Genomic DNA, 143,838 nt, shown 5'->3' on the forward strand with positions numbered 1-143,838 from the left:
CTGCGATTGGCTGGCAACCAGTTCAGGCGTTCCCCCGCCTACTGCCCGATGACGGCTGGGATAGGCTCCAGTACCCCCGCGACCCCCGTAGGGACATAGTGGTACAGAAAATGGATGGATGGATGAATCAATAACCTGTCCACACTGAAAAATATATTTTGAAAACAAGAAACAACTTGCCACAACTGAGCTCTTTTTATTTGCATTTAAATTAAAAAACTAAAAGAAAAACTAAATAGATTTAATACTTTTTTTGTTTGTCACTGCTGATGAAGACAAAGGAGCCATACAATCCATACAATAGTCCCCCCCCCCTGTTTATCCAGTGCCGGTTCACTTGTGACATGGAGCCTTCCCAGCTGTCTTTGAGCAAGAGCCAACCTCCACGCATCCATTCATAATCACTTTCCATCATTCCACTCCAACATTTCCATCTGGGTCCTATGTGGGTTTTAACATGGGTATATGGGCAAGGGTTTTATCTGGTTTTGCTCCTGGGTTCCACCAGGGGCACACCTGTGTTCACCCACATGGTCTTACATGGGTTTCTGGGTCTTAGGTGGGTTCCAAACAGGCAATTTTATGTATAACCCACACAATGCCCCCGTGTGTATTTGACTATATGGGATTGTACTGAGGATCTGAATGGTCCTTCTGTGGGTTCCCATTGGAAAACTTATATGCAACCCATGTAGACCCATTTGTGTTTGCCCATTTAGGGCATCAACTGGTTTTGGAGGCTTAGGTGTGGACATGGCAATGCCAGATGGCAGACTCCCAGAGCAGACTTGATCCATTTGGAAAATACTTTTATTAAACAAGGCTGCATAAAAACAGATGTGAGATATAACAAATGGCGTTAGACAGATCGACAAAAGGATAACAAAGAGTTTCCACAAGTCAAATTAAAAGTCATATGTACTTGTTAGAATAGGCCTCATTGGCACATGTGATTAGCTCGGTAGCTTGATCTATGTTGTTATCATGCTGTGACCTTTCGCTTGCTTTCACTGGCTTTCCCTTCTCAATGACACTCTGCACACACACATTGTTGATCTCATTTAAGACTGCAAGATCACACATTATCATACAGGCCAGGCAGAGTTGACCCCTTGCAGGAGAGCGGCCAAGAGTAGTATAAGGGTATGTTCAGACCTGACTGTTTGGTCCGCTTTAAACGGACCAGGGTTCGATTGGAACACTGGTCCGGACCTTTTGTGTAGGTGTGAATGCACGCAAACGAATCTTAGTGCAGATTAAAGAAACGGACCAAGAAACACTTTTTCAAGTAGTCTCGGTTCGCTTCCAAACGAACTCTGGTGTGGTTCGCTTCAAGTGTGAATACAAACAGCAAAGATCTGCACCAACAGTAGTTCACATTTCACAATTTAACTGGAAGGGCCCCAAAATAAACCGGAAATTACCTAAATTCAGACGGACGGACAGACGGAGATAGATAGATAGATAGATAGATAGATAGATAGATAGATAGATAGATAGATAGATAGATAGATAGATAGATAGATAGATAGATAGATAGGTAGGTAGGTAGGTAGGTAGGTAGGTAGGTAGGTAGGTAGGTAGGTAGGTAGGTAGGTAGGTAGGTAGGTAGATAGATACTTTATTAATCCCTGGGGCGAAATTCAGGTGCCAGCAGTTAAATACAGAAATAAACAGATAAATAAACAGATAGACAATATAGTAATATTGACACATTAATATAGACAAAATAGATAAGAAAAAGTAGCTTACATTAATAAATAATTAAACTAATAAAATAAATAAATGAATAATTAACAGATAAAAAAAATAAACAGTGTTACGACCGCGCCTGTATTTTAAAATATTAGAGTCGAAATACTTATTTTATCCACTAGAGGGTAGTATAATTGCTTATTCTCAGAATGATATCTTGAGATTTTGAGGGGTTTTGTGATTTTTTTTCTGGTTTTGGGTCTTTAAAATAAAATAAAATTCACCGCCAATGGGAGTAAATACACTATAATCCACAACACGTACCCCATAGAAAAACGTTTGTTTGTTCTCAGTTGTTTTGTCTTGTTTTTTTGTTGTTTTGGGTCATTTGTGGGTGGGTTATGGTTATGGAAACTAATATAAAATGAGGAAGGCTTCACGAATTTGCATGTCATCATAGGAACATGATCCCCGCTTCCCTATAGTTAAGTGGAAATATTATTTGAAATGTAAAGTAAAATGTTCAAATTTGCATTGGCCAGTTCCGCCGCTAGGCGGAAGCAGTTATCTACAAAAAGCTCCACAGAGCGTGCCATCCCTTTATTTTTTTACATCTTCATTTAACAAATGCCACAAATGCAAATTAAAATAACAAAGACGATAACTAAGCGGCTGAAAATGCAAAGGTGAGTCTGGATCGCTTTCTTTTACGCTGATACATTTTCAGCCACAGGGACTCCCATCCAAAACATTAGCCTAAAGGCATAATTATAGTACATAATAAACATTTCTTTTAAAAAAGCAAAAATAATATTATTAGGAAAAAAATAAGAGAAGACAGTGAGAGTCAATTTTGATTTTGTGGATTAAATTAATCTGGACGAATGAAAATTCAGACCTAATATAAAGAAAAAGCACATTGACATTTTTTTTGTTGTTGTTGATGATTTTGGCAATAATGTCACGGAGAAAACGAAACAAGAAACAACTGTAACTTACGTCAGCGACTAAATAAAATGTATACATCCCATCATCACAGATAATAAATTACTGTATTTCACAATTGCTGACGACTTGATATGAAATGAGCACCGCAAACAGGCATTCGTGAGTATGTCGTCGGTTCAATATGTTCGTTGAATAGCTTGCAGCCACAGGCTCCTATTTTTGAAACGGCTTGTTTCGTCTTGGAATTGAGAAAAATTGTAACTCATGTCCACTACATTTCGTTCACCCGGCAAGTCGACATGGGTTGATGCAAAACAGCTTCCTTGTACGTTAACGCACCCTAGGTACGCCAGCATGATGTAGCTACCAGGCTAACCACCCTGCCTCCGTGGCATCCATGTTTGCAGGGGCGGCTTTCCCACACAAACATAGACATTAAATTTAGGTTCTAACTTGCTTATTTCTCAAACGATTTTCATGAAGTTTAATGATTTGTCAATGTCAAAGAGGAAATAAAAAAATAAAAATTCCCTCGTGAGGCGTTGTTTCGATCCCAGTGACTGTAACGCATTATGCGCATGTTATTTATTCACTGAGATTGCCCCTCCTTGCTAAGTGTCGCCGTATGCACGCTTTTTAAAAGGGGTGTGGTGTATCTATGTGTATGTGTGAAATTCTACCTACTTCCGGATTCTCGTAAAGCGAGCAAAAAATACACAGACGTAAAAATGTCAACATTTACCCAAGAACTTTTGAAAAGGGACGAAGATGAGGCTTTTAAGGCATTTGTAATTTTGTACCACAACGCATTGCAAGGGTCAGGAATACCTGAAATCTACTGGAAGAGCCTCCACCTTAAACTCACCAACGAGGTAAGTGTTTTTGTCGCCATCGTGAAGCACCGTGATCGCACCGCATGTAGAAACGTCACCAATCAATCACGCACGGCACCAAACGTCGGGGTTCTTTCAGCTTAAAGTTTACAAAAGAAACACGTCATTACTATCAACAAATTGTGAAATATTTGTGTTAGTTGTCGTGTATGTATATATGTGGAATTTACATTGTAGCTCAATACACCCAAATATTCAAATAGTGTGCTGTAACATTCCATAATGTGCTGAGCAACACCTCACTCTGGTTCAGTCTCTTGTTTGTCATCCAAAATACTTCAAAATAATTGCGAATGAATTAATTTTTTTTGTCACTAAACGTGACCAAATGTGACCTGCACTCTCACATGAGTCAAACTCAAGGCCCAGGGGCCAGATACGGCCCGCCACATCATTTTATGTGGCCCGCGAAGACAAATTGTGCATCAAATTCGTGTGTCATTTCTAGAATCGCAAATTGTCTTTACTTTTAATATCTTTTTTTTTCTTTTTTTTTTTTAAACATTTGACAAGTTTTTACTCGTCTGATTTGAAAACGATTTATTTGTCAGTTTGTTTTGTAGCTATTACTGTATATAACAGGGGTGGGCAATTCCGGTCCTCGAGGGCCGGTGTCCTGCATGTTTTCTATGTCACCCTGTTGCAACACACCTGATTCAAATGGTCAGATAATTAGCAAGGTCTGCAGAAGCTGGATAACAATCCTGATCATTTGAATCGGGTGTGTTGCAGCAGGGAGACCTATAAAACATGCAGGACACCGGCCCTCGAGGACCGGAATTCCCCACCCCTGGTATATAATATGAGGTGCTCATACATTTATTTGGGTTGACAGTCATAATGGCCCTCCGAAAGAAGCTCTGACTACAATGCGGCCCGTGAAAAAAATTAGTTTGACACCCCTGTACTATATTGTGATAATCCTGTGATTGATTGCAGTCAAACCATCCATTGCTTTCCTGACAGATTTATGATGCTGGGGAGGTGTTTGGAATCATCCAAATTGAAGATAATACTGATGATAGCAAGAATGGTGGGCACATAGAGGAGGACAAGCTTGGAACAGTAATGCACAGCAAAGTGGTTGTTTCTTGCAAAAGTGGACTGCGAGCTTCAGAGCCAACAAGGTAGGGCTGGCATGTCGATAAGGTCTGTATTATCCTGTATTTTTTTTCATATTATGATTTATGTTTCAAGGTTAGAAAATTAAACATAATGTCTTTTTTAAAGCATATCAGCATTTTTGTCCAGGCCTATTTCATTTATTTTTTGAATGATCTCACAATTCAAAAGCAGTGTCAGATTTTTTTTAATGATTATTATCATAATTCTATTAACTCCTATGACAGTTTGAAGTAAATTCAGTAACCTTTCCGAGTTTTTATTTTAATGCCAACAATTTTGCGCTGGCTGCTATTTGCCGAAATCCAGAATTTGACCATTTATATTAATGTATGTTTAAATTGATTCATCTGGATTGCATGTACAGGAAATATTCAGGCAACTCTGGAGTTTTTAATTGGCTTTTAATTTATTTTAATTGGTGTCTGCAGCATTTTTCTGGTGGATCATGCTTGGACATATCGTGTCGATCATGCTCGTGAGCAGCTGGAGCAGGTTCCTGGCCTATTGCCCAGAATGGCCTCCCTCATGGGGTTGGACTTGAGTGAGCAGAATAGCGACGCTGATGGAGTAGAGTTGGTGATGGAGCACATGTGGCTCTACAACCAGACTTACCAACTTTCTCAAGGGGTACATTGAAAATGACAGACACTGCAGTGTACCTGATCTCATTTGTGATGGTTATTCTTTCTTTTCCATTATTCCATTTTCAGGCTACGCTAAAGATAAAACAGTAAGTTACTCTAGCAGAAGACTGTGGATAAAATATTAAAGTATTTTAAAATTTGTTTGAGGTCAGAAAGCTCCCAAATTTAAAATACAGTCAAATCCCGGATCTCAACGCTAATTTGTTTCAGAAGGAGCGTTGAGAAGCGAAGTAGTTGTGTTCTGAAATAATTACCGAAATTTTGTTTAAAACAGTACATAAAGCCACAACAAAAATACATTATAGCAAAAGCTTGAAGCACCGCCCTACGCGATCCGTATGTAGTGCTTGACATGTCGGACATTTAAAAGATAAATAATGACCTAAAAATAAATCAGACATGACAAAATAGCACTATTCAAACACAAAACGTACTTACCTATGGTACAAGTGCCAACGTCCTGGAAATAATGTCCCAAAACTGAACCAATGTGATGGCTGTTGTTGACAAATAGTCACTTTCTTACCTCTCGTTTGTTATTGCATGAACTCAACTCTTCACCTGAACCCCCGTGATCTTGTGGTCTCCCAGGTGCAGCTTTCCGGAAGTGTGCCGTGTTCATCTGCAGTCAGGTGTCACAATGGTTTAAAATCCGCTAAACAACAAGGCCAACTAATGTTGGAGTTCCTGACAGTTTCCGTCAAATTCAAGTACCGAGGCGTTCGACTTCTGGGGTTCCACTGGAAGCCTATGCAGCGACGTAAACTGAATTTCGGTGTAGGTCGGAACAGGAATAAAATGAAACAGTACAGTAATAAAACAAGAGAAAACAATTCCTTACCTTTATTCCTGTGGTTGGCTTGCACACTGGAAGGGGCGTTGCAAGAGAGCACAGCCTTACATGGTCCGAATGCCACGCTTGACACATTGTCCCTCCTCCCCCACCGTCTGTTGTCTTCCGGGTTAGAGCACGCTGGCGTCAGATTTGTTGACTGCCGCTTCTGTCCCGGACCGTGTCCGTTACTTGTTTTTCGTTTTCCCGTTTTCAGTGCACCCGTCTCTTCTTTTATTTTTCTCGTGTTGTCTTCCGTCCACCTCGCATCCCCGCAGCTCCGCTCTCACCTATCTGTTTCCTCTCCCTCGGACTACCAACTACGTTAGCCAGCTAGCCAACAGCCAACTGGCCAAAACCACCACCGGACCCTCCTACCTCCCGACTCGGAGCCTGTGGCCGCCTGCTGTGGACTCGACGGCCGCTCTGGCCCGGCTCTCTGGCCTTCCGTCCGGCGTCCTTGGGGGACGGGCTCCACTCCCTGCGGGCTCGCCAACTGTGGCTCTGCTGTGTGCCGCCGTGGTGCGTTGGGGCCTGCCGTTCGAGCGGGTGCAGTCGAGGTCGACCGGCATCACCACCTGGTCCACTGCTGCTTCCACACGAGGCTGGGATCCTTCGCCGTCGCCGCTACATCTGACCAGCATTTCCCCGATGGCTCACCCATCTCCTCTTTTTGGACTACCAACCCCCCGTCACCCCCACCTCCCGTACTGGCAACCTCAACAACCTCCGCTCCCGCCCCTCCTGCTCCTCCATCCATCTCCTTCGCACTGCTGACCGATGTCTTGTTAACTATAACCTACTGTCTCTTCCCCCCCCCCCCCCACTCTTTTTTATTCCATGTAGAGCGTCTTTGGGTTATTGAAAAGCGCTATATAAATTGAATGAATTATTATTAAGAGAGAGATGATGCAATAGTCCAAAATGGCGTATACCATGTGAATGGGTAACACCGTCTTCCTCGGTTCCCCAGTATATTCTTCTGCCGCGCACTCCATCCATCCATCTTCTTCCGCTTATCCGGGTTCGGGTCGCGGGGGCAGCAGCTTTAGGAGGGACTCCCAGACTTCCCTCGCCCCAGCCACTTCATCCAGCTCATCCCGGGGGATCCCAAGGCGTTCCCAAGCCACCTGAGAGACATAGTCTCTCCAGCGCGTCCTGAATCGTCCCCGGGGTCTCCTACCGGTGGGACATGCCCGGAACACCTACCCAGGGAGGCGTCCAGGAGGCATCCTGATGACATGCCCGAGCCACCTCATCTGGCTCCTCTCTACGTGGAGGAGTAGCGACTCTATTCCGAGTCTCTCCCGGATGACCGAGCTTCTCACTCTATCTCTAAGGGAGAGCCCGGCATCCTGCGGAGAAAACTCATTTCGGCCGCTTGTATCCGGGATCTCGTTCTTTCGGTCACGACCCATAGCTCGTGACCATAGGTGAGGGTAGGAGCGTAAATCGACCGGTAAATTGAGAGCTTTGCCCCTTGGCTCAGCTCTCTCTTTACCACGACGGACCGGTACAGAGTCCGCATTACTGCCGACGCTGCACCGAGCCGCCTGTCGATCTCGCGCTCCATCCTGCCCTCACTCGTGAACAAGACCCCAAGATACTTGAACTCTTCCACTTGGGGCAGGATCTCATCCCCGATCCGGAGAGGGCATTCCACCCTTTTCCGACACCAACTAGTCACCGCGCATTACGAATTTCAGGACGCCCTTACGACGCTTACAACGCAAAACTACCCAGGTCGAATAAAGTCTTTAAATATATGTGATGAAATACGAAAAACTAACATAAATAATATAAAAATACGAGAGACGTGTGTTGTAAACAGCAAACAACGCAACTCGAGGCCATCGTAAACCTAGAACCCCCTGTATAGTGAAATCTTTAAAGCTAAACATAATCCATGTAAATGTTTGTCTTTTGCAAAGCCATACTGTCGCGATTTGATGTTCTATAGGTTTTGTGGGAATCCTTTCAACATTGAAGTACATTATCACACACATCCTCAAATAGTAACAAACAAGCAAATAAATAAATAAACTGATGCCACCCCATATGGCCTATATTATTACTTTAAATCTTAAATGTTATATCTCAATGTATGATCCCGAACTGTTTAATATAATTTATTATTACCGTAATTTTCGGACTAAAGGTCGCTCGGAATATAGGTCGCATTAGCCATAAAATGCACAATAACGTGAAAAAAAACATATAAGTCGCTCCCGAGTATAAGTTGCATTTTGGGGGAAATTTATTCGACAAAATCCAACGCCAATAACAGACATGAACGAGCAACAACAGACTAAGCGATAGGTATGCTAACGTGACATAAACACAAACGAAGAGCTGAGAACGGGCCTGACGTAACATTCAGAGTTATTCAAATAACTATTGCATAAATAACACGTTTATAAAACCATCTGTGTCACTCCAATTCATTAAATCCATCGATCGTCCTTTATGTCAACAATGGGTGCGCGCCGCTGACGGCGGTTGCACTTCAAAATATTCCACAGGCCCATATAACGATATATAAATTATATATCAAATAACTATTATATAAGCAATAATGTTATCAAACCATCTGTGTCACTCCAAATCATTAAATCCATCGATCGTCCTTTATGTCAACAATGCCGGCCGGGTGCGCGCAGCTGACGGCGCTTGCACTTCAAAATATTCCACAGGCCCATATAACGATATATAAATTAGATATCAAATAACTATTATCCATCCATCCATCCATCCATTTTCTGAACCGCTTAGTCCCCACGGGGGTCGCGGGTGTGCTGGAGCCTATCCCAGCCGTCATCGGGCAGTAGGCGGGGGACACCCTGAACCGGTTGCCAGCCAATCGCAGAGCACACAAAGACACACAACCATTTGCACTTGCACTCACACCTAGGGACAATTTGGAGTGCTCAATCAGCCTACCAAACGTGTTTTTGGGATGTGGGAGGAAACCGGAGTGCCCGGAGAAAACCCACGCGGGCACGGGGAGAACATGCAAACTCCACACAGGGTCGGAGGTGAAATGGAACCTCCTAACTGTGAGGCGGACGTGCTAACCAGTTGTCCACAGAGCCACCCTATTATTATTATTATTATTATTATTATTATTATTATTATTATTAACTTAAAAGGAAAATATCAAATCGTTTTATTTTAAAGAATATTCACTGGAAGTGCAGGCAAATATACTACATATGCACATATGGCAAAAATCCCCCTAACTTGAATTAAATGCTAAATTTAGTTTCTGAAACTTGTCTCTGTCGAGCAGTATCAAGTCAACTTAATACCAATTCGCATTTAGAAAGCTGTCGTGAAATGTTCTCATATACCAGAAAGAGCATAAAAATACAAATAAGCAAGTGTTTTGTTTTTTTCACTGATTTTACTATTATGTTCAGTGTGCAGAAGAGAAGATTCCAGTGTGGTACTTAATGGATGAGTTTGGTTCTCAAGTGCATCACTCTGACCAACCCAGCTGTGCCATGGCTCCTTTCTTCTTTGCCGAGGCGCAAGCGGCTTTCACTGTACTCTGGCCTCTCGGAGACCTGCAAGAGGGAGGTGATGGAAAACACGTATTCACGTACATCACAAATTAGAGATGGAAAATATGAATAAACCCCGAGACGGGCCCCAGACCATCAACAAGCATTTATCATATTTCCAGATGTGTATTTGACTTCTATTTTTGGCACAATTGGGAGAGTTTCCTTGTTTTCCTCACAACACACCTAGCTTTTAAGATGTCTGAGCCCTGTTGCAAATAGTGAAAACAACGATGATGAAATCTTTACAAATGCTTAAAATTCATAATTCAATCCGTAGATATAGCACACACAGTGATCTCAAAAAGTTTAATATCATTTTAAAGCCGTCTACGGCATTATCCTGACTAATAAAATGATTACAAAGGATTTGATTAAAAAAATAAAATGATTTACAATTCAGATAGCGACCCTGTGAAAGTAAAAAAAAAAGAAATTTTGAATGTATCTTACCTCTCCAATTCAAACCGTTTTATTTTGAAATCACAATGCATTTAGTATTTTTTTAAGACCCCACTGCACATTTTAAGCTATGTCTGTCTAAAAATGACGGAGACCGCTAAAAAAATGTCAAATAGTATTTTCAAAAAATGCTCATTTTTAATAATTTAATTTTACAGATGAAATAACGCGTGACTTTGCATACGGTGAGACAGACCCTCTGGTTAGACGGTGCCGTTTGTTACCATGGTTACCTGCTGATCTTGAAAGCATTTCCCCCCAAAACACAGAGCCTGCGGATTCATACTATGAGGTGAGGACCATTAATGTGTTCATAGAAATCTTTTCTCCTCAAATTTCCTTTCCGTTGAATTGTTCAATGCATCCCATTCGCATGGCGTCTGTTGAGGCGGTATTGCACGAGAACAAAGAGCAACTTCCTGTGGACATTCATCCCACCACACTACCCAGGGACAGAACACTCAAGTATGTATTTTCATATTAGGACTTGTTGATAAACTCGCCCAACTTGTTTTCAACTTTGTTTCCAGGGTATACTCTGAAATGTCGCAAGTGATCAACAACTTGACGCATGCACGTTTTGAGGTGACAGAGAACAAGGAGGAGGCGGATATCATTTGGAGCTACAACCACATCAAAGACTACAGGCGAGGGGAATTGTTCATTTCATCATTTCTCATCAAAAAATTGACAGATATTGATGTTTTTTTTGCACTTTCAAGCGAAAGCTTTGGTCTTTGACAAGCTAGAAATGCAATTATTGAAAGCTCACTGTAGTAACAAAAATAATGTAAATCTGACAAAAATAATGATTTCAGAATTTGATAAAAATCAACTATATTATTTATACAATGATAAACAAATAACAAAAATAATAAATTATTTGAATTATGGACGGCTCGGTGTCGCACTGGTTAGCAACGTCGCCTCACAGTTAGGAGAATGTGGGTTTGATTCCACCTCCGGCCCTCTCTGTGTGAAGTTTGCCTGTTCTCCCCGTGCCCGCGTGGGTTTTCTCTGGGCACTCTGGTTTCCTCCCACATCCCAAAAATATGCTTGGTAGGCCGATTGAGCGCTCCAAATTGCCCCTAGGTGTGAGTGCGAGTGTGGATGGTTGTTCGTCTCTGTGTGCCCTGCAATTGGCTGGCAACCGGTTCAGGGTGTCCTCTCCCTACTGCCCGATGACTGCTGGGATAGGGTCCAGCATGCCTGTGACCCTCGTGGGGTCACAGGCATGTCTATCAGGCATACCGGTTGATAGACATCAAGCGGTATGGATGGATGGATGGATGGATGGATGGATGGGTTTTAAGAATATAATTTAAAACAAATCATGAAACAGACCTGCCTTAATTTAGTATTTTTGAGGCACTCTTGGGTGAGCATTGCCCTTTGTACGGTGGAATTGACTTATGTATCACGATTTTACACACTGGTTTGTTTAACTAAAGCACGTAAATAAATAAATAAAACGAAAATGTTCAGGGTGTCCCCCGCCTACTGCCCGATGACTGCTGGGACAGGCTCCAGCACGCCCGCGACCGCCGTGGGGACAAGCGGTTCAGATAATGGATGGATGGATGGATGGAGCCACAGTTGAAAGCCTTCGATCATCCCAAAAAACACGTTTCTCTGGAGTGTTAGTCACATTTCTAGGGGAAATAGATTTTACCAAAAAACGAGACCTCGAACAATCCCTAATCGTGTGTGCGTTTGGAAATGTCCTCCGGGTGCGCGCCGCTTTACTCCGCCCATCCACAAACTCAGTTATTGAATCACACTTTAGCTTCAATCCTGTCACATTGTGGCCAAAGATCAAATCCGGTCGGATGTTGCGCTTTTTATTGCTGTCAATCCAGGTTGTGCTAGAACAGGGGTGGCCAACCAGTCAGAGACTAAGAGCCACATTTTTTACTGTGTCATCGCAAAGAGCCACATCATACACATGAGCACACATGAACATCCCCCCCCCACACACACACACACACTCACACACACCCACACACACATGCACACTCACACGCGCACACACACACACACCTCTGCTCAGCCAAATTTATTGTGTGACATTATCATGTCACGCACCAACATGATAATGACAAATTGACTCCTACAGTACTAAAACCACAGACCAAAGACCACATTTTCAACAATGAACATTGTGTGCATTGTCTCACACAGACAAACTCTCAGTTCAACAAATTCCACAAACAAAAACACAAGTTTTTTCACTTACTATGTGTAGCGGGACAGACCATTCGTTTTAGTTTGTCGTTTTCAGGAGACAAGATTTCAATAACGTCACTGAGGCATTTTTTAACGAACTCATTGTATGGCTTTTTAGCCCGTGCAATGTTCCAAGCCAGTTGAAACAATGCAAGCGTGACAGTCTGAGTGCTTTGTAATTTTTTTGAAAAACTGTACCTATTTTTCTGTCTGACTTTTCAAAGTGTCCAAACTTGTGCTTGCGAAATTCAGTCCCTTTTGGAAAGTCCTTATCGATATTGGCATGAAGTGAGCTGAAGTGGCGCTGAACATTTGAAGCTTTTAAATGCGCTAATGACGTCCGACATATCAGGCAGAATGGCTTGCCATTGCGTTCAACAAAAAACAACTTTAACTCTGTTAAAAACGTCCTATGTTCATCGTCATATATTCGTTTAGCTGTGCATTTTTTCCTTGCCATTTTGAGAGCGAAATTGACACTCCTCAAATGGGTTTGTCCCTCCTCCTTTGCGGGATTTCACCTCACGCGCATGCGCGTTTGACCAAGATACCATATTGAACTCAAGCGAAGCAAATACGCACAAAAAATAAACACAAATGTTGATATGAACGTAAAAGAGCCGCATGAAACCAGCCAAAGAGCCGCATGCGGCTCGCGAGCCGCGGGTTGGCCACCCCTGTGCTAGAAGGAAACCACATGCTAAAATACCCTTTGCCACGACTACTACTTCTGCCTACTTTTGGCGCTTGGAAAATATTTTTAGTCTGCGATTTTTTTTTTCAATGATTCTAACAGTAAATCAGCAATTGCTTTTGAAAGTACATACTTAGCTCTGTGTGAATGTAATTGTGTGAACTTTCCGACAGAAAGTTCAGCACAGAGCGACCGAATGTCATGCTCAACCAATTTCCCTGCGAGAACCTCATCACTGTGAAGGATTGCCTTGCTGCCGTGGCCCGCAGAGTGAAGGAGGCTTCAGATGTGATACCGAAGACTTTCAATCTCCAAACAGAGCTTCCACAATTCATAAAGCACTATCGAGACAGACAACAAAGGTTATAATCTTTTTTGTAGTAATGGGAAAATGAAACTTCATATTTGCTTCATGAACCAGTTGATGTATTTTTTAATTCCTCTAGATGGCACTGTTGAGTTCAATAAAGTGTTCTAAGAAATGGCAAATCAGTTGGCTTTCAGCTCAATGTTAAACAGTGCCATATCGTGGAGGCAAACAATACAACTGGTTCATGAATCAAATTTGAAGCTTAATTTTCCCGCCAATATTTGAAGCTGTTTTTTTTTGTTTGCTTATTTGATTTTTGTATTTATTGCTATTCTTCAAATCCCACCTGAGATTTTTGTTTTTTAGGGGCCAAGATAACCACTGGATATGCAAGCCATGGAATTTGGCCCGTGGAATGGACATACACATCACCAACAATCTGAACTACATTATCCGACAGAGAGAGAGTACACCAAAGGTGATGTATATGTCGATGCTTTGATATTTAGAACAATGACTAGAAACAAGGCAATGTTGCCCTGGCGCTACTAGCACAGTAAGGTTTGGGCAACCTTCCAATTTGGTAATTGCTAGAACGAAAAAGTGTCGCTCCAAAATTGAATGCTACAACACACTTTTAGACGCTCCACTCTTCATCCATTGGAGTGAGAAACCAGCCCTCCCAGTCTCACAAATTGAAATGTCACACAGGCACTTCGTCAGCGACACTAAAACAAAGGCAACACAAAATATTTAACAGTTAATCATGCCCAAATTATCCAGAACAAAAGGAAGAAACCCAAAGGTCTATTTGGTGGACACCTCAACATCAGAAGTCTGGTCCACAACAAGGATCAGAATGAATCTCTTTTAACCAGTGTTTGGAATAACGGCGTTTAGAATAACGGCATCAGGTAGCGCAATTATTGTTCCAGTAACGTGGTAATCTAACTAATTACTGTTTCCGCCGTGACAACGCAGTTATTGTTACTGAACGTTAAATGTGGTGCATTACTATGAATTGATTGAATAAACTGCGTAATCCTGACCCAACCTTGGCTGCTCCACACACAAAGTGGAGACTGGGTGGGTTAACAACGAGAAAAGCAATTATGATTGGCTAAGGCAGAGACGTGTTTCATGGTGGTAACCAATCGGACCAATGTTTTTACATGCGCTTTACATGCACACGCACACATTCACACACAGCAAACGCACTTTACATTGCTTAACTGTTTACTTTTGAAGGAAATACTTAAAGTACAGAATGTCTACCAGACCAGTTGTCTGAGATTGTGAGTTTTATTTACCATATTTTCTGCACCATAAGGCGCACCTAAAAGCCTTTGGTTTTCTCAAGAAACGAAACTGCACCTTTTAATAAGGTGCGCCTTTTAATAAGGTGCACCTTTTGTGCGGACCGAATTCCAACATATGTAAAGTTGTTTTGTGTGGCTTCCATAATATACAGGCGTAATATGTAGACGCGATGAACCAGTCAGAGGACATTAGTTTTACGTAGATCGGGGCAATAAAACAATCAGAGGACTAAACGTAACGCGTGGAATAATAATAATAATAATGATAATTCATTCAATTTATACAGCGCTTTTCAAGTACCCAAAGAGCTTTCAGGGAAAAAAGGTGGGGACGTACGGGGGGGGACTAGGGCGAGACAATACGATACGGTTAGAAACAGCGCATCGGTCAGCAGTGCGAAGGAGATGGATGGAGGAGCTGGGGGACGGCGGAGGTTGTTGAGGTTGGCAGTACGGGAGGTGGAGGTGACGGGGGGGCGGGAGGTAGTCCAGAAAGAGGGGATGGGTGAGCCGTCGGGGAAGTGCCGGTTAAAAGACAGTCCAGAGCCATGGTGGATGTAGCGCCGACGCCGAAGGATCCCAGCTTTGCTGACAGCGGAAGCAGCAGCAGCAGGGAGACGGTGGTTATTGTTGAAACGGTGAAGATCAGCAACAGTGTAGATGAGTGAGTGAGAAGTTGGTGGAGTAGGAGCCTGGAGGACCAGAAGTAATAGTCCACGGAGGAGATGAGACGTGACAGCAGCTGAAAATAGTCCAGGTAGTATGCTAGCAGTGGCTAGGAGCTGGTTAGCTAAGAGCTGGTGGGCAGTGAGATGTTTGGAAGCAGCAGTGGATAGATAGATAGATCTTTGTCATTGGCACATGTACCACGAAATTAAAAGTGCCAACCGATCAGTGCATCTGCTAAAATAAAAAATACAAGCTAAGTCTATACAAACTAAAAACAACACAAAACAGAACATACACCGTACTTCATGTAACTGTACATGCAAACAAGTGACATGCAATTGCACACCCCCATATTGTTGTTGAAGTAAGCTAACCTCCTGGACTAGCACGTCCCAAACATGGGTCCGAAGAAGGCACCAGCGGCTCCCCTCTCTTCGGTGGAGGAGGTCGATGATATTAAAAAGGCGTTGGACTTCCTCACTGAAGAAGTCTCGGCTGTCAGGCTGGAGAAGAAAGCTATCCTTAAGCTGGTTGAGGAGGTTAAAGCTCTCCGCATCCAGAATGAGGAAAAGGAAAAGAGAATCACCTTCCTGGAAAGCAGGGTTGCCGACCTGGAGCAGTACACCAGAATTAACGATTAGATCATCTCCGGAGTCAACATCAAAGCCCGCATTGGCCGCTGGCGAGGGAGGTGAGCCCGGTGAACTGGATGTTAGCTCCATGGAGCAACAGGTGGCTACTTTCCTGCAGTCCAAGGGGATACAGCTGGACTGCGACAACAACGAAGCTTGCCACCCTCTGCCCAAGAGGAGCCCCGGGGACAAATCCGCTGTCAACCAAAAACACAAGATTGCACTATTAAAACAAGGAAGAAAGTTGAGAGGAACCGACGTCTACATCAATGAGCACCTGACCAAGCGCAACGCTGATATTGCCAAAAAAGCACGCTACCTGAAGAAGCAGAAAAAAAGGTTATATGACAAATAATGTCCTGTAAAAGTAAATAATAGGAAACTAAAGTATGTAAATCATCCCTGGATCACAAAGGGCTTACAAAATGCCTGTAAAAAGAAAAATACACTTTACAGAGAATTTATAAGACAGAGAACTAAAGAGTCAGAAAATAAATACAAACAATATAAGAATAAACTAATATTAAAAGAGCTGCTAGAAAAGAATACTATAATAAAATATTAGATAATAAAAATATCAACACCAAAGAAATATGGAATATAATGAATACTGTAATAAAAAATGGCTCTAAAAAAATTAATTATCCTAAATATTTTATTATCAATAACACTGAGAAGCATGATATGCAAGCAGTGGCTAACAACTTTAATAAATTCTTTGTAAGTGTGGGACCTGATCTGGCCAAACAAATCCCAGATCCAGTAACATCTGAGGAGCAGTGTAATAGTTTAATAGACAGGAATCTGAGCTCAATGTTCCTCAAAGCAGCGGATGAGAAAGAAATTATAAAGATAGTTTCCCAATGCACAAACAAGACATCCAAAGACTGTGATGACATTGATATGACTGTTGTAAAACGAGTGATTGAGGGGATTTCTAAACCATTAACATACATCTGTAACCTATCATTTCAGACCGGTATATTTCCAGATAAAATGAAAATAGCAAAAATCATACCTTTGTATAAAACTGGGAACAAACACCACTTCACAAACTACAGACCTGTATCATTACTATCACAATTTTCTAAAATACTGGAAAAACTTTTCAATAACCGACTGGACAAATTCATAGATAAATATAAATTACCTCTTGACCACCGAGTCCGAGTCCGGCTGTCCATTCTTTCTGTTAATTCATGTGACTGCTTAGTCTTTATTCAAGGCTAATTTAGATCAAAATCTAAATAATTACAACAGTTTTGTGATGGCTTTGTCTTTATTAAACATATAAATGAATACAATAAACAGATACTTTCAAGTTTGTTCTTAGGAACAAAATCGCCTCAACCAAGTCAGCCTTCATCGCGCCGCGCTGATCAGACATGATAAACTTGAGCCCGGAAAACAGGCGCTCTACGCTGACTTGGCTGATTGGCATTGCTGTTAGTGTCCGACGCGCATTCTCAGCAGCATGATGAAAATAAAATTGAACGTATTTTTTTTATTGTCGGACTCGGTGGACTCGGTCAAAATCAGCACCGAGTCCGAGTCCGGCAAAAATGACCGAGTCTGACCGAGTCCGAGTTCCCGAGTCTGAGTCCACAGCCCTGCTTGAAATCACCTTTCTTCTTGTTTGTTGTCAATCGCGCATCGCATTCAGCCATCCTGCCCAACACACTTAGTCAGTAAAATTCATAATTGACGACACATCGTTTGATGCGATGATGCAATCCTTGATGGTGTGTTATTGTCAAATATTGTTTGTTTTTTAATCTCCATCGCAGACCGGATATCATACGGAGGCCGCCATGACAGTATGCGCAGAACGGATGCGCAAGACACGTCAATCGCGCATCGCATTCAGCCATCCTGCCCAACACACTTAGTCAGTAAAATTCATAATTGACGACACATCGTTTGATGCGATGGTGCAATCCTTGATGGTGTGTTATTGTCAAATATTGTTTGTTTTTTAATCTCCATCGCAGACCGGATATCATATGGAGGCCGCCATGACAGTATGCGCAGAACGGATGCGCAAGACACGTCAGCTATCTAAAGATTATTATTAGTTTCAATTCACAGTTTAATTAGCAGTTTCAATCAGCAAATAACAAAATGCGTATTACAGGTAATATTTTATTTCACAACACTTTGCCTTGTTCCTTTCTTCTCTGCTGTTCACTTCAAACACGCTCCATACGAACACAATGCTCTCGTATCAGACGCTTGCTCGATCACCTGCTCGTTTGCTGTCACAATGTACCCTACACAAATCTGAAACATTTCTCCGCTATTGAGTTTGCTAGCGCATGCGCAGTGATACTGACCGGCAGAATAACATCCGGTTGTTCCCATAGATTATCTTTTTTCTGAAATAATTTTACGTTTACGGACTTAAGTAGGAGTCAAAATTTGGGTGCGTATTATACATGGGTACAGGCTTTTTTCCAGCATCGACATGCCATTTTTAGGGTGCGTATTATACATGGGGGCGCATTATACATGAAAAAGACGGTACTAAACTATCTTCCACCTGCTGGTCGCTAGAACACTAAACATATACCTACACAATATTAATACATACATATACAGTGCCTTGTGAAAGTATTCGGCCCCCTTGAACCTTTCAACATTTCGCCACATTTCAGGCTTCAAACATAAAGATATAAAATTTTAATTTTTTGTCAAGAATCAACAAGTGGGACACAATCGTGAAGTGGAACGAAATTTATTGGATAATTTAAACTTTTTTTAACAAATAAAAAACTGAAAAGTGGGGCGTGCAATATTATTCGGCCCCTTTACTTTCAGTGCAGCAAACTCACTCCAGAAGTTCAGTGAGGATCTTTGAATGATCCAATGTTGTCCTAAATGACTGATGATGATAAATAGAATGCCCCTGTGTGGAATCAAGTCTCCGTATAAATGCACCTGCTCTTTGATAGTCTCAGGGTTCTGTTTAAAGCGCAGAGAGTACCATGAAGACAAAGGAACACACCAGGCAGGTCCGAGATACTGTTGTGGAGAAGTTTAAAGCCGGATTTGGATACAAAAAGATTTCCCAAGCTTTAAACATCTCAAGGAGCACTGTGCAAGCAATTATATTGAAATGGAAGGAGTATCAGACCACTGCAAATCTACCAAAACAGCCTTCTGGAACGTATTTTGGTCGAAAACCGAAGCTCCACTGTATTTGTAATGGGAAAAATTGATTCGGAATTCGACCGATTCCCATCTCGAACCACCTGGAACGGATTGTGGTCAAAAACCAAGGTTTGACTGTATTTTTGCTATTCTTGTTAAAATCACACATGTGAACTGGAAATGACAATAATAACACATAGTGAAAGCCAAATTGAGCAAATTGGCTATTTCAGAAGTGTGTGTCACACTGGTAGCCCTTTGCCTTAATCAGTACCCAGGAAGTAGCTCTCGGTTTGAGAAAGGTTGGTGACCCCTGAAGTAGAGTCTCTGCTGGGCCTTTTTTTAGCAGCTCAGAGGTGTTCACGCTCCAGGTGAAGTCCTCCTCGATGTGGACTCCCAGGAAGCGGAAGAAGGACACCGTCTCCTCACTGACCCCGTTGATGATAAGTGGTGGAATGTCAGTTTTTTTCCTCCTAAAGTCAACGACCAGTTCTTGGGTTTTAGCCGTGTTTAGGAGCAGATTGTTCTCTCCACACCACTCCGACAGCTGCACCGCCTCGTCCCTGTAGGCAGACTCATCCCCCTTTGATATGAGCCCCACCACGGTGGCATCCGCACATAGCTCCCCCGGCTGCTCTAGGTGGGACAGTGCAACATGGAGGGCTGTAGCTACTGCGTCCTCTGTGGCTCTATTAGCCCTGTAGGCAAACTGGTCGGGGTCAAAACCGGGTGGTGATGTTGTTGCAGTGAGTGGTGTTGGTCGACCCCGACTGTACCCGCACGAACGGCAGGTCACAGTGTGCCATGGTGGCACACAACTGAGCCACGGATGGCGAGCTCGCTGGGAGTGGAGGCTCCCCCTGAGGACGCTGGCCGGATGGCCAGAAAGCTGGGTCAAAGCTGTTGCTGTTGGTGTGGAGGGTGAGTGCACTCATTCGAGTCCAGAGCAAGCGGCCACAGGCTCAGAGCTGGGAGGCAGGAGGGTCCGGTGGTGGTTTGGCCAGCTGGCTGTTGGCTAGCTGGCTAGCGTGGCTGGTAGTCCGAGGGAGAGGAAACAGATAGGTGCGAGCGGCGCTGCGGAGATGCGTGGTGGACGGGAGAAAAATAAAAGAAGAGAAGGGCGCACTGAAAACGGGAAAACGCAAAACAAGTAACGGACACAGTCTGGGACAGAAGCGGCAGTCAACAGACCAGACGCCAGCGTTGCTCTAACCCGGAAGACAACAGACGGTGGGGGAGGGAAGGGGAGAGGGTACGTACCTCCACTGCCATTGATAAATAAATACTATCGTTTGTGCAAAGAAAACAGCATTAGGACCCTCTAAAATGTCATAGACAAAGACACATGCTTACGAGGCACAATTAGAGCTTTCTGGAAAGCCAGGATCATTGCAGAAGAGCAACGTGACAACGACGAGAAGGAACTTGGCATGTTTAATGGCGAACTTGCCCAGCTGTTTATTTGGATACAGAAGATGAGGACTTGGATGGATTTGCATATGAATATTGATTAACAATAATGAGAGTACAGTAGAGTACATGGTTATAAGTACAATAACGTACAACCGAATTCACTGTCTTGCTCCCGAGATGTTTTTCGTTTACCGTAAATCATGGCATGCATGCGCCCTATAATGCGGTGTGCTCTATGTGTGGATTAAATACAGAAAAGTCCCAAGAATTGAGTCTGCGCCTTTTAACCCGAAGCGCCTTATGGTGCGGAAAATATGGTATTAAATTTAGACTACAGAGTTAAACACACTTTATGTTGTTTAAATGTTTACTTTTGTTGTGAACAAAATACATGTAAGTACAGGTTGTTTACTTTACCAGTTGTCTCAGGCTGTGAGGGTGTGATTTATTTAATTTGCTACAGTTACTGTAAACACACTTTATATTGTTTAACTGTTTACTTTTGACGAAAATACTTAAAGAAAGAATGTCTACCAAACCAGTTGTCTGAGATTGGGAGATTTATTTATTGAATTAAGACTGCAGAGTTAAACACACTTTATGTTGTTGAAATGTTGTTACTTTTGATGTGAACAAAATACTTCAAGTACAGGATAAACAATGTGCAATAAATATTGAAGGTTATGTACAAGTACTTATCTGTTCCGCTCATTTCAACTGACTTGTGAAAACTGGTCAGAAAAATCCAAATTCTTTGACAGATAACTAGTTACTGTTATTGTAAAGTAATTCAGTTACTAACGCAATTACTTTTTGGATCAAGTAGTGAGTAACTATAACTAATTACTTTTTAAAAGTAACGTTCCCAACACTGCTTTTAACTGAATCTACCCTAGACTTTTTAGGACTCACCGAAACATGGTTAACGCCAGTGATATCATCCGAACTGGTCCCCATCCCAGGTTTTAACATCTTCAGAAGAGACTGCAACTCCAGAGGGGGGTGGGGGAGTGATATTATTTATTGCGTGATAACTTGATCTATACGCTAATCAATCTACCCCAATGCACTATTGAATGTATAGGAGTACAAGTAAATCTCTTACATGTAATGCACATTAATATTCTAACCCTCACCAAATGAAAGGGAAACCTTCTATAAACAACTGTCCCATCCCATTAAGGAAATTAATGGTAAAGAGACTATAATCCTAGGTGATTTCAACCTAAATTGACCAGACAAAACAAAACGTTGTAAACTAAAAAAATGCATCTACTAAACTAGACTTCACCCAAATGATCGAAAAGCTCACCAGAATTACTAAGTCCACGCAGACATTGATTGACCTAGTCTTCACCAACAAACCTGACCGAATTATAAACACATATAACCTAATTACAGGTCTATCAGACCACAGTCTAACACTCGTTAACAGAAAACAGTCCAAAACACAATATAAAAACACCATGCAGAGCACCACTAGATATTTAGTCCCAAAGAGTGCTCTGCCAGAAATTGATGAGGTCATTAAAAATTCAAAATGGGTAGACATAGAATTGCAATTAGATTGCAATTAGACCATCAACACCGCTATCACAACTATTTCTGAACTCGTGATGCGTCGTGCGCGGACAAGCAAACCCAAACGTACCTAACATAAAAAAGCTGCCATGGTATAACGATGTGCTATCAACAAGTATGAAACAAAGACACACTGCGCAAAAAAAATCTCTCAAAAAGCAAGAATAATACCGATAGACTAATTATGTAACAAAACGCATCATAGTCACAGTTTCCTTCGGAGGACCATTATGACTGTCAACCCAAATAAATGGATGAAAGCCTCATATCATGTACATACAATATAAGCTACAAAACAAACTGACAAACACCGCTTTTTCCATGTATAATGCACACCCTAAAAATGGCATGTCGATGCTGGAAAAAAGCCTGTACCCATGTATAATACGCACCGAAATTTTGACTCCTACTTAAGTCCGTAAACGTAAAATTATTACAGAAAAAAAGATCATCTTTGGGAACAACCGGATGTTATTCTGCCGGTCAGTATCACTGCGCATGCGATAGCGGAGAAATGTTTCGGATTTGTGTAGGGTACATTGTGGCATCAAATTGGCGCGCAGCTGCCCTATTGCCTAATTCTTCTGCCACTTCAATGACTTTCTTTCGAAATGCTATACTATAACTTGCTCTCTTAACCATTTTGATGAAACTGCTAATTAAACTGAACTCTCGCTCATTAAATAGCTGACGTGTCTTGCGCATCCGTTCTGCGCATCGGATCCATAGTGCGCATGCGCAGTGATACTGCCTCCGTATGACATCCGGTCTGCGATGGAGATTAAAAAACAAACAATATTTGACAATAACACACCATCAAGGATTGCACCATCGCATCAAACGATGTGTCGTCAATTATGAATTTTACTGACTGTGTTAGGCAGGATGGCTGAATGCGATGCGCGATTGACGTGTCTTGCGCATCCGTTCTGCGCATACTGTCATGGCGGCCTCCGTATGATATCCGGTCTGCGATGGAGATTAAAAAACAAACTATATTTGACAATAACACACCATCAAGGATTGCATCATCGCATCAAACGATGTGTCGTCAATTATGAATTTTACTGACTAAGTGTTTTGGGCAGGATGGCTGAATGCGATGCGCGATTGACAACAAACAAGAAGAAAGGTGATTTCAAGTTTTATTTCGAGGGAGATTTTCTTCAAAAATTGTAGTCCCCATGTATAATACGCATCCAAGATTTTAGGACAATAAATTAGTTAAATTTTGCGCATTATACATGGAAAAAAACGGTAACTCTTTCAGATCAGACTATTAAAAACTGTTCATATATTTTAAAATAGATGATTATTAAAAGTGAAGAAAATCTGCATTTTTAGTAATGACACGAATTTAATGCACAATTTGTCTTTTCGGGCCACATAAAATGATGTGGCGGGCCGTATCTGGCCCCCGGGCCTTGAGTTTAACACCTGTGAACTAGACTGTTTAGGCATACCAAACTATTTCGTTAAACTCATACGGGACACAAAAGGAGACAGCAAGTCTTTGTGGAGACACTTTGTCAAACTAATTAGCAAAGTTATCATTTACAAGAGTGGTCCCAACCTTTCCAGCACCACGGACCGAATTACTGTCAGCCAATATTTTGTGTTTGATGATGTCACGATTTTGTAAAGAAAACTTCTAAAAACAATTGTAGAAAATCAAAATCAAATACATCTGGGGGTTGGGGACCACTGATTTACAGCACCAATCCATGTCAATATTGATGAAATGGTGGCCACGGACAATGTAAAAGTTGCGGAAGCTTTTAATCGCTACTTCATTAATATGACAATAATGCCAATAACCAACAACCCACCTGAGCTGAGACAGGCCACAGAATCACCCCACTCATTCTTAACCCTGATAAATCATGCCACTACTCTGAAAATCAAACTCAGAAGCAAAGGACATTTATGGACAAGACACCATCCTCCTCTCGACCCATTACCATCTTCCCGCCACTTTCCAAAACAATTGAAAAAGCGCTAGCACAACAACTTATCCATCACCTAGAATCACAAAATCTTCTGCATGCCGCACAATTTGGTTTCCGCCCTGCGCACTCAACCAAAACAGCCTGCTGCTATTTGATAGAATACCTCAAAATGAGACTTGACCAGGGAGGCGTCGTAGGCGCGGTCTTCCTGGACCTAATAAAGGCATTTGACATGGTCAACCATGACGTTCTCTTTGCCAAACTAACACAATTCAATCTGGCTCCCAGTGTCATATAGACTGGTTCAGATCAAGCAATGTGTACAAATTGATGAAAATGAAACCAAGTCCGCACTAACAGAAATCCGAATTGGCGTCCTGCAGGCGTCGATACTAGCACCTCTACTTTTCAGTCTTTGCATTAATGACTTACCCTCAGCTCATAACAATACTAGCATACAGATGTATGCCAACGACACTGTCGTATACCCACGCGGCAAAGATGCTCCCACTGTGGCAGAGACCCTAACAAAGAGGATGGACAAAATCGCCAATTGGTTAGACTCCAATCGACTAGTCCCAAGCGTTGCAAAAACAGTCTGTTTTCTTCTCAGAAACAAGACTACATCACCGGCCAGCATTCACAGTAAGAGGGGAGGCTAATAATGCAACAGGAGAAACTAAATACCTCAGTATTATTCTAGATGCCAACCTAAATTTAAGAAAATGACAAACAGTATCAATACAGCCTGTATGCCTTCAAACATATTAGGAACTCCCTCTCACGGGAGGCAGCAATAAAGTTCTACCATGCTATGATCCTATCCCGCTTCATATACTGTATAACGAGCTGGTCACAGGCAAATGTAACAACCAAACCCCTAAAATCAGTATACAAACAAGAAATAAAACTACTAGCAAAAAAGCCCAAATCATATCACATCTGTCCCCTCCTAAATGAGTATGAGCTGCTAGACATCGACCATCGAATAAAGCTATCAATCCTGACCCTCATATTAAAAATACTACATGGAGCCGACCACCTCCACTCAGTTTATCCAGCCTGCCTCGGGACATACAAAAAGAGCAACCAGAAGAGCCACCCAGTGAAACTGCATCATCCCAAAAAGAAAAAGTACTTTTGCACAAAACTCCTTCTCATACATAGGAATAAAAGGATGGAATGAATTCCCCCAACACATAGTCTTGTCCATATTTAGGTTTTTAACGGAACAAAAAGCACCTGCAATCGGACATGCTTCGCTACTTCAATCAGGCTTTCAACCAAACAACAATGCACGTTCAGACGTGCACCATGATTTTAATTAGACTTCTAAAAGTTTTATCCTTGAAAAAAACTATACTCCCCATAATTTTCTTTGGGCTATTAAAAGTTTTATCTTTGAAAAAAAACCCTCGATGGTTATATGACCCCCTCGCCCCGCATGAAAGACTACGGAAGAAAAATAGCACTCCTGATAAATTCGATGTAACCATCTTATTGTCGTTGTTCATAAAATCACAATGATTTATGGTATTACATGCTGTTCTTTAAATAAATAATTCCTTCATTCAATCATTCATGTTTGCCCAAACTAGCGGGTAATTATTGTGCATACCTAATGTCTGGTTTTATATCCACATAACTATAAAGGTAATAAATATATTTGTTTGCCTCAGGTTGTGTGTAAGTACATCAAGAACCCAGTACTGTTTGAGAGGGAGGATGTCGGACTGGTCAAGTTTGACATCCGCTACATGATGATGCTACGCTCTGTGAAGCCTCTACGTCTCTATGCCTACAATGTTTTCTGGTTGCGCTTTGCTAATAGGTATTGCATCATTACACCGTGATTATCCATTTGGAATATTTAATGTGGACACATTTTTCTGAATTTCTTCAGACCTTTCTCCCTCGACCATTTTGATGACTACCAGAAACATTTTACAGTCATGAACTATACAGAGGGCGTGAAGCTGAAACAGGTACAATTAAATGCATTTCTTGATGAGTTGAATTTTCGTCATGGTCTGATATAAGATTAATTGATATCTGAAACCGATGATCTCTGTCACCAGATTCACTATGATGAGTTCATCTTGATGTTTGAGAAACAGTACCCACAATGCACATGGAAGGAAGTGGAAGTAAGTGATTCAAATATATTGGACCGATGATCTCATGATGGGATGTACATAGAAATCATTGTAATTTTCTATTTGACTCTTAGAGTTTGGCGAGCGGGAGACAAGAGTCAATTGACTGTTTGAGAATCAGTTTTAGTTTGTACTAAAACAGTGTTTGTATCACAATAAGGCCTAGCATGAAAAACACGTGTTATATGTGGGACTTGAAATCCTGATCAAAGACAGAGCTCGGAAGGGAGCGGCACAGGCCCCCCTCCCAAAATGTCCTTGGACCCCAGGTGCCAGACCAGATCTTGGCTATTTTCAGATTTTTCTGGGATCATTTTTTTTTAACAACACTTCTACTTGTCCCTCATAGGAAACATATATAAGCATATTTTGAAGATTTTTGGGAGTTCGTAAGTTTTTGTTTTGTTTTGTGAACCTACTGAGATATCAGTAACCCCCCTGTTGTGGCTACTCTTGTATTCCAAAAATTGTCACCACAAAAATAAAAGAGTAGCTTGTAAGGAGGAGGTCTTAAACCCACTAAACCAAAAAGCACTCGCGGAGATAGTTCTTCAGTCCAAAAAAGGTATTTATTTACATTAAACATACATCTCCGGGTTGACTTTCATACAAGAAAAATAAAACAAAACATAATCTAGTAATGATTTTAGTGATCTTACTGGTTGAAAAAACTGTATCACTACTCCTCCTTCAACACCAAGAAAAGCCAAAAGGAAAGCACACCTGTCCTAACTCCCTCATTATAGGTAGGAGGTGGCTGCAAAGGAGGAGGAGACCTGACTGGCACTGGCCCTATCTGGCTTCACATATAGAACAGAAATAATTCATAGGCCAGACCACAAGCAATAATGATATTAATACAATCAATATAAGAAATTAACTAGGCTCTAACACCCCCACACCCCAAAGACAAAATCCTACCTCTTTCTCCCATCATTGCCATTGGCATTTCTGGGTCATATACCAACCAATAGCTTAAAGCAACTCTTTTCAAAGCTGAAATTTCAACATTCATGTCGGATTTGGAGAACATGCTAAAACACATATTTTGAAGACACCCTCCAAGGTTTATAAAGATTGGATAAATGGTCAATGAGTACTTTAATCCTCATACCTCGATAATAAGATTTATGCAAAAAGATTTAATTCATCAACATTAAACCTTCAAAGATAATAGTGGTCTACAGTCAGACCCCTGTGGCATGTCATTGCTGAATTTTATATACATTATTATTATTATTATCATTATTATTATTATTTACTATAGTCATTATTTACTTGTTAACCAACTGTAAAAGATCTGAAAATACTTAGAATGAATCTTTTACCAACACTTCAAATGACTGTGGTACATATCCTGTCAATCAAAACCTGTTGATTATTCTTTATTTTTGATCCAGCAATGGCCAACAATGGTAGTTGCCAAGTCCATTTTTTAAAGCATTATACATCTTTTCCTCTCTCAGGCACAATTGTTTGAAGCATTTAAGAGGCTCTTCCAGGCCGCTTCATCTCGACCTGCCCCGTATGGTATTTGTCCATACCCATCTTCTCGTGCAATCTATGCTGTAGACCTCATGCTGAAGTGGAGAACAGATGACAATGGCAAGTATTTGACTCATTCTTTGTAAAATTGACGGTCATAGAAAAATCTATTAAAAACAAAGAGTACCGTATTTTCCGGACTAAAAGTCGCTCCGGAGTACAAGTCGCACCAGCCATAAAATGCATAATAAAGAAGATAAAAACATATAAGTCGCATTTTTGGGGAAACTTTATTTGACAAGATACAACACCAAGAACAAACATGAATGGGCAACAACAGGCTAAACGATACGGTATGCTAACGTTACATAAACATACACTGACCCAGCTCAGTGGCCTAGTGGTAGAGTGTCCGCCCTGAGACTGGAAGGTTGTGGGTTCAAACCCCGGCCGGGTCATACCAAAGACTATGAAAATGGGACCCATTGCCTCCCTGCTTGGCACTCAGCATTAAGGGTTGGAATTGGGGGGTTAGATCACCAACTGATTCCCGAGCGCGGCACCGCTGCTGCTCACTGCTCCCCTCTCCCCCAGGGGATGGATTAAAATCACACGGGGATGGGTTAAATGCAGAGGACACATTTCACCACACCCAGGTGTGTGTGTGACGATCATTGGGACTTTAATCTTTTTTAATCTTTAATAAACACAAACAAGGAACTGAGAACGTGCCTGACGTAACATCCATCCATCCATTTTCTCTACCGCTTGTCCCCACAGGGGTCACAGGCGTGCTGGAGCCTATCCCAGCAGTCATCAGGTAGTAGGCGGGGGACACCCTGAACTGGTTGCCAGCCAATCGCAGGGCACACAGAGACGAACAACCATTCGCGATCACACTTAGGGACAATTTGGGGTGCTCAATCGGCCTATCAAGCATGTTTTTAGGATGTGGGAGGAAACGGGAGTGCCCGGAGAAAACCCACGCTGGCACGGGGAGAACATGCAGACTCCACACAGGGAGGGCCGGAGGTGGAATCGAACCCGCACCCTCCTAACCGTGAGGCGGACGTGCTAACCAGTGCGTCACCAAGCCGCCTCTAATGTAACATATTAACAGTTACCTAACTATGACATAAATAAGTTTATCGAACCATCCGTGTCACTCCAAATCATTAAATCCATCGAAATCTTCGTCCTCTGTGTCACTTATAAACAACGCCGCTGCTGACTCCAGAAGTACATGCGGCGCTGACGTCAGACTACAGGACTGTCTCAGAAAATTAGAATATTGTGATAAAGTTCTTTATTTTCTGTAATGCAATTAAAAAAACAAAAATGTCATACATTCTGGATTCATTACAAATCAACTGAAATATTGCAAGCCTTTTATTATTTTAATATTGATGATTATGGCTTACAGCTTAAGAAAACTCAAATATCCTATCTCAAAATATTAGAATATCATGAATAAGTATACTAGTAGGGTATTCAACTAATCACTTGAATCGTCTAATTAACTCGAAACACCTGCAAGGGCTTCCTGAGCCTTGAAAAACGCTCAGCTTGGTTCAGTAAACTAAATCACAAGAATGGGGAAGACTGCTGATCTGACTGCTGTCCAGAGGACCATCATTGACACCCTCCATCAGGAGGGTAAGACACAAAAAGAAATTTCTCAAAGAGTAAGCTGTTCACAGAGTGCAGTTTCAAAGCACATTCACAAAAGGTCTGTTGGAAGGGGGAAATGTGGCAGAACCAAGAGAGATGACCGCAGCCTTAACAGCATTGTGAAGAAGAGTCGCTTCCAGAATTTGGGGAGCTTCAAAGACAGTGGACTGAAGCTGGAGTCCAGGTATCAAAAGCCACTGTTCACAGACGTGTCCGGGAAATGGGCTACAATAGCCGTATTCCCATGGTCAAGCCACTTCTGAACTCAAGACAACGGAAGAAGCGTCTGACTTGGGCTATGGAAAAGAAGCACTAGACAGTTGCAGAGTGGTCCAAATTCCTCTTTTCAGACAAAAGCAAGTTTTGTATTTCATTTGGAAGTCAAGGCGACAGAGTCTGGAGAAAGGCTGGAGAGGAGCAAAATCCAAGTTGCATGAAATCCAGTGTGAAGTTCCCACAGTCAGCGATGGTTTGGGGAGCCATGTCAGCTGCTGGTGTTGGTCCACTGTGTTTCATCAAGTCCAGAGTAAATGCAGATTTTAGAGCACTACATGCTTCCGTCTGCTGAAAAGCTCTATGGAGATGATGATTTCATTTTCCAGCATGATCTGGCACCTGCCCACAGTGCCAAAACCACCAGTAAATGGTGTACTGACCATGGCATTACTGTCCTCGATTGGCCTGCCAATTCCCCTGACCTGAACCCCATAGAGAATTTGTGGGGTATTGTGAAGAAGAAGCTGAAAGACACCAGACCCAACAATGCAAATGAGCTAAAGGCCGCTATTGAAGCATCCTGGGCATCCATAATACCTCAGCAATGCCACAGGCTGATTGCCTCTATACCACGCCGCATTGATGCAGTAATCCGTGCAAAAGGATTCCCAACCAAGTACTGAGTGCATCAATGGACATTTTCTAATGTTTGATTTTGTTTTGCAGTTATAAATCTAAAGCTGTAAGCCATAATCAGCAATATTAAAATAATAAAAGGCTTGCAATATTTCAGTTGATTTGTAATGAATCCAGAATGTATGACATTTTTGTTTTTTTAATTGCATTACAGAAAATAAAGAAGTTTATCACAATATTCTAATTTTCTGAGACAGTCCTGTATATAAACTACAGTGGAGCCTCGGTTTTCGAACGTCCCAGTTCTCAAACAAATCGGTATTCGAACAAAAAATTCTAGATTTTTTCGCTTCGGATGTTGGACGAAATTTCGGTTGTCGAACCTCGCGAGATGAGCCGAGAGGACCCACATGCCAACTGACTCCGTTCGTTATTACATTCTCGTTACTCTGAGGATTGCATCAACTTTAATCATGCCTCCAAAGGAAGCAACTGGGAGCAGTAAAGCTGATCATGGCGAAAAGAGGAAAGTAGTGCGCAAAACGGTTGAATTTAAAAAAGAATTAATGGCAAAATATGAGTCCGGTGTGCGTGTGTCAGAGTTGGCGCGGGAGTTTTGCAAGGCAAAATCGACAATAAGCTCGATCCTGAAAAACAAAGATGCTCTTAAAGGAAGTGACGTTGCGAGAGGGGCGACTGTGCTTACCAACAAACCTTTGTTGTGCTTTTTTTTCCCTCACAGTTTAAAAAGATATTTTACTATTAGAATGAAACACACAAGCGAGTTGCTACCGATACGGCAATACATTCCCCAGCCTACTCTATTAATTCAGTTTATTATTTAGATTATTGATTTGTACATTACCTACTCACTTATTTATGCAGTTTATGGTGTAAAATAATGAAAAAAAGCTTTAAAAAAGCGGGGGGGGGGGGGGTTTGGCTTGAAACGGATTACATTTTCTTCCATTATTTGTAATGGGAAGACATGATTCGGAATTCGAACGATTCACTTCTCAAACAGCCTTCTGGAACGGATTGTGGTCGGAAACCGAGGCTCCACTGTATATATAAAATAACTACAGCATAAATAAGTTTATCGAACCATCTGTGTCACGCCAAATCATTAAATCCACCGAAATCTTCGTCATCTGTGTCACTTATAAACAACGCCGCTGCTGACTCCGGAAGTAGATGCGGCACTGACTTCAGTTGCTCATAGTCAGTTGCAGTTCCAATTATTCCACAGGCCTAGAGTGCCCTCATGCTGTTTAGTGTGAAAATAACATGTGACGTGATATACTAGTAAGTAAGTAATGTGTTAATGATCAAGTAATAATGTGTTAATAGTTTCACATATAAGTCGCTGCTGAGTATATGTCGCACCCCCGGCCAAACTATGAAAAAAACTGCAACTAATAGTCCATGATTCCAATGAATCCATGAGTTGGTCATTTGGCTTCATCATCGAGTTAGTTCATTCCACAATTTGTGCATTGGACTTTTGTAGAAGGTTACAATTGTCCTCATAATTGACATCATCACCAGCTCAGTGGCCTAGTGGTAGAGTGTCCTCCCTGAGACTGGAAAGTTGTGGCTTCAAACCCCGGCCGGGTCATACCAAAGACTATAAAAATGGGACCCATTGCCTCCCTGCTTGGCACTCAGCATTAAAAGGGTTGGAATTGGGGGGTTAGATCACCAAATGATTCCCGAGCGCGGCACCGCTGCTGCTCACTGCTCCCCTCTCCCCCAGGGGATGGATTAAAATCACATGGGGATGGGTCAAATGCAGAGGACAAATTTCACCACACCCAGATGTGTGTGTGACGATCATTGGGACTTTAACTTAAATTAGCGAGTCCCTCTTTTTTTCATACCAGGTTGTAGTAAAATCCTGTGACTCTTTGGCCAGTCAGACGACACTCAAATCTATGCTTGAAGCACAAATTGCTTTTATTTTATTATCTTCGGAAAGTTAAATCAATTATTTTGATCAAACAGAGTTGTAACTACTTAAGTGTCATCAGATGACTTAATTTTTGAATTCTTACTACTTGTTGCATTTATGCATTCAATCCAGTGAGAGAACAAATTGTGTCATTTAGTAAAATAAATAGCTGTCTTGTTTTTAATTCATGGCAGGTGAGCGTACCATGGTTCCTCAGATTCTTGAGTTCAACTTCAGCCCAGACTGCACCCGGGCCTGCCTCTACCACCCAGACTTCTACAACCACATGTTCCAGACGCTGTTCTTGGACCAGCCTGAGGCCTGCCCTGTTACACAGATTGCATAATCATGTGGAGCTGCAAAAAGTTTGTTTGTGCTTTATGGAAATAAACGTACCAACAAGGTTGTCAAAGTACAAGTATGTCGTTGATGCTTGTAAACTTTAGAATACTTTAGAATCTAAAGTATCGGTCTGGAATGCTCTAAATGTATTTCAAATAGGAAATGGCCAAATCCTGTCTGGAATACTTTGGCTTGCTGTTCCACATGCACCCTCAAAATCTTTTTCAAATTGCTTCAAAAACACTTTATTATAAGGGAATAGAATCAAAGCAATCACCATTCGAGATCTATTCACCACCTCTGCATTAAAGCGGCAAGAAGTAAATTATACAAGGCTCCCATCTAGTGAAAACCTATGAATGCATTTCCCTTGAGCACAGTGGAGAATTTAAAATAAATTCATGACTCATATCATGAGAATTTAAATCAAATACAGATATTATATTTATATTTCCCTATAATCATTGCAAATTTAATTGACCCATTTCATAATACTTCTATTTTTTATATTTAATTTATAAATGAAATGTTTAATGATATTTTTAACATTTTATGATGCACTTATCCAATTTTAGCACTTTCAATCTCCTCCATAATTTCGTTCACTTTGATTTTTTTTTTTTACACATTTTCATTCAACAATCTTTATTGAAAATGGTTGTTACAGAACAAACCAACTCATGTCAAATATTCCTTTGAAAGAAAAAATATTTCATCCAAAACAGCTGATCCGATTGCAAATGTGGGAGCAAAATTTCTCCATCATCTCTGACTCTGAGACCATCTGCTTCATTTGTTACCCACGTTGAACTTGAGGTTGCCTACACGTTTGGCTTCATCCATAAGAGCTACTTTTTTTTTCTGGAGAGCTATTAAACGTGTAGAGCACTGACAATTATCAAATAAACACAACCGTAAAATTGTTTTACAAATGGATTTTTCATGAGCAAACATTTTTTTATCTTCTTAGTAAATACAGCTAACACAATTTTAAAAAGGGTTTTTTATTTCAATATTAAAGCAATTTTACAAGGTGTATTTGAATTAAAATAATTGGGTAATCAATTTATTGTAAACAAAAGCTCCAATTTTATGTATACAATACATTTGACTCGGTGACGAAAGCATGATTTACTGATACAAGTTTGGAAGATTATAAAAATCAGGGGTATCCAACCTTTCTTAAACCGAGAGCTACTTCCTGGGTATTGATTGAGGCAAAGGGCTACCAGTGTGACACACACTTCTGAAATAGCTAATTTGCTCAATTTGGCTTTCACAATGTGTTATTGTCATTTCCAGTTCACATGTGTGATTTTAACAAGAATAGCAAAAATACAGTCAAATCTTGGTTTTTGACCACAATCTGTTCCAGAAGGTGGTTCGAGAAGCGAATCGGTCGAATTCCGAATCTATTTTTCCCATTACAAATACAGTGGAGCTTCGGTTTTCGACCACAATACGTTCCAGAAGGCTGTTCGGGAAGTGAATCGTTCAAATTCCGAATCATGTTTTCCCATAACAAATAATGGAATAAAAATTAATCAATTCCAAGCAAAAAAAAAACACCTTTTTTAAGCATTTGTTCATTTGCGCATTTTTGTCCGATCGCGCAACTGCAGCGCACCGCCGAACGCGCAACCGTAGCGCGTCACCGACCGTGCAATTGCACCGCGCTGGTCACATTATTGTGACAGAGCTGAAATTTAGAAAATATTTTTAAAGTCCTGATGTACTTTCCAAAACTTAAGTGGACCTCAGTGCGCAGGGAGCTTAATTTTGTCCGATCACGCAACTGCAGCGCACCGCCGAACGCGCAACAGTAGCGCGCCGCCGACCGCGCAACTGCACAGCGCTGGTCGCATTATTGTGACAGAGCGATCGCACCTGCGTGAAGCTGGCCCCCCACCCCACGCAAAATTTAAGCAAAATAGTCTGTTTCGTTTGTGCTTTGTTTGTGCTGGTTTGTGCAGCAAAAATGTTCGTCTGTGCTGCTATGGTTTTTTAGTTATGAAAGATTATTTTATAGGTCATCCAGAGTTCACCCAGCCCCCCATCTGCTCAAAATGAACCCAAAATGGTACCGTTCGTTTGTGCTTCGTTAGTGCTGGTTTGTGCAGCAAAAATTTTCGTTTGTGCTGCTTCCGTTTCGTAGATATTACACATTTATTTTATAGCGATGACATCACCCAGCCCCCCATTTTTCTCAAAATGGACCCAAAATGGTACCGTTCGTTTGTGCTTCGTTTGTGCTGGTTTGTGCAGCAAAAATTTTCGTTTGTGCTGCTTCCGTTTCGTAGATATTACACATTTATTTTATAGCGATGACGTCCCCCAGCCCCCCATTTTTCTCCAAATGGACCCAAAATGATACCGTTCGTTTGTGCTTCGTTTGTGCAGCAAAAACTTTCGTTTGTGCTGCTACGGTTTCGTAGATATTACACATTTATTTTATAGCGATGACGTCACGTAGCCCCGCCCCCCTATTTACTTCCAAATGGACCCAAAATAGTGCCGTTCGTTTGTGTTTCGTTTGTGCTGGTTTGTGCTGCAAAAAGTTTAGTTTGTGCTGCTACGGTTTTGCAGATATTACACATTTAATTCATAGCGATGACGTCACTCAGCCCACGTCACTGTATTTTGTCGCGAATTTCAAGCTCCTGGAATGCTCCTGATGCAGGACGAATACAAGGTAAATATGTTCTTAGCCTTTTTTTTTTTTTCTTTTTAGCTTACAGAAAACTTTCACTGCGGGGAATGGCTTTTACAGTGCCTTGCGAAAGTATTCGGCCCCCTTGAACCTTTCAGCATTTCGCCACATTTCAGGCTTCAAACATAAAGATATAAAATTTTAATTTTTTGTCAAGAATCAACAAGTGGGACACAATCGTGAAGTGGAATGAAATTTATTGGATAATTTAAACTTTTTTAACAAATAAAAACTGAAAAGTGGGGCGTGCAATATTATTCGGCCACAAGCCACCTGGGAGACACACCAAACATGTGGAAGAAGGTGCTCTGGTCAGATGAAACCAAAATCGAACTTTTTGGCCACAATGCAAAACGATATGTTTGGCGTAAAAGCAACACAGCTCATCACCCTGAACACACCATCCCCACTTTCAAACATGGTGGTGGCAGCATCATGGTTTGGGCCTGCTTTTCTTCAGCAGGGACAGGGAAGATGGCTAAAATTGATGGGAAGATGGATGGAGCCAAATAAGTCAAAGTCAGCTTTATTGTCAATCCCTTCATATGTCAAGACACACAAAGAAACCGAAATTCCGAAATACAGGACCATTCTGGAAGAAAACCTGTTGGAGTCTGCAAAAGACCTGAGACTGGGACGGAGATTTATCTTCCAACAGGACAATGATCCAAAACATAAAGCCAAATCTACAATGGAATGGTTCACAAATAGACGTACCCAGGTGTTAGAATGGCCAAGTCAAAGTCCAGACCTGAATCCAATCGAGAATCTGTGGAAAGAGCTGAAGACTGCTGTTCACAAACGCTCTCCATCCAACCTCACTGAGCTCGAGCTGTTTTGCAAGGAAATATGGGCAAGAATTCCAGTCTCTCGATGTGCAAAACTGATAGACATACCCCAAGCGACCTGCAGCTGTAATTGCAGCAAAAGGTGGCGCTACAAAGTATTAGCGCAAGGGGGCCGAATAATATTGCACGCCCCACTTTTCAGTTTTTTATTTGTTAAAAAAGTTTAAATTATCCAATAAATTTCGTTCCACTTCACGATTGTGTCCCACTTGTTGTTGATTCTTGACAAAAAATTAAACATTTATATCTTTATGTTTGAAGCCTGAAATGTCGCGAAATGTTGAAAGGTTCAAGGGGGCTGAATACTTTCGCAAGGCACTGTAGTACGAGGATATTTCTGTAATTATGTTTGTATCGTGCTCATTGATTAATTTCCTTGTTTTCAATAAGCCTATATGATCATTTTTTTCAATTACATCTGACATGCAAGAGGTTCACCGCAACCTAAATACCTGATGAGTCTGTCTGCTCCAAAACATTAATTAATGCAACAATTAATACATGTATGTGAAGTTGATGACAGCCAGAAAAAGAAACTTGAAAACGTGAAAAAATAACTTGCTTTGTCAAAGGGAACATTATCAACATTTTTTTTCCAACAATTCAAACAATGCATCACTGCACTGTGTAGAACACAGCATGTGGGAAGATCTTAGTATTTACTGATGCTGCTTTCACTCCACTTCCCAGGTCATTATAGATCCCCCAGGCATATGCAGTCCTCCTGCAGTATGCCACATAATGCCCAAGAGAATCCTGTGTCAGTTCTGGTTCAAAGGCAATGACTGCTCTCAAAGTAAAAGTCTTCTCTTTTAGCTCCAGACTGGAGGGAAATTCAAGCAAGGCAACTTCCTTGCAACTGCTACCAAGGTCAGTGTCAATCCACACAAACTCTCCCAGATTGTAGCTGTGAGTCACATTACCTGAACACAGAGCCTTGCCTGTATTGTTGTCCTGTGTTTTGAATGAAGACGGACACTGGGAAGGATTTTCAATTGGCCTGAGGCAGAGAGAGTCAGGAAGGCTGAGTCCCTCTTCAGCAGCAGTCTGAAGAGAAGCCATGCCACAGGTCTGCAGGACAGCAATGTTTGCACAAACAAGTGAAACTTGCCTTGTTACTTGTTGGCTTAAACTGCAGTACTGTGAGGAGCATTGTTTTATCAAATAAACACTTGGGATATTCCTCATTGCGCTCTCAATTACAGTGGAGATGTGGCATTGTGCATCAATTTGGAGAGCAGCAGAGGTCAGGAGGACAGGTTTGAATATTTCCCCCAGCAGTTCTGCCCTCTGTGAGTATATCTGTGGGTTCACACCCTGTGTTGTGATGGTTTTCACCAGGTGGAGAAATTGGTTCCCACGTTCATAGTTCAGAACAATCTTTTCAAATAAAGAACTTTCACAGAAAGAACAGCATGAGCATTGAAAGACAGAATCAAATGCACAAGTATTGAGCACAAACACTTTTGATGTGCGAAGTTTAACAGGCTGTTGATGGTTCCCGTTTTTCAACAATGGTACCTTGACTTTTTTCCAGCCCACTTGTGTATCAATATGCAACCATTCAGGACAAGGAGAGAGATATGAAGTTATCTTTCTTTTTTTCGGTGGGACCGCTAAACCTCTCCAGTTTTCAACTGCACTGTCAGTAGATGCATCTGGCTCCGCTCCAGGATGAGATTTTCTTTCCCTTTTGTTTACTACTTCAGTTTGAGAAGTACTGCAGACATTGTCAGGCTCTTTGACAGTCGTGGCATCACACACATCCTTTTCACTTTTTTGTTTTGCAGAGCAAATCCGCATGTTTCCCTCAATGAAGGAAAGATGACGAGCAACAAACCGGTCCACACGAATGGGTAGGCTTTCATGCTTGAAAAGGCCTTTTTTTATGTTTTTGAATTCTGCTTCAACAGCTGCGGAACTTGCAGTGATGCTGGTGCTTTTGAAGAGAGGGACCATTATTGCTGTCCAGAGTGGCAAGTAACTTCCAAGTCTTGTTATTTGGGGAATAATCTCAGGGAGGAAGTGGATGTTGTCTCGATCCCCATCAGCCATGGCAAGTGACCTGCTCTCCTTACGTATTTCTGTCACCCACTGTCGGACATTAGTCTGGATGTGCTGATTTGATGCATCACCTGGTTCTTGTCCCTCAACTTCCTCATCTGAAATGCGGACAAATTCCTCTGCGATTTGCGCTCTCAAGTATTTCTTGCACTTTTCTGATGGGATAGGGGCTCCAGAATTGTCATTACCCTCTGTCTCACTCAGTGCCACAATGGTGATAGCACGAAGAAGTTCTTTTGCATGTTGCAAACATTGTGACTTAAGAAGCTGTGCTATTGACCTGACAAAGAAATCCTTAAACTAACCTGTAGTGGCCGATTCGGCCGGAGTTTGTTTTGTTTTCTCTCCCCCCCCCCTCCCCGTCCGGGGAGGTGGTTAGGTGGCACCCAAGCTGACAGCGGCTATCTGGATTCTCGTGGGCCAATTCAGGTTGGGGGAACTGCAGCTCAACCTCCTCGAAGACACTGCCAGGATAGTAGAGGGCTCCTCCGGCAGCCCCTCGCTCTGACTTGGACATCCACTTTTTTTGATTTTCATATTATGTATTATTTGTGCCCTCCGTGAGTCGTCACCTTATCGTGGTGGAGGGGTTTGCGTGCCCCTATGATCCTAGGAGCCATGTTGTCTGGGGCTTCATGCCCCTGGTAGGGTCACCCATGGCAAACGGGTCCTAGGTGAGGGGCCAGACAAAGCACGGCTCATCAGCCCCCTTATGATGAAAAAAATTAATGGATCACGTTTTCCCTCGCCCGGACGCGGGTCACCGGGGCCCCCCTCTGGAGCCAGGCCTGGAGGCGGGGCTCGAAGGCGAGCGTCTGGTGGCCGGGCCTTCGCCCATGGGGCCCGGCCGGGCTCAGCCCGAAAAGGAAACGTGGGTCCCCCTTCCCATGGGCTCACCACCTGTGGGAGGGGCCAAAGGGGTCGGGTGCATTGCAAGCTGGGCGGCGGCCAAAGGCAGGGACCTTGGCGGTCTGATCCCCGGCTGCAGAAGCTGGCTCTTGGGACATGGAATGTCACCTCTCTGGCTGGAAAGGAGCCCGAGCTGGTGTGCGAGGCAGAAAAGTTCCGACTAGATATAGTCGGACTTGCCTCCACGCACAGTTTGGGTTCCGGTACAAGCCCTCTCGAGAGGGGCTGGACTCTCTTCCACTCTGGAGTTGCCCACGGTGAGAGGCGTCGAGCAGGTGTGGGTATACTTATTGCCCCCCGGCTGGGCGCCTGCACATTGGGGTTCACCCCGGTGAACGAGAGGGTAGCCTCCCTCCGCCTTCGGGTGGGGGGACGGGTCCTGACTGTTGTTTGTGTCTATGCACCAAACGGCAGCTCAGAGTACCCACCCTTCTTGGAGTCCCTGGAGGAAGTGCTGGAGAGCGCTCCTTCTGGGGACTCCGTCGTTCTACTGGGTGACTTCAATGCTCACGTGGGCAATGACAGTGAGACCTGGAAGGGCGTGATTGGGAGGAACGGCCCCCCCGATCTGAACCCGAGCGGTGTTCTATTGTTGGACTTCTGTGCTCGACACGGATTTTCAATAATGAACACCATGTTCAAACATAAGGGTGTCCATGTGTGCACTTGGCACCAGGACACCCTAGGCCGCAGTTCGATGATCGACTTTGTAGTCGTGTCATCGGATTTGCGGCCGCATGTTTTGGACACTCGGGCGAAGAGAGGGGCGGAGCTGTCAACTGATCACCACCTGGTGGTGGGTTGGCTCCGATGGTGGGGGAAGATGCCGGTCCGACCTGGCAGACCCAAACGTTCTGTGAGGGTCTGCTGGGAACGTCTGGCGGAATCCCCTGTCAGGAAGAGCTTCAACTCCCACCTCCGGCAGAGCTTTTCCCACGTTCCGGGGGAGGCGGGGGACATTGAGTCCGAGTGGACCTTGTTCCGCGCCTCCATTGTTGAGGCGGCCGACCGGAGCTGTGGCCGTAAGGTCATTGGTGCCTGTCGTGGCGGCAATCCCCGAACCCGCTGGTGGACACCGGCGGTAAGGGATGCCGTCAAGCTGAAGAAGGAGTCCTATCGGGCCGTTTTGGCCTGCGGGACTCCGGAGGCAGCTGACAGGTACCGGATGGCCAAGCGGAACGCGGCTTCGGCGGTTGCTGAGGCAAAAACCCGGGCGTGGGAGGAGTTCGGCGAGGCCATGGAGAATGACTTCCGGACGGCTTCGAGGAAATTCTGGTCCACCATCCGGCGTCTCAGGAGGGGGAAGCAGTGCAACGTCAACACTGTTTACAGTGGAGATGGCGTGCTGCTGACCTCGACTCGGGACGTCGTGTGTCGGTGGGGAGAATACTTCGAAGACCTCCTCAATTCCACCGACACGCCTTCCATTGTGGAAGCAGGGCCTGGGGACTCTGAGGCGGACTCTCCAATCTCTGGGGTTGAAGTCACTGAGGTAGTTAAAAAACTCCTCGGTGGCAAGGCCCCGGGGGTGGATGAGATCCGCCCGGATTTCTTAAGGGCTCTGGATGTTGTGGGGCTGTCATGGCTGACACGTCTCTACAGCATCGCGTGGACATCGGGGACAGTGCCTCTGGATTGGCAGACTGGGGTGGTGGTTCCCCTCTTTAAGAAGGGGGACCGGAGGGTGTGTTCCAATTACAGGGGAATTACACTCCTCAGCCTCCCTGGTAAGGTCTATTCAGGGGTGCTGGAGAGGAGGGTCCGTCGGGAGGTCGAACCTCGGATTCAGGAGGAACAGTGTGGCTTTCGTCCTGGCCGTGGAACAGTGGACCAGCTCTTCACCCTCAACAATAATTGTCAATTTTTGTCTATGTGAAGCCCTTTGGGACTGCTTGTGATTTAGGGCTATACAAATAAACTTGACTTGACTTGACTTGACTTGACTTGACTTAACACGAGGTCTTTTGTTTTTCAGGCAGTCCCATCGGCAGATCATCTTAATACAGTGTGCTACATCTACCCTGACAAAACATGGGGGTAGATGTCCAGGTTGATTCCCACGTGAAATGTTAAAGCACTCATTGATGTAGCTCTTAAGATCAGGATGAGGGGTAAAAGCTTTGACTAGAGCTCCAAGAATCGCCAGAGAAAAGTCACTCACTGCTTCTTTAGGAACAGATGCACCTGCATGGATCCATTCCTTCAGCCACTGTGTGATAGCATTAACATCATGCTTCTCTGACAGCATCTGCACGACTGGGACACTGGAGCTGGTATGCCCTGTCATAACATCCTGATACAGGAAGATATGGCCAGACATGCCATTCGGCCTCATCAGTTTTTTAACTATTGAGCCAGTTGCATCAACACATAATATTGGGTGAGATTTCTTTAAGCTCTTGTACACATGCATTTGTGTTTGACTCCAACAGTGACAGAAAAACTTGTCAAGTCCAATGTCTTTGATGCTGTCACTGTGAGGTGCACTGTATTTCAACATCTGCAATGATAAAATTTGATTTTTGTCACCTAATGCCAAATCATTTTTCTTTTGCTTTGCCTTGCGCAGGGTGGCCAAATTTGGCAAGTGGCTTGGCTCAGGGTCTCCGAAGTCCATCAATTTATTTGCCTGTGATGCTCGCCATACATGTGGTTCCATCCTGCCCTCACAAAGTTCCTTGGCTACCTGCACACGCAACTGTCCAGATAGAAACCGCTTTGAGCTACCAGTGTGTAGGGAGTCATCACTGTTCTTAATGAAACAGTTCAATATTATTGGACTGTTAATTTCTGTCTCTCCGCCACAATTAATGTTGAGAAGGCCATGACACTCCTTGCAGTATCCTCTGATCTCGATATAATTATTTGAGACCAATGGATAGACCTTGGCTCTTTTAAAAACAAATGTGCAAGGAATTTTGACTGTTTTCCAGATTTGTTCATTTATGATGTGGGTCCAGGTGCCAGGCTTCAAAATTGTATATTCTCTTTTTTGGGTTCGACAGTTCTTATCTTTGTATTCAGCCTTTTCCGGAATTAATTCCATCCACTTGTCAAAAGGAATATGAAGCTGAAATGACCGTTCAGGGCCTGATTCCGAGCTTGCGTCACTGCTAGTTTCAGGATCAGTTTCATCATGACTGATTCCAAGAGCTGACCAGATATTGTGTCTGTTTGTTTTTACAAAGGTGTACAGAGCCTTTGCAGACATCTTCTTTTCCAACTGGTCACTCAGATCTGTCCACACAGTAGCGCTTGGAGTGGCTATGTTACCATTTTCAAGTATGGCCTCTCAAATCTTCGGAGATAGTTGTGCATTTGTCGCTTGAAAAAGTTGCACGTCTTTGTTTTTCGCCACCCTGTTGCGATATGTCTTACCGGCCTGCAGAGGTCAATTTGCATAGTAATTAGTTGGATAATACATGTGTAAGAATTGAGGAGTTATCAGGATGTCAAGTGAAAAATTGTTAGAATAAAATACATGATGAAGATGAAGATTAATGAAGATGCATGATTTTAATCATGAAAAATTGCAATGGCACAAACAAATGGTTAATTAACGATCCATGGAGCAAGGATTTGACATGTCTAGAAAATAAATTAGTATTAAATAAATGACAAATTGAATGATTCACTGAACCCCAACAAACTTTTTTGCGGCACAATCGGTACCATTTTGGGTCCATTTGGAGTTAAATGGGGGCTGAGTGACGTCATCGCTATACATTAAATGTGTAATATCTACGAAACCGTAGGAGCACAAACGAAACTTTTTGCAGCACAAACCAGCACAAACGACGCGCAAACGAACGGCACTATTTTGGGTCCATTTGGAAGTAAATAGGGGGGCGGGGCTACGTGACATCATCGCTATAAAATAAATGTGTAATATCTACGAAACCGTAGCAGCACAAACGAAAATTTTTGCTGCACAAACCAGCACAAACGAACGGTACCATTTTGGGTCCATTTGGAGAAAAATGGGGGGCTGGGTGACGTCATCGCTATAAAATAAATGTGTAATATCTACGAAACGGAAGCAGCACAAACGAAAATGTTTGCTGCACAAACCAGCACAAACGAAGCACAAACGAACGGTACCATTTTGGGTTCATTTGGAGCAGATGGAGGGCTGGGTGACATCGCTATAAAATAAATGTGTAATAGCTACGAATCGGAAGCAGCACAAACGAAAATTTTTGCTGCACAAACCAGCACAAACGAAGCACAAACGAACGGTACAGTTTTGGGTTCATTTGGAGCAGATGGGGGGCTGGGTGAACTCTGGATGACCTATAAAAGTATCTTTCATAACTAAAAAACCATAGCAGCACAAACGAAAATTTTTGCTGCACAAACCAGCATAAACGAAGCACAAACGAACGGTACCATTTTGGGTCCATTTGGAGAGAAATGGGGGGCTGGGTGACGTCATCGCTATAAAATAAATGTGTAATATCTATGAAACGGAAGCAGCACAAACGAAAAAATTTGCTGCACAAACCAGCACAAACGAAGCACAAACGAACGGTACCATTTTGGGTCCATTTTGAGAAAAATGGGGGGCTGGGTGACGTCATCGCCATAAAATAAATGTGTAATATCTACGAAACGGAAGCAGCACAAACAAAACTTTTTGCTGCACAAACCAGCACTAACGAAGCACAAACGAACGGTACCATTTTGGGTTCATTTTGAGCAGATGGGGGGCTGGGTGAACTCTGGATGACCTATAAAATAATCTTTCCTAACTAAAAAACCATAGCAGCACAAACGAACATTTTTGCTGCACAAACCAGCACAAACGAAGCACAAACGAAACAGACTATTTTGCTTAAATTTTGCGTGGGGTGGGGGGCCAGCTTCACGCAGGTAGCGATCGCTAAAATTTAGAAAATTTATTGAAAGTCCTAATGGACTTTCCAAAATTTAAGTGGACCTCAGTGCGCAGGGAGCTTAATTTTGTCCGATCGCGCAACCGCAGCGCGCCGGGCGCTCACTGTCGCATTGCTTTAGGAGCGTCTTTGTGTTTTAGGATGGCTTTACTGCTCCCACTTGCTTCCTTTGGAGGCATGATTAGAGTTGATGCATTCCTCAGAGTAACAAGAATGTAAAAACGAACGGAGTCAGTTGGCATGCGGGTCCTCTCGGCTCATCCCGCGAGGTTCGACAACCGAATTTCGTCCGACATCCGAAGCAAAATAATCTCGAAGTTTTTGTTCGAATACCGATTTGTTCGAGAACCGGACGTTCGAAAACCGAGGCTCCACTGTTATGGGAAAAAAATTGAATCCGTTTCAAGACAAAAAACCCCGCCTTTTTTAAGCATTTTCTCATTTGCGCATATTTGTCCAATCGCGCAACTGCAGCGCACCGCCGAACGCGCAACCGTAGCGCGTTGCCGACCGCGCAACTGCACCGCGCTGGTCACATTATTGTGACAGCGCCGTCGCTGAAATTTAGAAAATATTTTTAAAGTCCTGATGTACTTTCCAAAATTTAAGTGGACCTAAGTGCGCAGGGAGCTTAATTTGGTCCGATCGCGCAACTGCAGCCCACCGCCGAACGCGCAACCGTAGCGCGTCGCCGACCGCGCAACTGCACCGCGCTGGTCACATTATTGTGACAGAGCCGTCGCTAAAATTTAGAAAATATTTTAAAAGTCCTGATGTACTTTAAAAATTTTAAGTATACCTCAGTGCGCAGGGAGCTTAATTTGGTCCGATCGCGCAACTGCAGCGCACCGCCGAACGCGCAACAGTAGCGCGTCGGTGACCGCGCAACTGCACCGCGCTGGTCGCATTATTGTGACAGAGCCGTCGCTAAAATTTAGAAAATATTTTTAAAGTCCTGATGTACTTTCCAAAATTAAAGTGGACCTCTGTGCGCAGGGAGCTTAATTTAGTCCGATCGCGCAACCGGGCGCTCACTGTCGCATTGCTTTAAGAGCGTCTTTGTGTTTTAGGATGGCTTTATTGCTCCCACTTGCTTTCTTTGGAGGCATGATTAGGGGTTAATACAATCCTCAAAGTAACTAAAATACAATAACAACGGAGTCAGTCGGCATCCGGGCCGCGCGGTCGGGTTTTCTCGGGTCCTCCTGGCTCATCTCGCGAGGTTCGACCTCCGAATTTTGTTCGACAACCGAAGCAATCTCGAATTTTTTGTTCGAATTCCGATTAATTCGAGAACCGGGACGTTCGAAAACCGAGGTTTGACTGTAAAATAAATAGATGCAGCTCACTGACAAGTGCCGCTATTTGAGCTAATTTTAGAACAGTCCTGCGGGCGACTCATGCGGTCCTCACGGGCGACCTGGCAGTAATGCGGACTCTGTACCGGTCCATCGTGGTAAAGAGAGAGCTGAGCCAAAAGGCAAAGCTCTCAATTTACCGGTCGATTTACACTCCTACCCTCACCTATGGTCACGAGCTATGCGTCGTGACCGAAAGAACGAGATCCCGGATACAAGCGGCCGAAATGAGTTTTCTCCGCAGGATGTCTGGGCTCTCCCTTAGAGATAGGGTGAGAAGTTCGGTCATCCGGGAGAGACTCGGAGTAGAGTCGCTACTCCTCCACGTTGAGAGGAGCCAGATGAGGTGGCTCGGGCATCTCATCAGGATGCCTCCTGGACGCCTCCCTGGGGAGGTGTTCCGGGCATGTCCCACCGGTAGGAGACCCCGGGGACGACCCAGGACGCGCTGGAGAGACTATGTCTCTCAGCTGGCCTGGGAACGCCTTGGGATCCCCCGGGATGAGCTGGATGAAGTGGCTGGGGAGAGGGAAGTCTGGGAGTCCCTCCTGAAGCTGCTGCCCCCGCGACCCGACCCCGGATAAGCGGAAGAAGATGGATGGATGGATTGTCTAACATGAAATACTTAGATTGTGGCAGTTTTTTTCAGCCTTATCGTCATTTTCCAACGTCTTAGTGTCATAATTAACTGTTAACAGTTTAACCTGTTTTATTTTGCACTACAAGTTATTTTGAATGAAGACAAACTCAGGAAGTTGGCAATTTTATTAATTTATGACAAATGAATCTGAATGAATTGTGGCTTAATTTGAAATGAAACTCTATTGCAGAGTGACTTTTTTTGCCTTTTGTCATGACTAAATGAAATAGCTTCAAATTATCTGACTTCGGTTTAACAATAACTTTTATAATTCAAAATTACTAGACCTATTGGGTAGTCGGTATCAGTTTAAGTGAGTTCTCAAAAGTTGAGTATTCTTCCCGGTACGGTACCGGTCTGAAAGAAAAAATGTTGTCGAACATCTTTTATAAAAGGGTTTGTCAAGCACATTTCTGTGTGTGTGTGTGTGTGTGTGTGTGTGTGTGTGTGTGTGTGTGTGTGTGTGTGTGTGTGTGTGTGTGTGTGTGTGTGTGTGTGTGTGTGTGTGTGTGTGTGTGTGTGTGTGTGTGTGTGTGTGTGTGTGTGTGTGTGTGTGTGTGTGTGTGTGTGTGTGTGTGTGTGTGTGTGTGTGTGTGTGTGTGTGTGTGTGTGTGCGTGTGTGCGTGCGTGCGTGTGCGCGCGCGTGCGCGCGCGCGCGCGTGTGTGTGTACGTGTGACCAGTAAATTTGCTGGGGGGGTTGTACATACCAATATGTCCCTAAAAGTGTGGAACCCTGGCACAGTTCATTTTTGAACATTGTTGGATTTTGTCCACAATTTAGGGAGCGCGCTATCTGCGCCTCACGGCAAAAGCCATTGCCAATCACCTGTTATGCAGTTTACTCACTGCGTGCTCGGTTGATTTCTTCAGATTTAGGAAAATGCTAAGACACTGAAGCAGAAATTAGACTTACACAGGTTGGCTGAGTTCAATCACAATTCTTGTTAAGAAAGCTCTGTTTTCAGGAAAGTACAATACAGCGCTGGGCCTTTGGTGCGACCATGCTCAAGAGCAGAAAGTCTCCATTCAGAAAAGGCAACGTTCAAGGTTCTTTGGTCAGTTTATATTCAGTTGCACATGTCAGTGTGGGCCGAGTTTGATGGGTGATGAGTCAGGGGGTGTGGCAAGTTCGCAGGAGATTTTGATTCCATGGGAGTGGGTGCTGGTTCGGTGAGAGTTGGTTCCATGGGGGTGGGTGCTGATTATGGGCGATTCGGTGTGTGTGGGGGCTGTCGTCTTCCATCCCGTCTTTCGGCCTTGGCGATCACCTTTGGACGGGTTCATGGTTGTTTTTCCTCCTGCCGCCCTTCCTCTGGCACCTTTACCGGTTTTATCTCCAAGTGTCCTTCCTGTAAACCATTCTTGCACATACATCCACTTTGCCCACGGTCGCACACCGCCTATTCATCATTCTTTCAATTTTGTCATTTTGTACGGAATTATGTGCGCTTTTGGCTGTGACATCATCAATTTATTCATGTTCCCTGACTATGCAAAGTTTGTACTCACCACTTACTCTCCTGTGAAGCTCCTGAAGTATGCAGACGACACCACTCTCATCGGACTGATCCAGGACGGTGATGAGACTGCGTACAGACAGGAGGTGGAGCGGCTGGTCCACTGGTGCAGCCAAAACCACCTGGAGCTGAACCCGCTCAAGACCGTGGAGATGACAGTGGACTTCAGGCGTGACCCTTCACCACTTTTACCCGTCACTATCCGCAGTAATACTATTCTCTCCACAGACACCTTCAAGTTCCTGGGAACCACAATCTCTCGGGACCTGAAATGGACCGGCCACATAGACTCTGTCCGGAAGAAGGCCCAGCAGAGGCTGTACTTCCTGAGACAGCTCAAGAAGTTCAACCTGCCGCGAGAGCTTCTGAAGACCTTCTACACTGCCATCATCCAGTCTGTCCTCTGCACCTCCATCACTGTCTGGTTTGGATCGGCCTCCAAACAAGACAAGCACAGACTGCAACGGACAATCAGGACTGCAGAAAAGATCATTGGAATCAACCTCCCATCTATCCAAGACTTGTACCTGTCCAGGACCAGGAAACGTGCAAGGAACATCTCTACAGACCCTTCTCACCCAGGTTGCAGTCTGTTTGAACTACTCCCCTCCGGACGGCGTTATAGAGCTCGGTACGCCAAAACCAGCAGACACAGAGACAGCTTCTTCCCCCAGGCTGTTGCTCTGATGAACTCACACCACTCTTAGAGTCTCAGAGTCATTACTGTGCAATAACATCCTGCTCTCCACACCTTTTTTGAATTTGTCTACACTGTTTGTACTATGTGTCCTCTCTGCATCCATTGCAGCCTGGTCATCCTGGAAGAGGGACCTTCCCATCTGTGGTCTCTTCTCAAGGTTTCTCATTTCCCCTAGCTCAGTGCTTCTCAAATAGTGGTGCAATACCTGGGGGGGCGCGTGTGACCCTGGGGAACAGGCTTTTTTTTTTGCAGTACTAGAATAAAGTGTAATTGCGCATTTACTACAGTAGGCGGCAGTGGCGCTCTCATTGTTACTTCTGAATATAAATAAGTTATTATTTTTTTAGTTTTTGTAGTTTATTAGTTATTATAATTATTAAATATTTTTTATTGATTTGATTTAATTTTGCAATGGTACAATTAGTTGGTCAAACATGTTTACAGTTTAAACAAGGATTTATTTATTCTCAATTTCAGGCATTGATGCACTTAAAATCTTTTCTGTTGCAGACTTAAAACACGATTTGATAAAGTTATTCTTTGTAAGTTTGACCATATGTCTTTCTTTTTTTCTTTAATGTTAATAAGGATAAAATGTTATGCAGAGATGGATAGTCACGGTGGGGAGTGGGGGGCGCGAATAGTTTTCTTCTTGCTAGGGGGGGCGTAACAGAAAATAATTGAGAAGCACTGCCCTAGCTGGAGTTTTGTGTTTTTCCTTGCCCTTTTGGGAGTTTAAGATCAGGGGATGTTTGAGAATATTTGCCATTTTTCACATGTCCTGAGTGTTGTTAGTCACCTAAATGTTGAACAGAGTGTGTGATTTACGGAAGTCAAATTCCTTGTTTGGCACGCTCAAACATGGCGAATAAAAAACTCTTGAATCTCTTGAATCTTGAATCTTACCATGTTTTTGTTTGTTCGTTCTTTTGATACTCCATGTACTTGCTTACGTCATCATATTCTTAGTTTAATCATGCTTTCAACCATATCTTTTCTTTGTTAGGCAAAATATTTCTCTCTGTCCAGAACGTTCAGTAGTAATCGAAAACTGGCGTCTAGCATTAGTCAAAACATAAGATACAATCAAGTACTGAACATTTTTAGACGACTTTGGCAGTGTCCGTGATTTAGAAAATCATCAGGCATGCATTAAACAGTTCCTTAAGGGTCATTAAGCTATTCAGGCAATATATCAAAAAACATTTGTTATTTCAAAGTGCTCAGATATACATATCAGATCATAAAGTTATAAAAACCTTTGTCATTACCACCTATCAAAAATGTCTAGTTATGTCTTCTTTATTGATTTGTTGTGTAGGTGTAATTATATGCTTAAAATATTTCTTTTATTGCTTTAATATGTGAGTATACTTGTCTGCTTATGTACTTTATTCAATGAGGTTTGAGCATATCTGTTTTTGTAGCTAGGCAGAACGTTTGGTATTTCGACCCCATTCCTTCACTATGCCACCAATAATATAAATAATTTATAATTATATTTATAAATAATTTAATAATTTAGTCATTCCTGCACTGGCAACACTATTAGCAAGTATTTCCGTTTTTTTCAAACATCGTCGTTTTTCTATTTTCAAATATCTGCTTCCAAACGTGATGAACAAAAAAGACAAGGGCCACTTATTCATACTCTTAAAAAAAGGTTAAAAAAAAAAAGTAGAACCGGAAGTATTCCAAAGGGAGTGCACTATAAATCAAAAGCAAACCAAATGGCGCCCTCTGCAAACTGACCACCTTGCAAAGTCTCAACGACTAGGAGTACTGGTGACTTCATTAATTAACTCCCAAACTAGAGCCACGAGGTTGGTGTTTTTTTGTTGTTGTTTTTTGTTTGTTTTGCGACATGCTCGTCGCCATTCCTCTAATGAGAATTTCCGTGTCTTTAAAATAATTACAAGTATGGTTTGCGTTAGGAACGATGGCAAAGTTTGATGGAAGTTTGCTCTTCAGTATTTAAATCGCATCAAATTGAAGACACATGCAGTCTTGCACATTAATTTAGTTTGTTTCATCGTCGTAGCTTGTGAGCAATTAACTGTCAAACGGTTTTCGTTTTCATTTAATGGGTAGGAATTGTTTCAGCATTGTCATAGAACGTCATTAAAAGTATAGTTGAGTGTTAGACTTCAAGTAGCCATGCGGATGACCAAAATTATTTCTGGAGCAATGTTGGTGGTGCTCCTAGGTTTTATTTTTATTTTTTTTTTATTTTTTTTTAAAGATTTCTTTCTGGATGACATTACTGTTTTTTTCTCCGCCTCCTTTTTGACGTGAAAATCTAGACTACTAGTTTAGTTTAGTGTTTCCGTTTTTGTCAAACATCAAGTAATCAGTCGTTTTTCTATTTTCAAATATCTGCTTCCAAACGTGATGAACAAAAAAGACAAGGGCCACTTATTCATACTCTTAAAAAAAGGTTAAAAAAAAAAAAGTAGAACAGGAAGTATTCCAAAGGGAGTGCACTATAAATCAAAAGCAAACCAAATGGCGCCCTCTGCAAACTGACCACCTTGCAAAGTCTCAACGACTAGGAGTACTGGTGACTTCATTAATTAACTCCCAAACTAGAGCCACGAGGTTGGTGGTGTTTGTTTGTTTGTTTGTTTGTTTGTTTGTTTGTTTTGCGACATGCTCGTCGTCATTCCTCTGAGAATTTCCGTGTCTTTAAAATAATTCCAAGTATGGTTTGCGTTAGGAACGATGGCAAAGTTTGATTGAAGTTTGCGCTTCAGTATTTAAATCTCATCAAATTGAAGACACATGCAGTCTTGCACATTAATTTAGTTTGTTTCATCGTCGTAGCTTGTGAGCAATTAACTGTCAAACGGTTTTCGTTTTCATTTAATGGGTAGGAATTGTTTCAGCATTGTTATAGAACGTCATTAAAAGTATAATTGAGTGTTAGACTTCAAGTAGCCATGCGGATGACCAAAATTATTTCTGGAGCCATGTTGATGGTGCTCTAGTTTTTTTTTTTTTTTTTTTTTTTTTTAATAACTTAAAGATTTCTTTCTGGATGACATTACTGTCTTTATCTCCGCCTTCTTTTTGACGTGAAAGTTTAGACTTCTAGCTGTCAACTGCTGCTACTGTGTTACTCGTCACTTTTTGCTTTTTGATTAATGAACACTTCTGTTATTGAGCTGTTTAGAATTGCTTTACTGTCATGTAAATTTCAATTTTAAATTGATTAATCTGATAAACACAGAATGTGTATGTATTTTGGGGATGGACTTATCAGCCGTGTTAGTGGGTTTAAAAATTTGGTAGTATGACTCCTCGTGTGTGTGTGCGTGTGCGCATCAGAAAATTAGAAGTTCTTTATTTTCTGTAATACAATTAAAAAAACAAATGTGATACATTCTGGATTCATTACAAATCAACTGAAATATTGCAAGCCTTTTATTATTTTAATAGTACTGATTATGGCATACATCTTAAGAAAACTCAAATATCCTATCTCAAAATATTAGAATATCATGAATAAGTATACTAGTAGGGTATTCAACTAATCACTTGAATCGTCTAATTAACTCGAAACACCTGCAAGGGCTTCCTGAGCCTTGACAAACGCTCAGCTTGGTTCAGTAAACTAAATCACAAGAATGGGGAAGACTGCTGATCTGACTGCTGTCCAGAGGACCATCATTGACACCCTCCATCAGGAGGGTAAGACACAAAAAGAAATTTCTCAAAGAGTAAGCTGTTCACAGAGTGCAGTTTCAAAGCACATTCACAAAAGGTCTGTTGGAAGGGGGAAATGTGGCAGAACCAAGAGAGATGACCGCAGCCTTAACAGCATTGTGAAGAAGAGTCGCTTCCAGAATTTGGGGAGCTTCAAAGACAGTGGACTGAAGCTGGAGTCCAGGTATCAAAAGCCACTGTTCACAGACGTGTCCGGGAAATGGGCTACAATAGCCGTATTCCCATGGTCAAGCCACTTCTGAACTCAAGACAACGGAAGAAGCGTCTGACTTGGGCTATGGAAAAGAAGCACTAGACAGTTGCAGAGTGGTCCAAAGTCCTCTTTTCAGACAAAAGCAAGTTTTGTATTTCATTTGGAAGTCAAGGCACCAGAGTCTGGAGAAAGGCTGGAGAGGAGCAAAATCCAAGTTGCATGAAATCCAGTGTGAAGTTCCCACAGTCAGCGATGGTTTGGGGAGCCATGTCAGCCGCTGGTGTTGGTCCACTGTGTTTCATCAAGTCCAGAGTAAACGCAGCTGTGTACCAAGAGATTTTAGAGCACTACATGCTTCCGTCTGCTGAAAAGCTCTATGGAGATGATGATTTCATTTTCCAGCATGATCTGGCACCTGCCCACAGTGCCAAAACCATCAGTAAATGGTGTACTGACCATGGCATTACTGTCCTCAATTGGCCTGCCAATTCCCCTGACCTGAACCCCATAGAGAATTTGTAGGGTATTGTGAAGAAGAAGCTGAAAGACACCAGACCCAACAATGCAAATGAGCTAAAGGCCGCTATTGAAGCATTCTGGGCATCCATAACACCTCAGCAATGCCACAGGCTGATTGCCTCCATGCCATGCCGCATTGATGCAGTAATCCGTGCAAAAGGATTCCCAACCAAGTACTGAGTGCATCAATGGACATTTTCTAATGTTTGATTTTGTTTTGCTGTTATAAATCTTTTTTTTTATTATTTGGTCTGAGGAAATATTCTAATTTTTTGAGATAGGATTTTTGAGTTTTCTTAAGATGTAAGCCATAATCAGCAATATTAAAATAACAAAAGGCTTGCAATATTTCAGTTGATTTGTAATGAATCTAGAATGTATGACATTCTTGTTTTTTTTAATTGCATTACAGAAAATAAAGAACTTTATCACAATATTCTAATTTTCTGAGACAGTCCTGTATATAAACTACAGTGGAGCCTCGGTTTTCGAGGTCCTGTGTGTGTATGTATATATATGTGTGTGTGTATGTATGTATGTATGTATATATATATGTATGTATGTATGTATATATATATGTATGTATGTATGTATATATATGTATGTATATATATGTATGTATATATATGTATGTGTATGTATGTATGTGTATATATATGTATGTGTGTATGTATGTATGTGTATATATATGTATGTGTGTATATATGTATGTGTGTATATATGTATGTGTGTATATATGTATGTGTATATATGTATGTGTATATATATGTATGTGTATATATATGTATGTGTATATATATGTATGTGTATATATATGTATGTGTATATATATGTATGTGTATATATATGTATGTGTATATATATGTATGTGTATATATATGTATGTGTATATATATGTATGTGTATATGTGTATATATATGTATGTGTATATGTGTATATATATGTATGTATATATGTGTATATGTGTATATATATGTGTATATGTGTATATATATGTATGTATGTGTATATATATGTGTATATATATGTATGTATATGTGTATATATATGTATGTATGTGTATATATATATATGTATGTATATATCGCTATCAGAGATGGGGACTCGAGTCACTGTGACTTGGACTCGAGTCGCTGTTTTGATGATTTGTGACTTGACAAAAAATGAAAAAACTTGACTTGAAGTTAAAGACTCGGGACTTGACTTGACTTGAATGACTTCAGTGTTATTTAGTTTGTTTTCAGTTTGAATATCAAATTAATAATACATTTAAAAAAATATCGATAACACAGTAGGAGCGCAGGCTGAGAATGGCGTTATCATGATTGGAACACTACCCTGTCAATAAATCAGTCGTGGCCCTTTATATCAGACATGCGCAAACATGTCAGCGGGAGCGGTACCGCGAGTCATCACCTTCGGCTATCGCAATTACTTTTATGGCGGCAAAGGACGGACAGCACAGTGCGAGATATGCAACAAAAACATTTCGGACAGCCAGACGACAACTTCAAACTTTGTCTGTCATTTGAAGAGCCATTCTGCCAAGTAAGTGCTTTTCATTTATCGAAATAGGTGTGTGTATATATAGCTTTAATGCAATGAATATGATGATGAAACTGAATTAAGTAAATATGATTTAATGGTGTATTTTACTGAATATCAGTAATTACAGTGCAAATCCAAATTATTGTCATATTTTTTAAACAGGTTAGACACATTGGACAATGATGGTTACTAAAAGTTACTGATATCTTGTCTTTTCACTACTAAGATCAGATTCTGCGGGTAAAATTGCAATAATAAGGTGACTTGACCTGGACTTGACTTGACCTATTTAAGGACTTGACTTGGACTTGACTTGACCTATTTAAGGACTTGACTTGACTTGCCCAAGAAAAAGATGACTTGGGACTTACTTGAGACTTGAAGGTTAAGACTTGGTCCCATCTCTGATCGCTATCTCTATCGCTACCTCTATCTCTATCAGTGAGGTTCATGACTGGGGAGGTACTGAGGTACTAACTGCATAGCCTGTCGACATAGGTAGCCGTGTGATTACGCAATCCTCAAAGGAGGCTAGACAGGACTCCTCCGAGCGAATCGTCTTCGGTTTTAAAATAACTATAAAAATTCTGCGATTATGGTTCAAAATTATACAAAATTATTGAAATTAAAAGGAAAATGACTAATAAAAACAATTGAATTTGTATTTCCCCCTTTCATGATGGCAGGGGAGGCCTCCCTGATAGATAGATAGATAGATAGATAGATAGATAGATAGATAGATAGATATTCGGTAATCGGTACCACAAAAAGCAGGTATCGACTTATTGTGTGTGTTAGTTTAAGTGATTGCAAACCTCAGCTAATTATTTAGCGAATTAAAATTTTCTGTTAATTTTCTAAGTGATACGTTGTGAATTTTAAAAGAAATAATTTGATAACAAATGTCTATTGTATTGTCTAAGAGAAAATGATGTACCGTTTTTTTCCATGTACAATGCGCCCCCATGTATAATACGCACCCTAAAAATGGCATGTCGATGCTGGAAAAAAGCCTGTACCCATGTATAATACCGTAGTTTTCGGACTATAAGTCGCGTTTTCTTTCATAGTTTGGGTGGGGAGGCGACTTATACTCAGGAGCGACTTGTGGTTTTTTTTCAGAAATTTTCAAAAAAAAATGAAAAAAAGAAAGAAACCGCGATAAACGAACCGCAATGTAGCAAGTGATTACTGTAATTTGAATTTCAAGTGACGTCAGCAGCGCGACGTCGCGGTCAGCAGCGCGACGTCGCGGTCAGCAGCGCGACGTCGCGGTCAGCAGCGCGACGTCGCGGTCAGCAGCGCGACGTCGCGGTCAGCAGCGCGACGTCAGCAGCGCGCCGTCAGCAGCGCGACGTCAGCAGCGCGCCGTCAGCAGCGCGCCGTCAGCAGCGCGCCGTCAGCAGCGCGACGTCAGCAGCGCGACGTCAGCAGCGCGACGAGGCGTTGTTTACATAAAGGACAAAGATTGACTCGACGGAGCTCTCTTTCACTTCCGTGGATTGAAGTCGGGGGCCGGCGCTCGGCCGGGTGGCTGTCCAGGGACGGTGGATGGGGCTCGGACAATGCTTTTACGCACGTCCGATCCTACTCTACCGAGCTGTCTTTCAGCTCCGTGGATGGAAGTCGAGGGCCGGCGCTCAGCCGAGTGGCTGTCCGGAGACGGTGGATGGGGCTCGGTCATGGCTTTTACGCACGCCCGGTCCTATTGTATGGAGCTCTCTTCCACTTCCGTGGCTGGAAGTCCACGCTGCCACACGCCTGGAAGTTTGTTTTGCTAAATAAAGAGCCGTTTACCAAACCCACGTCTTTCCTTGAACTTTGTTAACGCTACAATATAGTTATATAGTAGATCTGTGGAATAACGACGAGGCTGACGTCAGGGCGCACGCACGCGCGGCGTTGTTGACAAAGGACGAGGAATTTGATCGATGGATTTAATGATTTAGAGTGCACAGATGGTTTGATAACATTATTGCTTATATAATAGTTACCGTTTTTTTTCCGTGTATAATACGCAAAATTTAACTAATTTATTGTCCTAAAATCTGGGGTGCGCATTATACATGGGTACAATTTTTTTTTAATTTTCATTTTTTTTTAAATTTCATTTTTTTTTTTTTTTTTAAGAAAATCATGGTACTGGTACGAGTATTGATTTATGTATTGTTCTCTTCTTGTCATGTTGTGAAAGAATGTGGGTTGAATAAATACCGAAAGAACAATAGTGTGTTTGTACTGTGCTCTGGTCATTTCATCAAAGAAGGGATAATAGTCCTCTTCTCTTCTTGACTGACAATGAATGTGATAGTTTAATACAATCAGCAAATAACAAAATGCGTATTACAGGTAATATTTTATTTCACAACACTTTGCCTTGTTCCTTTCGTCTCTGCTGTTCACTTCAAACACGCTCCATACGAACGCAATGCTCTCGTATCAGACGCTTGCTCGATCACCTGCTCGTTTGCTGTCACAATCTACCCTACACAAATCCGAAACATTTGTTGCGGCTCCGAGTCACGACGAGGGGCAAGTTTTGGTTTCCAAGGGTGTTTTTATTCCTCTTCAACGTCTCTCCCATACAGAGCCGCCTTTTTCACATGTCCGCACGTCACTTTCCTCTCTTTTCATCTGATCGCGGTGGTGCCTTTACGGGCAGTCGGAGAAATCAACGCCAACAAAAAAAAATACATCCAGCCTAGTTAAGACCATACCAAAGACTATAAAAATGGGACCCATTGCCTCCCTGCGTGTGTGAAGATCATTGGGACTTAAAAAAAAAAAAAAAGGGTGCGTATTATACATGGGTACAGGCTTTTTTCCAGCATCAACATGCCATTGTTAGGGTGCGTATTATACATGGGGGCGCATTATACACGGAAAAAAACGGTATTTGATATATAATTTATATATCGTTATATGGGCCTGTGGAATATTTTGAAGTGCAGCGGCGCGCACGCATTGTTGACAAAGGACGATTGATGGATTTAATGAATTGGAGTGACACAGATGGTTTTATTAACGTGTTATTTATGTAATAGTTTTTTGAATAACTCTGAATTTTACGTCAGGGCCGTTCTCAGCTCTTAGTTTGTGTTTATGTCACGTTAGCATACCTATCGTTTAGCCTGTTGTTGCTCGTTCATGACTGTTCTTGGTGTTGGATTTTGTCGAATGAATTAATAATAAAATGCGATTTATACTCCGGAGCGACTTATATATGGTTTTTTTCACTTTTTTGGGCATTTTATGGCTGGTGCGATTTATACTCCGGTGCGACTTATAGTCCGAAAATTACGGTACGCACCCAAATTTTGACATTTTTTTATTTTATTTTTTTTATTTTTTTTTATTTTCTTTTTCAAGTCCCAATGATCGTCACACACGCGTCTGGGTGTGGTGAAATTTGTCCTCTGCATTTGACCCATCCCCGTGTGATTTTTGATCCATCCCCTGGGGGAGAGGGGAGAAGCGAGCAGCAGCGGCGCCGCGCTCGGGAATCATTTGGTGATCTAACCCCCCAATTCCAACCCTTAATGCTGAGTGCCAAGCAGGGAGGCAATGGGTCCCATTTTTATAGTCTTTGGTATGACCCGGCCGGGTTACTTAAGTCCGTAAACATAAAATTATTTCAGAAAAAAGATCATCTTTGGGAACAACCGGATGTTATTCTGCCGGTCAGTATCACTGCGCATGCAGTAGCAAACTAAATAGCGAAGAAATATGTGAGACTCTCAACGGGATCACCAATATTTGAGTGATGTTCCAGTTATTTATCACAATTATTTATTATTATAATAATATATATAATATATAATAATTATTTATTTATTATTCACAATTGTCATGGTGATCTTTCTGGTGATTTCTTAACTAGGCTGGATGTATTTTTTTTGTTGGCGTTGATTTCTCCGACTGCCCAGAAAGGCACCACCGCGATCAGTTAGGTTAAAACGAAAAGAGAGGAAAGTGACGTTGTAAAGAACCATCCGTGACAAGATTTTCTTCAAAAATTGTTGTACCATGATTTTCTTCACAAAAAAAAAAAGGAAAAAAAAAAAAGAATTTAAAAAAAATTGTACCCATGTATAATGCGCACCCCAGATTTTAGGACAATAAATTAGTTAAATTTTGCGCATTATACATGGCAAAAACGTTAAATCTTTAAGACATTGAAAATCTGTTTAATGATCATGCTTAACTCATTCAGTGCAATCTAGAACTGGGTATCTTTGTGAACCTGACATATGATACCTCGATACACAGGTCACGATACGCTATGATTCAATACAGTTTTACACAATGCGATATGATGCAATAATATACCTTACTGCTTTTTGGTTTATGTTGAACAACCATAAACTCAAAGTAAAAAATGTGCATACATTTTGAATTTATTGGGGGGGAATCATGAGCTGTACAGATGATTGAATGAATAACTTTACTCACCCCTGCGTCCCCTACTGTATTGATACGAAGACCTAAAATATCGATACGATATTGGTTTAACATCTGTATATATCTAGCTATCAATATTTTAAGCAAACCCACACAAGTGCCACTCACTTTCAGATCCTCTTTTACCCAACCATGTGAAAATAACGCATAAAAATATAAATGAATACATATATAAATATTTACCTGGGTTTGAATGTCTGTATACTGATGTACAAATATTTTTCCCTCTTGTAGTTGTGGAGCCTAGCAATGGTGCAGCTCCCTCCTTCCCCAACGGTGGGTGTCACACTTGCTGATGAACAATCAGAAGAGAAGGACAAATTAGAAGGCAATGTGATTGTTGTGAGTCCAAAAGGAGATTCACCTGAAAGTCTCGGTGCCCTGCCGAGCTTTGATCTCCCCAATGCCTATTATGGGTATGAAAACTATATAGAAGATGGACTTATCTGCCTCAAACACAAGGTCCGCAACTTGGAGAAAAAAAAGGTAGGAACATGAAAATGTGGCTAAAGAGTTTAAAAAGCATGCTGGGATGTGTGTTAGGCGAAATGCATAGGATTTTTTTTTGTCTTGCTTGCCGTAGTTGAAACTGGAACACTATAAAAGATGCCTGGCCTGTGGTGAGACTTTAAATAAAGATCAAATGGTGAGTCCGTCTTTTCTAAATGACACCAAGTTATTGTGACTAAGCTGTTTTTGTTTTTAGGCTGCTACTGAGAAATATGAGCAGGTGGTGCATAACCTGGAGTTTGCCAAGGAGCTCCATCAAACACTTGGAAGCTTGACTCAAAACGTAAGAGTTTAATAGCCAGTTGCTACTACACTGACTTGAATATTGTCTCTATCCAATAAAAATCAATTCACTCGAATTTTTAACTGGAACTTTACCTGAAAAAAATGACTTGCATCCAAGGTGAGCTAATTTGTTGCACTTGTGCTACTTTATCGTACTCTAGTTCGATAAATGAGCATCCTCAAATGCAATTTTATTCAAGTTAAAGTTTTGAATGACAATTTAAATGTAAAAGAAGAAATTTGTATACTGCGATTTGATATTTGAGTTACTTGATAGTAGCGTCCCGTCATTTACTCAACCGCTTCTTAAGCTAGTTTTGCCATGTTAGCTAAGCAGTGAGTGGTACTGTATACATTTGCCTTTGGAATTCTGAGCAGAAAGGTACAATTGCTCTTCCCCATACTGCTTTTGCAAGCTATCTCAATTATCCAACAGCCCTAGTTGGCCTACGAACAGTAATTAAATACTAGAAAATGCAATTTCATAGAAATTGCGTGTGAAGGCGAAGAAGTTGAAAAAATACTTGGGGAATGCTACAGAATAATGTCAAATGACAAAAAAAGTTGAAACGGGTTTAATCGGACAAAAATGTAGAAAATAGAGCAGTTGGTGAATACCCCATAGAGAATAAATGAGGAAAAAAGTCAAAATTTGGAAAAAAATTGGAACGAAACAAAGACTACAGGTTAGTAACTTTGGGATTCTAAAGTTGAAACCGGTTGACTCGGACAACAAATTTAAAGTAAAATCTAGTGCCAAAACTACTGGAATTATGAAGGAAATGAAAACTACATGTTTGTAACCCATACTTTGGAATCCTAAAGTTGAAACCGGCTCAATGCAGGCCACTTCTGGTTTGTTTGTGGCATTTCTGGTTCAATTTAGAGCACTTTTGGTTTGTATGAGGTATTTCCGGTTTGATTTGTGGCACATCCGGTTCAGTTCAGGGCACTTCCGGTTCACTATAGGTCAATTCCGGTTTATTTGGGGAACTTTTGGTTTGTTCGGGGTTACGTCCGGATAAAATTAGGTCACTTCTGGTTTGTTGGCACTTCCGGTTCAATTTGGGGCCCCTTGCGGTTCATTTCCTGTTAAATTTGGGACACTTTCGGTTCACTTCCTGTTTATCTTGGGGCACTTCCTGTTCATTTCATCTTCCCCAATGTGATTTTAATGTGCTGAATGATGTGAATTTTAAACTGGAACAATGTAAATGTTGAATGTGCCATTAAGAATGAATGGGGAACATTTTGACGGAAATTTGTGAATTTTGCGTAAACGGAAATTTTTTGGAATGAAAAAAATGGAAGCGCCCGTCACATGATTACCGTATTTATTCTAATTATCGCCCAGGGCGATAATTAGAGAAGGTTTATGTCCAACGGGGGCGATTAATAGAGAACACTTTTTGTCCGATCGCCAAGGGGCACTGGAATGGTAGATATGTTTTCCTTGTGTAGTATGCAATACCTGCATCTCACTGGTGTTTTTAACACTAGAACAGCGGCTGTTTTGATCTACCTCTAACAGCGGGGTGCGTCAATTGACGCTCCATCGATGCGACACGTTACCGTCGCACATCACATGTTGCGTACGTCATGTTATCGCGATCGTCTTGTTTGAGCGCACGCCCCGATAACGTAATTGTGTGAGGAAATTGTAGCGGAGTGATGAGTGTAATTGGATGGTTTATGGAGAAAAACTATTTAAAAGGGACATTCGACGTGCTGTCAAATCAGTCATATTTAAACTTGCGCAATGACGTCGGCATGCGGTCGCGGAGGAAAACGTAAGTTTTGGGGGGGGGAATTTTTAGCAGCATGGGCGGTAATTAGAGGTATCAATGTTTTTTATTTATGTCATCGCTGACGCACACTGGGCGATTATTAGAATATGGGCGATAATTAGAATAAATACGGTATTTAGAATATGTTGAAATTGGAATGGGGTTAATCGGATGACGGAAGTAGTAGCAGTACAAAAAAAAGTGCGAGAAATGAAAAAGTAGAATAACGTGTGTAGGCCTTCACACAAATAAGCATTTATCCAAATGTTACTGTCTTGGCTTTGCAGCTACTGAGGTCACAGAAGAAGGCAGTAAAGAGGGAGAAACTGGCAAGAATGGAGGAGGAGAAGAAACGGCTCAGCATGGTGCTCCAAGTCCAACACCTTCTAAACAGCGTACAACAGGCCCATGTCAAGAAAGACCTGCTAACCGGACACAACCAGGCGCCTTACCTACCGGCAAAGCATCTCAACAGCTTGAGCCAGCTTGCCACCTTGCTCGGAGTAAGGCAGGATGACAGACTGAGGTGATTATTTTCTTGCCTATTAATTTTTATTTTTTTTCTTCGTTTTTTGGTTTTCAGTCTATCTTTCTTGGTTTGAGGAGCAGTTTAAATGTTATACTTTCCTGTTACAAAGCACTGACCTCACAATAAAAAGGAAAAAAAAAATTTTTTTTACTGAATTATTTAGGCTTTCCTGTCCCTTATGGAGTGAAATTAGTTTTACGGTCACAAGGGGTCGTCGTAGTCCTTTTCTTAAAATCGTTTGGAAGCCATTTATTTTGAACGGTGTTTTGGAATCATAGTAAGTGGTGTATTTGCTGTTGAAATTAGGGACAGACTGATTATCGTCGCAGATATTTGACGAATATTTGCATCAGCCCTTAAAAAGTAAATACATATATGAGGCCGATAAGAGACTAATTTTAAAAGTTTAAGGTTTAATTGTATGATATGCTGAAACTCACTTTTTGTTCGGATTTTAAAACAAGGATTTATATTGTTAGACATTTCATACATACATAACATGGAGTCAGTATGTTTTTAAAGTTTTGACACCAATATTTTCCCTTCACCAAAATGAATTTCGTAATCAAAACAGCAACACGTAATAAACTCATTTGTTTGAATTTTCTTTACTGCGTTTAAGTTTAGAGGAGTGGATGGAGGAAGCGTCTGTAATGTATATTGACCTTCTGGAAGGAGAAGAAAAAACAGTGGCTGGATCAACATGTACGTATCGGAGAATTTATTAATGTATTTGTAAGTGTGTGTGCGTGGACAGTAGATTATATTGATTAGCTTGGGTAAAATTCTGGTACAATAAACATGCATAAAATTGTCTGATTTCTTTTTGGTTTTTTTTCCAGTTAAATTGCTGAAAGAGGAGGTTACCAGGTTATTGAAGTGCAAGTACTTCTCTTGTCTTCCTTCCAAAGCTACTCTAGGTATGTTTATGCAGTTATTGTGTGCACTATTAAAGCTAATTTATACCTTAAATCAAAGATGTATTGGTGGCCCTTATGATGACAAAAATTAATTACAAATAAATTTGTGGTGTGTTTAATAAATAACAAATAAATTTAAGAGGTTTAAAAGTTAACTTAACATCTGTACATGTCTGATCATTTTGTGTCTTTTGATAGCAAAACCAAAGTTGACACAGCCTGAAGTTTCGAAAGAGGTGAGGTTGCATTTCGCTGCTAAGTGTTAGTTTGGGTTGAAACGTAATCTTTGGGTGGAGTAAGGCTAAAAAAGAAAAAAAGACAAGTTAAATAGAAATGTAACCGACTGCTAGCTACAATTGCGCAACCAAAAACTGTAGAACTTCAGTCACACTTAAAAAAACTGCTTGAAAAAAAAGAAAAGCTGTAGTTAGTCATGGGTTACTTCTCTATTTAACTTTTTCTTTTCTTTTTCTTTTTTTTTTCTAAGCCTTACTACAGCCAAAAGTTCTGTTTCGACCCAAGCTAACACCTTTATACGTCCTCAATCATCATACACATAATATTGATTAACATAAACGGTTGATTAACATATGTAACAGCAAACCTACTAAACTGTGATTATCTTAACACATGAATCATTAACACTTTATGATCATGGGCACCCCTACGTTAACATATATTGTCTTAACACATAAAAATAACACTTTATGATCATGGGCACCCCTACGTTAACATATGTGACTATTCTGCGAAGCTGTTACAGGTTATATATTTTAGCGGAAAGCAAAAATAACAAAGTACCTTGGCTCCATGATTGTGTGCAAATATGGATAGGTCTCGTGTAAAGATTGGGCATCCTCTCCTGTCTAAATTTGGAATTACACTCTTTGGATCACACTCTAGTGCTGAAATATGGCATCCTCGGCTGTCTGAATTTGGAATTACAACAAGGCCAATTTGATCACACTCTAGTGCCGAAATTTGGGATTACAACAATGCCAATCTGTCTGGAACAACCCAGCACACTTTATGGTTTATGCCAGGGGTCACCAACACGGTGCCCGCGGGCACCAGGTCGCCCGTGAGGACCGCATGAGTCGCCCGCAGGACTGTTCTAAAATTAGCTCAAATAGCGGCACTTGTCTGTGAGCTGCATCTATTTATTTTACAGTCAAACCTCGGTTTTCGAACGTCCCGGTTCTCGAAATAATCGGAATTCGAACAAAAAATTCGAGATTTTTTTGCTTCGGTTGTCGAACAAAATTCGGAGGTCGAACCTCGCGAGATGAGCCGGGAGGACCCGAGAAAACCTGACCGCGCGGCCCGGGTGCCCGACTGACAACGTTGTTATTGTATTTTCGTTACTTTGAGGATTGTATTAACCCCTAATCATGCCTCCAAAGAAAGCAAGTGGGAGCAATAAAGCCATCCTAAAACACAGACGCTCTTAAAGCAATGCGACAGTGAGCGCCTGGCGCGCTGCGGTTGCGCGATCGGACCAAATTAAGCTCCCTGCGCACAGAGGTCCACTTAAAATTTTTAAAGTACATCAGGACTTTAAAAATATTTTCTAAATTTTACCGACGGCTCTGTCACAATAATGCGACCAGCGAGGTGCAGTTGCGCGGTCGGCGACGCGCTACGGTTGCGCGTTCGGCGGTGCGCTGCAGTTGCGCGATCGGACAAAATTAAGCTCCCTGCGCACTTAGGTCCACTTAAATTTTGGAAAGTACATCAGGACTTTAAAAATATTTTCTAAATTTCAGCGACGGCTCTGTCACAATAATGCGACCTGCGCGGTGGGCGACGCTCTACGGTTGCGCGTTCGGCGGTGCGCTGCAGTTGCGCAATTGGACAAATATGCGCAAATGAAAAAATGCTTAAAAAAGGCGGATTTTTTTGTCTTGAAACGGATTAAGTTTTTTTCCATTACAGTGGAGCCTCGGTTTTCGAACGTTTCGGTTCTCGAACAAATCGGTATTCGAACAAAAACTTCGAGATTTTCTTGCTTCGGACGAAATTCGGTTGTCGAACCTCGCGAGATGAGCCGAGAGGACCCGCATGCCAACTGACTCCGTTCGTTATTACATTCTCGTTACTCTGAGGATTGCATCAACTCTATTCATCCCTCCAAAGGAAGCAAGTGGGAGTAGTAAAGCCATCCTAAAACACAAAGACGCTCCTAAAGCAATACGACAGTGAGCGCCCGGCGCGCTGCGGTTGCGCGATCCGACCAAATTAAGCTCCCTGAACACTGAGGTCCACTTAAATTTTGGAAAGTCCATTAGGACTGTAAAAATATTTTCTAAATTTTAGCGACCGCTCTGTCACAATAATGCGATCAGCGCGGTGCAGTTGTGCGGTCGGCAGCGCGCTACGGTTGCGCGTTCGGCGGTGCGCTGCAGTTGTGTGATCGGACAAAATTAAGCTCCCTGCGCACTGAGGTCCACTTAAGTTTTGGAAAGTACATCAGGACTTTAAAAATATTTTCTAAATTTTAGCGACGGCTCTGTCACAATAATGCGACCAGCGCGGTGCAGTTGCATGGTCGGTGACGCGCTATGGTTGCGCGTTCGGCGGTGCGCTGCAGTTGCGCGATCGGTCAAAAATGCGCAAATGAACAAATCCTTAAAGGCATTTTTTTTTTTTTTTTTGCTTGGAACGGATTAATATTTATTCCATTATTTGAAATGGGAAAACATGATTCGGAATTCGAACGCTTCACTTCTCGAACAGCCTACAGGAACGTATTGTGGTCGAAAACCGAAGCTCCACTGTATTTGTAATGGGAAAAATAGATTCGGAATTCGACCGATTCACTTCTCGAACCACCTTCTGGAACAGGATTGTGGTCAAAAACCAAGGTTTGACTGTATTTTTGCTATTCTTGTTAAAATCACACATGTGAACTCGAAATGACAATAATAACATATAGTGAAAGCCAAATTGAGCAAATTGGCTATTTCAGAAGTGTGTGTCACACTGGTAGCCCTTTGCCTTAATCAGTACCCAGGAAGTAGCTCTCGGTTTAAGAAAGGTTGGTGACCCCTGGTTTATGCCATTGCTTCAACACACATGGCTAAATGGATCTCATTGCATTACCTCATGTTACATCATCAATGATGGCATACATTCATCACAACACTTGACAAGTTGAACCTCTGAGGTCAAATTTGATCTGTTTGGGTACTATGATTTTTTTTTTTTTATACACCGTGTTTTTCCTATTTCACTTTAATGTAGAATGTAACTTGAGGCTTTTCAGGCATGTGAATTTTCTTGCTCAGAACTATAAGGAAGAGAATGACTCTCCTGACTACTGGGATTTTGAGCTCTCCAATGAAGGCGTTTCACCTCAGGCTGCAGCCAAGACATCATGGAAAGGAGCAGCCAATCTAATCCCTAAAGTTACCGGCAAGTGCAAATCAGCTGGTAGTAGACAGGTAACATTTCCAAAAATTGAAAAAAACAATTATACTATTTTATTTTACCGTAATTTTCTATGTACAATACGCCCCCGTGCATAATACGCACCCTAAAAATGGCATGTCGATGCTGGAAAAAAGCCTGTACCCATGTATAATACGCACCCAAATTTGGACTCTTAAGTCCGTAAACGTAAAATTATTTCAGAAAAAAGATCATCTTCGGGAACAACCGGATGTTATTCTGCCGGTCAGTATCACTGCGCATGCGCTAGCAAACTCGATAGCGAAGAAATGTTTCGGATTTGTGTAGGGTACATTGTGACAGCAAACGAGCAGGTGATCGAGCAAGCGTCTGATACGAGAGCATTGTGTTCGTATGGAGCGTGTTTGAAGTGAACAGCAGAGATGAAAGGAACAAGGCAAAGTGTTGTGAAATAAAATATTACCTGTAATACGCATTTTGTTATTTGCTGATTGAAACTGCTAATTAAACTGTGAATTGAAACTAATAGGAAGAAAACTGAACTCTCGCTCTTTATATAGCTGACGTGTCTTGCGCATCCGTTCTCCGCATACTGTAATGGCGGCCTCCGTATGATATCCGGTTTGCGATGGAGATTAAAAAACAAACAATATTTGACAATAACACACCATCAAGGATTGCACCATCGCATCAAACGATGTGTCGTCAATTATGAATTTTACTGACTAAGTGTGTTGGGCAGGATGGCTGAATGCGATGCGCGATTGACAACAAACAAGAAGAAAGGTGATTTCAAGTTTTATTTCGAGGGAGATTTTCTTCAAAAATTGTTGTACCCATGCATAATGCGCACCCCAGATTTTAGGACAATAAATTAGTTAAATTTTGCGCATTATGCATGGGAAATCACGGTATTTGTTAAACTTGAAAACACAAAACTCAACATTAGACAACAAAAAAAATTGAAAAATATTATTGACACGAAACAAGAAAATACATGTAGAACAACACTATTGAGGAATATTATAGCACATTGAAAACATAACATGACATGTTTTCAGTGTGCTAAAATATCTTTAAATTTGTTAGATTTTTTTCGTTTCCTGTAATTACCGTTTTTTTCCATGTATAATGCGCCCCCATGTATAATACGCACCCTAAAAATGGCATGTTGATGCTGGAAAAAAAGCCTGTACCCATGTATAATACGCACCCAAGTTTTGACTTTTTATTTTATTTTTATTTTTTTTATAAAGTCCCAATAATCGTCACACACGCATCTGGGTGTGGTGAAATTTGTCCTCTGCATTTGACCCATCCCCGTGTGATTTTGATCCATCCCCTGGGGGAGAGGGGAGCAGTGAGCAGCAGCGGCGCCGCGCTCGGGAATCATTTGGTGATCTAACCCCCCAATTCCAACCCTTAATGCTGAGTGCCAAGCAGGGAGGCAATGGGTCCCATTTTTATAGTCTTTGGTATGACCCGGCCGGGTTACTTAAGTCCGTAAACGTAAAATTATTTCAGAAAAAAGATCATCTTTGGGAACAACCGGATGTTATTCTGCCGGTCAGTATCACTGCGCATGCAGTAGCAAACTCGATAGCGAAGAAATATGTGAGACTCTCAACGGGATCACCAATATTTGAGTGATGTTCCAGTTATTTATCACAATTATTTATTATTATAATAATAATATATATATATAATATATATAGTAATTATTTCTTTATTATTCACAATTGTCATGGTGATCTTTCTGGTGATTTCTTAACAAGGCTGGATGTATTTTTTTTGTTGGCGTTGATTTCTCCGACTGCCCAGAAAGGCACCACCGCGATCAGTTAGGTTAAAATGAAAAGAGAGGAAAGTGACGTTGTAAAGAACCGTCCGTGACAAGATTTTCTTCAAAAATTGTTATACCATGATTTTCTTAAAAAAAAAAAAAAAATGTACCCAGATTTTAGGACAATAAATTAGCTAAATTTTGCGCATTATATATGGGAAAAAACGGTAATAATAATTTTCTAATTTAAGTATAAAGAGTTCTCTGTAGGGAAGGCTCTTGATTTTCATGTTCCATTATACAAGCCCGGGATGTGCAGTGCAACTTAAATTATAGGAGGGGGGGATTTTTTCATTAGCACTACTTCACACAGGACCACACAACTTCGTAACCCGATGTCTGACAAAATACAATTTTATATATGGGAAAAATGGTCCGCAAATGGCAACCCCATCCCCAACCTCCAAAATCCTTCAAATAAGGCTGATAAAATATGTATTTTTCACAAAATAAACAAGGGATTGACTCCACACACACTCAAAAAAAGAAATACATACACAAATTTTGAATTTGCGGGTGCCAAAACACAAATTCATTTGGTTGGTTCATTGTAGTAGAGGAAAATATTATATTCATAAATACGCCCCCGCTCCCCCTCAGAATTTTTGTGGAAAATATAAAAGGCTAGAAAAGTACAAATAAAGGATATTAGCCGAGCAAAATTATGAAAAATGCATTCCTTTAAAAAAACAGGATGATGATGTGAATGACTTTATTTTCTTCAGGAAAAAGAGAAGAAAGTTAAAACAGAGCGAAATTCCAAGATTGTGAGTGCAAAAATATTTATTTAAAAAAAAAAGTCAGTGTTTGACTCATTACGTACCCCTTGTGATTCTTGGCAGGACCTTCACAAGGATTTACCTGCAATGATATTCAGCTCTCCGGCCTTTCCTAAAGACCCTATCTTGAGGAACAAATACTTGGAGGACCTGATGACCAAGATCCATGGCTCTTTCAGTTTCATGCAGGTGGAATGTAGCAAATGAAGACTTAGAGCAGTGTACTAAGAAATCAATACAAAACATAGCATTCTTATGATGGATATTAACAGTTTTGTTAAAGACTTTACCTTGCTGTCTAGGATTCTCTTATAGATTGCGAGTCCACTTCAGAAAATGGAATCTCCAGATTTAAAAAGGAGCAACCAGAATTCTCATCTCCTCTGGGTAATGTTGAACCATTACAAATTGCAATTCTGTCAGATTTAGAATGAAAGCTAAATTAGGCTATAGTGTACTTTTACTAATTAGTCATACCTCAAAATGCCACTAGGAGGCAATATTACTCTTCACCTTACTATGTCGTGGAAATAGCGGTTTGCACACGTGAAAAAAGAATTGTGGCTACCTCTCTTAATAAATAATCCGCAGTGGTCACAGAAATAACTTCTGTCATAATATTTAAAAAAAGCCTAATAAAAACAAACAAAATATGAGTACCCCTTAAAATAAAAACGGACTGCCCAAAAAATATTTGTCTAGGCCTATTTCATGAAATTGTTTGTCAAAATGATTCAAAAGAAATGTCTGATTTTCATTTTTTTTTTTTTTTTTTTGAATGACTGCAGTTATTTCTGACCATTTCTGGTTTTTTTTTGTTTGTTTTTTCCCATTAACTCATCCGTTGTCAACATACCTCTGACAATGTCAGTTTTGCTCTGATGAAATGCTCAACAGTGTTACAAACAGGATTAAATATATGAATGTAAATTACTTAATACTCAATGTTTTTGTTGTCCCAACCAACAGCTTTGAAAAACTCAAGTGATCCCCTGCCCAAAGAAATGCATGTAAGCAGTCCTTTAGTTGTTGCTATTACAAAAAGTGTGACTGGTACACACCCCTTGATAAAATTTCAAAAAAAGCACACTAGCAAATGTTTTTGAAACATTTTCCATGTGACCTAAACCCTGTACTTCTCAACTAGAAAGCAGCAGAAAAGGCTATATTTTAGGAATGCTCAGAAAATGTATTTGGAAAATTCCTCAAGTGAACAGGTTAATTAAAACAGGTGACTTTTATGGTCTGGTACAAAATGAGCAACCCTGAAAGACTGGTTTTCAGTGAAGCAGTAAAACTGGTATAAGTTTCTCTCTGGCTCTTTATCTTGATATCTAAACAAGGGTGTGTAGATTTTTTTTTTTTTTTTTACTACACTAATTATCCACTCTGTCATGGTCAAGTGTTAGCTAAAAAATCTTATTTAACCCCTTCATTTTCCATTCACAGTCCACCCCACTGCCTATCAGGCTTCTGGACCACAACACCAGACTGACAAATGGGGATCAGAGCCTAAAAAGCTATGAGCTGGAGATTTCCTCAAATGTAAGGTTGCCCTCCAAAATATGTTTTTTTTTGGGTGCCCCCCCGACAGGAACCACTTCATGTGTCTGAATAGAAGAAATTTTCTTCACCCTTGTTTTGCACGCCAGAGTCTACAATCTGTCAGTTTGAAGTTCATAAGTATATGAGGGTGGGAAATCTAACTTAACTTAAAGTATGTTGCACTTGCAAAATGATTTAGGTGTCAATGCAATAGCACATTGATATTTTGCCCTGCCTCTAATATTTGGTTTCAGAATTTTCAAATAGCTGAGACTTCTTTTTTTTTACATACTCAAACTCTATTCCTCAGACACTGGTGGCTGAATCAGGAAAGATTTCTCCCTGTAACAGGATGGCACCAAGCATCTCTATTTCCGCTTCCGAGCATACATTTTCCACACCGCCTGCAAGGCAAACTGTCACTACCGTACAATTTCATGATATCCCATCAGTGAGTCTTTCAACTTTTTTTCTTGCCTTTTATGACTATCAAGAATGCGTGTGCTCATGTGGTATACATGTAGCTTAGTGTTCTACTTTTCCAATGTGCCATTTTGTTCTTAACAAGAACTTGGCTGTCCATTACATATCATCAGTAAAATGAAGATGGAATCATATTAAAATTTAAATCATGAAAAATGTTGATCATAGTTTTCCAAATTAGAAGCTATTGGTTAATTTTGATTCAACACGAAGCTAATCTGTCCCATTTCATGAGGAACTACAGAAATCTGAGTAGAGAAGCTCAAATTCTGAACATATTGACAATTTTAAATGAAAAAGAAAAGCGATTTATCAAAAAGAAAAATCGATTAATTTGATAATTTTTAGTTGTCGATTCATCAATTTGTTGCATTACTGTATGTACATTAGCAAACTTTTTGCAACACTTGGTCTCTGTAGTATTAATTTCTTACACAATTTTCTTTTTATTGTAGGTCTTCAATGGGGATGCAAATGTAGAACCAATGTACATCAATTCCTGCACCCAAACACCACCTGAGTTTGCACCCACAGAAGATGACTCTCACACACTGGGTATGCCTCTGGTGGCTTTTAAAGGATAATTGAACCTAAAATGTTAGAGCTTTTTGCTATTAGTACAATGTGTGTAAATATAAGTATTGTTTTGTTTTTGTTTTTTTTTGTTTTTTTTTAAACGCCATATATTCTTTTTACTTTTGTGTGAAAAGATGTTAGCATGCAACTATCTGTCAATTGTGTGTTTACTGAGCAAATATTCAGCTATGACAAGCTACATATTCAATTGTATTCCATGTCCAAAAGAAACTAAATAAACCATGAACATAAATGTCATCATAAACTGCAATGCTGGTTTAATCAGATTCTGTCAAATATTTTAAGCGTAACACACATTTTGATACTGGACTTTGTTTGTCAGGGGGGACATGCATTTTCCAGTCTCATCTTAAGAACTACGGCCCTCTCTTTGGTGCTCCGAGAGTAAGTAAATAAATCTCTTAAGCTAAAGTGCTGCTATGTCGTGGTTTCCATCAGAAGATTGTAATCGTGAACATCATTTAAATGTACGATAATAGCCATATCATATTATATGTCCACAACAGGCCCTGAATTTCATTGGTTTTAGGTCGAATTGGTTGTATGTTGTCTTTGTTTGAAAAATAAATCTTAATAAATTTTTAAAAAATATACTGTATTATATAGAGCAGGGGTCACCAACACGGTGCCCACGGGCACCAGGTCGCCCGTAAGGACCGCATGAGTCGCCCGCAGGACTGTTCTAAAATTAGCTCAAATAGCGGCACTTGTCAGTGAGCTACATCTATTTATTTTACAGTCAAACCTTGGTTTTCGAACGTCCCGGTTCTCAAAATAATCGGAATTCGACCAAACAATTCGAGACTTTTTTGCTTCGGTTGTCGAACAAAATTCGGACGTCGAACCTCGCGTGATGAGCCGGGAGGACCCGAGAAAACCCGACCGCGCGGCCCGGAGCCCGACTGACTCCGTTGTTATTGTATTTTCGTTACTTTGAGGATTGTATTAACCCTGAATCATGCCTCCAAAGAAAGCAAGTGGGAACAGTAAAGCCATCCTAAAACACAAAGACGCTCTTAAAGCAATGCGACAGTGAGCGCCCGGCGCGCTGCGGTTCCGCGATCGGACCAAATTAAACTCCCTGCGCACTGAGGTCCACTTAAATTTTGGAAAGTACATCAGGACTTTAAAAATATTTTCTAAATTTTAGTGATGGCTCTGTCACAATAATGCAACCAGCGCGGTGCAGTTGCGCGGTCCGCGACGCGCTACTGTTGCGCGTTCGGCGGTGCGCTGCGGTTGCGCGATCGGACCAAATTGAGCTCCCTGCGCACTGAGGTCCACTTAAAATTTTTAAAGTACATCAGGACTTTAAAAATTTTTCTAAACTTTAGCGACGGCTCTGTCACAATAATGCGACCACCGTGGTGCAGTTGCGCGGTCGGCGACGCGCTACGGTTGCGCGGTCGGCGACGCGCTACGGTTGCGCGTTCGGCGGTGCGCTGCATTTGTGCAATCAGACAAAATTAAGCTCCCTGCGCACTTAGGTCCACTTAAATTTTGGAAAGTACATCAGGACTTTAAAAATATTTTCTAAATTTCAGCAACGGCTCTGTCACAATAATGCGACCAGCACGGTGCAGTTGCGCGGTCGGCGACCCGCTAGGGTTGCGCGGTCGGCGGTGCGCTGCAGTTGCGCGATCGGACAAAAATGTGCAAATGAACAAATGCTTAAAAAAGGCTTTTTTTCTTGGAACGGACTAATTTTTATTCCATTATTTGTAATGGGAAAACATGTTTCGGAATTCGAACGATTCACTTCTCGAACAGCCTTCTGGAATGTATTGTGGTCGAAAACCGAAGCTCCACTGTATTTGTAATGGGAAAAATAGATTCGTAATTCCACCGATTCGCTTCTCGAACCGCCCTCTGGAACGGATTGTGGTCAAAAACCAAGGTTTGACTGTATTTTTGCTATTCTTGTTAAAATCACATTTACATGTGAACTGGAAATGACAATAATAACACATAGTGAAAGCCAAATTGAGCAAATTGGTTATTTCAGAAGTGTGTGTCAAACTGGTAGCCCTTTGCCTTAATCAGTATCCAGGAAGTAGCTCTCGGTTTAAGAAGGGTTGGTGACCCCTGATATAGAGTGATCTGAAATAAATTACAGCATGCATAAATGAAAGTATCCGTACCCCCTCCTTTACAATCTCCATGAATTCTACAGAAAATGCTGATTTTAAAAATTCGATAAATGGCAGATGGGAACATTTTGAAAAAATAAATTCAGGACAAATTGGTAATACCCAATAGTCAATGATCTGGCATTTTTCAGGGGCAGTGCCCCGGTGGGCCCCACTCTAGCTCCGTTAGTGCTTTACTGTATTTATTCTAATTATCGCCCATATTCTAATAATCGCCCAGTGTGTGTTAGCGACGACATAAATAAAAAACATTGATACCTCTAATTATCGCCCATGCTGCTAAAAATTCCCCCCAAAACGTATGTTTTCCTCCGCGACAGCATGCCGACGTCATTGCGCAAGTTTAAATATGACTGATTTGACAGCACGTCGAATGTCCCTTTTAAATAGTTTTTCCTCCATAAACTATGATACAATTACACTCGTCACTCCACTACAATATCCTCACACAATTACGTTATCGGGGCGTGCGCTCGAACAAGACGATCGCGATAACATGACGTGCGCAACATGTGATGTGCGACGGTAACGTGTCTCATCGATAGAGCGTCAATTGACGCACCCCGCTATTAGAGGTAGATCAAAACAGCCGCTGTTCTAGTGTTAACAACACCAGTGAGATGCAGGTATTGCATACTACACAAGGAAAATATACAAAATATCGCCCATTTCAGTGCCCCTTGGGGATCGGACAAAAAGTGTTCTCTGTTAATCGCCCACCCCCCTGTTGGACATAAACCTTCTCTAATTATCGCCTTGGGCGATAATTAGAATAAATACGGTATTACTAGCTACGGACATTTGTTTGTATAATTGCTGTAAAATCTGTGCACACCCACACTTATTCAAATGTTTTTTTTGTTTGTTTTTTGGCGATAATAGAAATAACCAACTAAGATGTAATTGTACAAGTGCGCACACCCTCTCATAACTTGGTGTACTGCTAAAACAAGCGGGAAGGGACTTTCAATTAAATGCTGATGGGCTCCAGTTATAAGAGAATTCTTAAATATCCTTATCTTCCTTTGTTCAGCATAAACTTTTGAGTTTACATGTAGCCTCTTTGCAATTACATAACATGCCAAGTTACACTAAACGCAGGTATTCAAGAAACATTTTAATAACCTTTGACATCCTTGCAGGATTCTGGATCCCAACATGTCTGTGGATGTGGAGTACAGCATCATTCCAGTGGTAAGACACTGTTATATTGTCAGACATTTTTACCATGAATAAAGGACCACCACCAATATCAGTTAGAGCCATGGACAAGGGAAAATTAAATAAATAATAGAAAACATTAAGCTAAGTTGATCAATAATTAGCATCACAGATGTTAAACTGGTGTTAAAGATGTTAAAGGGTCAATGTGCTGTTTGCTAACATTGTGTACTACACTAGAGATGAACCTGAGACATTGAACCACTAGATGACATTGAACCACTAGAGACATTGAACCACTAGACATGAACCTGAGACATGAACATGAGTTGTCTCGCGTATTAAATAACAAAATACATATAGCCAGGCATGTTAAAGAATTTTGAGAACTGAAACGATTTGGCGAAGCATGTCTTTTCTATGTTGACAAAACAATTTCATCGCAGCAGCCTGGTGTGAGTCGTCAAAGATGAGCAGCCCAGACCGTGCAGAATTCACAACGGTGGATTCTGGACATAGCGATTCCCTTCCGGTCTCCATCATTGAGGTCTCGCATAGTCCTCAAGGCCACCATCGCACTTCCCTTCTTCCCATGCAATTTTACCCTCTCTCCCAGCCACTGAGAGTTGCATTCACAGCCTCTCGCACTGTCAACTTTGCACCGAACAACCTAGACCAGCCCATTGTTTTTGATCAGCTGCACAGCAACATGGGAGAGATGTTTGACACCCACATTGGACGCTTTACCTGTCCTGTTAATGGAATGTATGTTTTCATGTTCCACATCCTTAAGCTAGCAATTAATGTGCCACTTTACGTCAACCTCATGTGTAATGAAGAAGTAATGGTGTCAGCCTATGCCAATGATGGCGCACCGGATCATGAGACGGCTAGCAACCATGCCATTTTACCTCTCTTCCAAGGAGATCAGGTTTGGCTTAGATTACATCGTGGTGCTATTTATGGAAGCACTTGGAAGTATAGTACATTTTCTGGCTTTTTGCTTTACCAGGACTGAGCTCTGTGTGGACTCTTGGCTTTGTAGCAAACATTGTCATCCAGCGTGCAGTAACCTTTTCACCCAAACTCCTACTGTTTTGTTGCGACAGTTCTTTAAAATGTGAAATAGGGATACTGGTCAATAATCAAACTTGCCATGAACTCAAACAATGGAAAGAAAACTGTTTTGGTGGTGGGGATGGTGTTGAACACAAATGGCCAATATGTTGACATAAAATCCAAACTGAAGTGGTCAATTTGGTGTCTTGGTGTGGCTAAATAAAATGTGAGCAGTTATAATACTTGTGTGCTTGCATTTTCATTCAAAACAAACAAAGAAAATATGTGCGTAACGACCACGAAGGTATGATGTAAATTTTGAGAGTGTTCCTCCTTCCTAATTTCCAGATACTGGAGTTTTCATTGGAAAATATCTCTCACTTAAATTGTGAAATTAACTTGCGTAGAAACTTTGAAAGTTGTGCTAATCACCAGTGCACTTTTGCATTTGGAGCAAGGCTATAGTATTTGGGAAATTTTCATTTCACCGATTCAAAAGTCTAAATTCGCCCATTGGCGTAATGTAGTTTTAGTTTTTGAGGTAAATTAATTTCCAATGTGCAAGACTTTTTCTTTTAACACCGCAGTTCTGTGGTGCAAAAGGCCAATCTTTCAGGCTTTCTCTTTTACTCTCGTTGTTCTCTGTTGTTGAATACCTGTGAATTATCTAAAATTCAATAAATATGAATAAAAACAAAAACATTTTGTCACGAGGTGAAAACAAAGGGAGGGGAATGCCATTCCTAACCAAAGAATGAGTTCTGGCAGTAACCACTTTAAGACTCAAGGTGGCAGCAATCACCCAGAACTACTCATGAAAGATGCCGTAAAGTGTCGTAAAGTGTTCTCATTTAGTTTACGTTTACGCCCTCCAGCCGCTGCTCAGCGGCAGTCTTCGTTTTAAAAGATTGATGGAATTTGAAAACTGACCGATAATTCTTCCGCTTGAGAGCCACTTTCACTGTCAGCAGTGGTCCTCACCAAAATAAATATTTAATTTTTGATTTTGTGTCAAATTCAGTCACCGCCCGGGCGTCATTCATGTGCGTCCACAACGGCCTTAAAAAATAAGTGAGCAGTGTTAATGTTATTTGCATGTAGTGCATTTAGAGGGACACGTGAATTGGAGTAATGGATCCCAACAGGATAATTCAAGCTCTGAGAGGGACTATCGATCCTAATCTGAGAAGAGCGGCTGAAGATGAACTCAATCAGGTGGGTGCCAAAGACGTCGGTTCTCTACTTGTAATTGTGAGAGGGTACTGTTTGACCATCATGGTTAGGGGCAGGGGCGTGCAGAGATCTTTCACGAAGAAGCTACCCAAAGGCCCACAGGTGACAGATTAGCGACATCCGCTGATCCAAACCCCCACAACTAAGCAAAGAAAAGGGACCACAGTTGGAGGAAGCATCCCCTTCCTACGATGGTGGATTTATTCTCTGGAATCATTTTCAATTAAGCAGACAATTTGGGCAAGCTTGACGTTAAGACTGTACATATTATTTTCGGATGAGAGGCTGAAATCCCGTCAGTATTGACAATTTGTATTTGACAAGGCCTCAAAGAAAGTAATCGATAAACTTTGATAATCTAATAGTTTTCAATTAACCATTGCAAATCTAAATCTTCAGTCAAATTTCAGATTATTTTTTTTATTTCCTTGGTACTCTGTGAAAGCAAACAAATTGCCTTTCTGTTTTAAGGACATTGACATAGAAAAAGTTCCTATTTTCTGGTGTTTTTAATCAAACATTTCCAATAAGTGCTAGAGCCCTTTTGAAAATCCCACTCTAACATTTAATTAAAACTATGTGCAACATGAGACTAGAATCACTTGTTTTTCATAAAAGAAATTACATAAATATGTGCAAAGCACTGAGTGGCTTTGTTTATTTCATTCAATAGCTAGCAATAAAGCTAATATACTGTAGTTAGCAATTTTGATTTGGAAGGGCTGAACTGGGGGCGGCTCAGTGGTGCACTGGTTAGCACGTCCACCTCACAGTTAGGAGGGTGCCGGTTCAATTCCACCTCTGGCCCTCCCTGCATGTTTTCCCTGTACCCGCGTGGGTTTTCTCCGAGCACTCCAGTTTCCTCCCACATCCCAAAAATATGCTTGGTAGGCCAATTGAGCACAAATTGCCCCTAGGTGTGAGTGCGGGTGGTTGTTCATCTCTGTATGCCCTGTGATCGGCTGGCAACCGGTTCAGGGTGTACCCCACCTACTGCCTGATGACTGCTGGGATTATCAGAGCAGCCTTATGCTCCAGCACGCCCGCGACCCCCGTGGGGACAAGCGGTATAGAAAATGAATGGATGGAGGGCTGAACTGTAGTCACACATTGGACTTTTGTCAATAAATAATGACACACAATTATATCATTTTACATTTGTTAGGTTGAAGTTATTTTGGTGGCCATTATGTTTTTCTTTCATAAATGAATGTGTGTTCATTTCATTTTTGGTTGTTTAACTCTAACCCTGCTCTGGTGTGTTTCAGTCCTACAAGATCATCAACTTTGCACCAACTCTGCTTCAGATCATTGCATCAGAGCAGGTGGAGTTTCCAGTTCGGCAGGCAGGTATGGTGTTGAGATCATTGGATATCTTGCAGATTTTGTTATTGTTTTTTTACCATGGCTAATTAAAATGTTGATTCACAGTAAAAGGCCATTCAAAAAGGTGTTGTTTTCCTCTACTGTATTGAAATAAAATTAAGAGAATTTGACTGCCAACGTCCTTGTTTCTTGTCTGATTCAAACTATTCCAACTTTAAAATGCTGAGCTCATACAGGATATCTTGGGAAATATTCCGATTCCTCGAAATCCTCAAATTTTAAATATAAAATCCTCAAATCAGGACATATTTGATCTATTCTCTAACCATTAAGACATTTCTTGACAGATTCAAACGTTTTTAAGTATTTCCCATTTCATCATTAATTCTACAGCATTTAAGTTCAGCTTCAGCTTTTCACCATTCAAATACAGTGTTTACAGAAACTGTATGCTAGTTAGAGATAGTATACTAGAAAATGCATTCTAGTTAGAAATAGTACACAACCACAGAGGAAAATGTAAAATTGTTGTCTGTATGTCTCAGCGCGTTCTTCACTCAACTAACTGTAATGTTAAATGTTAGCAGAACAAGCATTAACATGCTTAGTTAGCTCTATTCTTTTTCACAGTTTTCTCTTGCCACGAGCACAAAGATAAATCCAAAATTCTTTATCATTGTGTTTTCTGTACTCAGAAATATGCTATTTTCTTAAATGTTAGCATGACAACTGTTAGCATTTTAGCAACAATTATTCAAGATTTGCACCTTTAACGTTCCTTTTCTGAGGCCAAATTTGAAACGTGGGTGTCAGACTTTTTACAGTTATCAGAGATTTAGTGGGATTTTTCTTCTTAACAATCTTGGTCTTTATCATTCTGACACTTTTGTTGTTGTTTATTTTTGTGTTCAGCGGCTATCTATCTGAAGAACATGATTGGCCGGTATTGGCAGGACAGGGAGCCATCTCTGGGAAAGGTTGCCTTCCCTTTCAATATTCATGAAAACGACCGCCAACAGATACGAAACCACATTGTGGAGGGCGTCATCCGATGTCCTGACACCATACGGTACATCTATTCGCATCTCCCTACTTAAAAGCAATTAGCAAAGTTTCCTGTCAACTCAGTTTTAAATTTGACATGTTCGTGTATGGAATTTTCCCTATCAACTTTTTGTGCTTTGCAAATTACTTTTTATAATTACAACATTTAAAAGCATTTAAGAATGTTTTAATAATTTGAGAAGAAGGCAAATATATTTTATTTCCATCACGGGGTTAATAATGTATCTATCTATTGTGTATATGTTTTTTGAGTAGATGAAACACCGGCCACTTATTGGGACACGATGTCTATTATAGATATAACCACTGTTTGTTTGTGATATAAAAACCATCATTTTATTAATCAGAATCCGTATTACATCTATCTGACCTTATGCCAGTAATAACTTCACTCACTCATTACATTGTATGCAGCGCCCAGCTGACGATGTGTCTTCGAATGATCATCAAACACGACTTCCCAGGACGTTGGACTGCAATAGTGGACAAGATAAATTTGTACTTACAGTCGAACAACAGTGGCAGCTGGTACGGCAGCCTGCTGGCTCTCTACCAACTCGTCAAAACCTACGAGTGAGTAAGCGTGACAGGTGTCCTGCCCATTCCAACCAACTAGTTTGGAATTAATGTGGTTGTTTCTTTAAACTAGGGCTGTGGACTCGGTCGGATTTTTGCACCGAGTCCGGCCTCTTGACCATGAGTCCGAGTCCGGCTGTCCATTTTTTCTGTTAATTCATGTGACTGCTTAGTCTTTATTCAAGGCTAATTTAGATCAAAATCTAAATAATTACAACAGTTTTGTGATGGCTTTGTCTTTATTAAACATATAAACGAATACAATAAACAGATACTTTCAAGTTTTAATCATTAATTACACCATTATAGCTCAGACATTTATCTAAACACAAATAATTAGTGACGACCCCTTATTTGGAAAGCGAAAAACCCATGTCGTACGGCGTCAGCACTATGTTGTTTTCAATAAAAACATGAAGAACTCACGTTTGCGTCAGTCAATTTTAATTTTTATAAAGGATTATTCTCATTTGATGTCTTTAAATTCATCCGCGTTCTGCCAAAATGAGAATAATCCTTTATAAAAATTAAAATTGACAGACGCAAACGTGAGTTCTTCATGTTTTTATTGAAAACAACATAGTGTTGACGCCGTACGACGCCGTACGACATCGGTTTTTCGCTATAATTCGGTATAATTCGAGGTAGTCCACCCTCACCCAAAGTTAAGGTTTCATGGAAATATTATTGTCATAATTGTCTGGACCATATATTATAATTGTTTAATGGTAGTTATTGATAGATCTTGAAGATGTCAAGTTATAGGTGCATAAGACTATGTTGTTCATGCATATAGCACGTTCATTGTAAGAGGGGAAGAGATGTTGTGTATTTTGGGCTAACTCAAATTCCGTAGTAGAAAAACCCCGGACGTGGGATGGGCATTCTGTGTTGTTCTGGTACGCCCTGTGAACGCACTGTGAGTAAGGAATAAAGCAGTTATCATTCACGTCGTTGTCCGACCTATTCTTGCTATCTAAGAACCTGGAAAATAGTAAGGATATAACATATATCACGGGTCATTACGACGAGTTTGGTGGAGTTTTTACTGCTTCTTCCAACTCCTACCGCGCTGACTGTAACCTGACACTCTCTGGCTGCGTCTTGCCTCTTTTTTTTTTTATTGTCGGACTCGGTGGACTCGGTCAAAATCAGCACCGAGTCCGAGTCCGGCAAAAATGACCGAGTCCGAGTCCCCGAGTCCCCGAGTCCGAACCGAGTCCACAGCCCTGCTTTAAACGTCAAGAAACAAAACTGAGAGCTGCTGTCACATCTGTAATTGGGAAAATAGACATGTCTTTGCTGCCAACATTTTCTTTTGAGGTGTGAAGACAAAAGATGATTCTGTTTTTTCCTAATAATATTTATCATAATGCGTTTGCACTCCAGGTACAGGAAGGCAGATGAGAGGGAGCCATTGCTTGCAGCCATGCAAATATTTCTGCCGAGGATTCAGCAGCTTATCATCCAGTTGCTGAATGATGCCACAGTTTTCTCAGTCCTCATTCAAAAACAGATCCTTAAAATCTTCCATTCCCTCATACAGGTATGTTTTGCCCCTTTCATGCTACAGCATATGTTTCTGTTCTTTTTTTTTTTTTTAACTTTGGTGTAATTTAGCGATAAATACTTTAACCCACAAATCCACTTTATATATTGGAGACTTTAAAGATGAGTACCGTATTTTTCGGACTAAAAGTCGCTCCGGAATATAGGTCGCATTAGCCATAAAATGCACAATAACGTGGGAAAAAGAACATATAAGTCGCTCCGGAGTATAAATCGTATTTTGGGGGAAATTTATTCGACAAAATCCAACACCAAGAACAGACATGAACGAGCAACAACAGGCTAAACGATAGGTATGCTAACGTGACATAAACACAAACGAAGAGCTGAGAACGGGCCTGATGTAACATTCAGAGTTATTCAAATAACTATTACATAAATAACACGTTTACAAAACCATCTGTGTCACTCCTATTCATTAAATCCATCGATCGTCCTTTATGTCAACAATGCGCGCTGCTGACGGCGGTTGCACTTCAAAATATTCCACAGGTCCATATAACGATATATAAATTATATATCAAATAACTATTATATAAGCAATAATATTATCAAACCATCTGTCACTCCAAATCATTAAATCCATCGATCGTCCTTTATGTCAACAATGCCGACCGGGTGCGCGCTGCTGACGGCGCTTGCACTTCAAAATATTCCACAGGCCCATATAACGAGATGTAAATTGTATATCAAATAACTATTATACCAGCAATAATATTATCAAAGCATCTGTGTCACTCCAAATAATTAAATCCATCAATCAAATTCCTCGTCCTTTGTCAACAACGCCGCGCGTGCGCCCTGACGTCAGCCTCGTCGTTATTCCACAAATCTAGTATATAACTATATTGTAGCATTAACAAAGTACAAGGAAAGACGTGGATTTGGTAAACGGCTCTTTATTTAACAAAACAAGAGTTCAACGAGCCAACAACTACTGAACTGTAATGATAAAAACATATACAAGTTGCTACACGAAATAAAATATATCAAATAACTATAACATAAATAGTTCACCGCCACACGGCCCCAAGCACCGGCGTGGACTTCCAGGCGTGTGGCGGCGTGGACTTCCCTCCCCGGAGGTGGCACTTCCAGCCACGGAGGTGGAAAAGAGCTCCATAGAATAGGACCGGGCGTGCGTAAAAGCCATCCACCGTCCCCGGACAGCCACCCGGCCGAGCGCCGGCCCCCGACTTCCATCCATGGAGGTGAGAGAGAGCTCCGTAGAGTAGGACCGGGCGTGCGTAAAAGCCATAATAGTTTTTCAAACCTTCTGTGTCACTCCAAATCATTAAATCCTCCAAACTCTTCGTCCTCCGTGTCACTTACAAACAAGGCCGCTAATGATGCCGGTAGTAAAATTCACATATAAGTCGCTCCTCAGTATAAGTCGCCCCCCCCCCACCCAAACTATGAAAAAAAACGCAATTTATAGTCCGGAAAATACGGTAAATCCTTCTATGAATGAGTGAATGCTGATGATATTGATGCTAATCTTTAATCCGCAGAACTCGCTTCCTCTCCAGCTGATCAACAATACGGTGATGACTCAATGGATGGAAGTCCTTCGAGCCATAATGGACCGTGATGTTCCCGCTGTAAGACACATTACCCGTTCATTGCACACTGTTGCGGTAGCCTGATCATAATGTAAAGGTATTATTGCGATGTGAACCTCACATTAGGATGATTATCATGATATTGTGGGCTGGTTGGGGATATTAAAAAAACCTTGTATATTGGCGAGGGGGAAGCACAATATCGTTGTCGGGTCTAAATACCATCAGACATTAATTCACACACTGAAAAATAGGGGAGAAGACAACCAGTATTCGTTTTACTCGCGATGAGAATTACGGCGAAGGCTCAGTTAAAGTCCTCCACTAATTCTGAGTTCTTACTCTGCGTTCTCCTCTTTTTGATGTTTTAGGTTGCCCTAAGTTTCACACAATACTAATATTGAGTAAATATGGGATAACTTATGTTAGAGTGGTGCTCACTCTAACTTATTTTTGCAAGAACCAAACGGGAGACAGTATGCCCTTTTTAAGCATTTGCAAATGGAGTCATTCGTCGCTGTGCGTACAGCGATGATCGAATGAGGTCTGACTCAGGCCTCTTGCAAGAGCATTTTTATTGAGAGAAACAGGGTGGGGGTGAGATTGGACAGGATGGAGGTCACCTCAGCAACTGGTTAATCAGTGCGGAGGGGCCCAGCTCATTGTTTTACAAGGTCGTGGAAACAGGAACTAGTGGAGCATTTTAGATGACTAACTAAGCAAGAATGTTTCCACACCATTTGGAAAGTTTCAACAACCCAATGGTTAAACTTTTCAGAGTCAAGGAAAGGTAAAAGGTTTAAACAAAGTTAATAATTCTAGTCTACATTCCAACATAATCATACGATCAAGATAATCTGTAAACCCTAACAATTTATATGCAACTACTTCAACAGATATGTCTTTTCTGTAACACTCAAAGACAGTCTCGATCAACAACAATCCATAGATAAAAGCTACAGAGTTGATTAAAAGAGAAAGAAGTTCCTTTGAACTAAACAGAACTTTTTCAGGTGTGAGGGAGCTCTGCTTATAGCTAGTGAGATAAGAAAGGAAGGGAGTTAAAGGAATTCTCTGGAGCTAGCTTCGTTGAACCAAGGGACTCCAACTCTTAAATGATGAGGCCCTTGGTCAGGCCGACCATCCAATTATTCCAACAATTGTATTTTGTACATAACAGATATGACAAAGAAAAAGGAGTGGCTAGTCATTTTTATTGTCATGTGCTCCTATTGGCTCAGCGGCACAACATATCCTGGTCTATGTTGTTCACAATGCTGTGCTGTGGTTTGTTTGTTTTTTGAGACGGAGATGTTGAAAAATATTTGCTGGTATGATGCATTATGTCTGGTTAAAACATGGCTTGTTTGTTCCATATGAGCAAGATTCAGACCAGGTTTTCTTTTTGGACAGTTACAGTTTTGGACATATTTGTGTCTTTTCGGACTCCACACATTCAATCCCAGGTATTTTTAGTTTTCAAGAGTTAGGTAAAAAGGGTCTGAATTTGCTGGCACTGTAAGGTTTCTGTGGAACACAAAATACAATTAAATTCTCAATCTCGTCTATACAATTCGAATTAGCTGAGGTCATAAATATATTTATCGTTCAAATAACACAGGTAACCTTAACCTCTATGTAGATAAAGATAGATAGGCTTAATACTGAGGTATTTGCTTGCTAAAGCATGCTGTCAATCGTGCACTTATCTGATGTAAGTGACCGGCTCTCCGTTTAAAGGGTAAAATGCTGTATTTTAGCCCCTCTGCACTAACGCAGTATGTTGGGGAGACGAGAATTGATTTAAGCCGGTACGGAAAGAAGATTCGTTCCGAGTCTAACCGCTGTTCAGGTAACTAATCTATTGTTGGATTAATTCCGTCATTTCCGGACGCCAGTCCCTTTTAAAGCAAAGAGGTGTTGAGTAATTTCTTTTCAAGACCCGGATCAAATTGATCGCGGCCGTTTCAGCGGCTCTTCTTTCCTATAATGATTGGGGCTTTTGTTAATCGCTCGGAATAGATTTAGCTGTCTTTGTTAAGACCGCAGGAACTCGTTTATTTACACTAGCGTGCACCCACACTAGCTGAGCTCAAGTTAACTGTTTCAAACCAGATTCTGACACACCCTGGTGTCAAGGATTAAAGCTGTCTTCATTTAAAAAAGAACTGAACGGTTTACAGTATGACTATAATAGAGAAACAAAAGAGATTTAAAGCATAAAAGATCAAAATAATCATTAATCGAAATCAAATGATTATAAAGTAGAAATTTAATGAATAAGCAAGAAAAAGAATTAGAAGTTTCAACTAACAATAATTTCCACTCACCACTCAATAGAGCAAAGATTATTCAGTCTCGAAGTCCTCTCGATTGAAAACTCAAAAATATAGTAAAAAAGGGTTAGAGCAGGGGTCACAAACTCCGGTCCTCAAGGGCGCCAATCCAGCCTGTTTTAGATGTATCCCCCCTGCAACACACCTGATTCATTATACAAATATAAGATATAATTTATAATATTTAATTCATAATATTTTATTATAATAATATTTACACTACCGTTCAAAAGTTTGGGGTCACCCAAACAATTTTGGGCACCCCTGGTATAAATTCATCCTAAGAGACCTTGGGTTAATCAGAAAGGATGAAAACTATCTTTTTCTAATCGGCGTTCTCGACCCACGGGCAGTAGCCTGCGAGAGCGAGAGCGCCGCTCTTTGTCCGAACGAACCTTTTATACCAGTTCAGTTCGTGGGTACTATGCCAGCTTGGTCACGTACCAGTTTTTTTCCATGACGTCATACATTGGCCACAGATGACCCAAATGCTTCCAGAATAGACTGCACCTGCATCTTGGTCGGTCTCAACTGGATTCAACCAGATGAGGTGACCATGTTCTCATGGAAGTAACAATTTTCTCAGGGATGCTTCATCCTGTTTCCCACTCCCAAATCTTGTCAACTGTCCGTCAACGTGACATTTGCAAATGTTTTTTTCTCTGACTTGTGTTCCGTCAAACAGCATTTTGTTTAGGCTTCAACTGGATGAACGTGACCGAGGTCACTCTCATGTGTGGGATCTCACCACCACTTAGTATCACCATTAACCCTTTCCGCCTCCTTGTCTTCGCTCACATTTATACATTCATGTGTAAATGGAACATCAAGATAACATACATGTTTGATACTGATTAAACATCGTGACAATAATAACACATACTTTCACAATAGTCAATTTAACACATACCGTGATTTTCCATGTGAAATACGCCCCCGTGCATAATACGCACCCTAAAAATGGCATGTCGATGCTGGAAAAAAGCCTGCACCCATGTATAATACGCACCCAAATTTTGACTCTTACTTAAGTCCGTAAATGTAAAATTATTTCAGAAAAAAGATCATCTTCGGGAACAACCGGATGTTATTCTGCCGGTCAGTATCACTGCGCATGCGCTAGCAAACTCGATAGCGAAGAAATGTTTCGGATTTGTGTAGGGTACATTGTGACAGCAAACGAGCAGGTGATCGAGCAAGCGTCTGATACGAGAGCACTGTGTTCGTATGGAGCGTGTTTGAAGTGAACAGCAGAGAAGAAAGGAACAAGGCAAAGTCTTGTGAAATAAAATATTACCTGTAATACGCATTTTGTTATTTGCTGATTGAAACTGCTAATTAAACTGTGAATTGAAACTAATAGGAAGAAAACTGAACTCTCGCTCTTTATATAGCTGACGTGTCTTGCGCATCCGTTCTGCGCATCTGTCATGGCGGCCTCCGTATGATATCCGGTTTGCGATGGAGATTAAAAAACAAACAATATTTGACAATAACACACCATCAAGGTTTGCACCATCGCACCAAACGATGTGTCGTCAATTATGAATTTTACTGACTAAGTGTGTTGGGCAGGATGGCTGAATGCGATGCGCGATTGACGTGTCTTGCGCATCCGTTCTGCGCATACTGTCATGGCGGCCTCCGTATGATATCCGGTCTGCGATGGAGATTAAAAAACAAACAATATTTGACAATAACACACCATCAAGGATTGCATCATCGCATCAAACGATGTCGTCAATTATGAATTTTACTGACTAAGTGTGTTGGGCAGGATGGCTGAATGCGATGCGCGATTGACAACAAACAAGAAGAAAGGTGATTTCAAGTTTTATTTCGAGGGAGATTTTCTTCAAAAATTGTTGTACCCATGCATAATGCGCACCCCAGATTTTAGGACAATAAATTAGTTACATTTTGCGCATTATGCATGGGAAATCACGGTAATCATAACTATGATCGTGGATTCTCTTAGTTAGCAGATTACAACACTCAAGCAGCTTCAAAACGTATTTTGACAAGCTCTAGGTCAAGCTCAAGCGTGGGATTGCAGTCTTCCACCCACGGTATCACTGTCAACCCCTTGTCCTTACTCAACTCTTAATACATTCATCTGTAAATGAAACATCAGTGCTATGATGCTGCTCAAGTTGCTACTAACTATACAATATTGCAAAGCAGAATAAAATAAAGTATATTGCAGCTTACTCTAACTGTGATTAACATGTCTCATTCTCATCGCCTAAGATGAGCTTGGGCTCCCCTAGTTAGCAAATTAAAATATTAAAGCAGTTTCAAAGTATATTATAGCAAAACAAAATACCGTAATTTCCGGACTATAAATCGCGTTTTTTTTCATAGTTTGGGGGGGGGGGGCGATTTATAATGAGGAGCGACTTATATGTGAATTTTTTCAAAAATTTAAAAAAATAAATAAAAAGTGAAACCGCGATAAACGAACCGCGATGTAGCAAGGGATTACTGTAATTTGAATTTCAAGTGGCGGCGCGGCGTGGCGGTTGTTTACAAAAAGGACAAAGGTTGATCACGGGATGACGAAGATGACGAAGGGCCCCACGTACTACCGGCATCATTAGCGGCTTTGTTTCTAAGTGACACGGAGGACGAAGAGTTTGAAGGATTTAAGGATTTGGAGTGACACAGAAGATTTGAAAAACTATTATGGCTTTTACGCACGCCCGGTCCTACTCTACGGAGCTCTCTTTCACCTCCGTGGATAGAAGTCGGGGGCTGGCGCTCAGCCGGGTGGCTGTCCGGGGACGATGGATGGGGCTCGGTCATGGCTTTTACGCACGCCCGGTCCTATTCTATAGATCTCTCTTCCACCTCCGTGGCTGGAAGTCCACGCCGCCACACGCCTGGAAGTTTGTTTTGTTAAATAAAGAGCCGTTTACCAAACCCACGTCTTTCCTTGTACTTTGTTAACGCTACAATATAGTAGTTATATACTAGATCTGTGGAATAACGACGAGGCTGACGTCAGGGCGCACGCGCGGCGTTGTTGACAAAGGACGAGGAATTTGATCGATGGATTTAATGATTTAGAGTGCACAGATGGTTTGATAATATTATTGCTTATATAATAGTTATTTGATATCTAATTTATATATCGTTATATGAGCCTGTGGAATATTTTGAAGTGCAAGCGCCGTCAGCGGCGCGCACCCATTGTTGACAAAGGACGATCGATGGATTTAATGAATTGGAGTGACACAGATGGTTTTATAAACGTGTTATTTATGTAAATTTTTTTTTTAATAACTCTGAATGTTACGTCAGGCCCGTTCTCAGCTCTTCGTTTGTGTTTGTCACGTTAGCATACCTATCGTTTAGCCTGTTGTTGCTCGTTCATGTCTGTTCTTGGTGTTGGATTTTGTCGAATAGATTTCCCCCCAAAATGTGACTTATACTCCGGACCGACTTATATACGTTTTTTTTCACGTTATTGTGCATTTTATGGCTAATGCGACCTATATTCCGGAGCGGCTTTTAGTCCGAAAATTACGGTAATATAACATAATCCAAAATTGTGTGTTGCTGTGCTTCAGAACAAGTCTTCATCTAATCGATGACTTTTTAAACTATTAATTTACTATGTGAGGTCAATCTGACTTTGGCACCATCTTCTGGTGAAATTTGGAACGGGACTGGAGGTTGACTGGTTCAACCAACAAATTCCCCTTTACCAATTTAACAATAGTTAATTTTGAAGAACTAACTTTTAAGTAACCCTTACTCAGGCCCCCTTCTTCAGGGCTTCCATGTCAAGCGTTGAAATTTGGAATTTCATCTTAGCCAATTCGTCTGGGACAAATCCAATACACACTCACAATCTTTTACCATCCTATCCGCCATGTAACTCGACAATGCATATGTTGCGAATTGAATGAATTAATTGAGGAACTCGCCTGTGCATGGGTCATAACGAAGGTGGCCGAAACATACCCAATTCAAATTAAACTGCATAATGAAGTAACCACCTGAGGCTGCTAGAACCACACAAATGAAAAAAAGGCCTTTTTAACAGTTGCTTTTAATATTGTCACATGAGGACGACACAATATCACGGCAGTTTCAAAATCGCAATTTCATTATATTGCCTTTATCGTTATCTCCCATTATAAAAAATTGTGTATATCTCACTGCTATCGTGTGTGAGTTAACTGCTTTAGAATTAAAAGAGTCACATTTCACTCAATTTGTTAGGAAACTTTGGAGCTGGATGAAGATGACCGTCCTGAGTTATCATGGTGGAAGTGCAAGAAATGGGCACTGCGTGCCATTACAAAGCTGTTCAAGCGGTGAGCAAGGACCTCTTTTCGAAACATGTAGTCTCATGTATTATATATTTTATTTAAATGTGCGTGTATTGAATATATTTATACTCTGTGTGTATGGTTGTGGGTTTTTTTTTCCAGATATGGAAGCCCAGGCAACGTGGCAAAAGAGTACTTTGAATTTGCGGATTTTTTCTTGAAGACTTATGCTGTGGGTTTACAGCAAGTAAGTGTTTGTGAACTGAGTACAAAATTAATAGTAGTTTTGACTCACCTGTCTGTGTTGTCACTGTCTGCTCCAGGTCTTGTTGAAGGTTGTGGATCATTACAGACAGAAGCAGTATGTTACTCCTTGTGTTCTCCAGCAGTGTCTCAACTACCTCAACCAGGGACTTTCCCATTCTCTGACGTGGAAACAGATGAAGCCTCACATGCAGGTGACAATTTTTTATTTTATGCTCTATGTTTCAAGGGAATAGATAATTTAAGATTTAATCAACATTCAGATGCAAAGATTTATTGCAGGAAATTATAAGCATTACTAAAACAAAGAAATGCATTTTAAATTTTCGTTTTGAGTGCTGTATGACTTTGATATACCGTATTGGCGCAAATATAAGACGGTGTTTTTTGCATTGAAATAAGACTAAAAAAGTGGGGGTCGTCTTACATTCGGGGTCTAGACATTATACCCGACCCCGGATAAGCGGAAGAAGATGGATGGATGGATGGATGGATGGACATTATACCCATTCACAACGCTAGATGGCGCCAGATATCTTTAAACCGAATGCTGAACTTGACTCCTCAGGCAAAAGCGAACCCCTGTCACGAAGAATTTATTAAAAATAGCGGTAGCTATGTGATTGCACTTTAGTTTACATATTTAAATATTCAGATATTAAGATGTGATAGACAGTTTTTGCCTAAATTGAATGAGGCAAAATAACATGCTTTTTCTCTCAAATATATTATTATAATCATTTGTTTCAGATGTACTGTAATTATTTTCTGTATAAAAATTAAATTTGGTGTTCTAAAAGTCTTTTTTCAAACTTGAGTCTTGAAAAAGAGGGGGTCGTCTAATAATCAGGGTCGTCTTATATTCGGGCCAATACGGTATATTTGATATTATAAGCATTACTAAAACAAAGAAATGCATTTGAAATTTCTGTTTTGAGTGGTGTATGACTTTGATCTCTTCCAGACTATTTGTCAGGAGGTGATCTTTCCTCTCATGTGTTACAAAGATGAGGACGAGCGGCTGTGGCAAGAAGACCCATTTGAATACATCCGCATGAAGTTTTGTACGTACTTTGGACCTAGATGTGTAAATTTATTCTTGAGATTCATAATGTTATCCTTGAACTGCGTAGTTTGTTTTTAAATTATATGAATTACACTTTTTCTGACTGATTTCTTTTTTTTCTTCTTCTTTTTTACAGACCTTTATGACGACAGTGCCCTTCCCACCACTGCTGCTCAGAGCCTTTTGTGCAATGCTGCACGGAAGAGAAAGGAGGTGAGGAATACTACAATTTGCTGCAGTAATGAACAACACATTTGTTACCTGTGTTTGCAACTGTTCCGCTTTGCAAACTAAGTCAAAGAACTGATTAATTGTGTTAACTCTCTACTTTGTTAACTCTACTACTTTACTTAATGCTCTACTTTTGTCTTAAAAGGTCCTGCCTCAAATGATGGCGTTCTGCCACCAGATTTTGATGGATCCCACATCTGACCCCCGAAGGACAGATGGAGCACTACACTGTATTGGAGCACTTGCTGAGCTACTACTTAAGGTATATATGCTATTATGTTTTTTTATGCCAACACTAGTGAGACTACCAGAAAGGTGTAAGAAAATGCCTTCTGGAATACTTTGGTTTAGTGTTTATATTTAATGTTACGAAAGAGGTCATGTACACAGACTAATAACAGTACAGTTGTTTTAAGTTCCACAACAATTTATAATTGTGCAATGATTAAATAAGTCATTAAGGGTAAGCACAAATCTGTTATAAACAGAACGACTGGTTTAACATTGACACTTTGTACGAAAAGCATAACTGACTCAAATAGAACCTATTTGGCAAGAGGCTGTGGAGTGACTGGTAAATTTTCAAGGGTAGCCATGGCCACCCCCTAGCGGCACCCCTGGTTGTTTTTATACTTTGCTGCTGTTTTTATATTATCGATTTATTGTTATGCGTCTTACAAGCTGTGGAATATTGAATGAAATTTTGTTGTGCAATGTACAATGAAAATAAAGTCTTCTAATCTAAGTGGTCCTGGAATTCAGTGAGAGGAGATTATTTTAAAATTTCAGCTTTAACACACACTAACAGCTCTTCCAACGTTCTTCTCTTTCTTTGGGCTTTGCTGCGTGTTCTGCAGAAGCGGCTTTACGTGGATCAGATGGAGTTGATGCTACAAAACTATGTTTTCCCTTTGCTAGACTCTCGATTGTGTTACTTGCGAGCTAGGGTAAGTGAAGCATACATAAAACAAGTTACACACTCTGGGACTCTCTGAACTGGTCGCCAGCCAATCGCAAGGCACATACAGACAAACAACCATTCACACTCACACCTATGATCAATTTAGAATGCTCAATCGGTCTACCAGGCATGTTTTTGGGATGCGGGAGGAAACCCACGCAGCCACAGGGAGAACATGCAAACTCCACACAGGAAGGGCTGGAAGTGGAATTGAACCCACACCCTCTGAACTGTGAGATGGACATGCTAACCAGTGCGGCACCGTGCCGCTAAAACAAGTTATATAATAAAAAAAATAGCATATGTTTAAACAAATATGCCTGGTTTTTGTAAACAAGTGGTACTCGTGTAGAATGAGAAATAAACAAATGATAATAAATTAAGCTCAAGTCTGCAACCTATGTCATAAAAGATTCTACTTTTATTCATTTGTGGTTTTGCCGTTTTTGTCAGTCATGCTGGGTCCTCCACTGCTTCAGTCAGCTGCATTTCCACAATGTGATGGCTTTGAGGAATGCCGTGGAGTTGGTCAAGAAGGACCTGGTTGATGACAATGAGATGCCAGTCAAGGTGGAGGCTGCCATTGCTTTACAAATGTTGGTCAGCAATCAGGAAGAGGGTACGTTGAGAAATGTGAGCTATGGAACTGGATATGTGATGATATGAGGGAGCAAATCAAGTGAAGTCTTGTAGCATTATGATTTACATTCTGACTGTGTGTTTGTGTGTGTAGCAAAACTGATCTTGTAGCATTATGATTTACTTTCTGGATGTGTGTTTTTGTTGTGTGTGTGTGTAGCAAAACTGTACATCCGGCCACACATTCGACCTGTTATGCAACAGCTGCTCCATGTGGTGAAAGAGACGGAGAATGATGATTTGACCAATGTCATTCAGAAGATGATCTGCGAGTACAATGAAGAAGTTGCAGTAATTGCTGTTGACATGACACGGAATCTGGTAAGACATGTTACTGTGTTGTCTGTCATATGTTCTGTAAAGCGCTTTGTGACTGTTTCCGACACTTGAGTGTACTTACTCTATATGCGTATTTCCCAGGCAGAGATCTTTACCAGGGTTCTTCAGAGTGAGGAATACGAGGAGAATGAGGACAAGACCGTCATCGCCCTTGGAATTCTCAGCACCATCGACACCATTTTGACAGTTATGGAGGACCACAAGGAGGTTACTCTCATGCCGTACTCACGGATATGCGCACACATCGTGTATATAGTGCAATATATGTGTGTGTGTGTGTGTGTGTGTGTGTGTGTGTGTGTGTGTGTGTGTGTGTGTGTGTGTGTGTGTGTGTGTGTGTGTGTGTGTGTGTGCGTGTGCGTGTGCGTGTGCGTGTGCGTGTGCGTGTGCGTGTGCGTGTGCGTGTGCGTGTGCGTGTGCGTGTGCGTGTGCGTGTGCGTGTGCGTGTGCGCGTGCGTGTGTGCGTGTGGCCCACACACACGAGGCCCTGGGATGGTGCCATGGGGAACATTTGTGCTAAGTGTGAAAGGAATTATTTGAGCTGGACAAACTGTGAGAGGTCAGAGTGATAAAGACAAAGAGCTCATGGAGAATGTAGATTGAGGTGTTGTGTAGTTGAGCGGAAAATATTTTTTCATCTTTAATATGGGCTGAAAGTCACTATTGGGATCTGAAACCTTGCTGAGTGGAAATGGCTCTGATGTAGAGAGGGGCAGTAAATATGAACATAATTTCCATGCCAACTGTAACACACTTTGGAAATCCTAAAATGAAGTAATTAAGAATATTTTACTGTAAATATACAGATGATTGTTTTTTTTATGCTGTACCTCAGATCACTCAACAGCTGGAGGACATCTGTTTGCAAGTGATTGGCCTGGTCTTGCAGAAACCTATCATAGGTATGGCAGATGTGTCTGTGCAGGGGCTGAATAGTGTTTTGTTTTTGTAAACTCACACATTTTATATATCATGACCCATAGAATATGTTCACAAGTACAGAAGTCAGACTGATTACCGAATAGGAAAGTATAAATTGAATAATAAACCTAATTATCAGTTACAATGTCAATTGTCAACAATTGTCAATGTCTCTATTTGTGGAGAAAAAGTCCTGGATTATCATGTATGTGGTTTTGGAAGTATTAATGTGCATGAGCTTTATATCATTCACAGAGTTCTATGAGGAGATTCTGTCTCTGGCTTTCGGACTCACATGCCAGACCATCTCCCCGCAGATGTGGCAGCTGCTGAGCGTCTTGTATGAGGTCTTTCAGCATGACTGGTTTGACTACTTCACTGGTTGGTCTCACCTGACTCGACTGTTGTGGTCAGAAGTTTACATAGACTTAACATGGGGCACGAATGTCGTATCGGTAATATTATTTGAACCGGGTGAAATGGTTATCCAACAAAATCTTCAGTGGTTTTAAAACAAACCAAATTGTGTTTGAAATCAATAGGCCCCCTTGCTGCCACTTGCTGTCAATTGAAAATGTCACCTAAGTGCCTAAGCACTCCAGTAATATCATGTGACGTTCTCAAATTGGTCGTTACCTGAGCAACTGTGATGTCATTTACAGTTTACAGCAAGGGTCACCAACACGGTGCCCGCGGGCACCAGGTCGCTCGTGAGAACCGCACGAGTCGCCCGCAGGACTGTTCTAAAATTAGCTCAAATAGCGGCACTTGTCAGTGAGCTGCATCTATTTATTTTACAGTCAAACCTCGGTTTTCGAACGTCCCGGTTCTCGAAATAATCAGAATTCGAACAAAAAATTCGAGTTTTTTTGCTTCGGTTGTCGAACAAAATTCGGAGGTGGAACCTCGCGAGATGAGCCGGGAGGACCCGAGAAAACCCGACGGCGCGACCCGGATGCCGACTGACTCCGTTGTTATTGTATTTTAGTTACTTTGAGGATTGTATTAACCCCTAATCATTCCTCCAAAGAAAGCAAGTGGGAGCAATAAAGCCATCCTAAAACACAAAGACGCTCTTAAAGCAATGCGACAGTGAGCGCTGCGGTTGCGCGATCGGACCAAATTAAGCTCCCTGCGCACAGAGGTCCACTTAAATTTTGGAAAGTACATCAGGACTTTAAAAATATTTTCTAAATTTTAGCGACGGCTCTGTCACAATAATGCGACCACCGCGCTGCAGTTGCGCGAACGGACAAAATTAAGCTCCCTGCGCACTTAGGTCCACTTAAATTTTGGAAAATACATCAGGACTTTAAAAATATTTTCTAAATTTCAGCGATGGCTCTGTCACAATAATGCGACCAGTGCGGTGCAGTTGCGCGGTGGGCGACGCGCTACGTTGAGCGTTCGGCGGTGCGCTGCAGTTGCGCGATTGGACAAATATGCGCAAATGAAAAAATGCTTAAAAACGGCGGGGGGTTTTTGTCTTGAAACGGATTAAAAATCTTTTCCATTACAGTGGAGCCTCGGTTTTCGAACGTCCCGGTTCTCGAACAAATCGGTATTCGAACAAAAACTTCGAGATTTTTTTGTTTCGGATGTCGGACGAAATTCAGTTGTCGAACCTCGCGAGATGAGCCGAGAGGACCCGCATGCCAACTGACTCCGTTCGTTTTTACATTCTTGTTACTCTGAGGAATGCATCAACTCTAATCATGCCTCCAAAGGAAGCAAGTGGGAGCAGTAAAGCCATCCTAAAACACAAAGACGCTCCTAAAGTAATGCGACAGTGAGCGCCCGGCGCGCTGCGGTTGCGCGATCGGACCAAATTAAGCTCCTGCGCACTGAGGTCCACTTAAATTTTGGAAAGTCCATTAGGACTTTAAAAATATATTTTCAAAATTTTAGCGACCGCTCTGTCACAATAATGCGACCAGTGCGGTCAGTTGCGCGTTCGGCGGCGCGCTGCAGTTGTGTGATCGGACAAAATTAAGCTCCCTGCGCACTGAGGTCCACTTAAGTTTTGGAAAGTACATCAGGACTTTAAAAATATTTTCTAAATTTCAGCGACGGCTCTGTCACAATAATGCGACCAGCGCGGTGCAGTTGCACGGTCGGCGACGCGCTACGGTTGCGCGTTCGGCGGTGCGCTGCAGTTGCGCGATCGGACAAAAAATGCGCCAATGAACAAATGCTTAAAAAGGGCGTTTTTTTTTTTGCTTGGAACGGCTTAATCGGCTGGCAACCGGTTCAGGGTGTCCCCCGCCTACTGCCCGATGACGGCTGGGATCGGCTCCAGCACTCCCGCGACCCCCGTGGGGACTAAGCGGTTCAGAAAATGGATGGATGGATGGATGGATTAATTTTTATTCCATTATTTGTAATGGAAAACATGATTAGGAATTCAAACGATTCACTTCTCGAACAGCCTTCTGGAACGTATTGTGGTCGAAAACCGAAGCTCCACTGTATTTGTAATGGGTTAAATAGATTCGGAATTCGACCGATTCGCTTCTCGAACCACCTTCTGGAACGGATTGTGGTCAAAAACCAAGGTTTGACTGTATTTTTGCTATTCTTGTTAAAATCACACATGTGAACTGGAAATGACAATAATAACACATAGTGAAAGCAAAATTGAGCAAATTGGCTATTTCAGAAGTGTGTGTCACGCTGGTAGCCCTTTGCCTTAATCAGTACCCAAGAAGTAGCTCTCGGTTTAAGAAAGGTTGGTGACCCCTGGTTTACAGCAAGTGGCAAAATGGCTTGACACTAAGATGGGTAAAACCAGTGATTAATCTTGCCTAATTATATTTGACAAATGGCAATTTTAGTCAGAAAACTGCATTTAGACAAGTGGGGGTGAGTTGAACATGTTATTATTAAGACATTCATGCTCATAAGTTTATCGTTTCTTAACTTCTATCCTCAAATTTATACTCTACTTAATGGGATATTGTTTTTATTCCACTTTAAACACTCAGAAATCACTGGTCATGTGATGCTCACAAGCTGAGCTATGATTGAGCCTTCAACATAGGTGATGTCATTCAACAACAACTAGCAAAAATGTGTTTTTAAAAGTATTGAATGTACATGAAAAATCACAAAGTTATGTAATTTGGTATAGACAAAATGTTTACTTTTTCTGCCGCTGAAATCGGCTAAATAAGTTGACCATCTCTTTAAAAGGACCAATAAATCAGGGTCACACTTCCTTTTTGTCAAAAGAGAAATAAAATCCAGACGTGACTCCACAATGACCTTATGTAAAGACATCTTTACATGAGTCAAAAGAAAATTGTGAAAGAAAAACATGATAACTCACTATTGACATAACTGAAGAATCAAAACAACTTAACAAGATGCAATTAGTGTATACACATTTTTCTTAAACCACACTACAACTTGATATATTTATGGTACAGATATGATGCCACTTTTGCATAACTACGTCACCGTGGATACAGACGTCTTCCTATCCAACCCCAAGAACTTGGAAATCATCTACAGCATGTGCAAAAAGGTATATTTCTTACACTATGCAAAATGAACTGAACTGAGTTTCAGAGGTTTGTAGTAGGGCCCGACCCAGATGAATTATTTCAGGCCAATGCCCATATTTGAAAGAAAATAAACATTACCGAATAATCAGACGATTAATTCTAAGAGTGTATACAGAATATATTAGATTTTTTTTCGTCACTTCAACAATTATATAAATTAAAGTTAGAACGTTTGACTCTTTTATAATACTTTGCCCTTCAGTATTAGTTTAATTTTTAAACCAAGAGACATTTAGTCACAACCTCGCTCAGTGGACAACAATGTAAGAACAACGTTCTGCACCACTCATATGCCATTTAGCATCAGAGACTAAGTCTTGATTATTTTGAAAAGCGCAATAGTCGATCAATTTCATCAGCTGACCAATTAATCCGTTAAGGCCGTCGTTTGCAGTTTAATTTGACTGGTTGGTGAGTTTTGAATCTCTCGTAGGTGTTGACCACAGATTCAGGTGAAGAAGCAGAGTGTCACGCTGCCAAACTGCTGGAGGTGATCATATTGCAATGTAAAGGCAGAGGGATTGATCAGGTCAGAAACAAATCTTTGCATCATGTGATTACCCAACATAAAAAAATGCTCACTTTAATATATGTGCAGTGTATCCCTCTGTTCGTGGAGGCTGCGCTGGAGCGTTTGACACGTGGCGTTAAGTCCAACAAGCTTCGGATCATGTGCCTGGAAGTGGCCATCGCTGCTCTTTACTATAGCCCGGCCATTCTTATGCACACTTTGGAAAACGCACACTTCTCCCAGAACCCAGAGACGATTACTGCCCACTTCATCAACCAGTGGATGAACGACACTGAATACTTCCTTGGGTGAGAAACACCGCATACCAAACTGAGACCAGAACGATTTGATACAGGTCCACATTACATGTACGAATGATTGTACATTTAATGAAGTTATTTATTTAAAGCTGATAGCTAGCTGTTTTGCCTTGAAGACACAATTTTCTTAAACTAATCTCTCTCTCCTTCTCCACTCTTCTGGGATTGGGGTGCATTAAGGAATGTCTGCCATCTTGTGGTGAACACTGTTATTACAACTAATGATATTGGTAGCTTGGTCAGGGTTAGGATCGTTCCTTAAAGCCCAAGTATCACGGTAATAAATTCTACTGTTTTACATTTTACTCATTCAGTTGTGGTCGATGTAAAGTGGAACAGCAAATTTGAATGAAATCCTCGTCATCCTAGCATCACAGGGCCCTCTTTTACCCCTGTTCTGAGGAGCGGCTCAGAGCAAGCCGTTTTGGTGCGGTCTCTTTAAATGCAAATGAGATACTTCATACCCCACTCCCTTCAGGCCGCAAGACGTGTGCCTCCTTTTCCGGTCGGGCATTTTTGTAATTTCTTAGCCGAGGTAGAGTTTACTTGCAAACTTTTTGATTGATTAAAAGTTGCCAACAGCAGAAGACATGTCCATACAACAATACAGAACACGTAACAAAATAAATCCCCTCACAGTATTGATGAACACGTCTTGTAAACAAGCACTGCAGTCAAGTTAAGCAGTAAGATAATGCTAGTGTTAGCGAGAAGCTAACAAATGCATTGAACACATTATGTTCCCCAAGAATAATACAGCACCTTTGATGCTATCCATTTGATACAACTACTCAAAATACACCTACAAGAAGTCAAAACAGAACGCACAGTGCTAAAATCCGCAGAAAGACTGATGCTAATGCTCTGAAAATAAGGCCATCATAGACACGCAATAATATGAAAGTTAAATACAGTTAATTATTTTTGTGTCATCTCAAGCTTACCGCTTTATTGTGTCCATCGTTTCCATAGATTGAAGGAACTGAACCCTCAATAAAATGAGGTCTTTCGGAGAATCCTTCTCTATATTGACAAGAGATTTCTGAAACTCTTGTCCTTGAAGCGCTTTGCAAAGACAAGCAGGACTTTGCCCACAGATGTTGGAAATTCATCCTGAAATTTTGAATTTAACCAGGCACTTCTTTGAGGTTCTGAGGCTAGGGGACAGTGTAATGAGTTGTGTGAGCAATCTCTCCATTTTGGCATCCTTGAGTTGTTTGGATTACAAAAGTCTCTCCGAGTAATAGGAATGGCGGATTTGCAAAACCATTTGGCCACACCCATTACCTTGTTTGGTATTGCTGCCCCAAAGACATTGACGTAATAGATAAAGATACGTGATAGGAAATGGATAAAATTGAACGGAGTAAAAAAATATCCCCCAAACACATTATAAAAGTATCTCTGCAACACCCGGAGGGATACATTACACTTTTCTACAATTCTGAAGACTCCAAGTGCACAATAAAATGTATTTAATAAAAGTTGAATTTCCATGATATGATATTTTTCGATATATAGAGATAGTAGGTTCACCATTAGCGTTTCTGCTTCACTCGTAGGATCCATGACCGTAAGATGTGCATCATTGGCCTGACAGTGCTGATGGAGCTTCCGAGCCGTCCGGCGGCTCTGGAGGCTGTTGCCACTCAAATCCTTCCTTCTGTACTGCTCCTCTTCTTGGGCCTCAAGCACCTTTCTGCTTCCCATCACATCAACAAACCTGACCTGCTGGCAAACACGAGGACTTTGGATGAAGATAAAAATGGTGAGTGGTCCACCGGCATTTATTGACCAACAACTGTATCCAATGCAATTTTCTACACCACTTATCCTGTTGTTTTATTTGTTGCTATGTCTACGTCAAAATGTGACGAAATGTGAACCTAGTCCATGACGCAATGTAGGTTGGAGATGATAACTATGAAGCAAACGTGGGCAAAATACAGCCCACAGGCCACAACTGGCTTATCCACTGCCTCTATTCAAAATAGAATATGGGGGGGGAAAAATTGCAAATATGCAGAGATGGTGACAAAGTCTCGCGTCAAGTTTCGAGCAGGTCCCAAGTTATTTTGGGGGGGAAAAAAATCAAGCAAGTCAGGTCAAGTCACCATCAAATTGTAAGCATGTTGAATTAATTCTTTGCACGTCTTAAGTCAAGTCATATAATCTTGCTGAGTCGTAACATAGTGGAGCAATTATAAAATCTGTTTGCATGAGTGTTTACAGCTATCAACATCACGAGCATTGGGCAGGCCACACGTGTGAACTGACAAATAGTCGATTTCTGAAAATATTAAATTTACCAAATTGTGACATAGGAGGTTTCAGCCCAACGGAAGCAATATGTAACACATTTACTACTACTACTAATAACGATACATTTAATTTGTAAGCACCTTTTGAGACCCAAACCCTAATCGACAAAATAATTGACAGATTAATCGATAATTAAAATAATCTTGAATTGCAGCCAGAACAATTTGAAACACAGTTTCTCACTTTGAACAAGGTTTGCTCAAGAGCAACAAGTTGGACTTTGACTCTGCTATTTGGCTCTTGAACTTGGATTTGCCTGGCACGCTTTATCACAATGCTTGATGATTCCAACTGGTCCTTAACCTGCCAGGTTGGTTAGTAGTACGTTTTTAGTTGAATATTATTATTATTAAGACTGTTTAGATTTTTAATTTTGAGCCACAGCAAATTAACAAAGTCCACAAACAGTTATTTTAATTCAAAGTCAAAGTCTGCTTTATTGTCAACCTCTTCACATGCCAAGACACACAAAGAAATCGAAATTACGTTTCCACTATCCCACGGTGACAAGACATAGTACACGACATACATACAAGCAAACAACACAAAATAAAAACAAGAAGGCACAAACAATGAATAATAAGAGTGATGAATAAATAATAAATAAACAAATAACACAATAAATAAATAAATAAGAGGAGCAAAACGGAGCAAGTGTGCATACAGCAGACAGTCAGAATATAGCGCAAAAGTACAGGACGCTACGCAGAAGGGGGGAGAGAGTTCAGGATCCTAACAGCCTGGAGTACGAAGCTGTTGGTGAGTCAATTATTTTAATTATTATTATTATATTAATTATTTGATTTTAATAATTGTTCATTTTAATTTCACCTTTTTGAGGATACAATATACAATGTAACCTGGAATGTTTCACTTTATACATAAATTAGCTCAAGATAGAGCTATCAAACTTAATCGATTAATCGACAAGCAATCGAATTACCGTATTTTCCGCCCTAAAAGGCGCAACGGGTTATAAGGCGCACCTTCAATGAACGGCCCATTTTAAAACTTTGTCCATATATAAGGCGCACCGGATTATAAGGCGCATAAAATAGAAGCTATACTGCATCAAACTGAGGTTGACTAGGGTTGCGGTATGCATCCACTAGCCAATAACCAACGAGCCCTCTGTAAACAATCGCGTTTCTCAAACGATCTCCTATAAAATGATCAGAACTGACTAAAGTTCGATCTAACGCATTGGTACTACTTACCTATGTTTCCCTTCCATATCGATCCGTAGATTTACTCGAAACATTAACAGAGCAGCCTATTTTGACATGAAATAGCCTGGTACGTATAGCAGCTATCGCAATAGCATTACCCATCCGCAAAGTCTCACGAGCCTCAGTTCGCAATCTCCCATGAGCCTCAGCAAAGTGTAAACAATCGCGTTTCTCAAACGATCTCCTATAAAATGATCGGAACTGACTAAAGTTCGATCTAACGCATTGGTACTACTTACCTATGTTTCCCTTCCATATCGATCCGTAGATTTACTCGAAACATTAACAGAGCAGCCTATTTTGACATGAAATAGCCTGGTACGTATATCAGCTATCGCAATAGCATTAGCCATCCGCAAAGTCTCACGAGCCTCAGCTCGCAATCTCCCATGAGCCTCAGCAAAGTGTAAACAATCTCGTTTCTCAAACGATCTCCTATAAAATGATCAGAACTGACTAAAGTTCGATCTAACGCATTGGTACTACTTACCTATGTTTCCCTTCCATATCGATCCGTAGATTTACTCGAAACATTAACAGAGCAGCCTATTTTGACATGAAATAGCCTGGTACGTATAGCAGCTATCGCAATAGCATTAGCCATCCGCAAAGTCTCACGAGCCTCAGCTCGCAATCTCCCATGAGCCTCAGCAAAGTGTAAACAATCGCGTTTCTCAAACGATCTCCTATAAAATGATCGGAACTGACTAAAGTTCGATCTAACGCATTGGTACTACTTACCTATGTTTCCCTTCCATATCGATCCGTAGATTTACTCGAAACATTAACAGAGCAGCCTATTTTGACATGAAATAGCCTGGTACGTATAGCAGCTATCGCAATAGCATTAGCCATCCGCAAAGTCTCACGAGCCTCAGTTCGCAATCTCCCATGAGCCTCAGCAAAGTGTAAACAATCGCGTTTCTCAAACGATCTCCTATAAAATGATCGGAACTGACTAAAGTTCGATCTAACGCATTGGTACTACTTACCTATGTTTCCCTTCCATATCGATCCGTAGATTTACTCGAAACATTAACAGAGCAGCCTATTTTGACATGAAATAGCCTGGTACGTATAGCAGCTATCGCAATAGCATTAGCCATCCGCAAAGTCTCACGAGCCTCAGCTCGCAATCTCCCATGAGCCTCAGCAAAGTGTAAACAATCGCGTTTCTCAAACGATCTCCTATAAAATGATCGGAACTGACTAAAGTTCGATCTAACGCATTGGTACTACTTACCTATGTTTCCCTTCCATATCGATCAGTAGATTTACTCGAAACATTAACAGAGCAGCCTATTTTGACATGAAATAGCCTCGCGGGTACAACAGCTATTCGGTGACGCCCCCTGACTACAGTTGCCGTAATGCTGGGAAGCGATGCGACCTTGTAATTTACTAGTCGTACTAAAACGTACTGAAACATTTTGGCAGAGCACTGTGTACAACCAGTATGGATCAACAAATTCATCAGTTGATCCATATATAAGGCGCACTGGCCTATAAGGCGCACTGTCGGCTTTTGAGAAAATTTTAGGTTTTTAGGTGCGCCTTTTAGGGCGGAAAATACGGTAATTACTATTTCAATGATAGGGTAACTATTTAGAATATTTTTTAACTTAGAATGTCAGCCTCTAACCTTTGTCTTCATTCATAAAAAACAAACTGATTATCTTTTGTGTTTAATCAAAGCAAGAACATTTGCAACTGTCTGCTTTTACTACAGAAAACAATAACCGCACCAGTAACTGAATTTCAAAAAGCTTGGTGAGTACAACGTTAATCCCTCGTGCGTGATAATTGTTTGCTTGTATTCATCACTAAACAATACCAAATAAACAACAATAAATGGAGGTGCCGTATTTTCCACACAATTAGGCGCACTTAAAAACTTAAAATATACTCAAAAAGCCACAGTGCGCCTTATAATGCAGAGTGCCTTATATATGGATCGATTGATGAATTTGTTGATCCATACTGTACACAGCGCGCTGCGAAAATGTTTCAGTACGTTTTACAAACCGGATTGGGTTGAAGTTGGGAAATTGTGTAAAATGTAAATAAAAACAAAATACAATGATTTGAAAATCCTTTTCAACCTACATACAATTGAATACACTACAAAGACAACATATTTAATGCTCAAACTCATAAACTTTATTTTATTTTTCAAATAAAAATTAACTTAGAATTTCATGGCTGTAACACGTGCAGTAGAAGTTGGGAAAGGGCATGTTTACCACTTCGTTACATCACCTTTTCTTTTAATAACACTCAATAAACGTTTTGGAATTTTCGTCCTTGCAATTTTGCTTTGAGAAATGTTGTTCTTAAACTGTTCAACTATTTTGTCACGCAGTTGTGGACAAAGTGGTGAACCACGCCCCATCCTTGTGAATGACTGAGCATGTTTGGGGAGGCTCCTTTTATACCCAATCATGGTACCCACCTGTTCCCAATTAACCTGATCACATGATAGCTGCTATACGCACGAGGCTATTTCATTTCAAAATAGGCTGCTCCGTTAATGTTTCGAGTAAATTGACGGATCGGTATGGAAGGGAAACATAAGTAAGCAGTACCAATGTGTTAGATCGAACTTTCGTCAGTTCCGATCATTTTATAGGAGCTAGTTTGAGAAACGCGATTGTTTACAGGGTGCTGCCACGACACTTTGCTGAGGCTCATGGGAGTCTGCGAGCTGAGGCTCATGGGAGTTTGCGGGTGGCTAATGCTATAATGATAGCTGCTATACGCACGAGGCTATTTCATTTCAAAATAGGCTGCTCCATTAATGTTTCGAGTAAATCTACGGTTCGATATGGAAGGGAAAAATAAGTAAGCAGTAACAATGTGTTAGATCAAACTTTAGTCAGTTCCGATCGTTCTATAGGAGATAGTTTGAGAAACGCAATTGTTTACAGAGGGCTCATTGGTTATTGGCTAGTGCAGGGGTGGGCAAACTACGGCCCGCGGGCCACATCCGGCCCACGGGACCGTTTAATCCGGCCCGCCAACCCTGAATTAATTGTATTATTACATTTTTTTTTTTGTCATTTTGCCTGCAACGACTGCGTTTCCCCAGTAGATGGGGAACCGCTCGCCTGCGCATTTACTACCGGAAGCCGTGTCAGAAAGCTCGGTGCACACTCACAAGTGCGTGTACGTACGTACTCAGTAGTACGGACATGGCGCACTCGCGCTCTATTTGTATCAGTCCCGAATTTAGAGCGTGGGCTGTGACGACAGCATTCTTGTAATTCGCTCGCTGAGCTTTCAGATACAGTTTGACGCTAAAGCCACCCACAAACCTTCCCCTGGAATCCTTCCATTAAAATGAGTGGCCCGAAGAAAAGAAGTGAGTGCCGAATGTTAAAAGAGTGGCCAATTTGGCTCGACGTACGCGACGTGACGTTCAGCCACATCAACCCGTCACAGATCGAGGTAAACGGATCTCTCCTAAGAATTGCCACAACAAATTTTACTCCAGACTATGATGCACTAGCAAAAAAGGGAGACCAACAACACTGTTCCCACTGAAAATGAAGGGGAGGCTCTCAAGTTTGTTGTAAAAAAATGCATTTTGAATATGATTTGTACACATAGCAGGGATTGAAACTAGCGACCATTCTCATTTTCAAACAATGCAGGATGCTCAAGGACATTGATGCACCACCTGTTTGCGACTAATCTTAACCTGTAAAGTTCTTAAGGCTTACTTTAAGGAAGTGTTTCCCGTTTCCTCACCTCTGTTACCAGGTGTTTGTGAGTTAAAACTCTGCTCTGATGTTCAGATACCCCTCACCGTGTTGCCGTTTTGATTACTTTATTTGGATGTATGCTTTCACCGATTCTTCAAGATGATATATTTGGTCAGAATGTTTGCTGTTTGATGTGATCTCATAAGATAAAATGTTTTCATTAATCTGACCTGCAGGCACTGAAGTGATGGAGACTGTTATTCATAATAATAGTGTCGTATTTTATGAGAATCACTGATAGCAGTTTTTTAGTGATTTTTTTTTTTAATGCTGTTAATAAATGCATTTGTTTTCAAAAAACTTGTTTGGAATATCCATGCTTTACTACCTACTAAAGGCCAAAATCTTTTATGCAATGACCTTTACAGGTCGCTTATATTACTTCACACAAACACTACGTCCATCTGCTCCTGGTTCGGCCCTCCGGTCCAAATTTAGAACCCAGTTCGGCCCGCGAGTCAAAAAGTTTGCCCACCCCTGGGCTAGTGGATGCATACCGCAACCCTAGTCAACCTCAGTTTGTTGCAGTCAGGGCTGTGGAGTCGGACTCGGTCATTTTTGCCGGACTCGGTGCTGATTTTGACCGAGTCCACCGAGTCCGACAATAAAAAAAATAAGTTCCATTTTATTTTCATCATGCTGCTGAGAATGCGCGTCGGACACTAACAGCAATGCCAATCAGCCAAGTCAGCGTAGAGCGCCTGTTTTCCGGGCTCAAGTTTATCATGTCTGATCAGCGCGGCGCGATGAAGGCTGACTTGGTTGAGGCGATTTTGTTCCTAAGAACAAACTCAAGTCGTTGAATTGAAACTTGAAAGTATCTGTTTATTGTATTCGTTTATATGTTTAATAAAGACAAAGCCATCACAAAACTGTTGTAATTATTTAGATTTTGATCTAAATTAGCCTTGAATAAAGACTAAGCAGTCACATGAATTAACAGAAAAAATGGGCAGCCGGACTCGGACTCGGTGGTCAAGAGGCCGGACTCGGACTCGGTGCAAAAATCCGACCGAGTCCACACCCCTGGTTGCAGTATAGCTTCTAGTTTATGCGCCTTATAATCCAGTGCGCCTTATGGTGCGAGAACTACGGTAAATGGTTTTGTATTACCTTTCCATGCAAAATACAATTGTTTCTGACTATTTGATTAATCAATTGAATAATTGATAAAATAATCGATTCTAAAAAATATTCAATAGTGACAGCCCTATCCCAAGAGCACAGCGATTGGATGAACCAGGAAGTCACACTGGAACTCAGGACACCATCAAAAGAACCGCAAGTTCTTAACTTAACAATAAGGAAGCAATTGGACAAAAACGGCGTCAATGTCAACGTTCCAATTAAAATGAACCGCTTGCTGACCAAAAAGAACATAAAGGCTCTTCAGTTTCATATCACATGTCTTTATGTTCTTTATGTGCAGAGGAGATTCCCAGTGATGAGGATGAGGTGAATGAAAAATGCAGTATGATGCCGCAGGAGTCTAGTGTGCCAATGGGCCTAGGAGACGAGAGTAATGATGAAGATGACTACTGGGATGATGATGATTGCTTTGAAGGAACGCCTCTCGAAGAATACAGCACACCGCTTGACTATGACAATGGAGAAGATGAATATCTGTTCTTTGCATCTGCCCTGCTAAGTAAGTCAACTGTTGAGAAAGCTGCTTTTTAGCTGAATATTTTTTTTAACTTGCAGTTAATATTTCAAAATGTGACCTATACTGTGTCGGCATTCTGTTAGGAATCCAGAATACAGATATGGCTTGGTACCAGTGTTTGACTGCACCCCTCAGTGATGACCAGAAAACACAGCTCCAGGAGATTTACAGCATCTCACAGCAAAGGAGGAGTACCGCATCCAAAGGCCAGTGGTAAGGAACAACATGATGAGCCAAGCTTCGCAAAATTAATTCACCTTTAATGCACGCAGGAGCGAATACATTCAACGAGGGCTGCAACCACTATTTTAATAATCGATCAATGAATCAGATTTTTATTTCAATGTTTTCATTTACAAATTATCCAAAACAAAACCAACATGATTTTTTTTCACAAGATTCACAATTCATTTACTGATTTGGTCAGTAACACAACACAAAAGTTGCTAAATCATGGATCCTTGCTTTCCAAAGTTTAACGAGAAGTTTGTAAATGTCTAGTTTTAATCCAACACGATATTGATTGTCATGAGGCTGAATATTGGAGGATTTGGACATTATTAGTTTTCAAAATGATTGATCAATTATCACAAATACTAATTATCAATTAATTTCGATTATCTATTAGTTGTCGATTAATTGGTGCGCCTCAACATTCAAGTATAGAATGGCACTTGCAAAGTAACTGATGTCATTTTTTGTTTGTTCTCTGCAGCTAAATGTCTTTTTTTTTTTTCCTTTTTAGAGTGCCAATGAGGATTCTAAAGAAGATATTATATGAACTGACTAAATGAATTGGAACTTTGACTCCAAATCCTGTCAGGCTGTCTTTTTTTTTTCCCATTTGAGACATTGTGCAATTCTTATAGTCCCTACTATAGTATCCACTAGGACAGACTGTTTTTAAATTTCTTGACATAAAATGTAATGGTAAAATTCTTACTGTTAGTAAACTGCAACGTGTGCCTGTTAGTGGTTCTCTAAGAAAAAACATACCGTATTGGCCCGAATATAAGACGACCCCGATTATAAGACGACCCCCTCTTTTTCAAGACTCAAGTTTGAAAAAAGACATTTTGAACACCAAATTTAATTTTTATACAGAAAATAATTACATCTGAAACAAATGATTATAACAATATATTCGAGAGAAAAAGCATGTTATTTTGCCTCATTCAAATCATGCAAAAACTGTCTATCACATCTTAATATCTGAACATTTAAATATGTAAACTAAAGTGCAATCGCATTTGTAAATGTATGGCTTCTGGTTTTTGAAATTTAAATAAACCAATCTACTGTGATAAAACAACAACATTGCAATAACTGCATTAACCATCAAAGTGAAGTCTTGAAACAAATCTGAATAAGGAAAAACATTGCAATAAAATAATGCAAACTGCTACCGCTATTGTTGGGGAGCCTGAGGACTGTATAGGGGGTTGGCTCGGATGGTTATGCTCTTTTCGCCACCGGGTGTCGGTCAGAACACAGGAGGGAAGACGTGGTTCAGTTTTGATTGCTTTACTGAATTATTGGCAAAAGAAATAAAATAAATAACCATAAATGAAATACTCTCGGCAACACACCAAACATAAGTCATAGATCGAGACAACAAAATACATTTGCTGGCGACCGTTAGTCGCCGTCCCGCTGCGTAACAGCTACTTGTACGATGTGAGGCAAACTTAAAGGAGCGCGCCGGAGCTGTCAATCAAACGCCGCACACGAAGCAAACCGCGATCGGACAAACGGCACAACAGTGGATAGTAGTAACAATAAAATGTATATACTCATTTTGTGTCAAAGACGCACACGATCACAGCAACATACTCAGTCGATACCAGCAACCTTTAACTTACCGCTGCGCACAAGTGAAAATGGGTATAATGTCTAGACCCCGAATATAAGACGACCCCCACTTTTTCAGTCTTATTTCAATGCAAAAAACATCGTCTTATATTCGGGCCAAAACGGTATGTGTTTTGTGTAATATGTGTAATATAATCTCTAATTCACTGTCGTAGCAAAGAATTTCATCAGATGGAATTTGAGCTATACATTTTTTTGTCCAGGTGCTGGGTTTAGAAAAAGCTCAATTGTCATTTACTTTTGATATACTGTCTACAATCCAACAATTGTGTCACGAAGAAGAAGAAAAAAGCTTGGCTTGGATTTCCTTGTTTTATGTACTGAAAAGTTTTACTGAAACGATTTTGAGAATCATAAAAATCATAACATCTCACAGCTTGGTTTTGGTTTTGTTTCCATTTTGAATTGTTTAAATGGTTGGCAGTCTATATTGACAACGTGAATAAAAACGAAGGGGTTTGATTTTCCCCTAAAGACCCACTCGACATCCCACTAGGACGGATGTGTCAAACTCTTTTTTTTTTTTCCTCGGGTCGCATTGTAGGCATAGTTTCCTTCGGAGGGCCATTATGACTGTCAACCCAAATAAATGTATGAACGCCTCATTTTATATACAGTACAAGCTCCTAAACAAACTGACAAATAACTCGTTTTCAAATCAAACTAGTAAAAAATGTTCAAATATTTTAAAAAGATGATAAAAGACAAAAGGAAGACAATTTACAATTCTAGTAATAATACATGAAATTGATGCACAGTTTGTCTTCACGGGCCACAGAAAATGATGTGGCAGGCCGTATCTGGCCCCCAGGCCTTGAGTTTGATACCTGTGCACTTGGAGGATTGTCTTGGGGTGTTGCCTTCTCTGGAGAGGGATCATGTGTGCAGGAGAGAACCTGATGGCTGAGCATGACAGGAGCCCGGGCGAAATGACAGAGAAAGTAAAGCGCCCTAGAGCAGCGGTGGCCAACCCGCGGCTCGCGAGCCTCATGCGGCTCTTTGGCTAGTTTCATGCGGCTCTTTTACGTTCATATCAACATTTGTGTTTATTTTTCGTGCGTATTTGCTTCGCTTGAGTTCAATATGGTATTTTGGTCAAACGCGCATGCGCGTGAGGTGAAATCCCGCAAAGGAGGAGGGACAAACAGAGCGATTGGTTTTGCCCGCTTTTTTTATGAATGGCGACTGTGACTACGGGGGCCCATTAGGTCCAGAAAAGCTGACAAGACGCTTGCCAAAATGGCAAGGAAAAAATGCACAGCTAAACGAATATATGACGATGAACACAGGACGTTTTTAACAGAGTTAAAGTTGTTTTTTGTTTAACGCTATGGCAAGCCATTCTGCCTGATATGTCGGACGTCATTGGCGCATTTAAAAGCTTCAAATGGTCAGCGCCACTTCAGCTCACTTCATGCCAATATCGATAAGGACTTTGCAAAAGGGGCTGAATTTCGCAAGCACAAGTTTGGAGACTTTGAAAAGTCAGGCAGAAAAATAGGTACAGTTTTTCAAAAAAATTACGAAGCACTCAGAGACTGTCACACTTGCATTGTTTCAACTGGCTTGGAACATTGCACGGGCTAAAAAGCCATACAATGAAGTGGAGTTCGTTAAAATATGCCTCAGTGACGTTATTGAAATCTTGTCTCCTGAAAACGACGAACTCAAACGAATGGTCTGTCCCGCCACACATAGTAAGTGAAAAAACTTATTATGTTTTTGTTTGTGGAATTTGTTGAACTGAGAGTTTGTCTGTGTGAGACAATGCACACAATGCTCATTGTTGAAAATGTGGTCTTTGGTCTGTGGTTTTAGTACTGTAGGAGTCAATTTGTCATTATCATGTTGGTGCGTGACATAATAATGTCACACAATAAATTTGGCTGAGCAGAGGGGTGTGTGTGTGTGTGTGTGTGTGTGCGCGCGCGCACGCGCGCGTGCGTGTTTGTGTGCGTGTGTGTGTGTGTGTGGGGGGGGGGGGTGTTCATGTGTGCTCATGTGTATGATGTGGCTCTTTGCGATGACACAGTAAAAAATGTGGCTCTTAGTCTCTGACTGGTTGGCCACCCCTGCCCTAGAGACAAGACTCTACCAGCCTGACAGGGATTTAGGTGCTTGACAGATTCTGTGATTATTTTGTTCTGTTACTACTAGAAAGGGGATCTCAGCTCCCTCAAGTAGTGATGAAAAATGAAGCTTCAAATTTGCATCATGAACCAGTAGATGCTATTACCTGTAGATAGCAGTCTCTGTTCTACATTGGGCTGAAATTACACTGACTTGCCATTTCTTAAACCCCTTTATTTAAACCAACAGTTTTATCTAGAGTAGTATAAAAATACAAGTGTTTCATAAAGCAAATTTGATGTTTTATTTTTCCACACTTCCCTTCAACCAATGTTTCCACTCTTCTTCTTCGAATGGAGGAGATGGTTCTTTGAAGGTGCAGCTGTTATATTTGGTGGCAAGTGTCAGTCAGCCAGCTGACCTGAGCGTCATCTATGGAGGTCAGACCATTTGCCCCGCCAGGATGGCGGTAGATGGGGCAAGATGGTCTGCAGTCTGTTCCTCTGTGCCACACTCGCATGCCGCAGTAGGCGCAAAACCCCATTTGTGCATGGTTGAGCGGAAACGTATTCCTGTTGGTGTTGTGCTTATTGACCTGGCTATCAAACGAGTGTGAGAACTACAACACCAAGCAGGTATGCAGTACTCGGCGGCAGAATGGACCAAGGCTAGAGTGGCTGTATGGAGTGTCTTACCGTCAGCTCCCCAGCTTGAACCAGCCAATCTTCGCAGGAGCCTGATGCGTATGGTGAGCTTTTTGCACAGTGACTCTAGGTGACGGCAGTACTTGAGTGCTCTGTCGAGTTTAATGCCAAGGTATGTAGGCTCGTCAGGTAGAGAACATCCATTAACGTGTACGTTAAGCTCATGTTTTGCCTCCTTGTTGTAAAGATGGAAGGCAACTGTCACTGTTTTGGTGGTACTGAGCTTCAGCTTCCACTCCTGAAGGGCGCCCATCACAGCCAATTGTTCATGGTTGCCTGCTTCAGATTGATTTACAAACCTTAATAACGTGGCTATGATTCAGAATGAATGTTCAAATCGCAGCTTTAAAAAAAAAAAAAAAAAGAAGCGGCATTGTCAAAGTCAGGGCCGGTTCTAGGAATGCACATAAGAGGGGGCAGTCAGAAATGTGAAGGGGGCATGTTCTTTTTTTTTTTTTTACACATTTTTAACACTGTTAGTGTTTTCTTCACGGCAGTTGTTAGCTGTGTGTCCAGATCTCAACCTGGAGAAGTGGATTGCACTCTGTCAGGCCTCTACACTAAGACCTGTCCAGCTTGGGTGTCCCACCTGAAGATTAAAGCTTCTGCTGGTATTGCTCTTAGGGTCACTGAGGCACGCAAACCCCCTGACCACAATAAGGTGGCAATCTCTCAGGGGGGGGGAACATATAATATGAATGTTATATTAACTATTATTTGAGTTGTCGTTAATCATTAGTCCGGCCGGGTCATACCAAAGACTATAAAAATGGGACCCATTGCCTCCCTGCTTGGCACTCAGCATTAAGGGTTGGAATTGGGGGGTTAGATCACCAACTGATTCCCGAGCGCGGCACCGCTGCTGCTCACTGCTCCCCTCTCCCCCAGGGGATGGATTAAAATCACATGGGGATGGGTTAAATGCAGAGGACAAATTTCACCACACCCAGGTGTGTGTGTGACGATCATTGGGACTTTAATCTTAATCTTTAATCTTTAATATCACGGGTCATTACGACGAGTTTGGTGGAGTTTTTACTGCTTCTTCCAACTCCTACCGCGCTGACTGTAACTTGACACTCTCTGGCTGCGTCTTGCCTCATTTGCATACTCACAGTGATTGGATGTTTACGGAGGGGCGCGGAGTCCTGACAGCAGGCTGTGTGAGGACACACACTGCACCGACATGAGAGAAGAGAGGGGGCTGATTAACGTGTGTTTCTATCAGCGGATTTTTCACTTCTAAAAGTTTGATTCGAGGGGGCAGGACATCTGTTTGAGGGGGCGTTGCCCCCTCTTGCCCCTGCGTAGAGCCGGCACTGGTCAAAGTCAAAGTCTGCTTTATTGTCAATCTCTTCACATGCCAAGACGCACAAAGAAATCGAAATTACGTTTCCACTATCCCACGGTGACAAGACATAGTACACGACATACATACAAGCAAACAACACAAAATAAAAACAAGAAGGCACAAACAATGAATAATAAGAGTGATGAATAAATAATAAATAAACAAATAACACAATAAATAAGAGGAGCAAAACGGAGCAAGTGAGCATACAGCAGACAGTCAGAATATAGCGCAAAAGTACAGGACGCTACGCCGAAGGGGGGAGAGAGTTCAGGATCCTAACAGCCTGGAGTATGAAGCTGTTGGTGAGTCTGGTGGTGCGGGAGCGCAGGCTCCTGTACCTCTTCCCAGAGGGCAGAAGATCGAACAAAGAGTGAGCGGGGTGACTCACATCACTCACAATCGTGGTCGCCTTGCGGGTGAGATGGGAGGTGTAAATGTCCTTCAAGGAGGGGAGTGAAGCACCAATAATCTTACCAGCCGTGTTCACTATGCGCTGGAGGGCCTTCATGTTGTAGTCAGTGCAGCTACCACCCCAAACAGCAATACAACTGGAGAGGACGCTCTCAACGGTGCCACGGTGAAATGTAGCCATGACGGCCGGAGGAGCACACGCTCGCCTGAGTTTCCGCAGGAAGTACAGGCGGCGCTTGGCCTTCTTCGCCAGTGATGCGGTGTTGGTGGACCAGGAGAGATCCTCACTGATGTGCACCCCCAGGATCCTGGTGCTGCTCACTCTCTCCACCACAGCACCGTCGATGGTCAGCGGCAGGTGTTGGGTGTGACCCTTCCGGAAGTCAACAACAATCTCCTTGGTCTTGTTGACGTTCAGCAGGAGGTTGTTGTCCTTGCACCACGTGGTCAGAAGGCCAACCTCCAACCTGTATTGAGTCTCGTCGCCCTTGGTGATGAGACCCACCAGAGTCATGTCGTCAGCAAATTTCACCATGCGGCTGGTGCTGTAGGTTGCAGCGCAGTCATGCGTCAGCAGGGTGAAGAGCAGCGGACTGAGCACGCAGCCTTGGGGGGCCCCCGTGCTCAGCGTGATGTTGGCGGAGATCTTGTCGCCAACACGTACCGCCTGAGGTCTCTGACTGACGAAGTCTAGTAGCCAGTTGCAGAGGTAGGTACTGAGGCCCAGCTTGGCGAGTTTGCAGATGAGTCGTCGTGGCACAATGGTGTTGAAGGCAGAACTGAAGTCCACAAACGGCAATCTCACATACGAGTCCCTACTCTCCAGGTGGGTGAGGGCCGAGTGGAGGGCAGAACAGATGGCATCCTCAGAGGACCGTCAGGCTCGGTACGCAAACTGGAAGGGGTCTATGGTGGGGGGTAGAATGGATCTGATGTGCTCCATGACAAGCCGCTCAAAGCACTTCATGATGATGGGCGTCAGTGCCACGGGGCGGTAGTCATTGAAGCAGGACGGGGCAGGTTTCTTCGGCACAGGTACGATGGTGGCAGCCTTGAAACACGAAGGGACGACGGCTTGCTGCAGGGAAATGTTGAAGATGTCCGTGAAGACACCCGTCAGCTCCCCAGCGCAGTCCTTCAGCGCTCGGATGTTGTCAGGGCCCGCCGCCTTACGAGTGTTGATAGCGGCAAGCGCCCTCCTCACACTATCAGCAGAGAGGCACATGAACTGTTTAATGCATGCCTGATGTTATTCTAATTCACGGACACGGCCCAAGGTGTCTAAGAATGTTTTGTACTTGATTATATCTCATGTTTTGATTAATGCTTGATGTGACGTCGTATTTTGCCTAATGCTAGACGCCAGCCTTGGATTACTATTACAACACAGATGTTGTTTTGTTGGATTTGGTCCACAATTTGGGAAGCGCGCAATCCGCGCCTCACGGCAAAAGCCATAGCCAATCACCTGTTATCCAATTTACTCACTGTGTGCTCGTTTTATTTCTTCAGTTTTAGAAAAAGGCTAAGACACCAAAACAAAATTTAGACCAGTGGTTCCCAAACTTTTGCAGGCTGGCGCCCCCTTTGGCTCCCCAGTGAATTCCTAGCGCCCCCCCCCCCCAGGCACATATGGAAACAAACACCTCTTTCTTGATATTTGGTTTGCTGCAATTTGAAAAGAGAAAGGTTAAACACAAATGTGTATTTCACAAATAAAACCCAATTTAGTATTTAGTAAACCAATTTATTTTTTAGCAGTTTGAACTGTTTCAGCAACATAGAATCGTAAATAAACATTCCACCAGTAACCTTCATTGTCTCACACGTAATATTAATGGGATGGATGTGCTTGGTGCAGGGACATAAGCTTCTCAACATCAGGCTGGAACTCACTAAGAAGAAGTCGTAGATCCCCGCGGTCAGTAATTTTCAGTCGGTTTCTTTGCTTGGAAAGAAGCAAGGTGACTGCACTGAAGCCCCGTTCTACTAAATATGATGTTGGGAAGGCAATGAAGTACATCTTGACCTTGTTCCACAGCACTTGATAGCAGTCAGAGATTTTTTTTTGTAACCAAAAACTGGCTGGGCCAGAGCGGCGTGTTGTGTACAAATCGACTGCCGCCCCCCTACCGCCCCTTTCTTCCTCACCGCCCCCCCAGATCTTTCCACCGCCCCCAGGGGGGCGGTACCGCCCACTTTGGGAACCACTGATTTAGACTTACACAGGTTGGTTGAGTTCAATCACAATTCTTGTTAAGAAAGCTCTGTTTTCAGGAAAGATACAATACAGCGCTGGGCCTTTCGTGTGACGATGCTCAAAAGCAGAATGTCTCCATTCAGAAAAGGCAACGTTCAAGGTTCTTTGGTCAGCTTATATTCAGTTGCACACGCCGGTGTGGGCCGAGTTTGATGGGTGATGAGTCTTTGGGGTGGGGCAAATTCGCAGGAGAGTTTGATTCCATGGGAGTGGGTGTTGGTTTGGTGAGAGCTGGTTTCGTGGGGTTGGGTGCTGATTTTGGGCGATTCGATGTGTGTGGGGGCTGTTGTTTTCCTTTTCGTCTTTCGGCCTTGACGATCATCTTTGGCCGGGTTCTTGGCTGTCTCCCTCTGGCACCTGCTGGTTTTATCTCCAAGTGACCTTCCTGTAAACATTCTCCTCCATTCTTGCACATACACTGTCGCACCTCATCCATTCATCATCCTTCCACTTTTGTCATTTTGTACGGACTTACGTGAAGTTTTGTGTGTGACATCATCAATTCGTTAATGTTCCCTGACTATGCAACGTTCTTACTCACCACTTACCATGCATTTGTATGTTTGTTCTTTTGACACTCCATGTATTTGCTAACTTTGTCACATTCTTAGTTTAATCATGGTTCCAACCAAATATTTTCATTGTTAGTCAAAATATTTTCCTTCTGTCCAGAACATTCAATAGTAATCCAAGGCTGGCGTCTAGCATTAGGCAAAATACGACGTCACATCAAGCATTAATCAAAACATGAGATATAATCAAGTACAAAACATTCTTAGACACCTTGGGCCGTGTCCGTGAATTAGAATAACATCAGGCATGCATTAAACAGTTCCTTAAGGGTCGTTATGCTATTCAGGCAATATACGTATCAACAAACATTTGTTATTTCTAAGTGCACAAAAATATATATCAGATCATGAAGTTATAAAAACCTATGTCATCACCATGTATAAAAATGTCTAGTTATGTCTTCTTTATTGGTTTGGTGTGCAGGTATAATTATATGCTTAAAATGTTTCTTTTATTGATTTAATATGTGAATATACTTGTCTGCTTATGTACTTTATTCAATGAGGTTTGAGCATATCTGTTTTTGTAGCTAGGCAGGACTTTTTGTATTTCGACCCCATTCCTTCAATATGTCGATAACTACGACTGACAAAACAAGCCGTTTGAAAATTGATTGTGTTGAGCAGTCTACAGTAATTTTATATTTCATGCTCGTTATGAGTGATTGAACAAGTCTGTCTCAAAATGGCCGCCCTGTGGCTGTGTCACTTCAGATTGGCCCACAGTGCGCAGAAGCAATCTTGTCTTTATTTGTCTTTATTTATCGCTGGTGCAGGGCGTCCTCAGTTTACAACATCTTCGAGTTATGCTGTTTCGTGTTTACGACACACGTCTCATATATTGTTTTTTATATTATTTTTTCATATTTCATCTCATATATTTACGCCTCATATATTTAAAGCGTTTTTGCGTCGCAAGCGTCGTAAAGGCGTCCTAAAATTCGCTAGGAAATGAATTTGTGCGTGCAGCGGAAGAATACACCGGGAGAGAGACTGTAGTCTGGCGTTATCCACTCACATGGTATACGTACGCCATTTTGGACTGTTGCGTCGTCGCTCTCTTGCAACGCCCCTTCCAGTGTGCAAGCCAACCACAGGAATAAAGGTAAGGAATTGTTTTCATCTTTTTTTATTACTCTACTGTTTCATTTTATAACTGTTCCGACTTACACCGAAATTCAGTTTACATGCGTAGGAACGGATCGATGTCGTACACCAGGGGTGTCCAAACTTTTTGCAAGGAGGGCCAGATTCGATGAAGTGAAGGGGCCCGGGGGCCAATAGTTTTTTCGGACATTTTTTAACTACAAAGATTTCATGCAAATACACACTGTTATAAAACAAATTTCACAATTGTCTTTATTTTTCAAATGACAAAACAACCAAATATAAGCCACTCAGGCAGATGTGAACAACTCTAAAAACACAAATTCTGCCTTTCATTCATATCTGAAGAGTCAGATAACATTGAACAAACTGTATGAAATACCTTAAATTTACATGAGTTTAAAATTATTTTTGCCTCATGAACATTTTAAACAGGAGTTATAAGCGGTCACTCCCTGTTAGCTTGTCGTATGTGTTAGCATGTTTAGTCTGATAGTGTCTCTTTAGGTTGAAATCCTTAAACAAGACAACCGTCTCTTTACTAATTAGACAAACACAATTGCCTTGATCTTCAGTGAAGAAGTATTGTAATTCACATTTCTCTTGAAAGCGACGGCCCTCAACATCAACTTTCCTCGTTTTCTTTGCAGTCGCCATGGCAGAAATGAGCGGAGAGGGGTGGTGCTACCACCTTTTGGTGATAGGAGGAATTACAGTTTCAAGTTTCATGAATTTTTTTATTCAGTTTGACAGTGCAGGCGGGCCATAAATAATATGACCTGCCTGCATAGTATAAGACCGAAGCTGCGGGCCGTATGGAATCTGACCGGGGGCCGGATTTGGCCCGCGGGCCGACTTTGGACATCTGTCATATACCGAGGACCCCCTGTACTTCATGAGTACAGGCTAACCCAGGTGTGGGCAAACTTTTTGACTTGCGGGCCGAATTGGGTTCTAAATTTTGACCGGGGGGCCGAACCAGGAGCAGATGGATGTAGTATTTGTGTGAAGTAATAGAAATGACATGTAAAGGTCATTGCATAAAAGGTTGTTACTTTTAGTAGGTAGTAAAGCATGGATATTCAAAAAAAGTTTTTTGAAAACAAATGCATTTATTAACAGCATTAAAAAATATTTCACAAAAAAACTACTATCAGTGATTCTCATTAAATACGACACTGTTATTATGAATAATAGTTTCCATCACTTCAGCGCCTGCAGGTCAGATTTATGAAATATGTTTATCTAATGAGGCGAAATCACATCAAACGGCAAACATTCTGACCAAATACATCATCTTGAAGAATCAGTGAAAGAATACATCTAAATAAAGTAATAAAGAAATCAATAGTATTGTTGGTCTCCCTTTTTTGCTAGTGCATCATGGTCTGGAGTAAAATTTGTTGTGGTAAGACTTAGGATAGAGCCGAGGTGTCTGTCCGTTAACCGAGATCTGTGACGGGCTTTGTTGACGTTCATGTGGCTGAGCGTCTGCTCACACACGTAGGTCGAGCCAAATGGTCCACTCTTTTTTTTTTTTAAACACTCGGCACTCAGTGTCCACCTTTCTTTTCCTCGGGCCACTCATTTTAATGGAAGGATTCCAGGGGAAGGTTTGTGGGTGGCATTAGCGTAAAACTTTCTCTGAAAGCTCAGCGCGCGAATTACGAGAATGCTGACGTCACAGCCCACACTCGAAATTTGGCACAGATGGAAATAGAGCGTGGAGTGCGCCGGGTTCGTACTAATTAGTACGTACACGCACTTGTGGTTGTGCACCGAGCTTTCTGACACGGCTTCCAGGAGTAAATGCGCTTGCCCATCTATTGGGGAAACATAGTAATTGCAGGGAAAATGACCCAAGAACTTTTTTTAATACAATTTATTCAGGTTTGGCGGGCCGGATTAAACGGCCCCGTGGGCCGAATGTGGCCCGCGGGCCGTAGTTTGCCCATGCTGGGCTAAACACAGGTAGCAACTTACCTGCGCTTCATAAATTGCTTTTGTTTCATCACTAGATGTCACTCTTGTACTATTTTTTTTCATTTCCTGACCTTTAAAAAAGTTAAAAAGTTAAAGTCCCAATGATCGTCACACACACATCTGGGTGTGGTGAAATTTGTCCGCTGCATTTAACCCATCCCAGTGGCGTAGCCAAGCCGGGACTCCCTGCGCCCCGGTTGAAAAAAATCGAGCTTTTTCGATTCTTCATTTTCATGCCGTTTTTTTCTTTCGGTCTTGCGCGAATGTGCTTGCGCTATTCTATGTGCGCGATGTTATCCATTCACCGTTTGCCTCCCGGACCCGGATGTTGTTTTAGCGATCAGCGAACGGCGTGGGTGATGTTCGATTTTTTTTCTCCTACATGAAGATGAATAAAAAGCGAATTACCGATTTCTTTGGTGTACCTAAAGCAAAAAATTCTCAGGAAGAGGATGATGCTTCTCGCGCTAGCTGTAGCATTGGTAGAGTTCCTGAAAGTCGACTCGGGAGCGACTCAGAGTCAGAGTCGAGCAGTGCCAGTGTCACAATCACTATCGAGAATGGTTCTGCATGCACAACTAGTGCTACTGCTGCTGATGAGACCGCTGGTTCTCCTGCTGCTCTTGATGGTGATCCTGCTCCTGCTGATCGGCATGCAACTCTTACTCAGCAAAAAATGGGTAGGTTATATACCTAGCCTAATTATTCAAATTATTATTAGCCTATATCAAATTATATTAGGCCTAATTTAGGCCTAATATTAATAAGTTATTTGGGGCCTACTGGTTTAATAGATAAGTAATAAATTATTACTTCTACCTGTACCAGTACTATCATTCTGATTGCCAATGTATGTGCTTTTTGACTGGTTATAGATGAGATTTTGTTTTTATCATTTTTATTTTTTGCATATTCATTTTCATATCCAGCTTTAAATTTTTTAAAAGTAACTCCACATTCATATTTTATTTCATAGATATGATTAGAAATAACTACATCAGAAACTAATCTGGTTATTTGTTTTCTTTTGCCAGTAGCTGCGCCATCAGATATTTCATCTGCTCCAGAGAATGGACCAGCACAGCCAAAACTGCAGAAGTTCCCAAGGACACTCTTCTCCAAAGAAGGAGCAAAGAGAAAGGACTACAGAGCCTTCAATCCTGCGTGGTACAAGTGTTATCCCTGGATAGAATACTCTGTGGAGGCCAACAAAATGTACTGTTTTCACTGCCGGCACTGGACAAGCACAATCGCCAGGAGATTGAGGAAAATAGAAGATATGTGACTTACATTGTAAACACAATTGTGTTTCTTGGACGCCAAGGACTCGCTTTGAGAGGGTCTGACGAAAGCTCAGGTTCTTTTCATAGGGGGAATTTTCTAGAGTTGGTCGATTACACTTCCAAGCTCAGTCCAGAGTTTGCTTCGCTCAAGAAGAAAATGAGACGCAATGCCACCTACCTCTCACCTGAGATCCAGAATGAGCTCATCACACTGATAGGCAATCATCTCCTGGATGAAATCTCTGATGAACTAAGCAAAGTTAAATACTTCTGTCTGTCAGCAGATGAGACTAAAGACACATCGCACCAGGAGCAGCTTTGTGTCACACTACGCTACCTAAAGGATGGCAATGTGGTTGAACGGTTTGTGGGATTTCATCCTTTGGAGCAGCTGAATGCAAGATTCATGGCTGAGAAGATAACCAAAGTGGTCAGCAAAGTCGTTCCTATGGACAAATGCGTTGCCCAGGTCTATGATGGTGCTGCAGTGATGAAGGGACAAAAGAATGGAGTAAATGCCATCATCAGCCAGGACTATCCGAAGGCATTGTACTTGCACTGCCAGAGCCATGTGCTGAATTTGTGCTTGGTGGGCACGGTGTCTTCTGTTCAAGAAGCAGAAGGTTTCTTTTGTGTTTTGAAAACCTTATATGCATTTGTTACTTCATCTGCTGTCCATCCCAAGTTTGTTTCTGTGCAGGAGCAGATGAAATCTCCAAAAGAACAGGTGAAGCACCTTAAGTCATGGCCTGACACAAGGTGGTTTTGCAGAATTTCTGCAATTCGTGCTGTGCATGGCACTTATGCCTTCATTCTGGAGACATAGAATTGGTTTGCTGATGAAGAGGTGAATGCTGAGCGTCGTTTGAAGGCAACTGCCCTCAAGCACCAGGTTGCTCATTTTGAATTTTTGTTGATGCTTCATGTAATGCTCAAACTCTTTTCCATTACTGAATCTTTGACATTGTGTTTGCAAGCCAAGTCTCTGCATGCAAAGGCAAGCATTGATCTCATTGAATCAACTATTGCAGAATTGGAGTTGTTATTTCAAGATGACTGGTTTGATGAAATTTTTGAGCAGTGTCTGACTCTAGCTGGAAAATATGAGTTCCCTGTCACTCTGAGGTCAGGAGAGAGAAGGAAGGCCAAGTTACCTGAGAAGTTCTCTGACTCTGTTGTCACCCACAAGGTGCCTGATAGGAGAACTGATGCCATGTCTGCTCCTGATGCTAAAGTTCTTGCTAAGCGTGTTTGCTCAGATGTTGTGAGCATGATGGTGGGAGAAATGAAGTCCCGCTTCAGCAACAAAACCTTGCAATTCCTGAGGGGATTTGGAGCTCTAGAGCCCATGATCATGAGGGAAGGAGTGCTCATTGAGAATGATCAGTTTCTGAATTCAGATGATCTCTTGGCCATAACTGAATTCTATGGGCTTTGTTCCCAGAGTGATTTCCTGGCTGAGGCAAGAGTTGCACGCAGAGTCATCATGAAAAGATGGCATGAAGCTTCCAAGACTGAATTTTCAATTGACAGTGTGATGTCTATTAGCACTGATCTTGGCGAGATTTTTCCTTACATTCTTTCACTTTATGAACTTGCTTTGACAATTGGGTGCAGCAGTGCCTCTTGCGAGACGTCTTTCTCTGCTATGAAGCGAGTAAAGAGCTACTTGAGGTCTTCAACGACTGAAGAGAGGCTGCATGCTCTATCTGTCATCAACATTGAGAATCAGCTGCCTATTGATGCTAATGCAATTGTTTTGAAATTCGCAGCCAATGATGGAAACAGGCGACTCCTGTTGTATTAAGCTTTACAGTTAAATATGATACAGTTGCTTGCTTCTACAGTTCCATTCTGGTTTTTATTTCGTGGTATTCTTGTAACTTTTTCTTGTAGCAAGTTCTATTCTGTTCAGGTGTTTTTCATGTTTTCTGTTCCTTTACAAAAAGTTATTGGTATACCGTTTTTTTCCATGTATAATGCGCCCCCATGTATAATACGCACCCTAAAAACGGCATGTCGATGCTGGAAAAAAGCCTGTACCCATGTATAATACGCACCCAAATTTTGCCTTTTTTTCCTTTTCTTTTTTTAATTTTTTTTTTTAAAGTCCCAATGATCGTCACACACGCGTCTGGGTGTGGTGAAATTTGTCCTCTGCATTTGACCCATCCCCGTGTGATTTTGATCCATCCCCTGGGGGAGAGGGGAGCAGTGAGCAGCAGCGGCGCCGCGCTCGGGAATCATTTGGTGATCTAACCCCCCAATTCCAACCCTTAATGCTGAGTGCCAAGCAGGGAGGCAATGGGTCCCATTTTTATAGTCTTTGGTATGACCTGGCCGGGTTACTTAAGTCCGTAAACATAAAATTATTTCAGAAAAAAGATCATCTTTGGGAACAACCGGATGTTATTCTGCCGGTCAGTATCACTGCGCATGCAGTAGCAAACTCGATAGCGAAGAAATATGTGAGACTCTCAACGGGATCACCAATATTTGAGTGATGTTCCAGTTATTTATCACAATTATTTATTATTATAATAATAATATATATAATATATATAATAATTATTTCTTTATTATTCACAATTGTCATGGTGATCTTTCTGGTGATTTCTTAACTAGGCTGGATGTATTTTTTTTGTTGCCGTTGATTTCTCCGACTGCCCAGAAAGGCACCACCGCGATCAGTTAGGTTAAAATGAAAAGAGAGGAAAGTGACGTTGTAAAGAACCATCCGTGACAAGATTTTCTTCAAAAATTGTTGTACAATGATTTTCTTCACAAAAAAAAGAAAAAAGAAAAAAAAATTGTACCCATGTATAATGCGCACCCCAGATTTTAGGACAATAAATTTGTTAAATTTTGCGCATTATACATGGTAAAAAACGGTAACTATTTGTTGAAACCCCAATTCCAGTGAATTTGGAACAACATGTAAAATGTGAACAAACAGAGAATACAACGATTAGCATATTATTCTTTACTTATATTCTCAAGAAAATTGGTTCTCAAATGGGGGTACGCGTACCCCTGGGGGTACGTGGAGGTACTCCAGGGGGTAGGTGAGATTTTAAAAAAATATATACCGGTATTAAAAAAAAAAAGAGCAAGCCTGATTGTCTTGAGAATTAGTTATAAAAAGTTTGATGAAATACAAATGTATGTTTTATATTCAGTATTCAATTTTAATCCTTAAAAAACGGACTCCACAAAGCAATAGCAGTCACCTGCGGTTGCCTTGACGACGCACTGTAACAAGGAGATGTGGCTAAAGCGTAGCAGCGATGCTGCTGTTGAAAACACGGAGAAACAAGTTAAAAAGAAGGCAAAACCAGAGCCGACAAAGTACCGACAGTACATGGAAGACTATTGTTTGATGGGATTTACGTCCACAAGTTGTAACCCACCCAATGCGCTGTGCTCTTTTTGCGGGGAGAAATTAGCCAACGCTAGCATGAAGCCGGCACATCTCCAGCGGGATCTCACCACAAAACACGGATGCCATGTTGGTAAGCCACCGGAGTTCTTCAGGAGGAAACCTTCTGACTTCAAGTCATCCCAAGACACAATGCGAAAAGCCTCCACTACATCAGCCAAAGCCGTTGTTAGAAAAATGTATATATATGTTATCATGCGTTCTCTAATCAATGCTTTACCGCAATATTACTGCAATATATGCTTGCTGTTTGGCCTTGCTGTTTTTATGATGTACCACAGAAGAGAAAAGGTACGGCTGGGCCAGGAGAGAGGTCAGACAGGACGCAGCTGATAACTCAGCAAAAAGAAGACATCTACCGAGACAGTTCCTTCTTAACAAAGACCGCTTTGTTAGACAACATGCCTCATTGCTGTCTTGCACTTCAGATGAACCTACAAGTGACCATCAAAGTCTGGGTTTTCCAAGCTATCTTGATCGTTAGATTATGTTTGTGCGTATCCAGTAATTAATAACCTAGCTTGTCTCATCCTACACAAGGTCGTAAAACCTCCCTTGCTAGAGCTCAAGGACTTTCTCTTCTCAACTCAAACTCCTTTTTCTCACGTTCTTATTATTTTGCTTACGAGGCAAAGCCCACGTGCTCCCCCCCCCCTTCCTTTAGGGGCTTTCGTCTCATAATTGTGGGCAGGGCAAATCCAAATAAAAAGAGCGGGAGTGTACACAGATATTTAGTGTTGTGAGATTGTTGTAAACTATCTGTACTGCACTCCTCGCGAGAAAAGACTTGATATTCTGTCTCACTTGTGGTTTGTTTGCTGATGCTCTTCTCTTAATAGTTGTTCAGTCAGCGATTTAAACCTGACAGAAATTGGGGGCTCGTTCCGGGACCTCGACACACCTTGAACGGTTCCAGCGGACTCTTCGACACAGGCGAAAATCCTCGGCCGAGGTAAACAAAAGCCCTTTGACGGGACTGTCTCGATCAGTCCGGCTGGACACCGGGAGGGTTGACGAGATCTTCCGAGGAGGAGAATCAGCAGACCGTGAGTAGGAATATTAATTCTACTAAAAAGAAATGAATGAGCTGTGACAAGAGGTCACCTAATGAATGAGCAGTGACGAGGTCACTTACAACGAGCAGTGACAAGAAGTCACTTAAAGACCTTGAGAATTCTAGACCCTATCAAGTGCAATCAGAAACAGTTAAATTCCGCAGGGGCGGTGTGGAGCCCCCTAACTTTTACGTTAGTTAAATTCCGCAGCGGGAGTGCGGACTCCTCTGTTATTAAAAAACGCGCGTGGTATGCTTGTGTACAGTTTGACTGAGAGTGATCTCATTTGAGCGCTCCTCTATATAAACACACAGGATTGTAAACAGTGGCTTTGTGTGGGGGCAGAGGCAAGAGCTCTCCGCTCCCTTCGGGGAGGTGAAAGGAGACTTACCACACATCGAACTTTTAACCACTGTCCTGTGAATAAAGTTGGTTTTAGGACACTGTAGGTGCCATTCAAACTACCAACTCCAAAATTTAGAAAAATAAACCATGGGAAACTTAAATAGTAAGCGAAAGTCCCTACCCCGACATGAACTAAAATGCAAAGATTGGAAAATAATTGAAAGGCAGGATCCCGACCGACTTAAAAAAGATTTCGATAAATGGGTTAAAAAATATAAATTTGAGGGAGAACTAGAAGAAGTACAAGAGCGGGAAGAGAAAACACATGCTACAAATTCAAAACTAAAGATCATAGCGAAGTTGTATCCGCAAATACATGACACACACAAAATTGAGGAATCACCTCCTCCTTATGGGTTGATGGACAGAGCCACTAGGCAGAAAAGCCCGCTAGAAATGGATTGGTCAAAGGAAATCAGAGCAAATTATACAGAAATAGGGAGAACAAAGCAAAATGATAATGAAACCTTTGATGAGTATCGAGTGCGAATGACAAAAGTGTTTAAAACACACAGTGGACTGGTGGAAGATAATGCGCCTCAAGGTGCTTATCAACAGCAATTAAAAAATGCCATCCACGCAGGGTCCAGACCAGCAATACAAGGCTGGGTGATCAAACATTATATAGGCATGAACACCGGAACTTTGGAGGAATACATAAATCATGCCCTCCATGCGGAAAAAGTAGTAATAGACAAACAAAAACGAAAACGAATGAAAGCTACAAAAGACACTTTTCTGGTAGACCAGGATAGTGACACTTTTTACCAAAATGCAGGCAGAGGACAGAAAGGCCAGAGAGGGCGAGCAATGTCTAACAGAGGAGGCTTTAGAGGCCGAGGAAGAGGAGTTGTGCAACCTCCAATAGAATGCTGGAATTGTGTAGAAAACGGTCACATGGCACGTGACTGCACAAATTAACAAAGACAGTTATGGCTAGGCCAAAACCAAATCAAATCAGGTTTCCATGTAATGAAGTGGGAACCTGGCTGCCAAAATTAAAGAGAAATTAGCTTAAATATACAGGAGATATTTGTGTTAAAAGGATAAAGTAAGATAAAGAAACACTGAAGTTAAAATTGGCTAAATAAATGGAAAAGAATTACAAATAGCTTCTAAAAGTAAAATAAAGAATAAATCTGACAAGTAAGATGAGCAAAAAGGTGTTCTTCGTGGGATCTATGTGGTCTTATACGTATGTTGTGCGTCATCCTTTTGTGTTGGTGTGTGTGCGTGTGCGCGCAGAGGATCCTCATGAATGGGCGTGTATATGTGCGCGAGTGAGATGTGTGTCCTATGGAAGACATCAGTAATGGAGAATGTTCAGGAAGCTGTTTAGGAATAATAGGAAAATTGAGAAGTAGGCGATAATGTGTTTAAGTTGGTTGGAGAAATTGAGATGAGCAGTGTGTGGCAGAAAGTGACTAGAACGGTGGCTTGATAGGACGAGAATAAGAGACAGCAAATGTTGTGTAGAAGACAGTGAAAGATGTCGAATGTGAACATGACGAAGGGCGCAACAGCAAAGCTGGCCTGCCCTTTGAGAGGGCGAGACTGATAAGCGTGCCTGCGCTCGCGCGTAGTCGCGGGGCGGGGCTGTGCACGTGGGCCTTTGCTATGCTCGTGTGGGCGGTGGGCCGGCATCATGGTTGTTGCAGGAAATGGCCAGCCTGTGACCAATCAACATTGATGCTGCGCCCCCCCCTCGCACGAGGGGTGCTATGGCTGCGGGCGAAGCAGGGAAAGTGTGAGTTTCTCAGAGTATGTTTGAATATTTGTAACAGGGTGATGCTTAAGGAAGATGTGACAATATTTGCATGAAGGATAATAGACACTGATGAGAAAAAAGTATAACCAAAAACGTCAAAACAGAGGATGATGTTGGCGCAGCGTTGTTTGTTGGTATTGTTTGTGAGCTGTGGCTGCTGTTTTTGTGTTGTCTGTGTGCTGTCAGTGTTATGTGTTAAAATTGGCTAATGTAGGTGCACAAAAGAATTTGCTAGACTGTAGTCTATCTGATTTGCACCGCAAAACAAAAGCAATTTTGTGAAAATAAGAAGAAAAGAAAGGCGAGCAATTTTTTGTGGGCAGAAACTGGTCCACACTGCATTAATGCCTAGCCCTGATGAAACAAAGTTTGAGAGATGGAAAGAACTTGCTTTCTGGAATTGGATGAAGCGAAATTATTAAATAACAACATTTCAAAGCTAAATTTAGAAGAAATAGTCGATTGGTTGTGTCAAGACTACACAAGTTTTTACATTTGAGAATAAGAGAGTGATTGAGTTAGTTAAAGTTAAGAAACAACAACAATTGACTATTATATTAATTTACTGGCGGTTATTTTGTTGGTTTTTATCTTTTTATCTTGATTGGTTTGACACCTTGAGGGAGAAAAGATTAGGATGTGGAACACGGGTTGAGACAACCAGTTACACACGCAAAGCATGTGTGCACTGGGACACTGAGAAGCATTTTGAAAGGTGTGTCAAATTAAATGAAGATGAAATCATATGTAGTAATACAACACTTTACTACATATGGATGCTCTAAATCATACAATTGAGTAAAATAAAACATACATTTTGATTTTCATTCAAATTGCTAAGATTCTTGTGATAAACGATGAGAGAATGATTGAAAAGAAACTACAAGAAACTACAAGAAACTACAACTAAGCTAGTTGTGGAAGCAGTCCAATTGCCACGAAAAATAGCTATATGCACGTGTGCAGGGCACACATGAGACTGATAAGGTGCCAAGAGGTAACAAGCTTGCGGACGGAACCGCATAGCTGTAGTGCAAAAGACGCTTCAAATTTTGTACACACAAGAAGCAGATTAAATTACTGAAACGTTTTTAAAAATGTGCAGCGACAAAGTCCATAGACTGAAATTCGATTATGGACGAGAAGAGGGGCAAGAGTGGAGAATGGTATCTATAAATGACCAGAAGACTGACCTATCCTACAAAAAACCTATACAAGTGGGCAGCAATATTGAGCCATGGTTGTGTGTCGCATGGCTCAAGAGGGGGGATAATGGGGCAGTTCAGTCAGCTTTATACAACATATGAATTGATTCATATTCAAAACATTTATAAAACAAAATTTTTGTAGAGTTTAACATGTGCTAAACACAATCCACAGGGTTATAATGCCTGGTCATAATAGATGCATTCTCAAAATGGTTTGAATTGGCTTCAACAAAAACACTGAATGCCTTCACAGTGGCAAAAAACGTTATGTAAAGAAATAATGCCGAGATATGAGATTTCAGAAATTAATTCTCATGACAGGACATAAAGTGTGAAAATGTGCATGGAAAAAACTGGAAGATCATGGACAAAATGTTTAGACCCGGTCAAACTGTTCATAAATATTACAATTACTGTGGGTTTAACCCCGTATAAAATTGTTTGGGCGACAATATAGATTACCATGTTTTGGAACCAAGTGGGAAACTAAGGATGATTAAAATTTGGTAGAAATAAAAAAGAAAAAAGGAAACAATGTTGTTTAAAAGATCAATTTGACCTTTGCAGGATGATCTGCTGTGTCGGATCTGGACTGCAATGAAAATATGATGTTTATATGTGTACTTTGTCAACAACCACTGTAGATGTTAAAGAATGGGATGATTATATCTAAAATTAATGTGGATATTTTGTTTCAGGTAACTATAAGAGTTACTGAAAAACGAAACAATTGATTGCTAATGGCAAAACAAGCTGTAAAGACAAGAAGCAAAAATTGAATATGTCATATGTATGGATTTGCAACCGATTCTTTGTTGTATCGTTGCCATTGACCAAAGATTGTGTGAAATCTGTCACATCTACTGATTGTGAAATGTGTGACAGAGCATTCTATATAGTAATATCCATTGAAAAAAGAAAAAAGAAGCCATTGCTTTCAGAGAATGTAGTCAAGCTAAATTGTATATGTATCAACATGCCAAGATCTGGGAAAAAGCTGGAAAAACAAACAAACAAAATGTCTTTAAATTTGAGAGGCGACGATGATCTGACTGAAATTGATGCAATCAGAGTCCCCAGAGGAGTTCCTGATTAATAAGAATTAATTGACCAAATTGTAGCAGGATGGGAGTCTTCCATTTGCTGGTGGTGTACGATGAACAAGAACGTCGACATGATACATTACAACCATTGCAACATGCAGAAATTGGGCAAAGGACACAAGCGGGACTTGAGGCAGTGCACGAACAGCTAGCCACGCCTTCCCTAATGTCAATCCAGAACCGCAATGCTCTTGTTATGTTGTTGTCTGAGAAAGGAAGGGTCTGCGCAATGTTCAGGGAACAATGCTGCACCTTCATCCAGAATGACACCGCCCCTGATGGGAGCCTGACGAAGGCGATTGCAAGCTTGCAATCCCTCAAGACGAGGATGAAAGAGCACAACAAGTGGATGACTGCTTTTGGGAAGTATAAAGCCCTTGTGTCCTCAATTACTGCTATACTCACCTTGTGTGGTTGTTGTTGTATTCCATGTCTCCGTGCTCTGTTTAATCGTCTCATCACTACAGCAATATCGCCCATGGAAGACAAGATGGCCGGGGTATGCCTCTAATGTCTGAACGCCAGCATGTTGATGATAACGATGATGATGATGGAATTTTTGCACTTGGGTCTACAGACTTCTTCCCAGATCTGGGTGTTTCCGAATGATAATATCGCAACGTTTATCCTTTCTTGGTGTAAACTTATTTGTGCTCATACTTGTGATCCTACGGCTGAAAATCTTTTTGAAGTGGCCGGTTTTAGGTGATAAGATGGTCTCTGAGAACTTATGATAATCAGGAGGGAATTGTTAGAAAAATGTATATATATGTTATCATGCGTTCTCTAATCAATGCTTTACCGCAATATTACTGCAATATATGCTTGCTGTTTGGCCTTGCTGTTTTTATGATGTACCACAGAAGAGAAAAGGTACGGCTGGGCCAGGAGAGAGGTCAGACAGGACGCAGCTGATAACTCAGCAAAAAGAAGACATCTACCGAGACAGTTCCTTCTTAACAAAGACCGCTTTGTTAGACAACATGCCTCATTGCTGTCTTGCACTTCAGATGAACCTACAAGTGACCATCAAAGTCTGGGTTTTCCAAGCTATCTTGATCGTTAGATTATGTTTGTGCGTATCCAGTAATTAATAACCTAGCTTGTCTCATCCTACACAAGGTCGTAAAACCTCCCTTGCTAGAGCTCAAGGACTTTCTCTTCTCAACTCAAACTCCTTTTTCTCACGTTCTTATTATTTTGCTTACGAGGCAAAGCCCACGTGCTCCCCCCCCCCTTCCTTTAGGGGCTTTCGTCTCATAATTGTGGGCAGGGCAAATCCAAATAAAAAGAGCGGGAGTGTACACAGATATTTAGTGTTGTGAGATTGTTGTAAACTATCTGTACTGCACTCCTCGCGAGAAAAGACTTGATATTCTGTCTCACTTGTGGTTTGTTTGCTGATGCTCTTCTCTTAATAGTTGTTCAGTCAGCGATTTAAACCTGACAGCCGTGGAGGCTTCTTATGCGGTTTCCTTTCTCGTAGCTAAAGCCAAAAAAACGTTTACCATAGCTGAAGAGCTGCTGCTCCCCGCCGCTGTTGTATTGGCCGATGTAGAAACTGAATGTCCTCTCAGTTTAGATATTTTAAGTTGAAGCTTTACCGTAATTTTCCATGTATAATACGCCCCTATGTATAATACGCACCCTAAAAATGGCATGTCGATGCTGGGAAAAAAGCCTGTACCCATGTATAATACGCACCCAAATTTTGACTCCTACTTAAGTCCGTAAACGTAAAATTATTTCAGAAAAAAGATAATCTTTGGGTTATTCTGCCGGTCAGTATCATTGTGCATGCGCTAGCAAACTCGATCGCGAAGAAATATGTGAGACTCTCAACGGGATCACCAATATTTGAGTGATGTTCCATCTATTTATTATCTTTCTGTGTGTTCACAATTGTCATGGTGATCTTTCTGGTGATTTCTTAACTAGGCTGGATGTATTTTTTTTGTTGCCGTTGATTTCTCCGACTGCCCAGAAAGGCACCACCGCGATCAGTTAGGTTAAAATGAAAAGAGAGGAAAGTGACGTGCGGATGCGCGATTGACAACAAACAAGAAGAAAGGTGATTTCAAGTTTTATTTCGAGGGAGATTTTCTTAAAAAAGAACCCATGTATAATGCGCACCCCAGATTTTAGGACAATAAATTAGTTAAATTTTGCGCATTATACACGGAAAAAGACGGTCATAACTTTCATTCACAGTTACAGGTAGTATAACATTGACTCCTCACTTAGCCTGTACCGCAGCAACTCTCTCTCCCACTGTTCAACACCCTCTCACTTCCTCAGTCTCTTGAAGGGGTAGCGTCTAATTATCACAACACTACAGCCGAAACTATGCGAGACAAAAAAATCTGCGGATACATTAAAAACGGTGCCTTTGTCTAATGACACCGTTTGCCGCAGAATAGACAAAATGGGTGCAGACGTTGTCGAACAAGTTGTGGGAAAACTTGGAGACTCTTTTTCACTCCAGCTGGATGAATCCACAGATGTCAGTTGGAATGCACAGATTGTTGCTTTTGTGAGATACATTGAGACTGACGACATTTGTGAACACATACTTTTCTACAAAAGTCTGGAGGGGAGAACAACCCGTCGTTAATGTCGATAACGCATTTTTTTCTGAAAATGGTATCGGCTGGAAATCCTGCAGCAGCGTGTGTACAGATGCGGCTGCATCAATGACGGGCAGTGCGAAAGGGGTCATTGCGCGTATTAAAAAGGAAAATCCCGACATTAAGTGGACTCACTGTGTGATTCACAGGGAAGCGGTAGCGTCCAAGAAAATGAGCCCCGTGTTGCATGATGTTTTGAACGACAGCATCAAAGTGATCAACTTCATCAAGTCAAGGCCACTTAATGCACGTTTGTTCCGCCGCCTCTGTGAAAACATGGGAGCTGAACACACGCAACTCCTCCTCCATACAGAAGTGCGCTGGCTCTCTCTCGAGGGAAGATACTCAACTGGCTGTTGGAGTTACGAGTTGAAGTGCACACCTTTCTGACAGAGCACGGATCTCCCCATGCCACCTTGTTCGAGAGCACGGACTGGCTTTCAAAGCTTTGCTATCTGGCAGATATATTCAGCAAACTGAACGAACTGAATGTGTCTCTGCAGGGCAAAGACACCAGCATCCTGAACCTGTATGACAAGGTGGGTGGTTTCCTGAAGAAAGCAGAGCTCTGGAAAAGGGCATGTGGTCAGGAGAATTTCACCTGCTTTCCACAGGTGGATGCTTTTCTCTCCAATGAAGATGTGGAGACAGCTCTAGTGAAGTTAGTCATAGTGGGACATTTGGCTAACTTGATAAAGGGCTTTCATTGCTACTTTGCTGACATGGAGGAGAAATCTGCACAGCTGAATTGGGTGAGAAACCCATTTCTCTTGTCTGAAGCAAAGAGAAGCAAGCTTCCTGTCACTCACCAGGAAAAACTGATGGAAGTGGCATCTGACCAGATGAAGTTTGGCGCATCCACTCTCACACAGTTTTGGGTGTGTGTGTGAGGCAGGAGCACCCTGAGATGGGACAGAAAGCTTTGGCGCAGTTGCTGCCCTTTGCCTCCACATATTTATGTGAGACCTCCTTCTCTGCAATGACTGTGATCAAAACAAAGCAAAGAAACAGACTGAGCCTGGAGAAGAACTTGATCACAGCAGTTGCCTCCCTGCCACCAAGGATGACAAAGATCCTCAGCGAGGTACAAGCCCATGTTTCTCACTAAAATGTAGTATGAGTGCAAAAGACTCATTCAAGCTTCAAGACTGTTCAATGCTTGTTCAATGCTTGTCAAATCAAAATCAAATGTTCAATGCAACAATTCAATTTTAAGAGAAAAAAAATTTCATTTTTTTGTATGTATAGTTTTATTTCCTTCCAAGAAATTATTACAAGAATGATTAATATAAATTAGCAGCGTTCTGCATACAGTATTTGAGTTTTGAAAGGGTTTATGCCTTCTTGGTGGTCACTGTTTACTGTTTATCTTTTTTGTTTCTATATGCATTGCTTGAAACATAAATGTGCCTGTCAGGTACATTGCTACAAGTTGTTTAACTTTAATAAATCAAACACTGATGGCACAATCCTGTACCTCTTTCTTTTCGACCAGAAATGTGTTGCGCTGGTCAGGGGGTACATGGCTGAAAAAATATTTCAAAGGAGGTACATCACTGAAAAAAGTTTGAGAACCACTGCCCTAGAATAAACAAAAAAGACCTTTCACAGAGAGACAATTTTGGACAACTGGCAACTTAGCAATGGTCTAGTACGTAGTAATTTCTTCTATCAGTGCCGAAATGGATTTCTTTATTACTTTATTTAGATGTATTCTTTCACTGATTCTTCAAGATGATGTATTTGGTCAGAATGTTTGCCGTTGGATGTGATTAACATATTAAACATATTTCATAAATCTGACCTGCAGGCGCTGAAGTGATGCCGCTATCAACACTCGTAAGGCGGCGGGCCCTGACAACATCCCGGGTCGAGCGCTGACGGACTGCGCTGGGGAGCTGACGGGTGTCTTCACGGACATCTTCAACATTTCCCTGCAGCAAGCCGTCGTCCTTTCGTGTTTCAAGGCTGCCACCATCGTACCTGTGCCGAAGAAACCTGCCCCGTCCTGCTTCAATGACTACCGCCCCGTGGCACTGACGCCCATCATCATGAAGTGCTTTGAGCGGCTTGTCATGGAGCACATCAGATCCATTCTACCCCCCACCATAGACCCCTTCCAGTTTGCGTACCGAGCCAAACGGTCCTCTGAGGATGCCCTTTGCTCGGCCCTCACCCACCTGGAGAGTAGGGACTCGTATGTGAGATTGCTGTTTGTGGACTTCAGTTCTGCCTTCAACACCATTGTGCCACAACGACTCATCTGCAAACTCGCCAAGCTGGGCCTCAGTACCTACCTCTGCAACTGGCTACTAGACTTCCTCAGTCAGAGACCTCAGGTGGTACGTGTTGGCGACAAGATCTCCGCCAGCATCACGCTGAGCACGGGGGCCCCCCAAGGCTACGTGCTCAGTCCGCTGCTCTACACCCTGCTGACGCATGACTGCGCTGCAACCTACAGCACCAACCGCATGGTGAAATTTGCTGACGACACGACTCTGGTGGGTCTCATCACCAAGGGTGACGAGACTCAATACAGGTTGGAGGTTGACCTTCTGACCACGTGGTGCAAGGACAACAACCTCCTGCTGGACGTCAACAAGACCAAGGAGATTGTTGTTGACTTCCGGAAGGGTCACACCCAACACCTGCCGCTGACCATCGACGGTGCTGTGGTGGAGAGAGTGAGCAGCACCAGGTTCCTGGGCAGAGGCGTAGCCAAGCCGGGGCGAGCCGGGGCGAGCCGGGGCGGCGCCCCGGTTAGGACTCCCTGCGCCCCGGTTGGGGAAAAAAAAAAAAAAAATCGAGCTTTTTCGAATCTTCATTTTCATGCCGTTTTTTTCTTTCGGTCTTGCGCGAATGTGCTTGCGCTATTCTATGTGCGCGATGTTATCCATTCACCGTTTGCCTCCCGGACCCGGATGTTGTTTTAGCGATCAGCGAACGGCGTGGGTGATGTTCGATTTTTTTTTCCTGTGGGCGCGCGCCCCTACTGGAAAAATTCCTGGCTACGCCTCTGTTCCTGGGGGTGCACATCAGTGAGGATCTCTCCTGGTCCACCAACACCGCATCACTGGCGAAGAAGGCCCAGCGCCGCCTGTACTTCCTGCGGAAACTCAGGCGAGCGTGTGCTCCTCCGGCCGTCATGACTACATTTTACCGTGGCACCGTTGAGAGCGTCCTCTCCAGTTGTATTGCTGTTTGGGGTGGTAGCTGCACTGACTACAACATGAAGGCCCTCCAGCGCATAGTGAACACGGCTGGTAAGATTATTGGTGCTTCACTCCCCTCCTTGAAGGACATTTACACCTCCCATCTCACCCGCAAGGAGACCACGATTGTGAGTGATGTGAGTCACCCCGCTCACTCTTTGTTCGATCTTCTGCCCTCTGGGAAGAGGTACAGGAGCCTGCGCTCCCGCACCACCAGACTCACCAACAGCTTCATACTCCAGGCTGTTAGGATCCTGAACTCTCTCCCCCCTTCTGCGTAGCGTCCTGTACTTTTGCGCTATATTCTGACTGTCTCCTGTAATGCACACTTGCTCCGTTTTGCTCCTCTTATTTATTGTGTTATTTGTTTATTTATTATTTATTCATCACTCTTATTATTCATTGTTTGTGCCTTCTTGTTTTTATTTTGTGTTGTTTGCTTGTATGTATGTCGTGTACTATGTCTTGTCACCGTGGGATAGTGGAAACGTAATTTCGATTTCTTTGTGTGTCTTGGCGTGTGAAGAGATTGACAATAAAGCAGACTTTGACTTTGACTTTGAAATGTTATTCATCATAACAGTGTCGTATTTAATGAGAATCACTGATAGTAGTTTTTTGGTGAAATATTTTTTTAATGCTGTTCATAAATGCATTTGTTTTCAAAAAGCTTTTTTTAATATCCATGCTTTAGTATCTACTAAAAGTAAAAACCTTTTATGCAATGACCTTTACATGTCATTTATATTACTTCACACAAACACTACATCCATCTGCTCCTGGTTCGGCCCCCTGGTCAAAATTTAGAACCCAATTCGGCCCGCAAGTCAAAAAGGTTGCCCACCCCTGGTATAGCCCCTTGTGAGAGCTTGATGTCATTGAAATACTCTAGTTGGTAAAGTATTTCCACTCAAACAACACAAATCAACAACAACAATCTTAAACAACAATAAAACCAAAAGAACCAGACCTCCATATCCTCCCCACAACAAACATCCTGTCCCAGTACGCTTTTGAGACAGAAACCATAACTGCTGTCATCTGTGATGCAGGTGCCATGGCGACCGCTTCCTGTGGAACAACATGCACGACCCCCCCCCCCCCCCCCCCCGCCCCACTCACATTGAAAGTTTGTTAGTTTGATAGCCCAATACTATCATCAATACAACAATATAGCTGCAGTCTTTTCTACACATTCATTTGATTGATTTATTGTTGATTTTATGACACATTTTATAGTTTATGTAGAAAAGCAACACCTTCAAACAGGAGGAAGCTGGTGGCATGGCTACTCCAGCGCGCCAAAGCACAGACGCAGTGTCATGACACAGTTGATGGCGAGCGTCTTGACGAAGACAAGGCGTAGGGCGAGGACAGCGAGGGAGAGGAGATTCACCGTCTTGTCTGCCAACACAATGCACATTTTACTTGGCTCGACAGTCTACGCGTCTCGCATGTTCAATACCAACCTGGACCCAACGCATCCGGGCATCGTCCTGGTCCGCTGTCACCTGTGAGGGCAAAACGGAAAGTGACATGACCTGGTGACTCCATTACGTTTACAAGAGGCCTTATCCCAGCTCCTCACCTTCCTCGCACGTGTCGTTATGGGATAGCAGCGCCAACTGGTTATACAGCGAATCGTCCGATATTCGCACGGGATGAGACTCCTCGAACATGTGTCCTTTTCCCGCCTTCGCCGTGGCCTTGTGTCGGCTGAAGCCGGTGGCAAGACATGCACTCAGATTGCGCGCCTCCATTTTGTAGAAGGACGGCTTAAATTCCTTCCCTAAAACAAAACCGAGCACATTCTTTCATTCAGCAGAGTCATCAACTAAACACAACCATCGCTGCATACAAAGTGCAGTACAAGTAGCAAACAAGCTAACACAATGCTCAAACAAGCTAATAGTTAGCAAACGTTCTTCTGTTTCTTCTACAAATACCCGTTCTACCCGTTTTTGTAATTTCTGGGAGTCTAGATGTCTCGTCTCCTTGAACATGTCTCCTTTTCCCACCTTGTCGGTTGAAGCCGGCAGCGAGACATGCCGTCAGATTGCCCGCCTCCATTTTGTAGAAGGGTAACTCAAACACTTCCGCCAAAGCAACATTTTGTCATTAAACCCCTAGTCACCCTGGCTGGTGAGCAAAAAAGTTAATGTCAAGCACCTTTGCAATAATATTATTAATGATCATTTGAGCTAATGTGTTATTTAAAAAATGTGCACTCAATCCAGTACCACAGACCAAAAATCAACAAATTCGTACTCAACGTGAGGATAAAAAATTATGCTCCGGCTAACTTTCTGTTTCCGCTTTTAATTAAACGAAACAACAAAGTGTCTTCTTTAAAAAAATGTTTTCTTCACTTACGGGTCTCCACAGTTACTCTGGTCCCACTTCCGAAAAGTAACTTATTGTAACTTCCTATCGCACATAAGTTGTTTCCTTAACAAAAACCTCATGAGATGTTTGAACAAGAATCTTATAAGAACCTCTCACATGAATGATATCATTTTGTTCGCATAACTTTAGTCCAGTTTGTAATACATGCTGAGCAGTATAAAAAAATGGACAGAGAAAATCTATTTTCTCTTTTTCATCCCATGTTTTTGACTTCGTACCACGGTTTGTTTTGCGGTGTTTATATTGTAGCAGAAAAACAGAACTTACGAGCCTCCACAGTCACTCTTCCGAAAACTAATTTCCAGTTTCCTGCTCCACATCAGTTGCCTCTTCAACAAAAACCTCAAGAGGAGCTTCAACCTGAAAAAAACAAGAACTCTTATGGGACGAGACAACTCAGGTGGTAGAGCGATAGATTTTGAGGCCGAAGGTCGTGGCTGAAGCGTCCTTGAACAAGACATTGACTCAGCAGAGCCTCCAGATGCTGATGACAAGTCGTGTTAATTCTCTTCGAGTGCCTTGAAGGTGGAAAAGCGCTATACGAAAAAATCCCTTTAATCTTCATGCACCCACACAAAAATAATAGAATATCATCTGATCATTATTGTAGCAATCAGTTCCAGCTGCATTTTCCCAAATACCAGTTGCAAAACTCAATCTAAATTCACATTAGCTGTAGGCCTCTTCACTGTGGCATCCATCAGGTCACCGTTACCCGTCCCGTTGACTTTATGTTGACTGGATGTCCTTCTCCTTGTCCATGTGATGGCCTATAAAAGCTACAAGCTCCATGATATAAGAAGATGCTATTGTTTTCCACCGTCACGCTTGTCCCACCCCCTGAGAAGATCTAGTCGGCCACAGCAGCACCCTTAGCAACGCACACTGTGACACAAACCTACAACCTCATTGGCCACGCCCACCTTCTGTGGCCCCATTGTTTGCTTCAACTGACGTTGGCTCAGGAAGGAACTTCAATCACAAGTGAGTTAACATCTTGAATGCAGAAGAGGGAGAGAGAAATTCATTCAGTATGTTGCTGTCAGCTTGGACGCTGCTTGTCATCACTGTGGCAGGTGAGTGCTGCTTGGCGAACTCAAGAGTTTCCCATCTTGTAAGTGAATACTGAAATTTATTTTGGCTCATCCTTCAGGCACCAGCGGTGATGATCTGGTGGCGGTCACGAGTGAAGTGTTTGCAACAAAAGGCAGCCAAGTCACACTGTCATACATCTACACCAGACAGTCATCTAGTGATTATTTATTCTGGTACAAACAACTTCCTGGACAAGCGCCACACTTCCTGCTTTCCCTCTTGGGAAACGGCAGGACATTAAGTGCCATGCCGGGAATGTCGGTGAGCGTGGAAAGCGACAAAGAGCGAGTTCATCTGCACATCGAAGATGCGTCACTTGAACACTCTGCAGTGTACTACTGTGCCGTGAGGCCCACAGTGACACATGGGCCACATTCTCGTTACAAGAACATTTCCTGCTCCTGAACCCATCACACTTCCCTCTAGTCAAGGCACAACTTACTTCAAAAGACAAAACCCCAACTCCAATAACGAATGCGTTTTCACTTATGAAGTACTTGTTTGGAAGTGGAGCGGACACTAATGAATGAATTGTTGCTTGACTCACTCCACCATAGAATTCTAATTGACAGAAAAATATATATTAAAGAGTGTACAGTAGAACCTTTGACTTTGACCATAATTCATTCCAGAAAACTGATCGGACACCGATTTGGTGGGAGTCCGATTAAGTTTTTCCCATAAGAAATCATGGAAAATTGATTAATTCGTTCTGACATAGGAACAATGAACCCTTTGTGGAATAATTAGTGATGTTTGTGATGTCTAATATACACCGGGGAGAAGAGTGGTGTGTTGAGCGCATGTCCGTCTGCAAATGGTGGCGCACAATTGCCACGAACAAGAGACAGAATGCCATCAAGACGTACATTGCTGGAGAAAGGAAGCTTTTATACACAACCCCTCATTGCGGGGGACAAAAGAAACGTATATGATAACCCTTTTTGAGTTAAAGGCAGTTGATTTGGCTCTTAACGATGAAAATAGAGCTGTTGCATCTAGCATGGGTGTCAAACTGTGTTTTTTTCGGATGGTCATTATGACTGTCAACCCAAATAAATGTATGAGCACCTCATATTATATACAGTATAACCTACAAAACAAACTGACAACTCGTTTTCAAATCAGACGAGTAAAAACTGGTCAAATGTTAAAAAAAAAAGATATTTTTAAAAGTGAAGACAATTTGCAATTCTAGTAATGACACACGAATTTGATGCACAATTACACATGAATTTGATGCACAATTTGTCTTCGCGGGCCACATAAAATGATGTGGCGGGCCGTATCTGGCCCCCGGGCCTTGAGTTTGACACCTGTGTTATAGAGGTTTGTTACGGCCACTAGAGGTCACTGGGCTTCTTTGGAGCTTTACGCTCTCAAGATGCGCTTTAGCTTGACGAGCTGAACCGAACATTTCTTTGGAAACGCTCTGGGTCGCAGCGATGCAGTCGGCGAGCCTTAACCCGGCTTGGAAAGTTGTTTGAAGTCCAGTGTTTTATTCGGTTACAGAGGTTCAAAAGCTTCAAATTTTCAGTTCGAACTCCAATTTGTTCGAACCTGGGACGGTCAAATTCAGAGGTTCTACTCATCACAACTACTGTATCTGTCACAGGCCATCAATTCCGAGTCTGAAGGCCCTGGGCTTAACGTACATTGTTAAAGTGTGCCATAAAATTACTAAAGGCTCACTTAATGACCTTAACGAGGTATTCAAAGTCAGCTCAGGCTATTACAACTGACCCCTTCCATCCTCTGTGGCAGGAGTTTTCTTTGCACCCATTGGGCCGCTGAAAGATTCAAGATCCAAAAGATTCAAGAACTCCATGGTTGCTAATGCCATTTGTTTTATAAATGCAAATATATGATGTATGTTTCTTTTAACTGCTATTGCAAACAAATTGCCTCAAGGGGAAAATAAAGTATTGTATGATTATGTTGGAATGTAGACTATAATGATTAACCAAACTTGTCCTGTTCTCACAATGTAGTAAAACAAAGGGCTAAGTTCCCCTGCACTGGTTGACCAGCTGCAGAGGAAGCAATCAAAGTTGTTCTGTTTCCCCCAACATCGTAAAACACCCCCTGCTCTGATTTGACCAGAGGCCGGGGGTTCACCAAACCTGTCCATGCTTACCCCCACCCTGTTTTCTCTCAATAAATACCCACCCTGTTTTCTCTCAATAAATACTCTCTTGCAAAAGACCAAAGGCAGACTGCGTTCGAACACCTCTGTATGCTACAGTGACGAACGTTTTCTCCACTTGCAAGTGCTAAAAGGGCAAACTGTCTCCAGTGTGGTTCTTGCAAGTAAGTGAGTGAGCACCATTCTAACATCAATCACTGCCATCAGTATATATAAGCGTTCCTGAGTAGGCTTGAACCACCAACCTTTCAGTTGATAGAAAACACACAAACCAATTGCACCACAGAGACATGCGTCCAGGTGGTTTAATCTGATTTTAAAGGCTTGTGAGGTAATATTGTCCAATAGGAACAAAAGGAACATGATTCAACTCATGGCAGAAATGGTCTGATGTACTGCACAGTGGCCTGTAAAGAACAATGCATGGGGACTTGCTCATTCCATCCGAAGCCAAAGTTCTGACATTAACACAGAGGCATTAAAAAAAAAAGTTTTTTTTAATATCCATGCTAAAAGTAAAAACCTTTTATGCAATGACCTTTACATGTCATTTAGTATATTACTTCACACAAACACTACATCCATCTGCTCCTGGTTCGGCCCCCCGGTCAAAATCTAGAACCCAATTCGGCCCGCAAGTCAAAAAGTTTGCCCACCCCTGCTCTAGAGCATCGTTCCCCAACCTTTTTTGTGACACGGTTAGGTGTCGGACAAATTTTACAGGGGGGCGGGGGGTGGGGTGATGTCAGTGCCTCCCAAGTCATGAACCTCACCGCACATCACTGACTTGTAGCATAATGCTACGAGCATTTGAAAGCAAATTCTGCTAATGGAAAAAATAATCATTGTCAGTTCAGGGCTTAAATTTCTTGCAAAATGGCTAACAATGGCAAATTCCTTTTCTGTGTAAACAAAGTCAACCAGATAGTATACTGTTTTGTCTCAACTTATTCTTAGTTTAGTTTTAGTACGTTTATTAGTGAATTTTGTGTTGACACATATTAGCCAATAATGTGCAGTCAACTTTTGATTTCAGGTAGATTTTTGCACATTTGATGTAAAAAAAAAAGAGTAATACAACCAAAATGCTGCTAAACATTGGCTTTGGTTGCCCCTGAATTTCCCCACCCCCGGGATCAATAAATGTTCAATCAATCAATGCAACAAACACTATCCCAAGCAACGATCTTTGTTAGCTTGTTCATTTAAGGTTAATAAATAAATAAATAAATAAATAAATAAATAGAACCTGTGCAAAATTAGGTTCCACAGTCATTAAATTCTAAGTTAGTTCACATATTCAAGTTAATTTTTTAAATCATATCTTTACATTTATCTTTGAAAAATTATTTACACATCTACCCCATTTGCAGCTGCCTAAACTCTGCTCGCTCCCGATTGCCTAGTTTTGGTCAGATGATGGGTGTATGAGGAAGTGTGCCTTGATGGCACGTTTTCTCACCCAGAGTTGCAGCTTTGCTACAATGTGACCCATTTACTGTAACTTATGACATAAGGCAGGCGCAAGTGTTTTTGTACAAGCACGTAGTAATAGTTGTGTTTTACTTGCAGAAATAAACAAATCAAATCAATTTTCGATACCGGCTGGTTCTCTAAGATTCATACAAACACGTGGTGTGGCGCAGGGTCTGATCTTATTGATTGATTGATTGATTGATTGATTGATTGATTTGAACATTTATTGAGCCTCGGGAGTGGGGAAATTCAGGCCCCAGCAGTATTCATACCACAGAGCGGGTATATAAAAGACACACAGATGGCACAGATGCCATGAGCGCAACTCAATAGGCTCTTATAAGGCTGCCACACAACAGCGCCACAAAGTTAAAAGCCATCAAAGCAAAGCAACAAGATAAAGGGAAAAAAAGTAACAGCGGCCAACCAGACCCCCCCCCCCCCCCCCCAACAACAAAGAACACCCCAAAACACACAAAATAGCCTCCACGGGGTCCATAAACAGGTGTTAGGGGCAGCCAATTTCAACGCCGCCCAATGGACCGTGGTCGTGAATCGGTAAAACATCACAAAACAGGCAAACGTGTGAGCAGCGTCCTGGGCTCCCATTCGGGGCACGTGCAGATGGTCATCATGGGGCTGGCACGGCGAAGGACGTTGGTTCCGACGAGCACGAGGGAGCGGACTCTCCACTGAGGTCGCGGCTGCGAGGCCAAGGCGAGGGACCCGGTCAGCACCGGCCAGATGAGCAGGAAGCCGTCGTAGAGTCACGCCGGTCCCGACCGATGTGCGCAGCCATCCCGGACCCAGGGAAAAAAAATATCC

At 41.7% G+C, this 143,838-nt stretch overlaps 3 protein-coding genes, 1 long non-coding RNA gene and 1 gene segment (V, D, J or C); 4 read left to right on the forward strand and 1 right to left on the reverse strand.

Annotated features, from left to right (window-relative positions):
* The first annotated feature begins 3,304 nt into the window (after positions 1–3,304).
* ttll12 (tubulin tyrosine ligase-like family, member 12) lies at positions 3,305–32,638 on the forward strand. Of its 2 annotated transcripts, none has more exons than XM_037243089.1 (14): positions 3,305–3,515; positions 4,503–4,663; positions 5,090–5,288; positions 9,557–9,716; positions 10,321–10,454; positions 10,551–10,627; positions 10,693–10,809; positions 13,256–13,444; positions 13,759–13,870; positions 25,785–25,936; positions 26,009–26,090; positions 26,184–26,252; positions 27,728–27,866; positions 32,415–32,638. In XM_037243089.1, exons 1-14 carry the CDS (start codon positions 3,372–3,374, stop codon positions 32,564–32,566), a joined length of 1,887 nt encoding a protein of 628 aa, XP_037098984.1. In that variant the 5' UTR covers positions 3,305–3,371; the 3' UTR covers positions 32,567–32,638. The 2 variants fall into 2 exon arrangements, with proteins under 2 accessions (XP_037098984.1, XP_037098986.1); XM_037243091.1 differs by lacking the exon at positions 3,305–3,515 and adding an exon at positions 3,541–3,638.
* Positions 32,639–48,674: 16,036 nt separating this feature from the next.
* Positions 48,675–64,398, reverse strand: LOC119117099. Its single transcript, XR_005096418.1, has 3 exons — positions 64,389–64,398; positions 54,494–54,503; positions 48,675–48,903 (listed from the first exon to the last, which is right to left on the reverse strand). It is a non-coding gene; the product is annotated as an uncharacterized LOC119117099 (long non-coding RNA).
* caprin2 (caprin family member 2) lies at positions 49,949–75,948 on the forward strand. Of its 3 annotated transcripts, none has more exons than XM_037243087.1 (19): positions 49,949–50,027; positions 58,887–59,138; positions 59,236–59,298; positions 59,359–59,445; positions 61,522–61,760; positions 62,386–62,468; positions 62,606–62,683; positions 62,882–62,919; positions 65,971–66,126; positions 68,663–68,704; positions 68,780–68,905; positions 69,019–69,103; positions 69,686–69,726; positions 70,166–70,261; positions 70,572–70,712; positions 71,200–71,299; positions 71,664–71,725; positions 74,634–74,685; positions 75,099–75,948. In XM_037243087.1, the coding sequence occupies exons 2-19, from the start codon at positions 58,902–58,904 to the stop codon at positions 75,668–75,670; spliced, it is 2,298 nt and encodes a 765-aa protein (XP_037098982.1). In that variant the 5' UTR covers positions 49,949–50,027; positions 58,887–58,901; the 3' UTR covers positions 75,671–75,948. The 3 variants fall into 3 exon arrangements, with proteins under 3 accessions (XP_037098982.1, XP_037098981.1, XP_037098983.1); XM_037243086.1 differs by lacking the exon at positions 49,949–50,027 and adding an exon at positions 50,696–50,802; XM_037243088.1 differs by lacking the exons at positions 49,949–50,027; positions 68,663–68,704 and adding an exon at positions 50,696–50,802.
* A 615-nt stretch (positions 75,949–76,563) lies between these two features.
* ipo8 (importin 8) lies at positions 76,564–108,412 on the forward strand. Of its 2 annotated transcripts, none has more exons than XM_037243084.1 (25): positions 76,564–76,926; positions 78,213–78,294; positions 79,183–79,339; positions 79,750–79,908; positions 81,301–81,457; positions 82,992–83,117; positions 89,609–89,703; positions 89,821–89,905; positions 89,982–90,116; positions 90,887–90,986; positions 91,125–91,201; positions 91,365–91,481; positions 92,077–92,166; positions 92,634–92,799; positions 92,980–93,140; positions 93,240–93,365; positions 93,994–94,060; positions 94,335–94,460; positions 97,508–97,605; positions 98,079–98,174; positions 98,244–98,464; positions 100,039–100,244; positions 107,221–107,439; positions 107,541–107,670; positions 108,203–108,412. In XM_037243084.1, coding segments are annotated over exons 1-25 (3,081 nt in total). In that variant the 5' UTR covers positions 76,564–76,842; the 3' UTR covers positions 108,204–108,412. The 2 variants fall into 2 exon arrangements, with proteins under 2 accessions (XP_037098979.1, XP_037098980.1); XM_037243085.1 differs by having other exon boundaries at positions 82,992–83,081.
* Positions 108,413–138,976: 30,564 nt separating this feature from the next.
* LOC119117095 lies at positions 138,977–139,962 on the forward strand. The segment is given in 2 exon segments: positions 138,977–139,372; positions 139,450–139,962. Coding segments are annotated over 2 exon segments (390 nt in total).
* Positions 139,963–143,838: the final 3,876 nt, after the last annotated feature.

This window comes from Syngnathus acus, chromosome 23, assembly GCF_901709675.1.
Source record: "Syngnathus acus chromosome 23, fSynAcu1.2, whole genome shotgun sequence".
Classification (NCBI taxonomy): Eukaryota; Metazoa; Chordata; class Actinopteri; order Syngnathiformes; family Syngnathidae; genus Syngnathus; species Syngnathus acus.

Coding starts and splice junctions, on each gene's coding strand:
- ttll12 (XM_037243089.1), top strand. CDS start 3,372: ATGTCAACATTTACCCAAGAACTTTTGAAAAGGGACGAAGATGAGGCT. Junction 3,516..4,502: donor ACCTTAAACTCACCAACGAG/GTAAGTGTTTTT, acceptor CTTTCCTGACAG/ATTTATGATGCTGGGGAGGT. Junction 26,091..26,183: donor AGGGCGTGAAGCTGAAACAG/GTACAATTAAAT, acceptor CTCTGTCACCAG/ATTCACTATGATGAGTTCAT.
- caprin2 (XM_037243087.1), top strand. CDS start 58,902: ATGGTGCAGCTCCCTCCTTCCCCAACGGTGGGTGTCACACTTGCTGAT. Junction 66,127..68,662: donor AATCAGCTGGTAGTAGACAG/GTAACATTTCCA, acceptor TATTTTCTTCAG/GAAAAAGAGAAGAAAGTTAA. Junction 68,705..68,779: donor CAGAGCGAAATTCCAAGATT/GTGAGTGCAAAA, acceptor GATTCTTGGCAG/GACCTTCACAAGGATTTACC.
- ipo8 (XM_037243084.1), top strand. CDS start 76,843: ATGGATCCCAACAGGATAATTCAAGCTCTGAGAGGGACTATCGATCCT. Junction 83,118..89,608: donor GTTCATTGCACACTGTTGCG/GTAGCCTGATCA, acceptor TCAATTTGTTAG/GAAACTTTGGAGCTGGATGA. Junction 92,167..92,633: donor TGTGTTACTTGCGAGCTAGG/GTAAGTGAAGCA, acceptor CGTTTTTGTCAG/TCATGCTGGGTCCTCCACTG.